Source organism: Trachypithecus francoisi, unplaced genomic scaffold (assembly GCF_009764315.1).
Source record: "Trachypithecus francoisi isolate TF-2019V2 unplaced genomic scaffold, Tfra_2.0 Lachesis_group9, whole genome shotgun sequence".
Lineage (NCBI taxonomy): Eukaryota > Metazoa > Chordata > Mammalia > Primates > Cercopithecidae > Trachypithecus > Trachypithecus francoisi.
Genome location: NW_022681474.1, coordinates 51,927,431 through 52,071,251, shown reverse-complemented (window position 1 = coordinate 52,071,251; position 143,821 = coordinate 51,927,431). Strand labels below are relative to the sequence as shown.

The 143,821-nt window shown below is 42.0% G+C and overlaps 4 protein-coding genes, 1 long non-coding RNA gene, 1 other non-coding gene and 1 pseudogene across 27 annotated transcripts in view; 4 read left to right on the top strand and 3 right to left on the bottom strand.

The window, feature by feature from the left end:
- Positions 1-18,534, top strand: part of LOC117082385 (glutamate dehydrogenase 1, mitochondrial) — a 38,699-nt gene extending 20,165 nt beyond the window's left edge. The window contains exons 5-13 of one of the 2 annotated variants that reach the window (XM_033209053.1): positions 3,642-3,736; positions 8,613-8,792; positions 10,408-10,545; positions 10,634-10,771; positions 11,212-11,292; positions 12,179-12,302; positions 13,389-13,480; positions 15,721-15,783; positions 17,225-18,534. In XM_033209053.1, coding sequence (XP_033064944.1) covers positions 3,642-3,736; positions 8,613-8,792; positions 10,408-10,545; positions 10,634-10,771; positions 11,212-11,292; positions 12,179-12,302; positions 13,389-13,480; positions 15,721-15,783; positions 17,225-17,344 — 1,031 coding nt within the window. In that variant the 3' untranslated portion in view covers positions 17,345-18,534. The remainder of the gene's footprint in view (positions 1-3,641; positions 3,737-8,612; positions 8,793-10,407; positions 10,546-10,633; positions 10,772-11,211; positions 11,293-12,178; positions 12,303-13,388; positions 13,481-15,720; positions 15,784-17,224) is intronic. The other variant, XM_033209054.1, reaches the window with a different exon arrangement.
- A 17,544-nt stretch (positions 18,535-36,078) lies between these two features.
- Positions 36,079-40,464, bottom strand: LOC117082383 (protein FAM25A-like). Its single transcript, XM_033209037.1, has 3 exons — positions 40,341-40,464; positions 38,248-38,310; positions 36,079-36,348 (listed from the first exon to the last, which is right to left on the bottom strand). The coding sequence occupies exons 1-3, from the start codon at positions 40,411-40,413 to the stop codon at positions 36,215-36,217; spliced, it is 270 nt and encodes an 89-aa protein (XP_033064928.1). The 5' UTR covers positions 40,414-40,464; the 3' UTR covers positions 36,079-36,214.
- A 7,140-nt stretch (positions 40,465-47,604) lies between these two features.
- Positions 47,605-74,124, bottom strand: LOC117082374 (annotated as a pseudogene). The gene is made up of 9 exons (XR_004436579.1): positions 73,493-74,124; positions 73,053-73,121; positions 70,703-70,771; positions 68,021-68,059; positions 56,515-56,626; positions 53,561-53,596; positions 50,186-50,258; positions 48,732-49,857; positions 47,605-48,028 (listed from the first exon to the last, which is right to left on the bottom strand). The product of XR_004436579.1 is annotated as an arf-GAP with GTPase, ANK repeat and PH domain-containing protein 5-like (transcript).
- Positions 74,125-89,133: 15,009 nt separating this feature from the next.
- Positions 89,134-104,207, bottom strand: LOC117082372 (ribosome biogenesis protein BMS1 homolog). Of its 13 annotated transcripts, XR_004436571.1 has the most exons (9): positions 104,057-104,194; positions 102,281-102,487; positions 101,215-101,404; positions 99,860-99,939; positions 94,987-95,129; positions 93,827-93,946; positions 93,293-93,443; positions 89,604-89,740; positions 89,134-89,488 (listed from the first exon to the last, which is right to left on the bottom strand). XR_004436571.1 is itself a non-coding variant. In XM_033209034.1 (7 exons), exons 4-7 carry the CDS (start codon positions 99,887-99,889, stop codon positions 89,480-89,482), a joined length of 333 nt encoding a protein of 110 aa, XP_033064925.1. In that variant the 5' UTR covers positions 99,890-99,939; positions 101,215-101,404; positions 102,281-102,487; positions 104,057-104,194; the 3' UTR covers positions 89,134-89,479. The 13 variants fall into 13 exon arrangements, 2 of the variants coding, with proteins under 2 accessions (XP_033064925.1, XP_033064924.1); XR_004436576.1 differs by lacking the exon at positions 89,604-89,740 and having other exon boundaries at positions 104,080-104,207; XR_004436570.1 differs by lacking the exon at positions 89,604-89,740 and having other exon boundaries at positions 101,787-102,487.
- Positions 103,814-117,716, top strand: LOC117082370 (glutamate dehydrogenase 1, mitochondrial-like). 8 transcript variants are annotated; one of them, XR_004436566.1, is made up of 9 exons: positions 103,814-104,265; positions 108,085-108,222; positions 108,311-108,448; positions 108,878-108,958; positions 109,851-109,974; positions 111,381-111,472; positions 113,918-113,981; positions 114,596-114,619; positions 116,062-116,155. XR_004436566.1 is itself a non-coding variant. In XM_033209029.1 (9 exons), the coding sequence occupies exons 2-9, from the start codon at positions 106,875-106,877 to the stop codon at positions 116,179-116,181; spliced, it is 810 nt and encodes a 269-aa protein (XP_033064920.1). In that variant the 5' UTR covers positions 106,465-106,583; positions 106,747-106,874; the 3' UTR covers positions 116,182-117,716. The 8 variants fall into 8 exon arrangements, 6 of the variants coding, with proteins under 6 accessions (XP_033064917.1, XP_033064918.1, XP_033064916.1 ...); XM_033209029.1 differs by lacking the exons at positions 103,814-104,265; positions 113,918-113,981 and adding exons at positions 106,465-106,583; positions 106,747-106,928 and having other exon boundaries at positions 114,557-114,619; positions 116,062-117,716; XM_033209025.1 differs by lacking the exon at positions 113,918-113,981 and having other exon boundaries at positions 103,822-104,265; positions 114,557-114,619; positions 116,062-117,716.
- Positions 117,717-126,602: 8,886 nt separating this feature from the next.
- On the top strand, positions 126,603-126,706 carry LOC117082969. The gene has a single exon (XR_004436882.1). It is a non-coding gene; the product is annotated as a U6 spliceosomal RNA (small nuclear RNA).
- Positions 126,707-135,290: 8,584 nt separating this feature from the next.
- Positions 135,291-141,409, top strand: LOC117082377. The gene is made up of 4 exons (XR_004436582.1): positions 135,291-135,371; positions 136,835-136,925; positions 141,117-141,145; positions 141,235-141,409. It is a non-coding gene; the product is annotated as an uncharacterized LOC117082377 (long non-coding RNA).
- Positions 141,410-143,821: the final 2,412 nt, after the last annotated feature.

The window sequence follows — 143,821 nt, the reverse complement described above, 5'->3', positions numbered from 1 at the left end:
TGCCCTGTCAGTATCAGGATAGTTAAACAAAATAAGGTCTACTTAAATAGGAAATAAAGTGTATTTTTCTCTACTTTCTTTTCTCAGCATTTCCCCCACCATGGACAAGTTCCTATGAAATTAAACTATAAAGACTGGGCATAGTGGCTCGTGCTTGTAATCCCAGCATTTTTGGAGGCTAAGGCCTGGAAGTTCGAGACCACCCTGGGCAATATGGCAAGACCCCATCTCTACAAAAAATGAAAACATTATCCAAGCATGATGTTGCATGTCTGTGGTCCCAACTACTAAGATGGGAGGATCACTTAAGCATGGGAGGTCGAGGCTGTAGTGAGCTCTGATCGTGCCACTGCACTCTGGCCTGAGCGACAAAATGAGACCACATCTCAAGAAGAAAGAGAAAAGAAATAAAGCTATTCAGATTCATTTTTAGGAAAAAACAGTCATGAAATAAATGTCATGAAATAACCTAATATAGAAATACAGTAAGTATAGGTAATTCTAAAACTTGACTAGATTTGGCCTATCTTTCATAATAAAAGGCATTTGGGCTTTTGACATGCTGCATCCCCAGCACTCCTGTGAACTTGTGCGTCATTGCACGGAGCCTGTTAACATAAATTAACATGAGTTAACTACCTCCCTCACACTTTTACAGGAGTACCTACTGATTCTGAGATGTGGCAAATTGAAGTTATGTTCAGCCTGTTAATAGCCTTCATAATTTTTATAAGGTCTTTCCTCTTCACCTAAATCTCAAACACATTTAGTAGTCTTGAATGGTTTCAGACTTTATTCAGTCATATTTGTCGCCCATATCTGCAATATCTCCAGCTTGATTGTATCAGTCTTGACAAGTACCTAATAATTCCAAAGGTCAAAAAGTGATTCATTGGAATACTGAAAGAAAACACAGCTTAAACCCTAGTAAATTGATTTATTTGCATAATTCGCAAAAACCTTATTGACCCAGGATGCAGCTAAACTGACATCTGGGCCCAGACAGCTTTGAAGCCTAGGAGGTAGGCAGAGGGAGTTTTTTCTCTCACTCTAGGCAAACCTTCAAATTTGATGTTATTTATCTGTTATTTTCTGACTGCCCTTTCCACAGAGAGTGTCAGACTGAGGCTCAGACCTGAGTCTGAACCCTGATCCTGTCACGTGTGTTTAACATCAGCTTGTAAATTTCTGCAAAACAAAACAAAAAAAGAAGAGGCTGGGATTTTAATTGAATCTGTACACCGATTTGTGGAGTATTGCCGTCTTTCCCATCCTCCCCAAAAGGGTTTTGCCCTTTCACCCAGGCTGGAGTACCAGGCAGCAGTCACTGCAACCTTGACCTCCTGGGGTCAAGCAATCGTCTCACCTCACCCTCCCAAGTAGCTAGAACCACAGGCATGCACAACTGCGCCTGGCTAATTTTTTAATTTTTTGTAGAGACAAGGTCTCATCACATATCCCAAACTGGTCTCAAACTCCTGGGCTCAAGCAGTCTTCCCACCTCAGCTTCCCAAAATACTGGGATTATAGGCATAAGCCACTGCACTCGACCAGTATTGCCGTCTTAACCATATTAAGCCTTCCAATGCTGAATATGAGATGTCTTTCCATTTATTTAGGACTCTTGATTTATTTCAATGATGTTTTATAGTTCTCGTTGTAGAAATCTTACAACTAAATATTTTATTCCTTTTAATGCTATTGTAAGTGACATTGGTCTATAGTTTTCTCATGATGTCTTTGTCTAGTCTTTGTATCAGGACAATTCTAGCTTCATGGAATGAGTTGAGGAGTGTTCCTTCCTCTTCTGCTTTTGGAAAAGCTTTTGAAAGGTCCATGTTCATTCTCTTGTATGAGTGTAAATATCACCTATGTAAAGTTCTGCAGGACCCTGATGTCTCCTCCCTTCTCATCCCCTTGTATCTCTGTGCACCAAATTTACCCTTTCATCTCCTTACTCTAGTCACATGCTGTTAGAAACGTTGCTTTTTTAAAAAAGATTAACTTCCGCCTCATACTTGTTCTCTATATAAGAATTTATCTGTTAGACCGGGCATGGTGGCTCATGCCTGTAATCCCAGCACTTTGGGAGGCTGAGGCACGTGGATCACCTGAGGTCAGGAGTTCGAGACCAGCCTGGCAAACATGGTAAAACACCATCTCTACTAAAAATAAAAAAAAAAATTAGCCAGGCATGGTGGCAGGTACCTGTAATCCCAGCTACTCAGGAGACTGAGGCAGGAAAATTGCTTGAACCTGGAAGGCAGAGGTTGCAGTGAGCTGAGATCATGCCACTGTACTCCAGCGTGGGCAACAAGAGCGTAACTCTGTCTCAAAAAAAAAAAAAAAAAAAAAAGAATGTATCTGTTTTTCAGCAACTACTTGGTTTTTTTGTTGTTGTTGTTTTCTTAAGATGGAGTCTTGCTCTGTCACCAGACTGGAGCTCACTGCAACGTCTGCCTCCCCAGTTCAAGTAATTCTCCCACCTCAGCCTCCCGAGTAGCTGGGACTATGGGCACACACCTCCACATCCAGCTAATTTTTGTATTTTTAGGAAAGACAGGGTTCACCATGTTGGTCAGGCTGGTCTCGAGCTCCTGACCTTGTGATCCGTCCTCCTCAGCCTCCCAAGGTGCTGGGAAACAATGTCTATATGGGGAGGAAGAGAGAAAGGGCAAGAGAAAGAAAATTGTAAATGGGAACATGTTATACATGCTGTGTGAGACCTGCCTTTTTCCATATGTATGTTTGTGATAATTCCAAGTAATTTACATGGATATAAGTTACCCTTTTTAATGGCTGTTTAGTACTTTGCATAGATATACCATAGTTCATTTAATTGATGTACAAGATAATTAGGTTGTTTTTATTTTTACTATGTTTGAGAGGAATATTTCTGCACCTTTACAGATTTGAGTGAGCATCACTTAACATGTTTTTATCAGAGATCTTACTGTAGCTGTCAGTAGTAGTGCAGTCAGTGATTCCTGTTATTGCCTGGAAGCTAATCTGTTAGCCTAAAACTTTAATTTGCTATGATCTGGGGAACTGAAAGCTAAGGCCTACAATTTTATGTGCTGAGTGTCGAATAATAGGTCAAAGCCACGTTCTTCCACAAGTAAAATAATATGGGGCTTAACACAATTGCTTTAGCAATGTGACTCTCTCCCCTTTTTCTCTACTTGGTAAGGAGGGCTTATACCCCCACTAAGCAGCATGTTACTGTACTGTCTCATACATGTCAGCTCCCTAACCATAATAATCCTGCTTATATAGAACACAATGGTACTCTTATCTCTAATTGCATGGTAGTGAAATGAGGTCAAGAGCGGCTAAATTGATTATCCTCTGGTCACACTCAGAAATCCTATGGAGTGGCTTGTATCTGTTGTACATAGCTAACTTCCAAACATAGAGCAAGTAAATGCCAGTGGGAGAAATTATTATGTAATGTTGTATGTGTCTTAGTTTTATAGTGAAACATTTAATGAATATTTCTGTGACTTTGATTAGTTACCTAAATGAGATCTAAAGTTTTCTAGTCATGGTAACTTGGTTATTACAGAGACTTGCAAGGATCTTTGTGTTCGAGAAGAATTTTTCTTAAAAACTGTTGCACTGTTCTTTCCCTGTGCCCCCAGGTCCTGGCATTGATGTGCCTGCCCCAGACATGAGCACAGGTGAGCGGGAGATGTCCTGGATCGCTGATACCTATGCCAGCACCATAGGGCACTATGTGAGTACCCACTGGAAGCCCCGAGGCTTCTGCATTTGCTCTCTACAAGAATTAACAGTTTGACTGATTATATCAGAATCCCTGGGCTTTTCTCTCATTCAATCATAATCTTGATGTGCATATTATTTTATGTCTACTTGTCTATTCTTAAATCGTAACGAACACAAATGGTGCTTTACTTATATGCTGCCCTATACTTGTCACTGGGAAAGGACACTTACTGACCAGGGCAGCCCACTCTGTATGCTAAGACACTAGAACATACATCAAGAAGCCTTCAATTCTGATTTTTCCCTCAGAGGGCTTCCATTTAAAGAGGGACTAAGGCGCATAAGCAGATAAGGTATGGAAATAATGTAATACAACGGTGGAAATTATGAATTCTGAAATAAGACTTTCTAGAGGAGATATTTGGGCTAGACCTTGAAAATGGGTAGAATATGAACATCTAGAGATTTGGTGGATAAGAGGAAGAGAAGCAATAGAGTTCAGATTGTCTGAAGGTAAGGCATATTTATAAAGGTAATAGAAAGTAAGAGTGAAGGCTGGATCCAGTGGCTCATTCCCATAATCCCAGCACTTTGGGAGGCCAAGGCAGGTGGATCACTTGAGCCCGGGAGTTGGAGAGCAGCCTGGACAACATGGGGAAACCCTGTCTTTCCAAAAAATACAAAAATTAGCCAAGCGTGGTGGTATACACCTGTAATCCCAGCTACCTGGAAGGCACGCTTGAGCCCGGGAGGTTGAGGCTTCTGTGAGCCGTGGTTGCTCCACTGCAATGCAGCCTGAGCGATAGAGAGAGACCCTTTCTCAAAAAAATAAGGAAGGTAAGAATGAAGAGGTAGATGAACCAGGACAAAAACACCAAGCACCAGTGTTTGTGTTTTACGTGGTAGTCAGTGGAGAAACTTTGCTGATCCTTCCTGGGGAAGAATAGGCTGGCAGCAGTGTCCAGCTGTGCTGGCACCAGGAGAGAACCTCCTGTGGTGTCAGCGCCTTTCCACCGAGCCCAGGAGCCAGAGGACCAGGAGAGGAGCATTGGCACATGTGAGGCGCGTGACAGAGAGACTCAGCAAAACTGGATTGGATATATGTGGAATTAAGGAAAGGGACCAGGTTGAGTCACAGAGAACCAGGAGAACCTGAGTCTGGGGACTGAGCAGAGGTAGTACCATAGAACTGAACATGAGAGGAAACATAGCTCCTGTCCCTGAAAGGGGTGCAACCTTAAAAAATGAAACATTTGAGGAATAGGAAGAGAAATGGAGTCAAAAAATACATTTATGCCTACTACATGCAGGGCCACGGGTAAGCAAGGTATTCACTACAATTGGGATAAATTGCTGGAAGTTGTTTTGAAGCTATAAAAAAGAATAACAGGCCCAACCAATCCTTTCGATCCTTTCAAGGTAAGGTCAGAAAAGGCCTCCTAGGAGGTAAAACGTTCTGGTCTGCACTCAGACGGGTGTGTGGGCATGGACTAGGGGAGGGGTAGTGGCAAGTGTTTGGAATAGAAGGAAGTACCTGAGGGAAGGTTCTGAAGTTCAGACGCTGGGTGAACTTGGGAGGCTAAGGACTGACTATTGTGGCCAGAGTTGAGAAAGATAAAGGTGATATAAGAAAGGCCAGTAGAAACAAGGGTCAGGCCAGGTTACTGCTTGGTAGGTGACTGTGAGAACTTTGGTCTTTGTCCTGAAAACACAGGGAAACCAGCAAAGAGCTAGTTTCAAGCAGGTGTGACTCAGCTAAGTGTGCATTTGAAGACTTGAGGGCAGGAGACTACTACAGGGGCCCAGACTGCAAGGGGATATGAAGAAGGAAGTAGGGCATGAAGTATAGCCTCCAACTAAGAAAAATGGCACTGGAGAGAAGCAGAAAGAAGACAGCTTGAAAAGTGGCTGTTACCCAAAGAAAAGGGTTTTTATTGTCTTTTGGCATGTTTACTGGCTGTGAGCCACAGATTCACTGGTGCAAGAGAGACAATGCTGAAGAGATGCAGGGTGGTAGAGGTAGTAAAGTCCCCCAGGGGAATAAAAGCCTGGGGAATTCTTTTCATAGTGAAAAAATGGGCCTTGGAGAAGAGGAAGAATGTGGAAATGGGGACATTTCCTGAGGTGATGTCATGCCGTGGCTGGGAACATGGGCAGACCACCTGAAGTCCAACCCTGGCACCTTCACCCGTCAGTTCTGTGACCTGGGAGTCTCTGTGCCTCCATTTCCTCCTATGCAAAATGACAGTAATAGTGGTACCTACTTTGTGAGACTCATATAAGGATTAGATGAATAATAATCTAATGCACTTAGAACTGTACATAGCCGTTAGTAAGTACCAGAAAATAAATATCTATAAGTATTACATCAGGTAAATTATACAACCCCCTGAAATAAAACAGGAACGATAGAGACCCTTCAAGAAATTGTGGTTTCAACTGCCCCTCCCAAAAAGGCCAGTTTTCCACCTGTCACCTTTTTATGCATCCTTCCCTTAGCCATTGATTTTAGGTTTCTTATCACTTAAGGAAAACTGTTCACCAGTGTAGTCCAAGGGGCAGTGCTTCAGAAGACATTATCTTGCTGTTAGCACTGAGAATAAGCTACAAATAACATACCGCCAGCTGGTTTGCACTATTCAATGTAGAGTCTTGCTTAAAAAGTACAAGAGACCAGCTGGGCTTGGTGGCTCACGCCTGTAATCCCAGCACTTTGGGAGGTGGAAGCAGGTGGATCACCTGAGGTCAGGAACTCATTTGACAATGAGGTCTGGGTGTGGTCTCCTGATTTTTTTTTTTTTTTTTTTTGAAACGGAGTCTCACTCTGTAACCTGATCTCGGCGCTCACTGCAAACTCCCTCTCCCAGGTTCAAGCAATTCTCCTACCTTAGCCTCCCAAGTAGCTGGGATTACAGGTGCCTGCCTCCATGCCTGGCTAATTTTTTTTGTATTTTTAGTAGAGAGAGTGTTTCACCATGTTGGCCAGGCTGGACTCAGGTGAAGCATGGCCCCTTGAACTACACTGATGAACAGTTTTCCTTCTTTCAGTGATAAGAAATCTAAAATCAAGGCCTACGGGAAGGACGCAGTTGTTTTCGTTATTCATTTCTAGATGTGAACTGGAACGTGCCGCCCTTTTTCTTCTAGCCCCACCTAGAAGTGCAGTGTTGGTGGGAGAATGTATTCTTCTCTGGGCTTTCAGGACCATTACGTATGCTGGGGAGCCTGGCAGTTGGCGCCAGGCCTGACCCCTGACAGTATTTCCTTCAGCTCCAGCATTTGCATTCTCACTGCTGAAAAGCATTTGGCACTCAGTTTGCATTTCTGTATTCATAAGTGTTAATTATTCACGAAAACAAACTGTGGGAAAACTAATTTTATAAATCACTTTACTAGATTGCATTTCCCTTCCTTTCTTTCATGCTTTTTGTTGGTAATTATACAAATAATATAATTCTAAGTTCTCTGTGTAAAAATACTTAAACAATGCAGATAAAGAACAGATCACTTTTTAATTCAGCCGGCTGGAACGTTAGGGATATGTTGGGAGTTAGGGGTTTGGTGTAAAGTAAGGCATTGTATTTTGTTTACATGGAAAGTGAATTACTTCAACAAGTTTATTATTTCATACTTTTGCCACTGACTTAAAATTTTATATGGATTTTCATTTTATATTGATTGCCTGTATAAAATAAGACTGTTTCTAGTTTCTCCTGCTGTACCGGTGAGCTTACTCTGCAGTGTTCTGGTGGCCGTGTTTATAGTCTAATTGATGCCTTCGAAGGGAAGCCCTCCTAAGCCCCATTCTTCTTTTTTTTTTTCAATTACACGTGTTTCTGAACAAGAATATATGCACGTCTTCAGTTGAAAGAGGAAGGAAAGATGGGTGGTGAAGACTGCTAACCCCATCTCCACTTTGCAGAGCTAACCACTGCTACCAAAGATACTCTGCTCACAAGAAGCACAGGACTCTCACCCACACATACCTTTTTAAAAATATTTCGTTAAATACTTTCATTAAGTCTACTCTTAGATGAACTTGAATATCTTGTTATATTAAGTATCAAATTATATTAAAAACTTCTTTTTAAAAAGTGGCAGAAGACAACATTGAGTTTTCCCATCCAAGAAAATTGTAAAGCCTCTTCCTGTCTCAGCCTCTGTTTTGGTGACATGCTCAAGTCTTATAGTAGATTTTAAGACTCGTGAATGAGATGTGTATGTACCTTGATTTAGTAGTGCTTACATACTTGTTGAAGGAATGATAGCTTTTAGGGTAAGCTAGCTCTACTTTTGTGATGTTATTTGTACTTACTTGATGTTCAATCCCTACACTCTGTTTCTTCTGTCAGAAAATATAGTCTACTTTGCCGGGCACGGTGCCTCACGCCTGTAATCCCAGCACTTTGGGAGGCTGAGGTGGGCGGATCACCTTTGGTCAGGAATTCAAGACTAGCCTGACCAATATGGAGAAACCCCATGTCTACTAAAATTACAAAATTAGCTGTGCGTGGTGGCACATGCCTGCAATCCCAGCTACTCAGGAGGCTGAGGCAGAAGAATTGCTTGAACCCTGGAGGCAGAGGTTGCGGTGAGCCAAGATAGCGCCATTGCACTCCAGCCTGGGCAACAAGAGTGAAACTCTGTCTCAGAAAAAAAAAAAAAACCACAGAAAATATAGTCTATTTCATTGTATTTTCTAGGAACAGAAAGCTGAAAAAGTGAGTGTTGTCTCTATTGGTAAAAGTGTACCTTAAATACATTCATACACACACACACTCCTAATTAGCATTAAATGAGAATGTGCTTTGACTTTAATTCGTTGTATTCGTTCAACAGAGAAATTGGACTTGACATTTCATTCTTTCAATTACTCCCTCTTACAGGATATTAATGCACACGCCTGTGTCACTGGTAAACCCATCAGCCAAGGGGGCATCCATGGACGCATCTCTGCTACTGGCCGTGGTGTGTTCCATGGGATTGAAAACTTCATCAATGAAGCTTCTTACATGAGCATTTTAGGAATGACACCAGGGTTTGGAGATAAAACATTTGTTGTTCAGGTAAGAAAAAAAAAAAAAAAGTTTCCTTAATAACTGATAGACATTAAGTAAAGTTTTTAATGTTTTTAGAATTGTAATTTTAAAATTCAGTTATCTCGCATCTCTTAAATTTTAGAGTGGTGGTTTTCAGAGTAATAGATCTTTTGTTTTTTGAACCTTGGTATGATTCGTGTAACTAGAACTGATTTAAGTATCTCTTAAGTAGATGTGAAACTGTTACCAACTATCACCAAATTCAGCCAAAATATTGGTCAGTATTCAAACTTGCAATTCTATCTAGAAGGGCAAGTCTCTCAACATAATTTTCTAAGTTTCACAAGTATGTAGAAAGTTTTACGTATTGACCCAAATTTATTTGATGTGGTAACATGTGTTTTACTTAGGAGAATCTTAATTAAGTTGAAATTGCTTTAAAATAGAAGTTGTGACTGGGCACAGTGGCTCATGTCTGTAATCCCAGCACTTTGGGAGGCCAAGGCAGATTGATCAGTTGAGGCCAGGAGTTCGAGACCAGCCTGGCCAACATGGTGAAACCCTATCTCTACTAAAAGTAGAAAAATTCAGTCGGGTGCAGTGGCTCATGCCTGTAATCCCAGCATTTTGGAAGGCCGATGTGGGCAGATCGTGAGGTCAAGAGATGGAAACCATCCTTACCAACATGGTGCAACCCCGTCTCCACTAAAAATAGGAAAATTAGCCAGGCATGGTGGTACGCGCCTGTAGTCACAGCTACTCAGGAGGCTGAGGCAGGAGAGTCGCTTGAACCCGGGAGGCGGAGCTTGCAGTGAACCCAGATCACGCCACTGCACTCCAGCCTGGGTGACAGAGCAAGACTCCATCTCAAATAAAAAAAGAAAAAGAAAAATTAACCGGGCATGATGGCGGCACCTTTAATCCCAACTACTCGGGAGACTAAGGCAGGAGAATCACTTGAACCTGGGAGGCAGAGGCTGCATTGAGGCAAGATTGTGCCATTGCACTCCAGCCTGTGTGACAGAATGAGACTCGGTCTCTAAAAAAAAAAAAAGTTGTATTTGTCCAGATTAGTGACATCCCTTTTCACAACATACGACATCTGATCATCAAGGACTGAGGACCTGGTGGTGTACTTAACACCACTGCCATTGATTGATTGATTGATTGATTGAGATGGAGTCTCACTCTATCGCCCAGGCTGGAGTGCAGTGATGCAATCTTGGCTCACTGCAACCTCCACCTCCCAGGTTCAAGTGATTCTCCTGCCTCATTCTCCCAGGTAGCTGGGATTACAGGGACAGACCACCACGCCTGACTACTTTTTGTATTTTTAGTAGAGACAGGTTTCACCATGTTGGCTGTGGCTGATCTCGAACTCCTGACCCCAAGTGATCCACCTGCCTCAGCCTCCCAAAGTGCTGGAATTAAAAGCATGAGCTACCATGCCCGATCGTCACATTCTTAAACAGAGAATTTTATTATTGAAGAGAAACCAGTTAGTACATTGTTTCTTTTGGCAAAAGAATTTTGAGAATTGCTTCTAAATGAACAGAGTGTGGATTTACATTGGTCAAAATATGACTCTTGCTGTCTATACCAGGACTTTAATTTTTGTGTCATGGATAATTGTTCTTCACAGGGATTTGGTAACGTGGGCCTACACTCTATGAGATATTTACATCGTTTTGGTGCTAAATGTATTGCTGTTGGTGAGTCTGATGGGAGTATATGGAATCCAGATGGTATTGACCCAAAGGAACTGGAAGACTTCAAATTGGTATTAATACATTTTTATGGCATAGACACTAAATATAAATATTTAAACTCTGGTACAGCTATTAATTGTGATTTTCAATCAATGGCAGCAACATGGGTCCATTCTGGGCTTCCCCAAGGCAAAGCCCTATGAAGGAAGCATCTTGGAGGCCGACTGTGACATACTGATCCCAGCTGCCAGTGAGAAGCAGTTGACCAAATCCAACGCGCCCAGAGTCAAAGCCAAGGTGACAACATTATAGAAACCAGAACCAACATTATCAATGTGAATGACGTCAGGGGGTCATAGAAGAGTCTGATTGAGTTTTCTCTTTCTTTTTAGCAGCTTTATTGGCATATATTGTACATACCATACAGTTCCCCCATTAAAAGTAAATAATTTAATGGCTTTTAGCTCCCTGCACAGAGTTATACAACCATTACCAAAAAAACACATCTGCCTGACACTCCTGTTAAAAAAAAAAAACAAAAACCTAGATAAACAGAAAAGTGAAAGGTAGTTTTATACACTTTGCAGAACAAAATAACTTCTATTAATTTAATTTTAACTGAAACTGTGCTTCCCCCCACATATGAACACATGTTCATATATGCACATCTCTTGCCCTCAGTGGAGGGGATTTGACGGTGTTGTTAGCATTTCTCTATGTTCCTGACTGTCTTGCAGATCATTGCTGAAGGTGCCAATGGGCCAACAACTCCAGAAGCGGACAAGATCTTCCTGGAGAGAAACATTATGGTTATTCCAGTAGGTCATCTATATTGATTAGGCTTTATATGTACTTAGAATCATAATTGTCTTTTGCAAGGAATTTGGAGGAAGAGAGGAATTATTAGTCTCCCAAGCTCTAGTGAATTCATCTTTATTTCACTTTTGAGAAAATATAGTAGAAGCATGGTTAATTCTAAGCCTGTCACTTTTCACTGTGATCTAAATATTTATTCCAATTTCACGGTCTTTACTGAATGTCTTTAACTTTCTAAGAGTCTGATTATAGAAATGTGTGCTGTGTTAGAAACACTATTCTAACTTAAGTTCTAAGATTTTCTGTATGATTCCTAACCTTATGCATTTCAAGTGCCCCTTCTGGCTTCACTCAGAAAACTAATATGAGGCACACATGCTCAGGTTTTTTGGCAGGTAAGCATGAGTCTACACCAAAAAGTTATTAGAAATTAGTGTGGGCTTGGAATGCATTTTAAAGAACCCCCTTTGCTGAAAGTACGTAAGACATTTAATGTAACTGAAATGGGCTACCCTTAGGTAATAGGAGAAAGAATCCTGTCTTCTGAGAGGCCCTGTGGACGGTCCATTCCAGTTGTTTGGTGGGCAAGCCATTTAGTCTGAGAACTTCTGGTAGAGAAGAGACTCTAACCAAAGACTATTAACATTCATTGATTAATAAGCCAAAAAATGATTTTTTTCCCCCAAATAGAAAAAGCATTAGATGGAATTGGGTGGGGTGGGGAGGTGTGTTAAATTAAGTGTGAAATTCCTGATACTAGCTAAAATATATTTGTGATAGTTGAAGTTCAGTCTACCTTGGTATTGAAATTAAGGTCTTAGGTTCATTTTAAGCTTTTACTAAAACCATTAACTTCTAATTTCTTTGGTGTCTTATTTTTGTGTATAGGATCTCTACTTGAATGCTGGAGGAGTGACAGTATCTTACTTTGAGTGGCTGAAGAATCTAAATCATGTCAGCTATGGCCGTTTGACCTTCAAATATGAAAGGGATTCTAACTACCACTTGCTCAGTGAGTGTCAATAATCTTGTTCTCCAAAACTCATCTTTTGAGCCAGCTAAAAGGCTGTAAAAAGGTCCACTTAAGAGAACTTATCCCTTTGGGAAAGAATTGAGTCTCAGAAAAGAAAATAATATTTTGTCTCATGAAACTCAGACTAAAAATGCGCAGTGTCTTTCTGGATATTAACTCTCCCATATACTTATATCCAGATTTTTATTCTGTGATGTAATATTCACAGAATATAATTTACATTTTTTTTTCTTTCGTTAAGAGGGAGTCTCGCTCTGTCACCCAGGCTGGAGTGTAGTGGCGCGAACTCGGCTTACTGCAGCCTCCACCTCCCAGGTTCAAGCAATTCTCCTGCCTCACCCTCCCAAGTAGCTGGGATTACAGGCACTCGCCGCCATGTCTGGCTAATTTTTGTATTTTTAGTAGAGACAGGGTGTCACCATTTTGGCCAGGATAGCCTTGATCTCCTGACCTCATGATCTGCCTGCCTCAGCCTCCCAAAGTGCTGGGATTACAGGCATGAGCCACCATGCCCAGCCAATAATATTTATTTAAGTGTGATTTTAAAACCCCACTGTCAATACTCATTTCTGTCTCTGGTTGCTCTTAGTAAAGGCCTATCTAGTGTCAAGAATTGTTTTTGAGACTCCTGATGAGAATACTTGTTTTTCTTTGACTAGAGTAAGCTCCACAGTTAAGAGTAGAATTTCTCATCAAGCTGAAATGAGACCAAGACCTCCTGCTGAGCTTCTCTACTCAGCCCACTGTGAGAATCTGGGTGAAGTGTTCTGTCTGTTTCCTTTTCTTTTTCCCCCAGCATTTTCTTTTTAATAGAGCCAAGGAAAAACCCTGGTAATGGGTGTTATGGAAACACAGCAGTGACCTAAATCCACATTTATGTAGGAAATTGGCGATGTGTTTTATTCCTTCTTGACTGAGTTTTAAATGATTGACCCTTTTATGTCTTTAAAACTCTGTATAAGTTTTTGGGTTACAGTTATAGTTTGGGACTACTTTTGATTCTACTTTTTTTTTTTTTTTCTTTTAGCAATATCTTGATCTCTTGTTTTTTTGTTTTTTCTATAGTGTCTGTTCAAGAGAGTTTAGAAAGAAAATTTGGAAAGCATGGTGGAACTATTCCCATTGTACCCACGGCAGAGTTCCAAGACAGGATATCGGTGAGTGTGCTCACCCCACAGTTGTACCACACCATGTATGTGGTGAAACAGTTGTACCTTTATTCTAGTGACAGTGCAGATCAGTGCAGCTCTTTGGAAAATGTGAAGTTATTAATGTGTTCCTGCCCTTTGGTGCTATGATAATCTCCCCTCTGGGAATTTATCCTAAGAAAATAATTCAAAAGAGGAGGAACCACTCCATGCACGGTGATGTTACTGAAACTATGTGTAGGCCGGGCGCGGTGGCTCACGCCTCTAATCCCAGCACTTTGGGAGGCTCAGGCAGGTGGATCACCTGAGGTCAGGAGTTCAAGACCAGCCTGGCCAACATGGCGAAACTCCGTCTCTACTAAAAATACAAAAAATTAGCCGGCCATGGTGGCGTGCTTGTAGTCCCAGCTACTTGGGAGGCTGAGGCAGGAGAATTGCTTGAACCTGGTAGGCAGAGGTTGCAGTGAGCCAAGATCGTGCCACTGCACTCCAGCCTGGGCAACAACAGCGAAACTCCATCTCAAAAGAAAAAAAAGAAACAGTGTAGACAGTTTTTAAATTTGGTTTTATTTAAAGTTTAAGGGCAGGGAAATGACTGAGTTATAATATATCTTATAATACATCCTAGGAAATATTCAGTCATAGTCTAAGAATATATTACAATGACTAAGTTATCATATATCTTCTTAAGAAATATTCAGTGATAGAAAATGGTTCTGAGACTATATTGCAACACGGGAAAAAGTTAAAGGTTTTGTTTAAAAGAAAGAAAGAATGCTTTAGCCATTCTAGGTACTAACTGTTCCCCTCAGTAAACCTTCCTTTTTCCTAATGTGATGTCTTTGTTCTGGTCCTTCTATCTGGAATACCCAGATCCCATACCTGCTTAAGTGTCACTGCAGTTCTGTGGCTCTCTCTGAAAGCCTCCTGTGTGCCACTGTTTCGTATATAACATCCATCCCAAGTGGCTAGTAGTGCATTGGAAGGGCTTGTGCTGCTACTGCTGCTGTCAGAGGGCTGTTCACCACTCTCTTTGGTCACCCCACTGCCCAGCATATGCCTTGTCAGTTAAAAAAAAGAGAGTGTTCTCCACCTCTCTCTCTTATTTCCCCCCTGTCCCTGTTTGGCTCTATCAGGACCCACATCATGACCCTGCCATGTTTCCACTGTCCCTCATCCCCCAGCACCCTCACTTCCCTCCTTATCTAACTTAAATTCCATGCTCCATCATTACAGTCACTCCCCGGTCTTGTTTCCTTCATCATACGCCCTTGTTAACACCTAAGCGCTGATTAAATCCCAGCAGTCTCTTCCATGCCTCTACCCTGTAGGAGGCCTGCTGGCAGTTCACATCCTAACCACTAACCTGAAGTACGTGCTCAGAGCTGCCCAGCAGTCATACTGCTTTTCTGTGTTGCATTCATTCTGCCCATCTCCTGAGCGATTACATCGTATTTTCTCCTCTTCTTGCTGCCCTGCACTCCAGCTCATGACCTGCTATCTGTTCACAGATAAAACTGAGGCAGCCTGGGAGCTTCCACATCTGCCCAGCTCCTGGTAGCTGGGTTACCTTAAGAGTGGTAGTGAGTTAATTATCCTTAATTTTTTAAAAAGCATTTCAAGAAACAAATTAGGAAAGAGAGAAGCTGACTTGATGGTGAAGTCCCTGGATCATATCCTAACTCTAAAAATAGCCATCTGTAACGTTGACCAGCTTCTCTGTTCCTTAGTTTCCTGTTCAGTAAAATGAAGAAGCTGCTAAGATCCATACAGCTTTAAAAGTTGCTGGCAGTACTGGATACACAGGCAGAATTCTACCCCAAAGCCGCTTTGGGGTTTCATCAGATTCCTTTCTGTGTTCTGGGTGGTGTCGTGTCCCTGTTCTCTGGGGAGCCGAGGTGAACACACCGTGGCACGAACAGCGTAACACATTGCTCAGAGCATCTGCATCTCCGTGAGTGGAGGGTGCTCATCTCACTCCATGCCCCCATGTCTCTTAAGTCCAAAAACTGTCTTCATTGTTGTACCGTAATCTTATTTCATGAGTATTTGTTTGCTGTCAAATATAATAAAAATAAATTGTTACTTGAGTATCAAGATACTGTATCTTTGATACTGTACAGAAATGACATATCTTTGCTGAAAGACAAAAAATTCTGTCTGGACTTAAGAATCCTTTGTCATCTTATACAGGGACACAAAGCAGGTCTTTGTGGTTTTGTTAAATGTGTGTTCTTTTTCCCTAATAGGGTGCGTCTGAGAAAGACATCGTGCATTCTGGCTTGGCGTACACAATGGAACGATCTGCCAGGGTATGTGTGCAGATGCTGTTTGCCTTCCTGCTAGTCACATGAAGTACAGCTCAACCGTGTTATCTCAGCCACCAGACTGTGTGTGCTGATAGAAAATAGCAATCTGTTCAATGGTCCTCATTTGTGTGTAGCAAAACACATGCTTTTTGAGTCTCAGATGATGAGCAGTTTTTTTAGAGTCTTCAAATACGTTTATGAGGCTTTGGAAAGAAATAATAAGGCTGATTTAGGAGGTAATGACGTTGGCAGCTAGCCCAATATCAAGTAGTTAGCCAAATTGGGTTGTAGCTCAGTGCGCCACTATGTTATAGCTACAGGAAGCTACCTTACTGTAGAATTTGGTATAAGCACAAGTTGTTTTGACTGCTTGATCCCTACTTTAAGGCCTCAACCACAGTGTGAGTCCCGTTTTCCTAATTTCTTCTTGGGTTCAGATTCTGTCTGCTTGGATTTATGATGAAATAGCATAGGCAGATATTGATGAAGAAGGTGATGCTTCTTAGTGCTGTTGTTTTTCTTGTTAATTTTTTATTGAGATAGGGTTTATGTCCTATAAATTCATCCTTTCAAAGTATAAAATTCGGCATCCTTTACTGTATATTCGAGCCATCACCACTTTATAATTCTAGAACATTTTCATCACTCCCTTCTTTTTTTGGGTTTTTGAGATGGAGTCTCGCCCTGTTGCTCAGGCTAGAGTGCAGTAGCGCAATTTCAGCTCACTGTACCCTCCGCCTCCTGAGTTCAAGCAATTCTTGTCTGTCAGCCTCCCGAGTAGCTGGGATTACGGGTGTGAGCCACAACGCCCAACTAGTTTTTGTTTTTGTTTTGTTTTTTGACATGGAGTCTCGCTCTGTCTCCCACCGGGAGTGCAGTGGTGCGATCTCTGCTCACTGCAACCACCGCCTCCTGGGTTCAAGCAATTCTCCTTCCTTGGTCTCCCAAGTAGCTGGGATTACAGGTGCCCACCCCTGCGCCCGTATTTTTAGTAGAGATGGGGTTTCACCATGTTGGTCAGGGTGGTCTCAAACTCCTGACCTCAAGTGATCCACCCGCCTTGGCCTCCTGACGCGCTGGGATTACAGGTGTGAGGCACCGCACCCCAGCCTAATTTTTGTATTTTTAGTAGAGATGTGGTTTCACCATGTTGGTGAGTCTGGTCTTGAACTCCTGACTTCAAGTGGTCTGCCCACCTCGGCCTCCCAAAGTGCTGGGATTACAGGCGTGAGCCACTGCACCCAGCCACCCCATTGTTAAGTCCAGAGAACCAGGCCTTGCTGTCTAGAGGTTCTGCTGCTACAGTGGTTTGTCTTTGGCTGCCCAAGTCCTGCCTTGAAACACTGAGAAGGTAACTTGGACCAGGCCTGTCTGGGCCTTGTGTGTTTATGGCCTGGTCCCTTGAGTCAGGATCATCTTCACTGCATTTTCTCTTTCTTTTCAGCAAATTATGCGCACAGCCATGAAGTATAACCTGGGATTGGACCTGAGAACAGCTGCCTATGTCAATGCCATTGAGAAAGTCTTCAAAGTGTACAATGAAGCTGGTGTGACCTTCACATAGATGGATCGTGGCTGACTTCCTCACTACCCTCTTCACCTGTAACTTCTGCAGACCTATCACAAGTTTACATGTAACCACAGAAATCCCTTTCTCTCCTGACTCAGTAATAATGGATACCATTCTCAACAAGTCAATCCAAATCAGCCCCTGAAGGAGAAAGAAATTAAGGTTAGGGGAACATGTACAAGCTGAGTGTGAAAGTAGAAATCACCTACACCAGAGAGCCATTTTGGTATTTTGCCTTTAAATAAAAAGTCTCCATCTGGCTGTGCAGCCTTGCTCTGTGGCTTTTCCCAACACAATCAGTGCTATTGCTGGGGAAGAGACAGTCAAGAGCAGTCAGTTGCTTGCTTATTTTGCTCTGGACGAGTCTGGGACACGCTGTAACTTTAACACATTTAAGAAGTAGGTGTGTGGCCTTTTCAGAAGGTGGCATGGTCCTCAAGTGAGTTCTTAGTATTTTATATCAGCAAAATAACTCAATTTTGCAGGTTCAAACAAATATAAAAGCTGTTTCTGTTTATGAATTCTATTCTTTTAGAATAAAATACATATATGCTGCTGTAATAAAATTGTCTTTAATCACTTAACAGGCCTAACCTTGACTCAAACAGTGAATGCCTATAAAAATAATAAATGAAAAAAACTACTATCATAAAACAGTATCATTTATAGCTTATCAGTCATGTATTATTGTCCAGCAAACATTAAAACCCTTGTAGATAATTAAGTTTTCTTCATACCTGCAAAATGGTGGAGGCTATTTTTGTTAAAACTGTCAGAATTTGCTAACTGTAATTGACACATAGTCCAAAGAATGCAGTAACCTTTTTATCATGTTACTAATTGTTCTCTTTGGAAGATCTATGGTGGACTAATAAAACAGTAATTCAAGTAGAGTGTCACAGAAAAAAACCACTTGGGCTCCCTGTTTGGAGTCTGGCTGGCGCTGAGCATTGCCAATGGCCCCTACTCACCTGACTTTGTGTCCTCTCCTTTTAGAGGCTTTCCATTCTGCACCCAGCGTCACTAACAGTGGGCTGAAAACAACCTTGGGCTGAGTGTTTCGTTTGGGAGTTATTTGGCCAGGGCCTTTTGAGCAGTAGTGTCCCCATGAAGTGCTAGATATAATAATATGTGTAAGAATCAGCCTTTTTTTTTTTTTTTTTTTTTTAACTATAACATCCTTTCAGAAGTTTCTAACTACTTTGTAACTGCATGGCTTAACCTGGTGATAAAAGCAGTTATTAAAAGTCTACGTTTTCCAAAACTTACGTTTCTTCTCTGTGTTTTTACATGTGGTAGTTTCTCTTTTCATAAGTTATAATACTGCAATTGGATTTCTGAAATGTTTATAGCGACCACCCGTATAATATTTCCTTCCACTTTATTGTGAGCTGCCCAGATTTTATTCTTGAATTCTTTGATTTTTTTTGTTAGTTTTTTTGTTGTTGTTTTCTTTGTTTGTTTGTTTTTGTTTTGTTCTGAGAAACTTCCCTAGTAACGAACTATAGAGATGATCCCTGAGAACATAGTCTTTATTCTCGAATTCTTTTGTATTTTATTGAATAATGTCAATAGCTGTTAGCCTGGCATGTTAACTCACAAGCAAGTAAATTCCGTATTCACTGAACATCGCTGACAGGCTTTCCCAGCCCTGCTGTTTGTTAAGATAGTCAAAGCATGGCACATGCAGAAAACTATGTCTGTAGATATTGTACAAAATACTATTTTTATGATTTTTTAAATATTTTTAACAAATAACTTTTATTGACTTCCGTTTGTATTTTTATCAAACATACTTCATTTATTTACTTATTCTGAGATGAAATCTCAGTCTGTCACCCAGGCTGCAGTGTGGGGGTGCAATGTTGGCTTACTGCAACCTCCTCCTTCCAGGTTCAAACGATTCTCCTGCCTCTGCCTCTGGAGTAGCTGGGATTACAGGCATGCGCCACCATGCCCAGCAAATTTTTGTATTAGTAGAGATGGGGTTTCACCATGTTGGCCAGTCTGCTCTCAAACTCCTGACCTCTGGTGATCCACTTGCCTCAGTCTCCCAAAGTGTTGGTATTAAAGGCATGAGCCACCGCACCCAGCCTCAAACATACTTTAGACAGTTTTTCACCTCAGCACTATTGACATTTTAGGCTATGTCTGCCTTTTAGGCTCTGTCTGCCTTGTAGGATGTTTAGTAATATCTCTGGCCTCTACACATTAGATGTCAGGAAGACCCCTCAGTTATAACAATGACAAATATATTCAGATTGCCAAATGTCCCCTGTGGAGCAAATTCGTCCCTTGTTGTGAACTGTGATCCAGAGAGCCAAATAGTGATACAAGGTTTATTCACAATAGCTCGTCCCCTCCAATCCAGACACCACCTGCCTCACCATTTTCCACTGCCCAGAGGCAACCACTTTCAGCAGTCTTCAGTGTCTCATTTTTATTCTATTTAAAGCCTTTGCTCATTTTTAAATTGGGTTTTGTCTGTATTATTGAGTGGTAAGTGTTCTTTACATATTCCACATCCAGTTGTGGTGGTATAAGCCTATGGTCCCAGTTTCTCAGAAGGCTGAGGCAGGAGGATCACTTGAGCCCAGAAGTTCAACACTAGCCTAGGCAACATAGGAAGACGCTATCTCTAAACGAATTTTTGAAATATATATCTTCTAGATAATTGACCTTTATCATGTATATAATTTGCAAATATTCCCTCTCAGTTAGTTGTCTTTGTGTTTTCTTGACAGTCTCCTTTTTAATCTTGAGAAAGCATGATTTATTTTTCTTGGTTGGTGTGCTTTAGGTTGTATGTAAGAAACTATTGCCTAATCCATAGTCACGCAGATATATCCCTGTCTTTTTTTTTTTTCTTTCTTTTGGGACGGTCTCGCTCAGATGTCCAGGCTGGAGTGCACTGGTGTGATCTCACGGCTCATGGCTAAGTGCAGCCTCTAACTCCTAGGCTCAAGTAATCCTCCCCCTTCAGCCTCCCAAGTAGCTGGGACTATAGGCACATACCACCACCAAGCACAGCTAATTTCTGTATTTTTGGAGAGACAAGGTCTTGCCATGTTGCCCAGGCCAGTCTTGAACTCCCAGTCTCAAGCAATCCGCCCACCTTGGCTTCCCAAAGTGCTAGGATTACAGGTGTGAGCCACTGTGCCTGGCCTATAAAGATTTTTTTTTAAGAAATAGCAGGCCGGGCACGGTGGCTCACACCTGTAATCTCAGCACTTTGGGAGGCCGAGGTGGGCTGATCACGAGTTCAGGAGTTCGAGACCAGCCTGGCCAACATGGTGACACCCCCCCCCCCCCCCCCCCCCCCCCGTCTCTACTAAACATAAAAAAATTAGCCAGGCCTGGTGGCAGGTGGCTGTAATCCCAGCTACTCAGGAGGCTGAGGCAGGGGAATCACTTAAACCTGGAAGGCGGAGGTTGCAGGGAGCCAAGACTACACCATTGCACTCCAGCCTAGGCAACAAGAGCTAAACCCGTCTCAAAAAAAAAAAAAGGAAAAAAGAAAAAGCAAAACTACACACACCCATACAATATCCTTTATGAATATAGACACAAAAATACTGATGAAATACTAGCAAACCAAAACCAGCAGCTCACTGAAAGTGATACACACCATGACCAGGTGGGACTAATCCCAGGAATGCAAGAGGAGTTCAGCCTAAGAGATCAATCCATGTAATGCACCACATAGTGAAACGAAGGGGGAAAACATATTATCATCTCAATAGATGCAGAGAAAGTAGTTGACAAAATTCAACACCCTTTCATAACAAAAACATACAGCTAGGAATAGAAGGAACTTCTCATAAATAATAAAGAGCATTTATGAAAAAATCCATAGCCAACATATTCATTGGTGAAAAATGGAAAGTGTTCCACTTAAGTACAGGAACGAAACAAAGATTCTTTCATCACTGCTAGTCAATATTGTACTGGAAGTCCTAGACAAGAAAATTAAACAAGAAAAATATATAAAAGCATCTAAATTGGAAAGGAACAAGTGGAACTTGTCAGATGACAGGATTCTATATTTAGAAAATTCCATAGAATACACACACACACACATACACATACATGAACCTACTAGCCAGACATGGTGGCTCACATCTATAATCCCAACACTCTGGGATGTTAACGCAGGCAGGTTGCTTGAGCCCAGGAGTTCAAGACCAGCCTGGGCAACATGGCAAAACCCCATCTCTACAAAAAGTACAAAAACTAGCAAGGTGTGGTGGCTCACGCCTGTAGTCCCAAATACTCAGAAGGCTGAGGTAGGAAGATCACTTGAGCCAGGAGGTGGAGGTTATAGTGAGCCAAAGATTGCACCACTGTACTCCAGCCTGGTTAACAGAGCCAGACTCTATCTCAAAAAAAACCAAACAAATAAATAAACCTATTAGAGCTAATTTTAATTCAGCAAAATTGCAGGGTACAAAATCAACACACGAAAATCAGTTATGGAAATATATATGTTAAGATGGCCAACTAGATGCAGCCAGGTGCAACAGCTGCCACTGAGAGACTGATTTGACTGGTGCAGTCCTAACGGATCTTCAGAGGGAAGGCACTGAGAGTGGATGGAGGGAAGACACAGAAGCTAGGCTAAAGGGGGAGGAAGCTGGGAGGCCTGCATGGGGCTACTGCACCCCAGAACTCATTCCTGGCCCCCAGTGACTGAGGGAAAGGGTGAGTCGAACTGGTAAGGAGCAATGCTTCTTACGTCCAGCCTCTGGAATCCTGGCAGGAGATCCTTTGACCATCACGTACAATGGAGTTGCAAGGGAGATAGGCTTGGAGAAGCAGCCAGGGCAGCAGCCAGCTGATGAACCCAGAGTGTTTGGTGTGGGAGCAGCTGTAGTGGAGCACAGCCAGGGACAGCCACACCCCTAAACTCAACTTGCTCCCATAGGAGAGTTTCGACCTAGGGGAACCGTTGGGCCTGAACTTTGCAGGGCAGTCTTACTCATCAGGCAGGGCTGCTCCTACCTGAGCACTCCTTGGTTGGCTGGCTTCTCTCAGGGCCCAGCCTGGCCATGCCTGATTGCAGGGAAGCCTTGAGCACCCTAGGGGCCCACATCATGGCTCCAGTGCTGGTGGACCATGCCTGAAATGCAAAGGGCTCCCCCGGAGCAGCCCCCAGGGCCACACACCAGCCCGCACACTCCTTCCACATTGCATCTTCCCCCGGGCCCATGGAAACACCTCATATGACTTTGCCAGCACATGCACACATGAGCAGGTTTTGCTTATCTTGTCCTCCCAGTCTGTGTGTATGTGTACACCCTGCCCTGAAACTGCTGCAGCAGGAGCACAGTCTGCTCCACTCTCCCCTCTGACCACCAATAGTAAGAGCCGTGGTGGGCACAGAGCCAGCCAGTCCCAACCCTGCCCCTGCCAGTGCCCTACCCATTTGCCAGCACTGCCCCAAGTGAAACTAGGCACAAAGAACAGCAGACTCTCCCCAATGCTGACCCTCCCCAGCACCCTGCTCCCATGTCAACACCACTACTGGTGCAACCACAGGCACAGTCACCAGCAGGGGCCCCCACCATGCAAGCTGTGTTCCCTTTGTGGCTGTGGTAAATGCTGGCACAGAGGCAGGCACGCCAGCACCCACTAGCACCCTACGGCAGCCATGCTGCTGCTGCCACTGCTGCTGGCACATGCAAACGAGGATGGATTCCACTGTCTCTGTACTACTAAATGCTTTGGCTGACACCACCCATTAGAGTGTAGTGACCAGCCATCTGAGAGCATCTTGGCTCACCCAGTCCAGTGGATTCTTAACCTCGAGGAGACAGAACAAAGTTGGGGCTTGATACAAGTCCTCCAGGACTACACACGTAGTCCAGGAGTTGGGAGCTGAGTGCTGGCCCTCTAAAATCTTCCAGAAATGAAGCCAGTTGACTGAATCCACCTTATACACAGTGAAACCCTCAAGGTCATCAAATAGGATAAAAGGAAAAAAACCCATCCAAAGGTCAGCAACTTCAAAGATTGAAGGAACATAACCCTGCAAAAATAAAAAAGAACCAGTGCAAGAACTCTCACAACCCAAAACACCAGAGCGACTTCTTTCCTCCAAATGGCCACATCACCTCTCCAGCAAGGGGTTTGAACCAGGCTGAGATGGCTGAAATGACAGAAATAGAATTCAGAATATGGATAGGAATGAAGATCATCAAGATGCAGAAGTATGTTGAAAACCAATCTAAGGAAGTTAAGAATCATGATAAAACAATGCAGGAGCCAACAGACAAAATAGCCAGTACAGAAAACAGTGTAACCAACTTGATAGAGCTAAAAACACAAGAATTTCATTAATAGCAGAATAGACCAAGTGGAAGAAAGTTTCTCAGGGGTTGAAGACTGGCTTTTTGAAAGAAGACAGGCAAACAACAATGAAGAGAAAAAATAAAAAAGAAGGAACAAAACCTCTGAGAAATAAAGAATTATGTAAAGAGACCAGATCTATGACTCATTGGTGTCCCTGAAAGAGATGGAGAGAGTATGAGCAACTTGGGAAATATATCCCAGGATATCATTTATGAGAACTTCCCTGACCTAGCTAGAGAGACTGACATTCAAGTTCAGGAAATGCAGAGAACCCTAGTGAGATACTTCACAAGAAGATCATCCCCAAGATGCATACTCATTAGATTCTCCAAGGTCAAAATGAAAACAAAGAAATGTTAAAGGCAGCTAGAGAGAAAGGTCAGGTCACTTACAAAAGGAACCCCATCGGGCTGACAGTGGACCTCTCAGTAGAACCTCTACAAGCCAGGAGAGATTGGCAGCCTATCTTCAACATTCTTAATAAAAAGAAATTCCAACCAAGAATTTCATATCCAGCCAAATTAAGCTCCATAAGTGAATGAGGAATAAGATCCTTTTCAGACAAGCAAATGGTGAGAGAATTTGTTGTAACAAGATCTGCCTTACAAAAGCTCCTGAAGGAAGCACTAAATATGAAAGGGAAAGACCATACCAGCCACTGCAAAAACATACTGAAGTATGCAGACCCGTGATACTATAAAGCAACCACACAAACAAGACTGCGTAATTACCAGCTAACATCATGATGACAAGATCAAATTCACATATATCTATACTAACCTTGAATGTAAATGGCTAAATGCCCCAATTAAAAGGCACACCATGGCAATCTGGATAAAGAATTAAGACTCATTAGTATGCTGTCTTCAAGAGACTCATCTCACACATAATGACACTCATAGGATCAAAACAAATGGATGGAGAAAAATCTACCAAGCAAATGGAAAATGGAAAAAAATCAGGGGTTGCAATGCGAATTTCAGACAAAACAAACTTTACAAACCAACAAAGATCAAAAAACACAAAGAAGGGCATTACATAATGGTAAAGTGTTCAATTGAACAAGAAAACTTAACTATTCTAAATATTAATATTTATGCACCCAAAACAGGAGCACCCAGATTTGGCCCAAAAGCTCTTTAGACTGATACATTTAGCAGGCTCAGGATACAAAATCAATGTACAAAAATCACTAACTTTCCTATACACCAACAACAGTGAAGTCAAGAGCCAAATCAAGAATGCAATCCCATTCACAACTGCCACAAAAAGAATAAAATACCTAGGAATACTGTTAACCAGGGAAGTTAAAGATCTCTACAGTGAGAGCTACAAAACACTGCTCAAAGAAATCATAGATGACAGGCCAGGCGTGGTGGCTCATGCCTGTAATCCCAGCACTTTGGGAGGCCAAGGTAGGCGGATCATGAGGTCAGGAGATCTAGACCATCCTGGCTAACACAGTGAAACCCCATCTCCACTAAAAATACAAAAAATTAGCTGGGCGTAGTGGCGGGTGCCTGTAGTCCCAGCTACTCGGAGGCTGAGGCAGGAGAATGGCGTGAACCCAGGAGGCAGAGCCTGCAGTGAGCCGAGATCACACTACTGCACTCCAGCCTGGGTGACAGAGCGAGATGCTGTCTCCAAAAAAAAAAAAAAAAAAGAAAGAAAAAGAAATCAGAGATGACACAAACAAATGGAAAAAAAATCCATGCTCACATGCTCAAGGATAGGAAGAATCAATATTGTTAAAATGGTCATACTGCCCAAAGTAACTATAACTTTGATGCTATTCCTATTAAACTACCAATGACATACTTCACAGAACTAGAAGAAAATTATCTTAAAATTCACATGGAACAAAAAGAAGAGCTTGAATAGAAAAGGCAATCCTAAGCAAAAACAACAAACCTGGAGATATTATGCTACCCTACTTCAAACTATACTATAGGACTCCAGTACCTAAAACAGTATGATACTGGTACAAAAACAGACACCAATGGAACAGAATAGAGAGTCCAGAAATAAGCCCACATACCTACAACTATCTGATCTTTGTAAAGCTGACAAAAACAAGCAATGGAGAAAGAACTCCCTATTCAATAAATGGTGCTGGGATAACTGGCTAGCCATATGCAGGAGATTGAAGCCAAACCCTTTTTTTCACCGTACACAAAAATTAACTCAAGATGTATTAAAGTCTTGGCCTGATGCGGTGGCTCATGCCTGTAATCCCAGCACTTTGGGAAGCCCAAGCAGGCAGATCACCTGAAATTAGGAGTTCAAGACCAGCCTGGGAAACATGTTTCGTGAAACCCCAGTCTCTACTAAAAATACAAAAATTAGCTAGGCATGGTTGTGCACACCTGTAGTCCCAGCTACTCGGGAGGCTTAGGCCAGAGAAACAATTGAACCTAGGAGGCAGAGTTGGCAGTGAGTCGAGACTGAGCCACCACTCTCCAGCCTGGGTGACAGAGTGAGACTCCATCACAACAACAACAACAACAGGAAAAAAAAAAGAAAAGAAAAGAAAAGAAAAAGAAAGTAAAGAAAAGAAAGAGAGAGAGAGAAAGAAAGAAAGAGAGAGAGAGAGGGAGGCAGGGAGGGAGGGAGGGAGGGAGGAAGGAAGGAAGGAAGGAAGGAAGGAAGGAAGGAAGGAAGGAGAGAGAGAAAGAAAGAAAGAAAAAGGGATGGATTGAAGACTTAAATGTGAAAACTCAGGAAGATGGCTGGGAACGGTGGCTCATGCTTGTATTCCCAGCACTTTGGGAGGCTCAGGCAGGTGGATCACCTGAGGTCAGGAGTTCAAGACCAGCCTGGTCAACATGGTGAAACCCCATCTCTACTAAAAATACAAAAAAATTAGCCAGGCATGGTGGTGGGCGCCTGTAATCCCAGCTACTCAGGAGGCTGGGGAAAGAGAATCACTTGAACCCAGGAGGCAGAGGTTGCAGTGAGCCCAGATCACGCCACTGCACTCCAGCCTGGGCAACAGAAAAAAACTCTGTCTCTAAAAACAAACAAACAAACCCTGGAAGACATCCTAAGCAATACCACTCTGGACATAGAAACAGGCCAAGATTTTATGACAAAGACACCAAAAGCAATTGCAACAAAAGCAAAAATTGACAAATGAGATCTAATTAAACTAAGAGTTTCTGCACATTGAAATAAACTATCAACAGAATAAACAGACAACAACAGAACATGAGAAAAATTTTGCAAAGTATCCATTTAACAAAAGTCTAATATCTAGCATCTATAAGGAATGTATGCAAATTTAGAAGAAAAAAAATAATCCCATTAAAAAGTAAACAAAGGACATGAACATTTTTCAAAAGAAGACATATGTGATGTTAATATGCAGGGTCAACTTAATTGGATTGAAGGATGCAAAGTATTTTTCCTGGGTGTGTCTGTGAGAATGCTGCCAAAGGAGATTAACATTTGAGTCAGTGGACTGGGAGAGGCAGACCCACCCTCAATCTGGGTGGGCACCATCTAAATAGCTGCCAGCGTGGCAAGAATAAAGCAGGCAGAAGAAGGTGGAAGGACTTGACTTGCTGAGTCTTCCAGCTTTCATGTTTCTCCCATACTAGATGCTTCCTGCCTTTGAACATCAGACTCCAAGTTATTCAGCTTTTGGACTCTTGGACTTACACCAGTGTTATGCCAGCGTCTCTTGGGCCTTTTAGCTAGTGCAGACAGAAGGCTGTGCTGTGAGCTTTCCTACTTTTGAGGTTTTGGGACTCGGACTGATTCTCCACTGCCTTCCTTGCTCCTCAGCTTGCAGACAGCCTATTGTGGGACTTCACCTTGTGATCGCGTGAGTCAATTCTCCTAAAACCTCCCTTTCATATATACATATATCCTATTAGTTCTGTCCCTCTAGTGAACCCTAATACAACATACATGTGGCCAACGAGCATATAAGTAAAGTGTCAACATCATTGATCATTAGAGAAATGCAAATCAAAACCACAATGAGATGCCATCTCACACCAGTCAGAATGGCTATTATGAAAAATAACAGGTGAACAAAAAAATAACAGATGCTGGTGAGGTTGTGGAGAAAAATGAACACTTATGCACTGGTTTGTTTGTTTTTTGTTTGTTTTTTCAGACATAGTCTTGCTGTGTCGCCCAGGCTGGGGTGTAGTGGTGCAATCTTGGCTCACTGCAACCTCTGCCTCCCATGTTCAAGCAATTCTCCTGTCTCAGTCTCCCGAGTAGCTGGGATTACAGGTGTATGCCGCCTCTGAGCCCTAACTAAGCCATCATATTCGGGGTGACCTGCACTTATACACCCAGATGGCCTGAAGCAAGTGAAGAATCACAAAAGAAATGAAAATGGCCTGTTCTTGTCTTAACTGATGATGTTCTACCACAAAAGAAGTGAAAATGGTCCCTACCTTAACTGGTGACACTACCTTGTGAAATTCCTTCTCATGGCTCATCCTGGTTCATCTTGGCTCAAAAGCTCCCCCACTGAGCACCTTGTGACCCCCACCCCTGCCTGCCAGAGAACAACCCCCTTCTACTGTAATTTTCCTTTGCCTATGCAAAACTTATAAAAAGGCCCCACCCCATCTCCCTTCACTGACTCTCTTTTTGGACTCAGCCCGCCTGCACCCAGGTGAAATAAACAGCCTTGTTGCCCACCCAAAGCCTGCTTGGTGGCCTCTTCACAGGGACGCAAGTGAAAATACACTGGTTTGTTTGTTTTTTGTTTGTTTGTTTTGTTTTTTCAGAAGCAGTCTAGATCAGTCGCCCAGGCTGGGGTGTAGTGGAACAATCTCGGCTCACTGCAACCTCTGCCTCCCTTGTTCAAGCAATTCTTCTGCCTCAGACTCCCGAATAGCTGGGATTACAGGTGTATGCCACCATGCCCAGCTAATTTTTGTGTTTTTAGTAGAGACTAGGTTTTGCCACATTGGCCAGGCTGGTCTCGACCTTGGCGACTCCTGACCTCAGTGATATATGCCCGCCCCGGCCTCCCAAAGTGCTGGGATTACAGGTGTGAACCACTGCACCCAGCCAGGAAGATTTAATATACTGTTGGTGGGAGTGTAAATTAGTTCATCCCAACCTTTTTGTCACTAGGGACCAGTTTCATGGAAGACAATTTTTTCATGGACCAGGGGTGTAGGGGAGATGGTTTTGGAATGATTCAAGCACATTACATTTATTTATTTATTTATTATTTTTTGAGACAAAATCTCACTCTTGTCACCTAGGCTAGAGTACAGTGGTGCAATCTAGGCTCACTGCAATCTCTGCCTCCTGGGTTCAAGCAATTCTCCTGCCTCAGCCTCCCAGGTAACTAGGATTACAGGCACCGGCCACCACACCTGGCTAAGTTTTGTCTTTTTAGTAGAGATGGGGTTTCACCATTTTGGCCAGGCTGGTCTCAAACTCCTGACCTCAGGTGATCCACCTGCCTCGGCCTCCCAAAGTGCTGGGATTACGAGCGTGAGCAATGGCGCCCAGCACAGGCACATTACATTTATTGTGTACTTTATTTTTATTATTATATTGTAATATATAATAATTATGCACCTCACCATAAAGTAGAATCAGTGGTAGCCCAGAGCCTGTTTTCCTGCAACTAGACGGTCCCATCTGGGGATGATGGGAGATAGTGACAGATGCACACTGCAGGGGAAGTGCATTAGATCATCAGGCATCAGATTCTCATAAGGAGCATGCAGCCTAGACCTCTCATATGTTCAGTTCACAATAAGGTTGGTGCTCCTATGAGAATCTAATGCCACCATTGATCTGACAGCAGGCAAAACTCAGGCAGTAATGCGAGTGATGGGGAACAGTAAATACAGATGAAGCTTTGCTTACTTGCTCACTGCTTCTACTGCTGTGTGGCCCAGTTCCTCACTAGGCCATGGACCTAGTCCATGGCCCACAGGGTTGGGGACCCCTGATCTAATGTGACAACTCTGGAAATCAGATTCTATACCCGCTATTTGTTGTTGCTGTTGTTGCTGCTCTTTGTTATTGTTGTTCAGTGTTTAATGAGCTTTCTGAAATAATTTTGTAGTCTGGGGCTACTCTTTAATACTCAGCCAGGCACTTTACATCTCTGCCTTAGCCTTCACTTCCTGCTTGCCCAGAGCCTCAAGGTCAGTCAGAGGTGAGAGCTTTGAGCATTCCCAGGTCTTTACTGAACATGTACACAGCGCTACACTTGGGAGTAGCCTCACAGATTCCCAGGAATCATTCAGTTGGAATTTGCAAAGCCCTTATGGACATCTCATTCTCCTGTTTTTCTTTTAAAGCTTTTTGGTTAGCCTATTGTGTGCCCAAAATGTTATGTACAACCTCATACAGGCACCAACTTGAATAATGGCCTTTAAATGTTTTTGACAAATACCCTCAGGAAAAAACTTTTGCATTAAGTGAGCTCTTAGGACAAATCAAGACATCCTGGCAGTGGGATGTTTCTGAAAACCGCCAGCCACTTCAAATGACAGTTCTCTGGGAATGAGGCTTTGAAGGAAATCCAGCCCCATTCTGTCCTTCCAGTGGCTGCCGGGCTATTGGTCCTCACTGTAATTATGGGCTGTTAATTTTCAAGGCTGCAGTGGAGCCAGTGAGGAGGGGATGAGAATAGAATAGGGCAAGTTAAAAATACCATACCGCTTGCTGTTCTTAATGAGATTTTTCAATTTCTTTATTTGTGTGTGTATGTACACACACATATATACATATACATACACACACACCCCCACATACACACATACTGAATGGAAAATAAATCTTGGGGCCCCAAAATCACTAAGCTAAAGGGAAAAGTCAAGCTGGAACCTGCTTAGAGCAAACCTGCCTCCCATTCTATTCAAAGTCATCCCTCTGTTCACTGAGATGAATGCATATCTGATTGCCTCCTTTGCAAAGGCTAATCAGAAACTCAGAAGAATGCAACCATTTGTCTCTCACCTACCTGTGATCTGGAAGCCTGCTCACTGCTTGAGCTGTCTGACCTTTCTTGACAGAATCAATGTATATCTTACATATATTGATTGATGTCTCATGTCTCCCTAAAATGTATAAAACCAAGCTGTGCCCTGACTACCTTGGGCACGTGTCATCAGGACCTCCTGAGGCTGTGTCATAGACGTGCATCCTCAACCTTGGCAAAATAAACTTTCCAAATTAACTGAGACTTTTCTCAGATATTCAGGGCTCACATTTTGGCAACCATGAAGGGATTCTGGGTAGAGGCATCCCTGACCTTTGACAAATCTCCTCTCCGTGCTTGGTACCAGCTTGAACCATCTTTATGGCTCAAACCAATAGGACAATTTGCTGAGGCCTGGAAGCACCCCCTCCAATCACTGATCTTCCAAAATTTGATCAAGATCTAAAGTTTATTTTGCTGTACAACTCCTTTTGTTGGAGTTTTACTAGCTTCCAACACAAGAAAGGCAAGTTTTTCCTGCTTTGATAATGATGAAATGCAGGTAACTCCTTTATGGAGTTTGATCTTGCTTCCAATGGCGAAGACAAATTTGAGTTTTTTCCTGCTTCTAGGATGGTAGAGAACAGCCTTCAGCCTGAGACCCATCCCTTACCTAAGGATGGGTAACTGAATTGGGGTTTGTCTTAGCTAAAGTTAACAACCAGTTGGTTGTAATTTCTCTTTACCATTAGAGCACTCAGTAGTAGGATAAGTTGTGCCATCTTTGTTTTGCTTAATTGTTTTTGTTGTTGTTGTTTGTTTGCTTCTGTTTTTGTTGTTGTTTCAGTCTTTTTCCCATTGGGATTGATCAACTCTGTCTGACTTGATCAAATCCAAAGGAAACTTCCAAATTATGGGGAACAAGACCTCTGAAGTGACTAAATTCCCACAGTGTGGTGGGGGAGAAAAACGGCCAACAAAAGGACAAAAAAAAAGAAAAAAAAGCAGGAAAGATTTTTTATTTTGATTACTTAAGGGGACTTATTTATATAACAAGGCCACCTTTGTGCTAGCCAGGCCAAACTGAAAGCGCAATGGCTGTCACCCCACACTGCAGTTCCATAGCTAAGGGCTCTGGCTTCTTTTTTTCCACCACGACTGCTTTGGTGTTGTTCCTAAATCAAGCTAATTCTGGTTTGATACTTGGCACTTCTGAAATAGCAGCAATTTGTTCTAGCTGAATTATGGTAATGAGATTTAAAAAGGTTTTTTAAAAGGAGCTCAATGATTAAAAGTCAGCTTAACTAAAAGCTAACATCCAAGATGTGTGCGTGTGTGTTTGTGCATGTGTGTATGTGTGTGTTCATGTGTATTTGTGCATGTGTGTATATGTGTGTTTGTGCATGTGTGTGTGCATGTGTGTGTATGCATGTGTGTTTGTGTGTGTGTGTGCATGTGTTTGTGCGTGTGTGTTTGTGCGTGTGTGTATGTGTGTGTATGTGTGTGTGTTTGTATTGAAAAGGCCTTCACATTTTTTTTTTCCTCCTAGGATCTTGTCTCTCTCTCTTTATTTTTTTTAGCTAAAGATTTTTTTTCTCAGTTGATTGAATTCTGTTTTTTTTTTTCATTTACTTCTGCTATCTCTCTCTCTCTTTTGCACCCCCTGCTGCATAAGGGACCTAAAATATTATAGTTTATAATAGCCTGACTTTCCTTCAAGAAAGCAGAGAAGGCGCCAGATGCCCTTTTGGGGAGAAACCTGTTTTTCCTTATGAAACCCCAAGAGTATAAGCAGACAAGTTCATCTCAGCTCTTCCACTGCTTGCTTTTGTATTGTGTTACCTGACTTATTGACTAAAAGAGTTATTGCACCCAAGGCTTTTTTAAGGAAGAGTGTAGTTTAGACATTAGAAGTGTCTTCGTTTAAAAAACTTTTTAAGTGAACTGTGAAAGCATCACATGGTCTAGCCTCATAATAATTCTCCCTTTTTGGAGACCCAGGATCCAGTGTGGGCTCTGCCTGGAGCTCAGAGATCTAGTCAAAAGATAGGTAGTTCCTATATAAATAAAATTGGTCTCCTCATATAGTCCTATGATAGACTTATCTCTTTTTTTTTCTGAGACAGAGTTTTCACTCTTGTTGCCCAGGCTGGAGTGCAGAGGCGCAATCTCGGCTCACTGCAACCTCCGCCTCCTGCGTTCAAGTGATTCTCCTGCCTTAGTCTCCTGAGCAGCTGGGACTACAGGCGCCCACCACCACCACCACGCCCGGCTACTTTTTGTATTTTTAGTAGAGACTGGGTTTCACCATATTGGGCAAGATAGTCTCGATCTCCTGACCTCATGATCCACCTGCCTTGGCCTCCCAAAGTGCTGGGATTACAGACATGAGCCACCGTGCCCAGCTATCCTATGATACATTTCTGTAATTTTTGTTTGATTTGACATACCTCTTTTTTTTTTTTTTTTTAGATGGAGACTCTCTCTGTCACCCAGCCTGGAGTGCAGCAACACAATCTCGGCTCACTGAAACCTCTGCCTCCCAGGTTCAAGTGATTCTCCCATCTCAGCCTCCCAAGTAGCCGGAATTACTGGCATGTGTGACCACACCTGGCTAATTTTTGTATTTTTAGTAGAAACTGGTTTTCACCATGTTGGCCAGGCTAGTCCCAAACTTCTGACCTCAGGTGATCCACTCATCTTGACCTCCCAAAGTGCTGGGATTACAGACCTGAGTCACTGCACCTGGCTGGTCATGGGGAGGTCTCATTTCTTTGGTGGAAGCCATTCCTGACTCCTCTCATGAACAGGTTTCATATTGCTTTGTGGTGTTCCTGGAGCCTGGAAGAAGTCAGCTTGCTCCCTGGGGCATCAGGAGGGGCTTCTCTGTAGCTTCTCTGTACCCCTCTCTGCCTCTGGCGGGGGCATCCACATCTGAACTTCCAGTGCTGCTTCTGAGCAGCTGTAGTAAGTGTCCTCCTGGCTGGCTCGGGAGCCAACCTGTTTCACAGTGCTTCTAGGATCCACCTGGTCGTCCTGGAGCCGGGGCAACTGAGGCTGCCGCCATCCCCTGCCCTGGAGCCGCCCCACACCCCTGTATATGCAGTATTTGTTAACCAGTCCCTTTTGGTGTCCATCTAGGTACAGGTCTCAGTTTTTGAGCTAAAGTATCCATAATACACTGGAAGTGATAGATGTCATCTCCACATTGTATGCCAAACCTAATAAGCAGAGCAAAACTTTTTGATTTGGTTAACATTTTAGGATGTTTCTAATCTCTCAATAATACAAATATGCTCCAATAAATCTCTGTGTTTATCCTTTGGGCACCTGTGTGTACCTGTGCACATCTGGAGAATAAAGTCCTGTGAGAGGAACTGCCATCCAAAGAGAGTGTTTCAGTCTATACTGCCACCAACAATGTGCTCGTGCTTCTGCGCTTGCATTTGGATCCGAAGAATTTGAAAGTCATCAGGAAGCAAACCAGGATATAAGGTCCAGCTCCAAAGCTAAGACATTGGCTATTCCTGGGCTGTTCACAAACTGTGAGGCCAAGTCTAGATGAGATCCAGAAATATGATGAACAACTCACTTATTTTTTAAGCAAAACACATTTTCTTCTCATTTCTGCTAAGAACAAATAGCTTCCAGCAAGATAAATAGGGGATGCAATATTTTTACAAATTATTTCTTTTTTATTAAAAAAGTTAAATGCTACTTAAAGATATGTTTAACCTCTGTGATACTGACTTGCTCATGAGAAGAAAGAGAGAGGGCTAGGCATCTTGCCCACTACTACCCACTATCAACACTTAGGCCTGCCGGGCGCGGTGGCTCAAGCCTGTAATCCCAGCACTTTGGGAGGCTGAGACGGGCGGATCACGAGGTCAGGAGATCGAGACCATCCTGGCTAATACGGTGAAACCCTGTCTCTACTTAAAAATACAAAAAACTAGCCGGGCGACGAGGCGGGCGCCTGTAGTCCCAGCTACTCGGGAGGCTGAGGCAGGAGAATGGCGTAAACCCGGGAGGCGGAGCTTGCAGTGAGCTGAGATCCGGCCACTGCACTCCAGCCTGGGTGGCAGAGCAAGACTCCGTCTCAAAAAAAAAAAAAAAAAAAAAAAAAAAAAAACACTTAGGCCTGACATCAGTCACTAAATATTCTGGGCCAGGTGCGGTGGCTCACACCTGTAATCCCAGCACTTTGGGAGGCCAAGGCAGGCGGATCATGAGGTCAGGAGACCGAGACCATCCTGGCTAACATGGTGAAACCTCATCTCTACTAAAAATACAAAAAATTAGCTGGGCATGGTGGCGGGCACCTGTAGTGCCAGCTACTCAGGAAGCTGAGGCAGGAGAATTGTTTGAATCCAGGAGGCAGAGGTTGCAGTGAGCCAAGACCATGCCACTGAACTCCTGCCTGGGCAACAGAGTGAGACTCCGTCTTAAAAAAAAAAAAAAAATAGTGGCTTCTAGGATGACTGGGCAGTGACTCAGTCTCTCCTTGACTGGATTCTGTAACTGTCCAGCAGAAATGCTTATCTGATCTCTGTGAGAACAGGAAGCAGCTCAGTTGGGGGCCTGCCTTGTTAAATTCTTCATCAAACTGCTTATCTGCCCTGAGTCCTGCAACAACGTCTCAAGAAAAATCCCAAAAACATGCAAAACAAATGAGGGTCCTCCTTTACTGTGTTCTTGAAGTACTGAGGTGGCTGAAAGGTATATATAATTTCTGGGAAACAGTTTTTTAGGAAACGTAGCACAGACACTAACTATTCTTCCAGAAGAGCCCCTTCCTGACATGAAAGGTCTTAGTGTGAGACAGAAGCATCTGATTCATCATGGGGACCTATCCAGCCAGCAGCAGGGGCCCCAGTGCCAGTGTCCGCCTCAGCAGAGGAGACACGGGGGACATGCAAAGTGTTTCTGTTGAAAAATACTTCACCTAGGGTGATTATAGTTAGCAGCAATGTATTGCATATTTCAAAGCAGCTAGAAGGCTAGGTGCAGTATCCCATGCCTATAATCCCAGCATTTTTGGAGGCCCAGGCAGGCCGATCACTTGAGGTCAGGAGTTTGAGACCAGCCTAGATAGCTTGGTGAAACCCTGTCTCTACTAAAAACACAAAAAATAAGAAATAAAAAACTAGCCAGGTGTCATGGCCTGCGCTTGTATTCCTAGCTACTCGGGAGACTGAGGCAGGAGAATTGCTTGAACCTGGGAGGCAGAGGTTGCAGTGAACTGAGATCACACCACTGCCCTCCAGCCTGGGTGACAGAGCAAGACTCTGTCTCAAAACAAAAACAAAAACAAGAAAACAAACTAGCTGGAAGAGGGGACTTGAAATGTACCTAACACACAGTAATACCAAATATTCAAGGTGATGGGCACCCTAAACACCGACTGATCACCACACATTCTGTGCATGTAATAAATACTCAAATGTACTCCATAAATATGTAAAATATTTTATATCAACAAGAAAACACTTTGCCTAGTGTTTCCCTCCAAATGGGAATAAATCCAGGGCTCGATGTACAGATTTCATGGCTTTTTATTGGGACTCAGGAAGGGTGGGCTGTGGTAGCAGGTGCACTCACTGTTCAAGTTTGTTCAGACTCTCTGCTGCATGGGTCATGGCATTTGTGACTGTGTTGGTCACTGTCTCAGTAACTTCCTTCATCTTTTTGTCCGCTGACTCTTGGGCTTTCTTTACAGCTTCGGCAATGGCTGTTGGAAAGAAAGAGGAAGAATGTCCTAGTGATCCACCCGCTGAACTTGTGTCCCCTTGAGTGGCTTGTGGGATGTGGTCATCTTAATGGATTAGTCCCTGGAGTGGCCTGACAGGACCAAGGGCAGCAGGACTCCTGGCAGAATGAATTTGAATTTGGTTTTAATTTCCCCAACAACTTGTATTTCTTCAACTGTGAGTGAGACTGAGCATCTACTGGTGGGTACATTGCCTGCTTGTCCTTTTTTCTGGAAAATGCCTGCTTATGTCTTTTGGCCATTTTTATATTGGGTTGTTATATTGGATTATCATTTGTATTACAAATATTTTTTCATCAGTTTGTGATTTTTCTTTTGGCTTGGTTTATAGTTTGTTGTTGTTGTTTTGTTTTGTTTTGTTGGCTACAGAAAATTTCGAAGTTTTGGATTGTCGAATTTATTTAATATTTCCCTTATGGCTACTCGTTTTTTGTCATAGTTCTAAAGATTCTCCCCTCTCCAAGATTAGGCCTAAGTCTCTTATGTTATTACTATGTCTAAATGTTTATGATGTCTTCCCCCTCAAAAATTATGTTGAAATCCTCAGTCCTAATGTGATGGTATTCAGAGGTGGGGTCTTTGGGAGGTTGAAATTAGCACCCCATGTAAAAAAGATCACAGAGAGCTAGCTCCTTCCACCATGTGAGGACACAGCTAGGCCCATGCACGAACCAGGAAGATGCCCTCACCAGATGCCAAATCTGCCAGTGCCTTGATCTTGCACTTCCCATCCTCCAGGAGTGTGAGAAATAAATTTCTGTTGTTTCTAAGTCACCCAGTTTATGGTTTTTGTTTTTGAGACAGAGTCTTGCCCTGTCACCCAGGCTAGAATGTACTGGTGCAATCTCAGCTCACTGCAACCTCCGCCTCCCAGGTTCAAGGGATTCTCCTGCCTCTGACTCCTGAGTAGCTGGGATTACAGGCATGTGTCACCATGCCCAGCTGATTTTTGTATTTTTAGTAGAGACAGGGTTTCACCATATTGCTCAGATGGGTTTCGAACTCCTGAACTCTGGTGGCCCATCCGCCTTGGCCTCCAGAAGGGCTGGGATTACAGGTGTGAGCCACTGTGCCTGGCCTGTGGTATTTTATAACAGCAGCCTGAGATAAGATGGTTATCTCGTAGTAAGTTAATAAATTCATTTATGTAAATTTAAGACCTTCATCTACCCAGAATCTATTTTGTTGAAACAGAATGAGATATACACATGCTTTGTGCATAGTTCTACTCATAGCTCACACACATCAATTTAATATTTAACACAGAATTTTACATGTTAATTTTTTTTTTTTTTTTTTAATTTTTTTTAGTTGGAGTCTCACTCTGTCACCCAGGCCGGAGTGCAGTGGCACGATCTCAGCTCACCGCAAGCTCCGCCTTCCGGGTTCACGCCATTCTCCTGCCTCAGCCTCCCGAGTAGCTGGGACTATAGGCGCCCGCCACCGCACCTGGCTAATTTTTTGTATTTTTAGTAGAGATGGGGTTTCACCATGTTAGCCAGAATGGTCTCAATCTCCTGACCTCGTGATCCGCCCGCCTTGGCCTCCCAAAGTGCTGGGATTACAGGCGTGAGCCGCTGCGCCCGGCCGTGTTAAATGTTTTGTCCCAGTGTGCTGTCACATAGTCTTTTGTGACTTTGTCTTCTTATCATTCCACAGAGAGAACCATCTAGACAGTGCCCTAACGCAGTATGCTCTGTGGCCTCCGATGAGCATAGATAACTGCCCCAGCTGAGAGGCTCTGAAAGGCTGCAACATCAGGGGCAGTGTTTGACCTGGTCAGTCAAAGAACAGACTGGCCCAGCACCTGGCTTCCCTTCCTCCCTCCCTGCTTCCCTGCCCGACCTCAGCCGGCTGTACCTTTCTCTCCAGTCTCCTTGGCATGTCCCACCACCTCCTTCACCACTTCCTCCACGGCATGAACTGAACAGAGGAGACAAGTCCAGGGTGAGGGCTCAGAGCAGGCCCACTGTCCCCGAGTCCAGGGTGAGGGCTCAGATCAGGTCCACTGCTTTCCCAGTCCAGGGAGAGGTCTCAGAGCAGGCCTGCTGCCCTTGAGTCCAGGGTGAGAGTTCAGAGCAGGCCCACTGCCCTCCCAATCCAGGGTGAGGGCTCAGAGCAGGCCCACTGCCCCCCAAGTCCAGGGTGAGGACTCAGTGCTGGCTTATCCTCACAACGGACCTATACGTCCCTGGACATCCAAGGTGGGGCTCTGGGATGCCACCCCCAGCCAGGACAGACTGGCTCACGAGAAGGACCTTCGTCCACAGCAGGCTTCATTAGGAGATGCTGGGCCCTGGCTGCCGGAAGACGAGCTCAGTGAGCCCCATGAGGGCATGGGTCCCTGAAACCCCTCGGCCCTGCCCGGCCTGGAATGGCAATGAGCAGGCCATCTTGCCAGCTGAGACATGAAGCCCAGGCTGGGCCTGTGTGCCAGGTCACACCCCTTTCAGGATGTGCTGGTGCCTGCCTCGGGTCAATTTCCAAAGCCTCATCCAGTAAAACCACATCTCTCAAAGCAATTCCTCCGACAAGAGGGAATTCTCGGCCTACTTCAGAGTTTTTTAAAGTGTAGGTGGTAGCGTGCTAGAACTGAAAAATTTCGGAGTCAGAAGAAATGGTTCTTACTCTAACTCTGGGTTCCCTCATCTTTAGAATGGTAATTTGTTGGGATGATGAGACCCAACACCAGGTCGTGGGGGCGACGAAGTCCCACAGAGACAAAGGAATGAGAAAAAGACAGTTTGAGAGAGAAATTGGACGAGGGGGCCATCGCACGTGTGGAGGCTGCAAAGGCCCCGAGCTCTGGGAGCCCACGCTATTTATTGGTGATCTAGCAAGGAAACAGGTGGTGAGGATATGGGGGTTGAAAGGAAAAGGTGTATCAAGTGAATGAGAAACGTTATGGCTACTTGAGATAATGGGCATACTAGAAGCAAGGAGCCAACAAGTCTAGCAGACATGCAAGCCCTGCCTCAGTTTCTCTCCCAACACTCAGCTTTTCTCCCAACAGGAATCATAGAAAACTCAGAGGCTAGTGAAAGGTTAAAGCAGGTGGTCCACACCAGTTGCAGAGTCAAAAACAAAATACGCGTCTGCTGCCATTTAGAAAGAGGACACAAACTCAGGCAAGACTGTTTTTCACACAACCCACGGGTGGGGCCTGGCTGGGCCTCCCCACGCACAGCTGCTGACCTCTGCATACAAAATACACTTCGGGACCGGGCGCGGTGGCTCATGCCTGTAATCCCAGCACTTTGGGAGGCCAAGAGGAACGGATCACTTGAGGTCAGGTGTTTGAGACTAGCCTGGCCAACATGGTGAAACCCCATCTCTGCTAAAAATACAAAAATTAGCCGGGCATGGTGGTGGGTGCCTGTAATCCCAGCCACTCAGGAAGCTGAGGCACAAGAATCATTTGAACCCAGAAGGCAGAGTTTACAGTGAGCCAGCATCACACCACTACACTCCAGCCTGGGTGACAGAGCAAGACTCCATCTCAAATACAAATAAAAATAAAAATAAACATGCTGTAGGGGACTTGGATGAAATTGAAAATGTCCTTTTTGACTTTGAACAGATCAGACTTGGTGACTTGTTAAGAAATCTCTGAAGCTTTAAAGTTATGGTAAAAATAAAAATCCACCTTCCTTTTCCTGCATAGGTTATTCAGAATAGGCTGTTTTAACAAGAAAGGTTCCCCAGATTTCCAGAGGGAAGGGTCCAAGCTACCAGTGTTCACCCAGCACCCGGACTCATGCCCTGCCCCCAGGAGACCTCCCCAGCTCTGCACCTCTCAACTCCGTGCTGTCCTGGTTGGGCTGCAGACCAGGGTTCCTGAGGGGCCAAGGCCTCCCCCCAGGTCCTCACCTGCCTACTAAGATCCGCCTCCAACAGACCCAGTCTGCCCCAGATCCCCCCAGCCCAGGTAGAAAGGAGTCCCGGGTCCTCACTGACTCCCTCGGCGGCCTTCTCGGTGCGGTGGGCCAGGCCTTCAGCAGCCAGTTTCCCCAGGCCTCCCAGCATCGTGTGGCAGCAGACGGTGGCCAACTAGGATGCTGAGGACTGGCCCAATGTGCTTTTATAGCTTGTTATACAACACGCCCTAGCCCCAGCCCAGTAGGAGGCTGGACAGGTGCGTCAGAGAGGGCGGCAGCAGGAAGGGGCTGGGCGGAGCCGCCCCGGCACTGGGGTGGGAGCATCCCCTGACAGCATGAGGCTTCTGTGACCCTGTCCTAGGGACCCCGTGAAGGATAGGGGCAGGGAGCAGGGCTGAGGCTGGACAGGAGAGATCGGGACATGCCTCTTCCTTGAGGCAGAGGGCCTGAGTCCCAGGCCCACTGAGACCAAAGCTTCCCAAGCCTGGGCACTGATATGTACCTGGAGACAAGGCCTAGGATTCCAAGCCTGCTGCTCAAGGTCCCCAATGTGGCCCAGTAAAGGTTTGGGGGTTCTATGGGTCTGGAGACCTGGGCAGTGCTTTGGGTCATGAACACAAGTGGAGTGAGGGTGACTGCCCTCCCCATTCCTGGAGACCCTGGCTCTGTAGAGCAGTTTGCAGCCTCCATGGGATAGGTGGGGTGTTCAGGGGGGCATAGCACTGAGCAGAAACGTAGTCACCTGGTGCTGCTCAGCTGATGCTCACTCACCCTAGAGGCTCTGTGACATCAGCGGTGCCCTCCTATCCCCTGGCTGTCCTGGAGGAGTAGACAGAGGCCTCCACCACCACTCAGGGAGATGCTTCTGGCCCTAGTTAGAATCCCTGAGAAAGCAGCTTTCCTGGCTCCTGGCACATCGCATGAGGAGTGGCAGGGCTGCTCCCTTGTTACCCATGATGGACAGACATGCCTCAAGCCATCTGCCACATGCTGCTTCCCTTAGTCACCAGCCCAACCTGAGCCTCCGTTTCCTCATCTGTAAAATGGGGATAGCGTGCCTTCCTGGCTGTGTCACTAATCATCCCTGAGACAAAGCATGCAAGCTCCTGGTAAACACCTGTTCCCTCCACTCCTCACTGAGGAGCTGGGAGGTGCCCTTGGGCAGTGAGATCTGACAAACCGGTGGGGTGGGCCAAGGAGTGACTAGGACATGAGGCTGCCTGGAGGCAGAGGGCTGGGGGATGTGACTTCCGCTGGCCAGGAGCCAAGGAGAGGTGTTCCCATGCTCCTACTTCTGGGGTACAGGCCTGGGGCAGGGGTCTGAGGCTCTCTCCCCAGTGCAGGCTCCTGGAGCTGCTCTCCTGGATGTGTCAGAGCTTGATCAGTTTACTGGACTGTGGGCCCTCCCAGCCTGGGACTCGGGAGCTGAGACCCTCTTGCATTCCCGCATGGTGTTTGGGGGCTCCAGGGCTACAATCAGTCCCCCTAGGGTGGGCAGTGGGTATCGTGGGCAGCAGGACCTCTGGGTCTCAAGGCCACGGCCCCACACATGCCATTGCTGTCTCCTTTGGGCAGGGGTGAATCGGGGCTTAAACAATTTAGAGGGGCCCTCCTTATGAAAGGGAATTCAATCATATGATTCTTGCACATTTTTCATTTATATACGTATGAACTTCTGGACCCAGACAGGGCTGTGACAGTGGGGGTCCTGGAGCTCAGGCAGGTCCAGATGACCCTGTCCTCCTTTGTAACAGCCAGAATCCAGGATGTTTTGCCCAGGGCATTGGGCTGGCACTGCAGAGGGTTGGGGGCAGGGGGACTCCTGAGACAAGGCTGGTGGGAATTGTTCTAGGAAATCTCAGGGATGCTCCCTGGACCTGTCAAAGCCCCTTCCCTGCTCCTTCTGAGGCTGTGTGTCCCCCACCCCCACAGGGGTCCTTTCTATGCCTCTTCCCCTGACAAGTGTCATCTGCCTGCTCTAGAATGGTTTTCAGACCCCACAGACCCCCTCCTCATGAGCTCCCACCCTAGGGTACTCTGCACCAGTCCCCTCTCTCAGGAGCTCACCAGCCCCAGACAGCCTGTTGTCAGAGCTCAGCCACACAGCAGGACCCTGGCCCACTGCCCAGCCCAGAGCCAGGCCCACCACAGCCTCTGGGGACAACTGCCCTTCCCACCACCCCCTCCACATGGCCCCTGCCCATGAGACCCTGTCCTGATAATTTAATGCACTGCCTTGGTGTGAGCACTGCCATTCTAATGACAACACACCATGGCCCTAGACCTCCTGGGCAAGGCTGGGTCCAGACACAGATCCCGAATGCCCAAGGGGGAGAAGACAAGAGGCCTGGGGAGGCCCAGGTCCTGGTGCCCTCCCACTTGACCTTCCAGCTGCTGTTGCTGTGACCAGATCCCTGTCCACCCAGCCCAGCCCATGGACCCCAGCAAGCCATCTGTGCCTCATAGAGGGCAGACCCCTAAGAGGGGGACCCCTTTGTAGCCAAAGAACCTGAGATAGCCCCAAATCCTCCTAACTATGATGGATCCTGGTCTGAGGGGCTGGGCTCAGGTGACTCCTGCAGGGAACTTCACGTGCCTGGATGAGGTCAAGGGTGAATTAGGTGTGGCCTGCCCTCCACCACCCCATCATGGAAGAGGTTCAGCCCACAATGGCCCAAGGGGGCCACCCTTGGACCCAGGGACCCAAGTCAGCATATCCTGAGTCAAAAGGCCAAGTCCAGCCTCAGGCAGGGAGAATCTGGCTTTGACAGGAGCAGATACATTCTCAAGGTGGAATTTGCCCAACAAACTAGCTTGGGAAGGGACTAGCTGGCTGAATCACTGAGTCAAGGAGAGCCAGTGTTTCAAATAGCAATTTGCCAACTTAGCAATGACCAATTCTGAAAAACAATTTGTTTATTTGAAGTACTTAAATACTTAGGCTGTCTCATGTCTGAAGCCTGATGATACCTTGTGTGATTTAAAGGACAGATATCACAAATGCCAAGAGTTTTCTGGCAGTCCATCCTGCTGGTGTCTTCTCCCACTTTTGTTCTGTGGATTTGAGCTCACAGCTTGTGCTGTGCCCACCGCCTGCCCATCCTAACGAGAATCCCAGAGACTTGGCTGGCCAGTCACCAGAGGAAGAGGGGCCCGGCAGCACGCCAGCATCCACCCACCTGTGGGTATCAGTCAGGCTCCTGGTGGAAGCCAGAGGACGTATTCGAATGGGTACTTGAGGAAAGGGCCTGTAATCCCAGCACTTTGGGAGGCCAAAGTGGGTGGATCACCTGAGGTCAAGAGTTAGAGACCAGCCTGACTAACATGGAGAAACCTCATGTCTACTAAAATAAAATACAAAATTAGCTGGGCATGGGGGCACATGCCTGTAATCCCAGCTACTCGGGAGGCTGAGGCAGTAGAATTGCTTGAACTGAGAAGGCGGAGGTTGCAGTGATCTGAGATGGTGCCATTGCACTCCAGCCTGGGCAACAGAGTGAGGGATCTCAAAAAATAATAATAAAAATAATAATTATTATTCTATTTTGAATTGTGGTAAAATATACACAAAATTTACTACCTTAATCACTTTTAAGTATACAGTTGGAACAGAGGTCAAGGAGAACCCTTGGGTTGGATAATATATATTCACATTGCCATGCAACCAATCTCCAGAACTTTTTCATCTGACAAAACCAAAACTCTGTATCTGCTAAGCAACTTCCCATTTTCTCCCTTCCCCATGTCCCTGGCAACCCCTGTTCCACTTTGTTTCTATTAGTTTGCTTACTCAGTCTAGATGCTTCACATAAGTGAAAGAACACAGTATTTGTCTTTTTGTAACTGGCTTATTTCACTTACCATAATGTCCTTGAATTTCATCCATGTTATAGCATGTGTTAGAATTTCCTTCCTTTTTAAGGCTGAAGAATATTTTATTGTATGTATATACCACATTTTATCAATTCATCTGCCTATGGACAATTAGGCTGCATCCATCTTTTGATGAGTGTGAATACCACTGCTATAAATATCAGTGTACAAATATTTGTATGAGACCTTGCTTTCAATTATTTTGGCTATATATCCAGAAGTGATATTGCTGGATCATTTGGTAATTCTATTTTTAATTTTTTGAGAAACTGCCTGTTCTCTGGTGAGCAGGTCTATATAAACCTACCTGCAAAGGCCAAGGAAACTGAGATACCAAAGAAAGAGGCTGACAAATGAAGTTTCTCAGAAACATACATTTAATAGGCATTTATGAACAGAAACCAAATCAGGGATGGCACCAAGACAAGATGGTGGATCCCTGCACCATTACCCCCACCTTCCTGACCAGGGCTTATATAGCATAGAGAAAGGGTAATGCGTGCTTCAGTAGGGATGTGTATGGCCACGCACGGTGCCTCATGCCTGTAATCCCAGCACTTTGGGAGGCCGAGGTGGGCGGATCACCTGAGATCAGTTCAAGACCAGCCTGGCCAACATAGTAAAACCTTGTTTCTACTAAAAATACAAAAATTAGCCAGGCATGGTGGCAGGCGCCTGTAATCCCAGTTACTTGGGAAGCTGAGGCAGGAGAATTGCTTGAACCTGGGAGGTGGAGTTTGCAGTGAGTTGTGATTGTGCCACTGCAGTCCAACCTGGAGTGAGACTCTGTCTCAAAAAATAAACTTTTAAAAAGATAAAATAGAAATCGTAGATGAATTCTTGGAAGTGGGATTAATCAGAACATGGCAGATTAGCATCCAAGATGGAATTGCTTTATTCTCATTCAAGGTTTCCCTCATTCTTCATTCTGACCATGCTGGTCACCTTGCTGTTTGTTCCTCAAACACACATCAAATGCTTTTCTGTCTGTCTTGGCAGTCATCCTGCCACCTATAATGTCAGCACTGCTTTCTGTCGTCCCTTCAGTCAGGTCACTGTTCCAATGTCAGCTCCCTAGAGAGGCTGTTCCTTATCATTCTACCTAAAATAGCCCCCAATCACTGTGTCCCTTCAGCCTGCTTCCTCTTCCTGCTATTTCGTACTACCTGAAAAAATACTTAAGTTTGAACTTCCTAGAACATAAGCTCATAAAAGCAAGAACTGTGTTCCACCTGTCCTCTCCTCTACCCCAGCACTTAGAAGAGGAACAGAGACAGCATCCAGTGAATGTTCATGAATCGAGTCACTGCTTGGCAGCATTCAGCACTGTGACCACAGCCTCGCCTATCTTCAACTCTTTCGCCTTTTCTTATCCTCTTCTGCTTTTCCTCTTCCCACTCTAGTAGCCACTCCTCTGGGGGCTTGTCCTTTAAATGATAATAGTCCTTACCGACCTATTTTCCGTCCACTTCATCTGTTTTTGAGACAGGGTCTCACTCTGTTGCCCAGGCTGGAGTGCAGTGGCATGAACATGGGTCAGTACAGCCTCCACCTCCTGGGCTCAAGTGATCTTCCTGCCTTAACCTGCCATGCCATGTAACTGGGGCCACAGGTATGTACCACCATGTCCAGCTAATTTCTTGATTTTTTTTTTTTTTTTGGTAGAAATGGGTCTCACTTTATTGCCCAGTCTGGTCTTGAACTCCTACACTCCAGCAATCCTTGCAACTTGACCTCCCAAAGTGCTGGGATTATAGGCATGAGATACTGTACCTGGCCTTATTTTTTCTTTTCTTAAGATACAGGGTTTCACTATCTGGCCCAGGCTGGACTCAACTGCTGAGCTCAAGTAATTCCCCCACCTCAGCCTCCCAAGTAGCTAGGGCTAAAGGCATGAAACCACCATGCTTGGCTTGTCCAATTTCATTCTACACACTCTCTCAGTATTTAAAGAGCTGTGTTGCTCTTCATTCCACAGCTCTACGTCAGATTCATGCTCTAGTCCTGTACATCCAAATGATGACTAGACGCTGCTGGCTCTGCTCTCTCAAAGGCACACTGAGCTTAGCCCATCTACAAAACTCTCCCTTTTCCAATCTGGCTTTCCCTCCTGCATCACCTATCTCTCTACATCTGGAACCATCAGCAGCTACCTTCGTAAGGCACTTGGTCTGGCATTCGGAAAACAACCCTCTCTTGCCAGAGCCACTTGGTCTTGGGTAGCAAAAGCCACATGCAATCTAAATCAAGCTTTCAATCACGAGAAATCACAGTCCTTCTTTTCCCTTTCTACTATACTCCAGTGTGCCTTTTTTTTCTTTCCTTTCTCAATTTTAATAAGCAAATTGTACCGCCATCTTATTCTGAGATGCTCCTTTTTAAAAGCTGTAGATCACATTAATGGATGTGTTTACTGCTGGGAATATTTTCCATGTGCAATGATCTGTAACCCTCTTTTTTTTTTTGAGACGGAGTCTCGCTCTGCTGCCCAGGTTGGAGTGCAGTGGCACGATCTCTGCTCACTGCAAGCTCCGCCTCCCAGGTTCACGCCATTCTCCTGCCTCAGCCTCCTGAGTAGCTGGGACTACAGGCGCCCACCACCACACCCTGCTAATTTTTTGCATTTTTAGTAGAGACGGGGTTTCATTGTATTAGCCAGGATGATTTCGATCTCCTAACCTCGTGATCAGCCTGCCTTGGCCTCCCAAAGTGCTGGGATTACAGGTGCGAGCCACTGCGCCCAGCCAATCTGTAACCCTCTTATCTCAACTAGCTGCACTTTATTAGTTCACATCCAGTTCAATTTATAAATTAAGAGACGTGCCATGGGCCAGGCATGGTGGCTCAAGCCTGTAATCCCAGCACTTTGGGAGGCTGAGGCAGGTGGATCATGAGGTCAGGAATTCGAGACCATCCTGGCTAACATTGTGAAACCCCATCTCTACTAAAAATACAAAAAATTAGCCAGGCGTGGTGGCAGGCACCTGTAGTCCCAGCTACTTGAGAGGCTGAGGCAGGAGAATGGCATGAATCTGGGAGGTGGAGCTTCCAATGAGCCGAGATCGTGCCACTGCACTCCAGCCTGGGCAACAGAGCGAAAAACGATCAAACAAACAAACAAAAAAGAAGTGCCATGTGTACAAAAATCAACGCATATTTATGAACTTTTTTTCAAATATATTTTCACACATCTTATCTCAATACATAATACAGAAGCCTGTGATTGACTCGGGCAATGTGGCCCAGGAGGGCCTGAGACTAACAATCCACCTCAGCAAAAGGACATAAAATGTATCTTATAGTCAGAAAAATCAACTTTTTGTGTATTTACTTAGTTTACAAAATGTACTGAAAATGCTATTATGAGCTGAATTTGTGATTTCCTTTTGAATTTCTGAGTTATTATTATTTTTCCCATTTTGTTTTTGCACCAAGGAGACTGCAGTCAAATAAAATTAAACAGATACTACATGTGCTCGTCAGGGCAGCCGTACTGCAGCAGTACGTTGATGCACTCCTGGCTGGAGGCCTGCCGGGCGTAGGCCAGCGCTGTGTTCCCGTGGGCATCTCAGGCCATGACGTCCACCCCATACCAGATCAGGAGCTGCGCCAGGACCACATTCCCCTTGCGGCAGGCCAGATGGAGCACCGTGCAGCTGTCTCCCTCCCCACAGGTCTCATTCACCTCCTCCTGGGAGCCATGTGCCAGCAGCAGGATGGCTGTCCACAGGTCCTCATTGGGGTGGACTGCAGCAGGTGCTGGCCCAGGGACAGCTCCATGTAGGGTAGTGGGGCCAGGAAGAGCTTCTGTTCGTATTTGGCATGGATCCACCATTCCTTCTCTTCCCTTGTGGAGTCTACTGAGGGTTTCGTCCGCCCCTGGCTGCTCTTGAAAGAGACCAAATGAAATCTACAGGCAGGCAGCCCGGGCGGCGCCTTGAGCCTAGTTAGAAGTTGACCCTACAGGCAGACAGCCCGGGCGGCGCCTTGAGCCTAGTTAAAAGTTGACGCCCGACCTAACCGATAATGTTATCTATAGATTTCAGATGTTGTATAGACAAGCAATGTGAAAGTCCCTGTCTTGTTCTTTTTCTGTTCTAATTACTAGTGCTTGCCATATATCTCTCAACTTCCTGAGCCCAGTATAAACATATCCCACCATATGTCTCCCCTCCATATATCCCTCAACTTCCTGGGCTCATCCCACCATATGTCTCCCTACCATATATCTTTCAATTCAAAGACTACCATATATCTCAACTTTAGAAGGACACCACCTGGAAAATCCCCGATAAGAACACAGCCGTTTGTGAGAGCGCGGGAACCAATAAAAAACTGCTAAATGTATAAACTTAAAATGTTAACCAATTGTAATGCTGTAACCTAGAGAATTCCCTCGTTCCTCTGCAACTTTACAAGTCCTGTTTACATTAGGCTATAAAAGGCAAGCGCACGCATTGTTCAGGGCCCTCCTGTATGTTGTGGAACAGAGGGACCAAGTTCGAACTTGCATTAAAGATCCTTGCCGGTTGGCTTTGACTCTGGACTCTGGTGGTCTTTTTCGGGGAACAAACGGTCTGGGCATAACACTCTCTTGCCAGATGCTGTTGGCTAGCTCATTGCCAATAGATGACAAAACCTTCATAAGCTCAACTGGCCAGTCATCCAGGTCCAGAGATCGGACTTGGGAAAGGTGGGTGCCAAGATTACAGTGGATCCCTGAGCATTCAATACACATGAGGACTCCCAAGTTCAAACTGGCCCAGTTAGGATTCTGGATCTCACAGTCCACACAGTGGGAGTTCCCACACATGTTTCAGATGGACTGTAAGGCCATGGCCTCGCTCTGGCTTATCAGCCGGAACTTGCTTTTGCTGCTCTCGCATGACTGCAGGCTGGCCAGGATCTGGCTCTCGATGGCTTGGACCCAGGCATCCCGCTCCTCATACGACATGGCTTCAAAGTGCCACGTTTGGCCAGTGAGGGACACAATGATAAAGTTTTCTTCTTGTTCTTCAGCAGTGCCAGACAGGCCATCGTCTTTCAAGCTGTTGGTGTTTTTCTTCCTTCGGTGTTTGTTTTTGTTGGCATGAAGAGAGGGGTGTGGGTTGAGCTTCGGGTTGGTGGTGCTGGAGATACTGGGGCTGGAGCATACAGCGTCACCCAGCCCGGTGTCTGAATTGGCTGAGGTACATAGACTGTTCATGTCCTTGGATAGGCCATTGCTTTTAAAGCTGGAAATGGGCGCGCAGACCAGTGTGGCTAGGGGTGGCCTCTTTCCTGGGACTTCGATGGTAGATGTCTGAAGGTCAATCTCTTTTTTGTGAATATTCTTCATGTAATCACCTAAGCTTGAATAATAGGTGAGCATGCCATTGTCACAGAAGGTGACATATTTCTTTTTCTATTTCTTCAGCCATTTCCCACTTAACTTTAAGAGCATGCCCTGTTTAATGGGGATGGCTCTGCTGCTCCCGATGGTGTCAGCATGACTCTCTGGGGCTTTCTTCTCTTTGTCTGGGTCACTCCCTTTCTAAGATGTAAACAGCTTGGACCAGCACTTGGACTTCTTGCGAACGGGCGTGGGTGTGTTGGCAGTGGGAGGAACATTGATCTGAAGGTCCTCCTGGCTGGTGCTGGGAGTCGATGGAATGGAGGAAGAATAGTTACTTAAACTCCCGCCTCCATTTCTTGTCTGGGTAATGTGCATGGTGGAAACCTGTGTGGAACAGAAGGAGGAATGGCTTCAAAAACTGGGTAGTGACTTGCAGGGTCCTATAGAAAGCTCACAATTACCTTTTAGAAAGATACATTTTCTGGGCCAGGCATTGTGGCTAACACCTGTAATCCCGGCTTCAAGAACTGGGTAGTGACTTGCAGGGTCCTATAGACAGCTCACAATTACCTTTTAGAAAGATACATTTTCTGGGCCACTGCAGATCAGTTCTTATTCCAGCACATTCTTTTTACAACACTTAAGATGGCTAAATGCAACATGAAATGGGGAAGATTTTAAAACAGATACAAGTGTATGATGAAAATACAACTGCAATAAAAGTGCCACTTAATATAAATGAGTATAACTGTTCATCAAATATGCTCAAAGATCCATCTGCATCTCTATAAAATAAGAATGTGCATTACTTCAAAAACTGTTAATATCTTATTATAACATTTGTTTATAAAATAATGCCTCCTGTGTGCTTTGGTGTTTACCAAAGCAGTTTTTACGAATTCTTCTGGATGCTGACTTGCAGAGGGTTTCCTGACTTCTTCTTCCTCAGCACATCATGTCCTGTACTGTGAAGTCTTTTATACGATAACCAGTCAGAAAATGCCTGTAAGTATTGACTCTCCCTAACAGGCAATGGCAATAAACCAAATATATTTTCACTCTTCTAACCACACATTGAAACACAAGAATGTTTTACAAAGTAGTAGTGATGAATTTTAACAAATGTAAAAGTGATTCAGATTTCCTAGCTTCCTTCCTCTTTAGTTCTCTGTAGTACACTTTCGTGACGTATTTATGTATTTTCTGTTGTTTGAATTAAAATCTCATCTGCCTTCTTAAGAGGCCAGTCTTTGATGAACTTTAAACTTTGTAAAACTAATGCATTGTGCCTGTGTGATAAACCAGTGGTTCTCCAAATGGGCTCGGTGGACCTCTCGGGATCCCCAAGACCCTTTCCAGAAGGCCTAAGAGGTCAAAACTGTTTTTTTTTTTTTTTTTTTTGAGACCAAGTTTCACTCTTGTTGCCCAGGCTGGAGTGCAACGGCGCGATCTCGGCTCATGGCAACCTTCGCCTCCCGGCTTCAAATGATTCTCCTACCTCAGCCTCCCGAGTAGCAGGGATTACAGGTGCCCGCTACCATGCCTGGCTAAATTTTGTATTTTTAGTAGAGATGTGGTTTCACCATGTTGTCCAGGCTGGTATTGAACTCCTGACCTCAGGTTATCCGCTCACCTTGGCCTCCCAATGTGCTGTGATTACAGGCCTGAGCCACTGTGCCTGGCCAACACTGTTCTGAATCATATTAATTAAACCTGAGAAAGCTGATTAAAAATTTAAAAATTTGTAAAAGTAATACAAAGTCATTGCCTGCTTTTTCATTGACACTTACCATGACTGTATAAAAGCAAAAGTGGGTAAAACTGCTAGTTTTTCAGCATAAATCAAGGCAGTGGTACCAATTACATTAGTAGTCACTCTATTCTTTACTGACCCCTACAGTTAAAAAACATAGCCTGAATTACTTAAGAATGTCTTTGAGGAAGCAGTAAAAATTAATGCTATTAAACCTTGACATGTCTCTTTAATATTCTGAATAAGTGGAAAGTTAACAAGAAGCACTTTGCTGACTGCAGTATGTTGTTTTTTGTTTTTTAGAATTCGTGATTTAATTGTGAACTGAAAAATCACTTTTTTCACAGAACATCGTTTTTATTTGAAATTACAACCGGGTCAGCGCAGTGGCTCACGCCTGTAAAATCCCAGCACTTTGGGAGGCCAAAGCAGGCAGATGACTTGAGCTCCTTCAGACCTCAAGGAGACCAGCCTAGGCAACATAACGAAACCCTGTCTCTACCAAAAATACAAGAAAATTAGCCTGGCGTGGTGCCACACATTTGTGGTCCCAGCTACATAGGAGTCTGAGGTGAGAGGATTGCTTGAGCTGAGATCATGCCAACGCACTCCAGCCAAGTGACAAAGTGAGATTCGGTCTAAAAAAAAATACAACTATCATTCTCAAAAATAAATGAAGTGAGACGTTGTCACTTCAAGAAAAATAAATATTTGTTCCCAATGATAAAATTTAAGCTTTCCTGAGGACTTTGAAAAACTTGTTCCTTCTACTGTAGGCTTGACAGCTTTTCAATACTTAAAGGCATTTTAAAGTAAGATTGGTAGTTAAACTAAAAGTGATTTTTGACATAATAAAACATAAACTAATATGTTCCAAGTAACTAATGCATATTATAAATGCAAGTATGGGGCGAAAGATCCATTTACTGTGCAAGAAAGATCAATGAGTACTGATGGAATAAATTTATTAATATGGAAAATGCCACTGTAACTAATTTAAGAAACTAGCACTTGTGAAGTTTTGATTTAGTATTAAAGAATACCCACAACTGTCTGAAAAGTTTAAAATACACCTTTTACCAGCTACCTATTTGCATGAGGTTGGGTCATCTTACTGCTTCTTTTTTTCTTTTCTTGAGATGGAGTCTCCCTCTGTCACTCAGGCTGGGGTGCAATGGCAAGATCTCGGCTCACTGCAACCTCTGCTTCCCAGGTTCAAGTGATTCTCCGGTCTCAGCCTCCCAAGTAGCTGAACTACAGGCATGCGCCACCATGTCCAGCCATTTTTTTTTCTTTCAGTAGAGGCAGGTTTCATCATGTTGGTCGGGCTGGTCTCAAACTCCTGACCTCAAGTGACCCGCCCACCTCGGCCTCCCGAAATGCTGGGATTACAGGTGTGAACCACCGCGCCTGGCCAGCCTATTGCCTTTTTTTTTTTTTTTTAACACGGAGTCTTGCTCTGTCACCCAGGCTGGAGTGCAGCGGCATGATCTCAGCTCACTGCAACCTCCGCCTCCTGAGTTTAAGTGGTTCTCCTGCCTCAGCCTCCAGAATAGCTGGGACTACAGGTGTGTGCCACCATGCCCCGCTAAGTTTTTGTATTTTTAGTAGAGACGGGGTTTCACCATGTTAGCTGGGATGGTCTCGATCTCCTGATCCTGTGATCCGCCCACTTTGTCCTCCCAAAGTGCTGGGATTACAGGCGTGAGCCACTGTGCCTGGCCTCTTATTGCTTCTTTAAAGCAAATTGCAAAGAAAGATCTAGAGAATCCAGTTTTCTCTTATTAAGCTCAACAGGAGAGAGTTTAAATAATATAAATACATGACACACATTTTACTCAACTTTTTGTTGTAGAAAAGTTACCTTTCAATGAGAAATTTCTGTTAAAAATATTGTTCTCAAGGAATATTTTCTGTTGTTACAATCTGGGTCATGGGTTAATACTGACATCTAGTTGGTAGAGGCCACGAATGCTGCTAAACTCTCTGCAATGCACAGGACAGTCCTCACAACAAAGTGTTATCTAGCTCATAATATCAACAGTAGTAAGGCTGTGAAATCTAAACTGAAAATAGATTTTGAAAAAAAATCTCAATTTTACATTTCTACCACAGTCAATATCAATATAATCAATATAAACACATACTCTTTGAGATTCTCAATCATTTAAGAATTAAAGAGTCTTAAGAAACAAAGAAAACACTAATAATTTGCTTCGATATTTTAGTACACACAATACAGCTTACGATGTCTAGAGCTGTGACCTAACACTGAACTTGATATCTTGCAAAGTAATTAGCTAGAATAACAAGACAGGTTTCTAAAAAGCTCACCTTTGCGTGATATCATGATGTATCTCCAAGGTCACTCTGTGGAAGGAAAAACAATTCATAACAATAGATGTTATCATTTGTTAGGCCTGAAGACATTTTTTAAAGGGGGGGCAGAGGAAACTCTCCTAGCGGCCCTGAAATTCAAATCTTCTAGTTCAGAACAGTACCATAAGTGCACTTTGTTTTCATTTCTTGGTTTTTTGTAAAAATATGAGAGCCAAAATGCGAGGCAATATGCTGTTAGAAGACGTGTTTCTGTTGACAATTATAATATATAAATAATAACAGATTTCCTTGTTATATGCTCTTCTGCCCACAAAGCCTTTCATCCCATGCGATTTATTTTATGTATTTATTTATTTTTTGACTTAGAGTCTCGCTCTGTTGCTCAGACTGGAGTGCAGTGGTGCGATCTTGGCTCACCACAACCTCCACCTTCCAGGTTCAAGCAATTCTGATGCCTCAGCCTCCCAAGGAGCTGGGACTACAGGTTGCGCCACTATACCCAGGTAATTTTTTTGAGGGGGGGATGGAGTTTTGCTCATGTTGCCCAGGCTGGAGTGCAATGGTGCGATCTCAGCTCACCACAACCTCTGCCTCCCAGGTTCAAGTGATTCTCCTGCCTCAGCCACCTGAGTAGCTGGGATTATAGGCATGCACCACCATGCCCAGCTAATTTTGTAGAATGAGGCTCAAAATAACTGAGGGAAGGCAAATCTCAATTTAAGTAATAGGTCTATACAATATTAGCACTTTTTTAAAAGGCTGTAACATTGGCATGTAAGATGGACATGTCAATAATGCTTCAAGTAGTTTTCATCACTAAAACAATTTTAAAATTACAGAATTTAAAGTTACACGCTGGAAAGGACCAATGACCCTACACGACATTTAATTCAACACTCATTTTACAGATCAGGGAAACAAACCTTAAAACTGACTTGCCCAAGGTCTCACCAAATAGGAGCAGTTTCTTGTCCTAAACTCTAAACCGTGGCTCTCAAACTTTGCTGCACATTAAAATCACCTGAGAAGCTTTAATAACGGCCTCATCTTCAACATGAGACATTTTAATGTAATGAGTGCTGGGTATGACTTTGGGCATTAAGGTTATTGGTAAAAGTTTCCCAGGTGATTTCATTGTGCAGCAAAGTGTGGAATGATTGAGCTGGGGTGAAAATCAGAACCTTCTGGGATGCCTTTCCTCACATAAAGATGCCTCACATCCATCCCTATTTTCCTAAAAGGCTTCTCAGTGCCTAGAGATAGAGGGAAAGTAAAGATGGGAAGATGCATGTGTTTGCAGACATGTATTTTGAAAAAAAAAACCTTGCATAAGTGATCTCAGTGAGTTCCACCTATCCCACTGACAACACTGCACTACTGACTCATCATAAACATTTTCCAAAATATTTTCTTGAAGCCAATTTGCTCTATTAATTTGCTCAATAAACCTTTATTTCATCAATAGTGAATATACCAAATGATTATTTCTCAAACTTGCTAATGGCAAATTAAAACTTACTTTACTTTCAAAAGTAGACTTCTAAAAAGTAGAATAATGAGGAAAAAAGCATGAAATTTGAGAAAGATTAATCTTCAAAGCTACTTTTGAATTTTATGCTAACACATGAAAATCTTTTGAACTCAAAGAAGTCAGGGACTCTACGTAAAGTATTTTGGTATATGTGTGCTCAAAGATTTAAGAGACTCGGCTGACTACAGACATTTAGTGATTACTCAATAGGTCCCAAAGCTCAAGACTTGAGACAGAGTTTGAGTCCAGTTTTTGCGCAAACACAATTTCATCACAACTATTGTTAAAAGGGAGGGAGAGGCCGGGTGTGGTGGCTCACACTTGTAATCCCAGCACTTTGGGAGGCCGAGGCGGGTGGATCACGAGGTCAGGAGATCGAGACCATCCTGGCTAACACGGTGAAACCCTGTCTCTACTAAAAATACAAAAAATTAGCTGGGCGTGGTGGCGGGCGCCTGTAGTCCCAGCTACTCGGGAGGCTGAGACAGGAGAATGGCATGAACCTGGGAGGTGGAGCTTGCAGTGAGCCGAGATCATGCCACTGCACTCCAGTCTGGGAGACACAGCGAGACCCCATCTCAAAAAAAAAGAAAAAAAAAAAAAAGGGAATGAGAAAAGTGACATTATTATGAGTGTAAACTTGCCATTTTTCATTGAAATAAAAGTTACTGACAATTGAATTCGCTAAAAAGGCTAGTGCATTTGAAACAAAATTGTTTATAAGCTAATTATGTTTACAGAATGAAAAGTAAAATTAAAGATAAAGACATTAATATTCTAAATTAGCACTTTCCAAACTGTGTTCTAATAAATTAGCACTTTCCAAACTGTGTTCTAAAAATCAACACTCATGACCCGAGGAGATGATGGTAATGTGCACTGGACAGCCCCTATGCAGCTGGTGCTGGTGGTGGTTGTTCCTTTTAGAATAAACTTCATCTCAGGGTGCTCTCAAAGCGCATCTTTGTGGCCCATGAGGTGCTCGTGCACAATGGGAGAAATTCAAATGCAGATACACTGTGGTGCCAGAAGAGGAAAAGCTGTTCCTTCTTCCAAGGCTAATGTCCAAAGAAAGTAGTGCACACTGATTTAGGCCTACAATGCATTGAAAAACTAGGTTTTCACAAAAAACATTCAATAAAGGGAACCTATCCTTCTCACTGTGTTCAACATTGTCTAAAGGCATAAAGGCATCAAAAAGATACACTTTTTCTGGGATTGCTTCTCTGCTAACTGATTTTTCCTTCCACCATGGTGTCTAAGATTAAAAGATAAATTGATACTTAATATTTAGAATCTGGATATCAATATATAGTTGACTCCAATTTCTTAAACTGATTGTTGAAGAGGACAACCAAATAGCTGAAATAATTTTAGAATAAAGGAATCTATCCCTTGGCAATATAGTTGTACTCACGATATTATTGTCATTGTAAGATGAGGATGGCTGGCTATGCTGTCATCAAGGAATACTGTCGAACATGAGCTGTATTGTTGACGGAAACTCACCGCGCCCGGCCACTAAGATACTTCTTACACTCCATGAACTGCCTGAGTGCGGTATCATGTGCACTCTACAGAAAACCCATTGGAGGCTCTTAACTTCCAGAGACGTTGTCTAAGATACGGGTTATAAAATGCTGCCCTTAATGTGGTACCTGTCATCAAACCTAACAAGGATTTTACGAATTACCTTTAACAATCATGAGAAAAGTTGACTTTGCTGGGCGCAGTGGCTCACACCTATAAACCCAGCACTTTGGGAGGCCGAGGAGGGCAGATCACGAGGTCAGGAGATCAAGACCATCCTGGCTAACACGGTGAAACCCTGTCTCTACTAAAAACACAAAAAATTAGCCAGGTGTGGTGGCGGGCGCCTGTAGTCCCAGCTACTCGGGAGGCTGAGGCAGGAGAACGGCGTACCGGGGCTGCTAGGCCACCAACAAGTGAGGAAGCCATAGGTTTCTCTAGTCCTACTTTCTTATGTGGAGGATAAAAAGAGTATCACTTAAATATTCTCTCACACCCTGAAAACAGATGACAACTTAAAAAGCTACCTTTCACTTCATGTTTAAATAAGACTGCCATGACATGACTCAAATGACACTCTCAGAGAATACTTTCCAATTTCAAAACTTGATTGATTTCATTCTATAAATCTGGCCTGCACCTAACCATTTTCCTGCTCTACCCCTGCTCTCTCTGCCTAGAATATTGCTTTTCTCTTTCCTTGCTTCAGCAAGCTCGACTCCATCTACCCTCTTGGATCTCTGTCGGCAGCCACACCAAAAAATGTTTTTTTGTACACTAATTAGTCGAATTCACCACTGCTTACAAGATGCTAATTCTTGCAGAGTATTCCCCTCATGAGAGAGTATGCCTCTCCATAAGAGTAGGGCCCTCGTCCAAACAAGAACTCACATAGCCAAAACAAAACTAAGCAAAAACAACAAATCTGGAAGCATCACATTACCTAATTTCAAACTATACTATAAGGCCATAGTCACCAAAATAGCATGGCACTGGTATAAAAATAGGCACATACACCAATAGAACAGAATAGAGAACCCAGAAATAAACTCAAATACCTATAGCCAACTGATTTTCAACAAAGACAACTAAAACATAAAGTGAAGAAAGTAAACCCTATTCAACAAATGGTGCTGGGATTACAGCTGTGAGCCACCGCTCCTGGCTGGATTATCTTTTTGATATGCCGTTGGGAACTACAAAACATTGCTGAATGAAATCATGGACACGTACAAATGGAAAGACATCCCATGCTCATGAGAAGAATGAATATCATGAAAATGACCATACTGCCAAAAGCAATCTAAAAATTCAACACAGTTCCCATCAAAATACCACCATCCTTCTTCACAGAATTAGAAAAATCAATCCTAAAATTCATATGGGACCAAACAAGAACTCACATAGCCAAAACAAAACTAAGCAAAAACAACAAATCTGGAAGCATCACATTACCTAATTTCAAACTATACTATAAGGCCATAGTCACCAAAATAGCATGGCACTGGTATAAAAATAGGCACATACACCAATAGAACAGAATAGAGAACCCAGAAATAAACTCAAATACCTATAGCCAACTGATTTTCAACAAAGACAACTAAAACATAAAGTGAAGAAAGTAAACCCTATTCAACAAATGGTGCTAGGATAATTGGCAAGCCATATGCAGGAGAATGAAACTGGATCCTCAACTCTCACCTTACACAAAAATCAACTCAAGATGGATCAAGGACATAAATCTATGACCTGAAACCATAAAAATCCTAGAAGATAACACTGGAAAAACCCATCTAAACACTGGCTTAGGCGAAGACTTCATGACCAAGAACACAGAAGCAAATGCAACAAAAGCAAATGCAACAGAAGCAAACAAGTGAGACTTAACTAAAGAGCTTCTGCACAGGAAAAGGAACAATCAGCAGAGTAAGCAGACAACCCATAGAGTGGGAGGGAATCTTCACAGTCTATACATTGGACAAGGGGCTATGATCCAGAATCTACGAGGAACTCAAACAAATTACAACTACAAAAATATGGAACCAGCTCAAATGCCCATCAGTCAATGAGTGCATAAGGAAACTGTGATATACATACAGATATATATATGAGGAATACCACTCAGCCATCATAAGGAATAAATTAATGGCATTCCCAGCAACCTGGATGGAAGTAAAGACTATTATTCTAAGTGAAGTATCTCAGGCATGGAAAACCAAACATTGTATGTTCTCATTCACACATGGGAGCTAAGCTATGAGGATGCAAAGCCATAAGAATGATACAATGGAGAAATTCGATATAGGAGCAGCTCCAGTCTCCAACTCCCAGCGCGAGCCACACAGAAGACCGGTGATTTCTGCGTTTTCAACCGAGGTACTGGGGTCATCTCGCTAGGGAGTGCCGGACAATCGGTGCTGGTCAGCTGCTGCAGCCTGACCAGCGTGAGCTGAAGCAGGGCGAGGCATCGCCTCACCTGGAAGCGCAAGGGGGAAAGGAATCCCTTTTTCCTAGCCAGGGGAACTGAGACACACAACACCTGGAAAATCGGGTAACTCCCACCCCAATACTGCGCTTTAAGGAAACAGGCACACCAGGAGAATATATCCCACACCTGGCCGGGAGGGTCCCACGCCCACGGAGCCTCCCTCACTGCTAACACAGCCGTCTGCGGCGATCTATCCGCAAGGCAGCAGCGAGGCTGGGGGAGGGGCGCCCGCCATTGCTGAGGCTTAAGTAGGTAAACAAAGCCGCTGGGAAGCTCGATCTGGGTGGAGCTCACAGCAGCTCAAGGAAGCCTGCCTGTCTCTGTAGACTCTACCTCTGCGGACAGCGCACAGCTGCAGCCCATTAGGGGAAAGAGCGGGGGCGGTGCAGACGCGAACGACTCTGTCTGACAGCTTTGGGGAGAGCCGTGGATCTCCTAACGCGGAGGTTGAGATCCGAGAACGGACAGACTGCCTGCTCAGGTGGGTCCCTGACCCCTGAGTAGCCTAGCTGGGAGACATCCCCCACTAGGGGCAGTCTGACACCCCACACCTCACAGGGTGGCGTCACCCCTGAGAGGAAACTTCCAAAGAAAGAATCAGACAGGTACACTCCCTGTTCAGCAATATTCTATCTTCGGCAACCTCTGCTGCTGATACCCAGGCAAACAGGGTCTGGAGTGGACCTCAAGCAATCTCCAACAGACCAACAGACAGTCCTTCTGACTGTCAGACGGAAAACTATCAAACAGGAAGGACACCTATACCAAAACCCCATCCGTACGTCACCATCATCAAAGTCCAGAGACAGATAAAACCACAAAGATGGGGAAGAAGCAGGGCAGAAAAGCTGGAATTCAAAAAATAAGAGCGCATCTCCCCCTGCAAAGGAGCACAGCCCATCGCCAGCAACGGATCAAAGCTGGTCAGAGAATGACTTTGACGAGATGAGAGAAGAAGGCTTCAGTCCATCAAACCTCTCAGAGCTAAAGGAGGAATTACGTACCCAGCGCAAAGAAACTAAAAATCTTGAAAAAAAAGTGGAAGAATTGACAGCTAGATTAATTAATGCAGAGAAGATCATAAACGAAATGACAGAGATGAAAACCATGACACGAGAAATACGTGACAAATGCACAAGCTTCAGTAACCGACTCGATCAACTGGAAGAAAGAGTATCAGCGATTGAGGATCAAATGAATGAAATGAAGCGAGAAGAGAAACCAAAAGAAAAAAGAAGAAAAAGAAATGAACAAAGCCTGCAAGAAGTATGGGATTATGTAAAAAGACCAAATCTACGTCTGATTGGGGTGCCTGAAAGTGAGGGGGAAAATGGAACCAAGTTGGAAAGCACTCTTCAGGATATCATCCAGGAGAACTTCCCCAACCTAGTAGGGCAGGCCAACATTCAAATTCAGGAAATACAGAGAACGCCACAAAGATACTCCTCCAGAAGAGCAACTCCAAGACACATAATTGCCAGATTCACCAAAGTTGAAATGAAGGAAAAAATCTTAAGGGCAGCCAGAGAGAAAGGTCGGGTTACCCACAAAGGAAGCCCATCAGAATAACAGCAGACCTCTCGGCAGAAACTCTACAAGCCAGAAGAGAGTGGGGGCCAATATTCAACGTTCTTAAAGAAAAGAATTTTCAACCCAGAATTTCATATCCAGCCAAACTAAGCTTCATCAGTGAAGGAGAAATAAAATCCTTTACAGATAAGCAAATGCTTAGAGATTTTGTCACCACCAGGCCTGCCTTACAAGAGACCCTGAAGGAAGCCCTAAACATGGAAAGGAACAAGCGGTACCAGCCATTGCAAAAACATGCCAAAATGTAAAGACCATCGAGGCTAGGAAGAAACTGCATCAACTAACGAGCAAAATAACCAGTTAATATCATAATGACAGGATCAAGTTCACACATAACAATATTAACCTTAAATGTCAATGGACTAAATTCTCCAATTAAAAGACACAGACTGGCAAACTGGATCAAGAGTCAAGACCCATCAGTCTGCTGTATTCAGGAAACCCATCTCACATGCAGAGACATACATAGGCTCAAAATAAAGGGATGGAGGAAGATCTACCAAGCAAATGGAGAACAAAAAAAAGCAGGGGTTGCAATCCTAGTCTCTGATAAAACAGACTTTAAACCATCAAAGATCAAAAGAGACAAAGAAGGCCATTACATAATGGTAAAGGGATCAATTCAACAGGAAGAGCTAACTCTCCTAAATATATATGCACCCAATACAGGAGCACCCAGATTCATAAAGCAAGTCCTTAGAGACCTACAAAGAGACTTAGACTCCCATACAATAATAATGGGAGACTTCAACACTCCACTGTCAACATTAGACAGATCAACGAGACAGAAAGTTAACAAGGATATCCAGGAATTGAACTCATCTCTGCACCAAGCGGACCTAATAGACATCTATAGAACTCTCCACCCCAAATCAACAGAATATACATTCTTCTCAGCACCACATCGCACTTATTCCAAAATTGACCACATAATTGGAAATAAGCACTCCTCAGCAAATGTACAAGAACAGAAATTATAACAAACTGTCTCTCAGACCACAGTGCAATCAAACTAGAACTCAGGACTAAGAAACTCAATCCAAACCGTTCAACTACATGGAAACTGAACAACCTGCTCCTGAATGACTACTGGGTACATAACGAAATGAAAGCAGAAATAAAGATGTTCTTTGAAACCAATGAGAACAAAGATACAACATACCAGAATCTCTGGGACACATTTAAAGCAGTGTGTAGAGGGAAATTTATAGCACTAAATGCCCACAAGAGAAAGCAGGAGAGATCTAAAATTGACACTCTAACATCACAATTAAAAGAACTAGAGAGGCAAGAGCAAACACACTCAAAAGCTAGCAGAAGGCAAGAAATAACTAAGATCAGAGCAGAACTGAAGGAGATAGAGACACAAAAAACCCTCCAAAAAATCAATGAATCCAGGAGTTGGTTTTTTGAAAAGATCAACAAAATTGACAGACCGCTAGCTAGACTAATAAAGAAGAAAAGAGAGAGGAATCAAATAGACGCAATAAAAAATGATAAAGGGGATATCACCACCGACCCCACAGAAATACAAACACCATCAGAGAATACTATAAATGCCTCTACGCAAATCAACTAGAAAATCTAGAAGAAATGGATAATTTCCTGGACACTTACACTCTCCCAAGACTAAACCAGGAAGAAGTTGAATCCCTGAATAGACCAATAGCAGGCTCTGAAATTGAGGCAACAATTAATAGCCTACCCACCAAAAAAAGTCCAGGACCAGATGGATTCACAGCTGAATTCTACCAGAGGTACAAGGAGGAGCTGGTACCATTCCTTCTGAAACTATTTCAATCAATAGAAAAAGAGGGAATCCTCCCTAACTCTTTTTATGAGGCCAACATCATCCTGATACCAAAGCCTGGCAGAGACACAACAAAAAGAGAGAATTTTAGACCAATATCCCTGATGAACATCGATGCAAAAATCCTCAATAAAATACTGGCAAACCGGATTCAGCAGCACATCAAAAAGCTTATCCACCATGATCAAGTGGGCTTCATCCCTGGGATGCAAGGCTGGTTCAACATTCGCAAATCAATAAACGTAATCCAGCATATAAACAGAACCAAAGACAAGAACCACATGATTATCTCAATAGATGCAGAAAAGGCTTTTGACAAAATTCAACAGCCCTTTATGCTAAAAACGCTCAATAAATTTGGTATTGATGGAACGTACCTCAAAATAATAAGAGCTATTTATGACAAACCCACAGCTAATATCATACTGAATGGGCAAAAACTGGAAAAATTCCCTTTGAAAACTGGCACAAGACAGGGATGCCCTCTCTCACCACTCCTATTCAACATAGTGTTGGAAGTTCTGGCTAGGGCAATCAGGCAAGAGAAAGAAATCAAGGGTATCCAGTTAGGAAAAGAAGAAGTCAAATTGTCCCTGTTTGCAGATGACATGATTGTATATTTAGAAAACCCCATTGTCTCAGCCAAAATCTCCTTAAGCTGATAAGCAACTTCAGCAAAGTCTCAGGATACAAAATTAATGTGCAAAAATCACAAGCATTCTTATACACCAGTAACAGACAAGCAGAGAGCCAAATCAGGAATCAACTTCCATTCACAATTGCTTCAAAGAGAATCAAATACCTAGGAATCCAGCTTACAAGGATGTCAAGGACCTCTTCAAGGAGAACTACAAACCACTGCTCAGTGAAATCAAGGAGGACACAAACAAATGGAAGAACATACCATGCTCATGGATAGGAAGAATCAATATCGTGAAAATGGCCATACTGCCCAAGGTGATTTATAGATTCAATGCCATCCCCATCAAGCTACCAATGACTTTCTTCACAGAATTGGAAAAAACGGCTTTAAAGTTCATATGGAACCAAAAAAGAGCCCGCATTGCCAAGACAATCCTAAGTCAAAAGGACAAAGCTGGAGGCGTCACGCTACCTGACTTCAAACTATACTACAAGGCTACAGTAACCAAAACAGCATGGTACTGGTACCACAACAGAGATATAGACCAATGGAACAGAACAGAGTCCTCAGAAATAATACCACACATCTACAGCCATCTGATCTTTGACAAACCTGAGAGAAACAAGAAATGGGGAAAGGATTCCCTATTTAATAAATGGTGCTGGGAAAATTGGCTAGCCATAAGTAGAAAGCTGAAACTGGATCCTTTCCTTACTCCTTATACGAAAATTAATTCAAGATGGATTAGAGACTTAAATGTTAGACCTAATACCATAAAAACCCTAGAAGAAAATCTAGGTAGTACCATTCAGGACATAGGCATGGGCAAGGACTTCATGTCTAAAACACCAAAAGCAACGGCAGCAAAAGCAAAAATTGACACATGGGATCTAATTAAACTAAAGAGCTTTTGCACAGCTAAAGAAACTACCATCAGAGTGAACAGGCAACCTACAGAATGGGAAAAAATTTTTGCAACCTACTCATCTGACAAAGGGCTAATATCCAGAATCTACCAAGAACTCAAACAAATATACAAGAAAAAAACAAACAACCCCATCAAAAAGTGGGCAAAGGATATGAACAGACATTTCTCAAAAGAAGACATTCATACAGCCAACAGACACATGAAAAAATGCTCATCATCACTGGCCATCAGAGAAATGCAAATCAAAACCACAATGAGATACCATCTCACACCAGTTAGAATGGCAATCATTAAGAAGTCAGGAAACAACAGGTGTTGGAGAGGATGTGGAGAAATAGGAACACTTTTACACTGTTGGTGGGATTGTAAACTAGTTCAACCATTATGGAAAACAGTATGGCGATTCCTCAAGGATCTAGAACTAGATGTACCATATGACCCAGCCATCCCACTACTGGGTATATACCCAAAGGATTATAAATTACTCTACTACAAAGACACATGCACACGTATGTTTATTGCGGCACTATTCACAATAGAAAAGACTTGGAATCAACCCAAATGTCCATCTGTGACAGACTGGATTAAGAAAATGTGGCACATATACACCATGGAATACTATGCAGCCATCAAAAAGGATGAGTTTGCGTCCTTTGTAGGGACATGGATGCAGCTGGAAACCATCATTCTTAGCAAACTATCACAAGAAGAGAAAACCAAACACCGCATGTTCTCACTCATAGGTGGGAACTGAACAATGAGATCACCTGGACTCGGGAAGGGGAACATCACACACTGGGGCCTATCATGGGGAGGGGGGAGGAGGGAGGGATTGCATTGGGGAGTTATACATGATATAAACGTCATGCACATGTACCCTAGAACTTAAAGTATAATAAAAAAAAAAAAAAAAAAAAAAAAAAAAAAAAAAAGAATGATACAATGGAATTTGGGAAGTCGGGGGAAAGACTGGGAGGAGGGTGAGGGATAAAAGACTACAAATTGGGTTCAGTGGATACTGCTCAGGTGATGGGTGCACCAAAATCTCACAAATCATTACTAAAGAACTTAGTCATGTAACCAAATACCACCGGTTCCCCCCAAAACCCATGGAAATAATACATAAATAAAGTACAGCATTTTTCTCAGCAAATATAAATAAAATAAAAGAAAGACTAAAGTTTACATTTTTCACTCTCCTTTTGGGCAGGACAAATTTTAGATATGTTTTTAAAGAATTAACAACTTTTTTCCCTTTTTCTGAGACAGGGTCTCCCTTTGTTGCCCAGGCTGGAGTGCAGTGGTGCAATTACAGTTACCTGCAGCCTCAAACTCCTGAGCTCAAGTGATCCTCTGCCTCAGCCTCCTGAGTAGGTAAAACGAAAGGCACATGCCACCAGGCCTGGCTAATTGGTTATTTAACGTTTCTGTAGACATGAGGTCTTGTTATGTTGACCAGGCTAAAAATGAACAAATCTTAATTAACTTAAATATTTCTAACACTTTGGGCGTTCATGAAAACAGCTCCATCTCTGTTGTGAAGTAATGGGAAGTATATGGCAGTGGACAAACTGAAAATATTAGACAAGGCCTTAGGAGAAAAGTGTAATATGCTTATTATAGATATATTAATTTAAAAAATTCTCTGGGTTAATCGTAATTATACTAAAATTAGACTTTGATTTAAACATAGGTCCTAAATTTGGATTAAATATAACAGATTGACCACGAATTTATTTCCTCTCCCTCCGGAAGTCTCATTAGTCATAAAATAAAGGTTACACACATGACCAGGAAAGAAGGTTGACAGAGATAATTTTTAATAAATGCTGAAACATAAGAAGTAGAAAAAGGACTGGTAAATAACACGGAAGCACAACTTTGGTGCCTATAGAAAATGACTGGAACCAAAGCGAGCCAGTTAGTCTTGCAGAACTAAAGGCAGGTTGTGAACTTACAGGCAAATGGCACTTTGGAAAGTCAGGTAAAATGTAAAACAAAAGCCAGCAAGGTCAGTTGAAAATCTCTAACCAAAGCCCCAAGTCCACCTGTACTTCCATCTGACAAGAAACTTAGATGTGTGTTCTCTGGCTATATCAAACCTAAGTATTTCTGGCTCAGAGATACCATGGCTTAAACCTGAGATATAAAGAAAACTGTATACCAAAAATGGAACGCCAACTTTCTTCGCTAACTCTGCTTTTGGAAAGCAAGTGGTCATGCTTTTACTTTCCAGGCAGAAAATTGGGAGATCCTTCTCAGAAGAAACTGAAATGTCTCGAGTAAAGATCCCCAAATACACTGAGGTCCCCCAAATGAAAAGCTAGTTTGGCTTCCAAAACCTCACGCTGAGTGCTACCAGTAAACAGAAGTTCTGCTTCCAAATAAAGCAGGCCAGGGACCACCATACATCAGAGGGAAGCCTCCAACAAAAGAGATCAAAACAGCAGAAAAAAGGAATTCATGGGAGCAGTCAAAACCAGGAGCAAAAGTTAACAAAAAATCTTAAAACACTCTCAAAAACATAAAATTCAATAGAAATAGTAGAAGATAAAGTCACAGAATATCCCACAACTAGAATAAAAAGATAAACTGAAAAAGATAAACTGAAAAAATTAAAAACCAATGCAGGTGTACTGGTCTCAGCAGCCTAGCATCTGAATAACAAGACTATCAGTAAAAAAGTAACAGAGAAAATTAAAAAAAAAAAAACTCAAGAAGAGATAGTCTCAGGTTTAGTAGCCTCAACAAAATGAAAAGATCCCCAACATGCTGTTATTATAAAATTTCAGAACCTCAGAGTGAGACAAGATCCTAAAAAGCTTCCACAGATACCTAAAACCTGGGTGTAAATAGTGTATCACACACTGGCAATAGATTCAAGAACAACATTGTAACGACAGCACAACTGCAAAATGTCTTCAGAACCATAAAATTTAGATTCAACCTAGAGGTGTCCTCTCTATCAAAGAGGAGGGATTTTAAGACTGGCCAGCTCTCTAAACATCTCCACCCAGGAAAGTGTGTTCAAGTACAACTAGAGAGGATCACAGGACAGAAGGAAACACAGAATCTAGGACTCAGCTGATCCCACACAAGACAGCAGTTATGTGAGACAGGATATTTCGGAGACAGGATGAAGGACATGTAATGCAGAGACACAGTGAAAATACCATATGACTTAGCAGTGAATAATATTTGCAGAGTCATAATTATGTAAATATTACTGATTTAATGAAAAAGTGTGCTACTATTGGAAGAAAAGGAGGGAGAAAAATAAGATCTTGGTGTAGTGAGGAAGGTATGCTTTTACCTGCTGTGATAGAAAGTCAGTAGACAGTGCTGGCAATTAACTTAGCTTTTCTATTTTTGTTATTTCATTAAAAATAAGATTAAATAATTAAGGCAGATATTTTTTTCACTCTGTCGCCCAGGCTGGAGAGCAATGGCACGATCTTGGCTCACTGCAACCTCCGCCTCCCAGGTTCAAGTAATTCTCCTGCCTCAGCCTCCTGAGTAGCTGAGATTACAGATATGCGCCACCACGCCTGGCTAATTTTCTATTTTTAGTAGAGACAGAATTTCACCATGTTGGTCAGGGTTGTCTCAAACTCCTGACCTTAGATCATCTGCCCGCCTCAGCCTCCTAAAGTGCTGAGATTACAGCCATGAGCCACCTCGCCCAACCTTAAAGCAGATCTTTTGAACCAGACTATTGAAATTTAACTTAAATGTCAGAAATCTTTAAAAGGTGGACACCCTAAGCTAAATACTTTTCTGGATAAATTTAATACTTAGGAAAATAGAAGAGATTTAGAAAATCCACAAAAAGAGGTCCATGCTATCGCCAGTGGGTCCACATTGTAATTTAAAGAAATCAAGAGAGACTACTTTGATGTCAAACTATCAATTTCTTAACTATTTGACTGTTTACTTACATGGTTTGTACAGTTGCTTCTTCTTATTTCTACAACTAAGAATAAAAAAACTGGTCACTTCTGATACAAATACTATAAAATAAAAGTAGTTGTTAACATCTTACTAATTACTCCTATGTAAAATGACACAAAATTACATTTAAAAAATTATTTTCAATAATTTATAATTTAAATTATCTGGCATGATTAATTTCATAAAGTAAAATCTAAAAACTTAGTTTTTCATCTAGTTTACTTTTTGTTTCTATTACATTCAAATGAAAGAATCCTCATGTACAAAAGAAAAGGGCAAAAATTTAGGCCATACGAAAAATTTAGCTAATAAAAAGTTTAACTGTTGCATATATGAGCCATGATCCATTAGTATTCTCTCATTCTGCATTTACACATAGGTTACTTTAATTATCAGAAGCTAAGAGCTAACAGCTCTAAGAACTACTTCCTGACCAGGCACTTATCTCTAGATGCAATAGAATCCCTGTAAGCATCTAGAACCACACTTAGTGGTTATCTACTAATATGTCACTAAAAACAAAACAAAACAAAAGTCTTTATACAACTGGAAAGTAACTTATCTTAATTTTCTTCTTTTCTTTTTTTTTTTTTTTTTGAGACAGAGTCTCACTATGTCACCTAGGCTGGAGTGCAGTGACGGGATCTCAGCTCACTGCAACCTCTGTCTCCCGGGTTCAAGTGATTTTCCAGCCTTAGCCTCCTGACTAGCTGGGACTACAGGCACGTGCCACCACACCTAGCTAATTTTTTTTGTATTTTTAGCAGAGAGGAGGTTACACTGCATTAGCCAGGATGGTCTTGATCTCCTAACCTTGTGATCCACCCACCTCAGCCTCCCAAAGAGCTGGGACTACAGGTATAAGCCACAGAGCCTGGCCTAAATTTTAATTGTAAAATGAGTATACAAACTTAATTGGACATGGTGTCTGCAGCACAATAAATATTTTTATTTTTCCTGAAAAAAGCCTGAATGATAAAAGCCCCAAGCGGGATTTGGGCCATGCTTTGTTTCCTACACTGCCTCTACCTTTGATGCTGGAAGGGCCTTGTAGGCAAAAGTTCCTACCACTGAAGAGTGAGGGACATGGAATAGCTTTTCTTTTACCACTTCCATGCTCTCTAGGTGAGAGAAGCCAATGGCTCTGGGAGGAGCTGGGAAATACAATTCTGATATGTTTTGGATATGTTCCCCTCCAAATCTCATGTTAACATGTGACCCTTAATGTTGGAGATAGGGCCTAGTGGGACGTGTTTGGGGGATTCCTTATGAATGGCTTGGTCCCATTCCCATGGTAATAAGCAAATTCTCATTATGGTAGTTTAAAAGAGCGTGGTACTGGACAGATGAAGTGGCTCAAGCCTGTAATCCCAGCACTTTGGGAGGCTGAAGCAGACAGATTACCTGAGGTCAGGAGTTTGAGATCAGCCTGGCCACCATGGTGAAACCCCATCTCTACCAAAAATACAAAAATCAGCCAGGTGTTATGGTGCCCGCCTATAGTCCCAACTACTCGGGAGGCTAAGGCAAGAGAATTGCTTGAACCTGGGAGGCGGAGGTTGTAGTGAGCTGAGATCGCTCCATTGCACTCCAGTCTGGGCAACAGAGCGAGACACCATTTCAAAAAAAAAAAAAAAAAGAGTGTGGTACCTTCCCCCTTCCCCTTTCTCCTCCCGCTTTCACTGTGTGGAACCACCTGCTTCCCCTTTGCCTTCTATCATGATTGTAAGCTCGCTGAGGCCCTCACCAGAAGCAGATGTTGAAGCCATGTTTGTACAGCCTGAAGATCTATGAGCCAATTAAACCTCTTTTTGTTATAAATTATCCAGGCTTAGGTATCTCTTTATAGTAATGTAAAAAATGAACACAAATTCTAATCAGAAATAACTGACTCAAGATGGGCAAAGTCTACTCAAACTATAAAAAGAAAGGTTTACAAACCCCCATGTTTTACTGTGCTGCAATACTTCGCATATTATTATAGGACCCTCACTTGTATTCCTGCTGTTTAAGTCAACTGGAAAACTTGGCTGTGTATGGCTTTTTGGCAAATAAATGAGGATTTAACATAACATTGAGGAAAATAAGCAGGTGTAGGGCATGTTTAAATTGACATTACATCAAATGAAAAGGTTAGTAACCTAAAAGTTTTGAGTAGTATAAACTTGGATGTGGTAAATGAATGTGGTCAGAGGACTGTGTGAGAGAAGGCCCAAATCACAGATTCAATCCCCGATGATAAACAGCTACGTTTTTTAATTTGTTTAAATGAAAACCAAGCTGAAGCCTAAGTTCTATCATTCATCTTTAAAATGTACTCTTTGGAGCAAGGGAAAAGGGACTGTAAATAAAGATAAATCCATGAATTATAAATAAAGATAAATCCAAGAATTATAAATAAAGAGAAATCCATGACTCCTCCATCACATGACACATTAATTGTGTTGATAAAAAGATGGCAAAATGTATAAACAAAAAGGTTACATGTTTTCACTAACATGATAACAAGTAAAGGAAAGCATATCACACGTTAAAATAAGACAAGTGAACATGTGAAAAGGTGAAAAATTTAAACCAATATGAGTTTTTTCTAAATACTTTCTATAACCTGATCAAACAAAAGCTTTTATTCTTTCTCTTGGCAGAAAAAACAATGTTGTCTCACCATCTGTTTGAGAGTTCCTCTGGAATATTGTGGCTGCCTCTGGATTGGCAGAAGGGTTAAACTCCAAAGCTGTATGTATAGAGGGAGAAAAGAAAAAATGATGTAATCATTTATAAAAATTTATCAACTCATTTATTCGACCGCTGCATTTAGGCTATTTCACTACCTCTACTTTTATTCTTATCCACTGAAATGAATGTATAGACATAAGAGAGAGTCAAGCAAGATGGCACATGCTTGTAGTCCCAGCTACTCAGGAGGCTAAGGTGGAAAAATCACTTGAACCCAGGTCAGGAATTTGAGGCCAGTATGAGTAACATAGTGACACTCCCCTTTATTTAAAAAAAAAAAAAAAAAAAAAAAAAAGAAGAGGTAAATGTTGGCTTTGAGTTGTGTAAAATCAACTTTGCATAAAATAAATCAAGATGGCAGTAAGTTTTAAAAGACAGGTCTATTTAATAGGCAAAGTATAAGATGTATTCTAGAGTTTTAAAAAGTTTTAAAAGTAAATTCAGCATATCTGTCACTTCCATGTCATTCGGAGACATAGAACCTTAGTTCTGTTGAGTAGCTGTCTTCTATAGTCATGTGATATCTCTAAGTCTTCATTTCTTCATTAGCAATACATAGGGAGAATATACACAGGCCTTATTTGTATTGGAAAGGGCCAAGTGAAACAAACATAAACTGTGTTGTAATCCTAAAGAATGACAATAAAGAGCCATTTTTGGGCTCTCATCCAGTACTACCCATCTACTAACTGGTGTGTAACATCAATCAGCCTTTCCTTACATCACCAAGCAGACTATACGTTTACACAAGTACTTACATGTTTTGTGTATAAAGGTATAATCAATTAATTCATATATTTGTTTGTTCTAAAGCAATCCTTAAATATCTTGAAAAGTGAGGATAGTACTTCCAAGTTACAAAGTCACACTCATCAAGAGTCTTAATTATTCTACTTCTTAAAAAATTAAGAGCCCAACCAAAGTTTAGATAGAAGAACTATAAGACATTTCCTCTACAGTAACGAATCTCTGGCATTTAAATGAAACCAATAAGCTGACTGGATTTAATATCTTTATGATGCAACGTTTTTTATTTTGAAAATTTTAGTTTTTATTCAAGAACCATATTATTACCCAGAATAAATTTTACTTAGATTCATCTCTTTGCAAAATTTTGGAGGCAAACCAACTGTTTTCTCTTTTCTACCGCCTCCCATCCCCCGCCTCTCCCAGCAGTGTAGAGACTGAAAAACTCTAACTTTTTTTTTTTTTTGGTGAGATGGGGTCTCACTCTGTCACCCAGGTTGAGTGCATTGGTGCAATCTCTGCTCACTGCAACCTCCGCCTCCTGGGTTCAAGCAATTCTCCTGCCTCAGCCTCGTGAATAGCTGGAACTACAAGCATGCGCCACCACGTCCAGCTAATTTTTGTATTTTTTTTTAGTAGAGATGGGTTTCACCTGTTGGCCAGGCTGGTCTCGAACTCCTGACCTCAGATGATCTGCTCACTTCAGCCTCCCAAAGTGCTGGGATTACAGACGTGAGCCACCATGCCCGGCCAAAACTCCAACTTTCTTCTGTTTGAACAAAATGCTATTATCAGGAAAGGAAAGGATAAAGCGGGAGCCACAGCAACAAACACTCTTACAGGGAAGGTCTGAGACTTTAACCTGCAATCTTTAGATTACACATGAAAAGTCTACATTGACGTTTCATGTCTTTTGAAAGTTTTGACCATGACCCAATCCCCACATCTTTTAGAACAAGGAGGTAAATAAAGTCTGTTAAGTCACTAGAATAAATCTGGAAGACACATTTTGTGTTAAAGTAAGAATTTTAAAGTAATCAGAGCCTCATAGGTAAACTCCTTTGAGAAACCCCAAACACACACACACAACCATTTTTCTGCAGCCCTGACCAGGACGTTTCACACTGTTTCACAATTATTTTAAGCACTCTTCTTTTTTCTTTTTCCTTCTGCGTTCAAATTACAGTCAGAAGAAACTAAGCAGCTTCTATCAAGGTGACTTACAGCAGCCCATTAAGAATCCCATACAGCCTCTCCCATGGCAACCTCCATTCTGATTTTAAACAAGAAACCCCCAAATATCTGAATATGAACTGTGCTGAGATTTAGCTACTTTAACAAAGGAAACAATTAGGCACTTACCTGGTTCCTTCACTTAGGTACCATCTGGACAGGTACAAAGAAAAAATAAGATGGGTACTGGAAAGTTGGGATATTTGAGTTTTTATTGAGAAAAGGAAGAGAATAGTCCAAAGAAGCCTCAACAAAGTCCCACAGGATAATACACAGAGCTACAGACAATGTTGTCTCACCATCTGTTTGACAGTTCCCGTGGAATATTGTGCTTGCCTCTGGATTGGCAGAAGGGTTAAACTCCAAAGCTATATGTATAGAGGGAGAAAAGAAAAAAAGATGTAACCATTTATAAAAATTTATCAACTCATTTATTCAACTGCTGCTTATTCGACAAGAAGAGCCATAAATAAATAGTCCCATGCCAGCCTGGGAGAATGAGATGAGAGAGCAAGAACTGAGCAATTGGGAGGGGAGGCAAAAAGAAACTGCTGGATTTGGTGGGGAAAGACTAAGGGGTGGGAATGCAAGGCAGAGCCAGCTTGTGCTCCTGGGCAGCCCCGGGAAAGCTGACTACAGGCAGAAAGGAGCTTGAAGTGGGGGATGCCTCAAAGGGAACCTTGGGGACAGCAGCAGCCAGAGGCAAGCCGAGGGCAGATGGCACCCGTCACCTCCTTACCTTCAGGCATCTCCCGGTCATGGATGTGGTGCATGTGGAGGTCTTCACCAACTTCAACAGTCACCTCAGCAGGCTGTACAGTAGCAGCCATGGGCGCTCCTGCCATCCTGTCCCCAGATCCTACCTCACAGATCTCGGACTCAGAGGGACACACTGACCCCTGTTGCTGGTCAAACTCGTGGCTGTCCCTGGGGCACACACAACAGGTCAGTATGTTCCCCATGGGGCGTCTCTACTGTCTGCCACCACCTGTGCCTCTGCTCACAGCTTTGGCCACGCACTCCCGCTGTCCTAGGCCGAGGCTATGCTGCACTTGCAGAGATGGTCTTGCCTGCTGCTCTCCTACCCACCTCACAGCCGGGCCCCAGCCCCAGCTAGGGCTGTGGACCAAGGCCCACACCCTGCCGCCTCCCCGGAGTTGACTTGTCTGGGAGGGTGAAGACCAGTTAACTTATTTAATAGGTTGTGAACCCAACAAGCGCTGATAGACACAACAACTGCCTGAAGAGAGAACAGACAGAGCTCCTCCTCCTTCTGTAGTCACCTACAGACTGAAGCCCACTGGCCCAGGTGGGAGCCCAGGCATGTGGCACACAATGCCCCACCCTACACTTCACAATGCCCTCCCCGACAGCTCACATGCCCCACCCTGGCTGCCACCCCTCCCCAACAGCTCAGAGGAGCTGTTGCTGCCTAGGCTGCCCCGCCCTGTGGCTTATGAGGCTGCTGCTCTCCTGGCCCCTCCTGCAGTGCCAGTGGGACTAAGGTTTTCATTCATCACCAGCTTCCTGAGCTTTTTAGACCTAAGAAAAGCATAGGGTAGTTCGTTACTTGAAGCCATCTTCCTCTATGAGTTCTATACAAAGCCTCAGTAAAGTGGGTCCCATTAGCAACGAAGTTGAACAACTTTTATTTGCTGACTGAATATAGATACACCTGAGTGGCTGACTGCTTTTGTAACTAAACACTCCTCTCCTGTCTTCCAATGAGTGGTTGTTTTTGTCTGCAACTTGACCACAGCAATCCCTGGGGCCCTAGCTCTATTCTCAGTAAAGAGTTACGACTGTGTGTCTTGAATGACACCTTAGGACCCATCCTGCCTCCACCTCCTTCTCCATAAAATAGAAAACTAACGTGTCCCTCCAGGCTCTGAAACGCTGAAACTTACCAACTCCCTTTTCTTCCCGCTATTTCTTCCTTCCATGGCAGGGACTTTCAGATTTTCTTTCTTTTACTAACAAAGCACTAAGTATAATTCCGTCACACAAAATTGAGAGCCATAAAGTGGGTTACCGCAGTCTAAAGTGGGTTACCACAGTCCTAATTCAATAAAGATGAATACTTGACATCTGGCAAGTAGTATGTGCCTGACAGTGTCCCCACTGTGTTATGCTCATTTAACCCTCAGAAACAATCTCATTTACAGATTTTATAGGAGTTGAGATGGAGAAGGTAAGTAACCTCCCCACAGTCACATGACTGCTAAGGGTGGGGCACAATTTGATCCCAGGTAGTCGGAATTCCCCAATTCCTCAAGCATGGTTATCAGAAAGTGTATCAGTCTGTTTTCACACTGATAAATAAATACCTGAGGTTGGGTAATTCATAAAGGAACGAGGTTTAATTAACTCATAGTTTCACATGGCTGGGGAGGCCTCAGGAAACTTACAATAATGGCAGAAGGAGAACCAGGTCTGACTTACATGGTGGCAGCACAGAGTGTGAATATGTGAAGGAGCAACTGTCAAACATGTATAAAACCATCAGATCTCAGCTGAGCACGGTGGCCCACACTTGGAACCCTAGCACTTTGGGAGGCCAAGGCAGGTGGATCAACCGAGGTCAGGAGTTTGAGACCAGCCTAGCTAACATAGTGAAATCCTGTCTCTACTAAAAACAGAAAAATTAGCTGGGTGTGGTGGTGCACGCCTGTAATCCCAGCTACTCAGGAGGCTGAGGCAGGAAAATCGCTGGAACCCAGGAGGCAGAGGCTGCAATGAGCCAAGATCATGCCATGGCACTCCAGCCTGTGCAACAGAGCAAGACTCCATCCCAAAAAACAAAACAAAACAAAACAAGACCAAACCCTGTAAGATCTCATGAGGACTTACTGAATATCACAAGAGCAATATGAGGAAAACTGTCCCCATGATCCAATCACCTCCTCTCAGGCCCCTCCCTCAACACTTGAGGATTATGGGGATTATAATTCATGATGAGATTTGGGTGGGGACATGGCCAAACCGTATCAGAAAGTAAAGGTAGAAGTCAAGCTTGAACGGGAAGTGACACTGTAAATTGTTATTATCATTTTTTGAGATGAAGTTTTGCTCTTGTTGCCCAATGAAATTGTTTAGATTAGCTTTGGACTCCCACAAAAGCAAGAAGGGAGAAAGGACCATGTGACTCTAGAGATATTTTTGGCAAAGGAAAGGTTTAAGAAAACATCTTTTGATGACCTTTATTTTAACACACTTAAAAACAACAACAACAAAAAAAACTACTGTGGGAAAAAGGATATTATGTATAGAAAAGTCTACACTTCTTGACACAACTAACTAAAAAAAGCCTGAAACACTAAACAAAACCCAAATAATGTCTTCCCTAAAAGTGGGTAACTTGAAAAGCAATTTGAGCAAAAATCAAGGAGTTCAATTATAAATAAATATATCAACAAAGTGAAAGATGGTTTTGTTTCCCACAAAAGGTTAAAAGAAATAACAGCAACTTCAGAGGAGAGGAGAAAATAATAAGAAAATTATATGCAATTGCAAAATCTGTGAATATTTACAAACTCTAACATATAACTACAAAACGGACCAGAGGAATCATTATCATAGGAAGCAAAGGGGCACTTCAAAAATCAGAGAAGGAGGAATGATTCATATTTAATTTAATTCTGTGGAAAATATTTAAGTAATGTTTGAGGACAAAAATAGGTGATATGTTGAAATGTGGGAAACCAGAGTGGAAGGAAAAAGAACTCAAGAAAACTCAGTTTCAGTAACCAGTATCTAGTAAAATCTTCAGGACCTAGAGGCTACAATCTGCGTTAATAGTGTCTGAAGACCTAGGAAGGTCATTAGATATCATTTTGGATAATTCTTTTTATTTTATTTATTTATTTATTTATTTTTTTGAGACAGAGTCTGGCTCTGTCGCCCAGGCTGGAGTGCAGTGGCCGGATCTCAGCTCACTGCAAGCTCCGCCTCCCGGGTTCACGCTATTCTCCTGCCTCAGCCTCCCGAGTAGCTGGGACTACAGTGGCCCATCACCACCCCCGGCTAATTTTTTGTATTTTTTAGTAGAGACGGGGTTTCACCGTGTTAGCCGGGATGGTCTCGAGCTCCTGATCTTGTGATCTGCCCACCTCAGCCTCCTAAAGTGCTGGGAATACAGGTTTGAGCCACCTGCCCGACCCATTTTGGATAATTCTTGTAGACTTGAGATGATGTCTATTTAAAGTAACAAAATAGTGCCTGTATTTCTGTATTCATTACAGAAAACAATTGGATATGGAAAGGAAACTAGCATGCTGTGCCACAATCTCTAAAGAAAGATTAGGGAAATTTCAGCTTAAAGCAACAATAATCACAATAAAGTTTTACAACCCTTTGCAAGCATATATGAAAAACATACAAAAGTTTGTAATGATCTTTTTTTAAGCTAAGAGAACAGAAAACATGAGAAAAATTAAATTATAAAATGAACCTTTGGTTTAGAGGTAAGAAACATTTTATGACAGTCAGGAGATCAGGGTTGCACAATGTATTATGTGAATGTTGTGACTCATTGGTTTCATCTTGGATATCATAACTTGACATTTTGTAAAAGTGATTTTTCATGGGAATTTTTTCAGGTGCCCTATAAAGTCTTGTCCCATCAGAAGTGAATAATAATCTTCCATATTCTTGAGATAGCTTAATGGCATCTTCTACAGTCTTCCATTGTTTAGTTTAGGTAAACCTGGGAATCATGTTTGGGTATCATCTCATCCAACTTCTTTACCCATCCCCATCATAAGTCAGGAAGGTCTTGGATATTTTCTGCTCTAGCAGTTAATTCATCATTAATCCTGGAGTTGTTTGCTATTCCAGTCATTTGTCCTACTTCACTTCCCGTAAGCATGATGCATTTGCCACCATTAACTCCTAAACCATATTGAATTTGTACATCTGACTTTGTGAGCAAAAGTTCTATGTATATCCTGTAATTCTTGCCTAGTATGAAACTTACTTTCAGTAGAGATTGTATTTCTGCACTCATGCACCTATGTAACTTGCACTGTTATTGCTGGTCAGGCTTCCCAGAGGTCACCATAACCTCCTGGGTTCTCTGGAAGAGGGACATATTCTTCAGGATGACACTGTAATATTTAGTTAGCTAAAATCTTTTATCTATCTAAATGGATAATTCCTAATGTCTTGAGTAAGAAGGCTGGTACTTTTTATTTTTCTTCGCTCTTCGAGTTGATGTGACCAATTCCTGAGGCTGGGTTATCAGGCCAGTATCAGACCGGTCTTTGCCAGAACTTTTTGCCTAATACATTTCTCTATTGCTTTCTACAGGTCATTGGATGTTAATATGGGTTCTGGAATGCAATTTTAAAAAATATCTTGTGAATGACTTGCAACATGGTCATTTAATTTTCAAATATAATTTGCAAGTGAAATGTGTAGGACTCTGATAAGGCACAATGACCTAGACCCTGGGTATGATCCCCTCGAAAGAGGCAAATAGTGAATTGAGCAAGCTCACTCATGTCTGCTTACACCAGTCACTTCTGAACTGCTCAATGGCAGGCAGGGGGAATGACCCCTGGTTGGCAGATGTCCACTCACTATGACCCTGGATTGGACATGTAGTTACCTTGAGTCAGGCCAGTCATGTGTTGTTGGACTAGTCCTTGGAGATACACTCATTAGTGACTGTTAAGGTACCTGAGTTATTAGGTGCCTGTAGACTATGCCCAGTGATATGTGCATTAGGTACAAACTCCCTAGCTGTACTGACATTGACTGAAGCTGTGAGGTTTCAAAATGACACGTCAGCCAAATACAGATGTTCAGATTTACCATTTATCAAGAGGTCTTCACACTATCAATTATGCAATTATCATTCTACACACAGGCAGTAATAAAGCAAGTAAAAAACCACAGCCATGGCTTGGGAGACCAGTGTGCCTCCAGAAGAGTCCAGTGGGTCCAGAAGGCCTTTGGATGCTGGTCGGAGGCTCCTTTTGGGCAGAGATCACAGCAGCAGCCACCAGGTCTGGAGAAATCCTTAGAGTTCTCATGGACAGAGCTTCTGAAGGCATCTTAGACAAGACCTTGTCTTTGCTGGTTTTATGATCCTCTGCAGATGGGTCTATTCTCATTATCTCAGCCATCTTTCACTTCCTATCAGTTCATTTCAGGTCTCTCATGATCCCAGGCAGCAGTAGTTGTTATCTTATCACTTCAGTTCATTCATATATGTTTATCTCTTTGGGGATGAGGGGACAACTTCACTGTCAACTTAATTCTATCGGAGATGAGTGACCCCACTTTAAGATATCGGGATCACAAATTAATATTACCTATCGCCAGGGCAGACAACAGCTACCACCTGGGGCTGAAAGCAGGTAACTCTTTTTATTCTGAAAACATTCTGTCTTGATTATGGTGACAGTTGCTGCAAGGGACTTCCTTTCCACAACCTGTTTTTCACAAGGTTTGAGTCTGAACTGCTAACATTCTACTGATTTCTGGGTGAAGGGACTGACTGCACCATCCTAGCCTGTCAGAGCACTTGCCCCAGTACTTCCACTTTAAGAGTTTTCCACCTTGTCCAGAACTACAGTCCATCAATCCCCTCATTTTCTCTCTTAAGAGAATAAACAGGCTGGGCGCGGTGGCTCACGACTGCAATCCCAGCACTTTGGGAACCCGAGACAGGCGGATCATTTGAAGTCAGGAGTTTGAGACCAGCTTCACCTACATACCGAAACCTCATCTCTACTAAGAAAAAAAAACTTAAAACACACACACACACACACACAAAATTATCCAGGTGTGGTAGCGGGTACCTATAATCCCAGCTACTTGGGAGGCTGAGGCAGGAGAATCGCTTGAACCTGGGATGCGGAAGTTGCAGTGAGCCAAGATTGTGCCACAGCACTCCAGCCTGGGTGACAGAACGACACTCCTTCTCAAAAAAAAAAAAAAAAAAGAGAGAGTGAATAAACAACATATCTCACGTACACACGCATACCCCTCTTACCCCAAATACCAAACACACAAAAATCCAATCTGTCTCCTTCTACCTAAGTAATTTTACATAGTCACTTTCTCATGATTACCTTAAGCTCCCTGACTTGCTGCTTGTCCTTTCTCTGGCAAAATCGAATCCCTGGATGAGCCCCACTTTGTGTTTCCTCAATGGCACCACTCAGCTGAACCAGAAAAAATATCAAAAAGTGGTAAGAGATATCATCATACACTCAAATTACTTACACAAAAAATTGGCCGTAAATGTTTCCAGAAATCAGTAAAAGTTTTGTTTCCCCGATGACACCATTTCTTCAGAAACCCAACATGTATAACCTATCTTTTCTATGTTCTTCTAACGTTTATTCAACTTCTCTCATCTGATATCTTGCCAAATCATTCAAGGAGAAAATATATCCCATTAGGCAAGAACCGACCATATTCCCATCACCTGAGAAAAGAATATGCACAGGATGCATCCACCTCCCCTTTCTCTGCTCATCATGTCAGAAAAAGTATCCCTCCTTTTGTCACAAGGCAAATCTGAGATAAAAGATTTAGATGGCCTGTGATTCCAGCATTTGGGGAGACCAATGCAGACAGATTGAGTCTAAGAGTCTGAAAGAAGCCTAAGTAACTTAGGGAAACTGCATCTCTCAAACAAATACAATTAGCCTAGCATGGTGGTGTGGTGGCACGTGCCTGTAGTCCCAGCTACTCAGGGTGGGGAGCACTGAGGTGGGACGATCACCTGAGCCTGGAAGGTTGTGGCTGCAGTGAGCCATGATAACACCACTGCACTCCAGCCAGGGCAACAGCTATTTTTAAAAGGATCTTCTCTGTTAAAAATAATCAAATAAACAAGTGGCCCTGAAGCCGAGGTGGCTACAGTGCACCCAATTCCTCCTTAAACAAACCAAAACTTGACTCAGTGTAAATAATAAAAGGAAACCTAAGCTTAACCAATCAGAAATCAACAACTAACATCTAACTACAGGGTTTCCACTGTAGTGTTTCAAATGAGGCCACTGCTCCACTTCACCCAATCAAGTATTTTCCTTTTCTTCCACATTCACCATACACAAGTTTTCTCCCACCCTCCCTAAGCCTCTCTGTTGGACCTTTGAGCTGCTTGAAGTCTGGGGCTGGGTAGTATATACATTTCTGAGTGCTCAAATATATTTTCTAATGTTTCAAAGTGTCTAATTGTATCTTTTAACAGCTCTCATGATTACGTCATTGTTTCTGGATCCTCAAGTTCTACCTCCTTCATTGGATTGATTCTTCAGTGTGAGAACACATTCTCCTCTACCATCGTAAAGACTCTCCAAATATGGGCAGTTTCTTATAAAACTATACATACTCCTATTACATGATCCAGCAATTGCACTCCCTAGGTCTTTATCCACATGACCCAAATGCTTATGTCCACATGAAAACCTACACACAGATGTTTATAGCAGCTTTTAAAATAGCTGCCAAAACTTAGGAGGAATCAAGATGTCCTTCCATAGCTTAACTGATAAATACAACTGTAGTATATTTAGAAAATGAAATATTAATCACCTCTGAAAAGAAATGAGCTATTGAGCCATGAGAAGACACTGAGGAATCTTAAATGCATATTACTAACTGAAAGAAGCCAATCTGGAGAGTTATTTACTCTGTGATTCCAAGAACACAACATTCAGAAAAATGTAAAACTATGGAGACTGAAAAGATGGGTGGCTTCCAGTGGTTAGGAAAAGAAAGGCTAAATAAATAGAGCATGAGATTATTACAGTAGTGAAAATATACTGCAGGATATCATAACAGCTATAATGATACATTCATTAAACATTTCATTCTCATTATACATTTCTCCAAACCCTTAGAATGTGAGCCACCAAGAGTATCACTCTGGGTGATGATGATGTGTCAATGTAAGTTCACTGACTATAATAATTATTCTACTCTGCTGGAGGAGGTTGTTCGTGGAGTGACCCGAGCGTGTACAGGAATTGAGGGCATATGAGATCTCTGGACTCTGCACTCCATTTTGCTGTACACTCAAAACTACTCTAAAATAATATATCTTTAAAAATCTATATCACATAGCCCTTTTCAAGTATCCAACTGCTCGGAGCCAATTCTATTAAAGCTCAGAAAACACTGATTCATAAGCTTGTTCTGACCCAACTGGCAAGAGGCAGGAAAGACCCAGGCCAGGGGAGTATATTGCACATGCATGCACCAGGACACTGGAGGAAGCTTAGAGGCCCTTTAGCCTGGTCTTGAGCCTGCTGAAACTGCAGTTACAGGCACAGATGCCTGGGGCACCAATCTGAATCTGCCAACATCCAAGGCCACATGAACTCAAATGCGCAGAGTCTCCTCTGGGATCAGGAGCTAAGGATGTTAGGCCATGACTGGACTAGGATGGGAGATGAACTGAGAACTATAGATTCTGTAGGCTTTTGTTGTCTCTTCTCACCCCCAGAAACAAGTGATGAACACACACACACACACAGACACACACCCCATAGTGACTAACAGGATCTCCCTCCAGGCGACTTGTAGAGAGTGGAGCAGAAAACATCCCAGGGACCTTTCACAGCTACTTCCTTGAGTCCCCTTTCAGACAGTGCTGTCTAGGCCTGTCTCAGACCAAGCACCACCACCCTGATATACAGAAGCTGGCATCCTTACCTGAAATTCAACATCAGGAAATGATCTCTTCTACTTAACACTGATGGAAATATCTCCAAGCAACGACCTCATTGGCAGGGGTGGAGTGGGGGAAGTGTCTTAAAAAGTGAGGCTTCTGCCCACCACCTAGAGAACCTGGAAATTTCCGTCTATGCCACAAAGTCCAAATCACTGGCCACTGCCCCAGTGGTGGCAGATTAGAACATCTCTCCATTATATCTGGGCTTCTAGTCCATTGAATGAAATGGCTTTTCTATTACAGAGACAGAATAAGGGATCAAAAGGGTCTTACAACTGAACTCCAGTGTACAGTCTGCACAGACACTAGGCTTGTGCAAATATGACACAGCGAGGTCCCAGGACCCTTAAGCCAGCTGAATGTACTGAATTTCAGGAAACAGTGAGATACATTCGGCAAAACAGTAGGCTTCATGCTGAAAGAAGTCAATCCAAGAAAATATCTCTCACACACACACACACACACACAGACAGCCTAGTGGCCAATAGGTCCTCTCACCAAAAACCTGCCATCAGGAGAGCAGAAAGCCTCCCAGGGATCCATCACTGCACTTTCTGGAGCTCCTTATCAGATGGCCAGCTCCGGGACAGGACTGTTTCATCCTGGTCCAGCCCAAACTGCTATCACCCTGTGATGTGGGAGCTGGCCACTTCACCAGAACCTCTGTGTCAGAAAAATTTCTCCTCCTTTTAAAATAATGAGGGAGAACCTTCAGACAGTGTCCTGATTAGGGTGGGTGGAGAGGGGGTTTTCCTAGAAAGTCAGGCAGGGCAGGGCTGAAGCCCTCTGGGTTAACTGTGGGCTTTTGATATGAAGGGAGGTAAGACTGGACAGGTCGGGGGTTAGAGAGGGGATGGACTAGGGTGTGCTAAAGAACTCCACTTGGGCTCTGTACACCAGGGAAAATGACCATAAAACATCCCATCTTCAATGCTCAGAGAAGGCTAGATCTGCTGTGAGCTAGAAAGCCATGTGGGGGCAGCTGATGAGTCATCGAATAGAAGAAACTTGAGAGCCGTGTGTTCCACAGGCCTCTGGTCCTTGTTCAGGCAGCAGGGCATTGTGAGATGTGGCTCCTTGGCCCCTTCCAGCCACCACCTTGACTACATGCTGCAGGGAAAGAGACTGAAGCCAAAGAATGTGGTCTTGCTCACCACAGGATGATGGCTCAGTGCAGAGCCGAGCTATGTGTGGCCCAGGAGGCAGAAGTTGGGGATGACCCTGGCTGGGCTGGGGGATCCAACTGAACATGCACTTGCTAAGAAGCTGTGGACTACCAAGATGCCTTGGGACCCCAGTCTGGATCTAGAATTGCAGCAAAACAGGCTACTATTAAAAGTTCTTGGGAAGCTAACCCACTTTTGCTACCATCCACAGACAAACAAACCAACCCCCACCACTTCCCACTCCCTGTGAAAGCCACCTGCCCCTCTGATCGACCACAGCACAATGGTGTCACTCCCTAAGGCACAGGTAGACAAGGCATCCAGCCATGCACACTCCAGGGCCCACACATGTCCAGAATACACTGGTTCTTGTTGAGACTCCACTCTTCCAACTACAGACAAAAGCTCCCCACTCTCCTCAGCCACTCCCAACAACTGGAGGCCTGAAAACTTTCATGCACGCCGTTATGGTCTAAGCCACTTGTGGCAGTTTTGATTTTCATTTTCCTGGTAATCAGTGATGTTGAGCGCCTTTCCATACACCTTTTCACCAGCTGGATGGCTTCTTTGGCTAAATGTCTATTCAAATCCATTGCCCATTTACAAATCTGCTTTTTGGGGGCTTCTTGATGGTTCTTTTTTTTTCCTATTTATTTATACAAATTCCTTAGGTATTTTGAGTATTTGTTAAAACAATTTTCAATTCCACTGCCCAGTTATAAATCTGCTTTGTTGTTGTTGTTGTTGTTGAGATGGAGTTTCGCTCTTGTTACCAAGGCTGCAGTGTAATGGTACGATCTCAGCTCACTGCAACCTCCACCTCCCAGGTTCAAGTGATTATTCTGCCTTGGCCTCCTAAGCAGCTGGGATTACAGGCACGTGCCACTACGCCCAGCTAATTTTTGTATTTGTAGTAGAGGTAGGGCTTCTCCATGTTGGTCAGACTGGTCTCGAACTCCCGGCCTCATGTGATCCATCCGCCTTGGCCTCCCAAAGTGCTGGGATTACAGGTGTGAGCCACTGTGCCCAGCCAATCATCCCTTTGTGTGTGTGTGTGGTTTCTGTTGGCGGGGAGCGGGGCAAGAACAGTCTCGCTTGTCACCCAGGCTGGAGTGTAGTGGCGTGATCTCGGTTCACTGCAGCCTCTGCCTCCCAGGTTCCAGCGATTCTCCTGACTCAGCCTCCTAGGTAGCTAAGATTACACGCACACACCACATGCCCAGCTAATTTTTGTATTTTTAGTAGAGACAGGGTTTCACCATGTTAGCCAGGCTAGTGTCAAACTCCTGACCTCAGGTGATCCACCCACCTCAGCCTCCCAACGTGTTGGAATTACAGGCGGGAGCCACCACTCCCTTTTTGTGTTTTAACATCAGTTGACACTCATATTTTAAAATAATAATAATGAATGGCGGTACCTTAAAACAAGGGAATTATACATCTTCCTCTTGTCCTCATCCTAGTGCAGACATTTTGTCTATAAAATGTTATTCACAGATGAATTCATGAGAAAATTACTGTGAATTTTAAATCCACATACAAGCATATGCTCATTCATGAATATTTCAATAAAATAAAACTAATAGCGATAAAGAATTCCAGGGTTGAAGCAGTTTCAGGAAAAATAAGATGGCAGTATGAAGTAAAATAGCAAAAAATGGTTTTTTTAAATGGGTATATTTGTGCCTATAACTTTTTTTAAAATTATAGCATTAGACAATGTATACATATATCCACATACATAAAGCAATGGAAGTGGCATTGTTTTCATACTAGTCTAGAATATATATATGTGTATAATGTGGTCAGCAAAATAATGGCCCCCCAAAGATGTCCATAGATTCCTAGAACCTTACATGGAAACGGTACATCATGCATGTGATTAAGGTAAAGACCTTGACAGGAAGAGACTACCCTGGTGCTATGGAAGGAACGTTGTGTTCCGTCAATGTTCCTGTGCTAAAATCCTAACCCTCGAGGTGATGGTATTAGGAGGTTAAGCCTTACAGGAGACTCTGCCCTCATGACTGGGATTAGCACCCTTATTAAAGGCACAAGGGAGCTTGTTTGTTCCTCTCATCATGTGAAGACACAGCAAGAAGGAAGCCTCCATGAGAAAGCAGACCTTCTCCAGACACCAACACTGCGGGCACCTTGATCTTGCACTTCTCAGCCTGCAGGACTGTGAGAAACAAAGTTCTGTTGTTTATATGCTGCCCGGTCTAGTGCATTTCCTTGTAGCAGCCTGTATGGATTAGGACAGTGGGCTCATGTGGATGATGATGGCGTCTCCATTCAGGACTAAGTAAGCACATGAGTCCTTAACAGTGGAAGGAAGGGGGAAGGAAAGAGCCACAGAGACACGTGGCCATAGAAGAAGGGTCCACGAGATGCAAGGTTGCTAATGGTGAGAGTGGAGAAGAGCCCAAAGCCAAAAAATGCAGGCAGACTCCAGAATGTGGAAAAGGCCAGAAAAAAGATCCCCTAGAGCCTCTAGAGATGAAGGTAGCCTTTCCACCACCTAGATTTTAGCCCAGGGAGATCCACATCAGACTCTGACATACAGGAGTGTAATCTGTTTTATGTCCTCACATGGTGGTAGTTTGTTGTAGCAGCAATGGACTAGATGGACTAGTAATATATAAATACACACACACACTACCCCCCTCCCCACCCACACACACAGAACTACATATATCCTGCCCTTCAAAACTGAAGCAGATAAACTATACGTCAGCATTAACTTAGCTGGGTGTGGTGGTGCACGCCTGTAGTCCCAGTTACTCAGGAGGCTGAGAGGGAGGATCACTTGAGCTCGCGAGTTGAAGACCAGCCTGGGCAACACACTGAGGCCACATTTCAAAAACAAACAAACAATAACACAACAAACCTTTGATTAAGCTCATTTCCCAAATTTGAAGAGGAGATAATTATTAGATAAAGAAGAGAAAAGAGAAAGGTAGAGCTGCTGACTTTTGTGGTGGAAGCACAGGCACAGGCCCAAACACACTCCTGTCCTCCTGGCTTTCCTGTCCTTTCTTATAAGGGACACATGAACCTCTCAAACTGAAGCACGGATCACAGACCCATTATCAGAACTCAATGCAGTTTTGTGCTATGATTTTTTATACATCCGTGTCCTTGTTTCTACCTCCCATTCCCACCTCCCTTACTCTAGTTAGAAAAAAAATGGCTATTACCAAATATGAGTGTATCTTCATGTACTAATGCCAACTGATCACGAGCTGGTTTTCTTCTTTTACAAAGTCATAACTCTTTAGGCTTTAGCGTGTCTTCCAAGCAATAGAATGCTATTTTCCAGTTCATTAACACAAATTATATATTTAAAATGAAGACTTCACAAGTTGATTTCAATAATATATCAACCAAAATAGACTGGCCATGGTTCAAACTGACATTTTAATTAAATGTGATGATAGGTTGAGTAACCTAGCAGTACTCTAACATAACTTTTCACTGTGGCTTTTTCCATATTATGCTTAGTCTGAGGCATCCCTAAATGATTCAATTGTAATTCCCCTTCTTAAAAATGAGATTTATCTTTACAAAATAATTTATTTTCTTAAAATTACAAGCTAATTCTATAGTTCATGCCTACATAATCTCACTAGATATCAGCTGTATGTGTACACACATATATATAGGTATTTGTATATACACATATTACATAATTTCTAAAAAAACTTATTAGTAGGGTACGACCACAAAGACAAAGAGGCTTCATGTAATGTGATGGAAACACAATAGCAGGACAAACACCAGGCTGCTGTGAGGGCGGTATTTACCGTTGCTGCTGTAAAACTTGAAAAAACATAGATAGTGGATATTTAATCCCCATAACAGAAAATGTAGGGTGCAGAAAACTTCCCACAGCTATATTCTCGGTACAAATTTTCAGGTGTAAGTAACTATTTCTGCTTTTGATAAACAGATAGTATAACTGGTGAAATAAGGTACACTCCCACGCAAAGGTCAGAGTACAAAGTAAGACTCCGGAGTCAAGTAAAACGTAACAGTCAAGAAAAAAAGGCCGGGCGCGGTGGCTCAAGCCTGTAATCCCAGCACTTTGGGAGGCCGAGTCGGGTGGATCACGAGGTCAGGAGATCGAGACCATCCTGGCTAACACGGTGAAACCCCGTCTCTACTAAAAAATACAAAAAACTAGCCGGGCGAGGTGGTGGGCGCCTGTAGTCCCAGCTGCTCGGGAGGCTGAGGCAGGAGAATGGCGTGAACCCGGGAGGCGGAGCTTGCAGTGAGCCGAGATCCGGCCACAGCACTCCAGCCTGGGCGACAGAGCGAGACTCCGTCTCAAAAAAAAAAAAAAAAAAACAAAAACAAAAAGAAAAAAAGAGGTAAGTAATTGGGCAGTGGAAAATCTTGTGTGTGGAAAGAATGAATCTGGAAAACTGTTCTTTCCTAAGAGTTCAGCAGGATTTGGATGGTAGAGAGCTTTGTGTACAAGGGTTCCAGTTCCACACAGTTTAGGTCTAATTTCAAACTTCTAGTGCAACCTGTGACTCACCCTGTCCTAAAGTGCCATCTGTAAAGGGTCTGGACATAACCCACAGGCAGCACTGTGAACCCCTGACAGCCCTTCCAGATAAATACCAGGTCAGTGTCTACAGCTGATGACACAGAGCAGAAGATCTGAAAGATAATACTTCTTCGGCCAATGGACTGCTAGTCACTATGATTTAGTGTAAAATACTGTATTACATATGTGTAAAATTTTAAATTGCAGTGTTTCACATTGAAGCAATTAAATGTAAAATCCAAATGTTTATTCAGCTTAAAGGCAACTTAGAAATACTGATGCCAGATAGAAAGATGCTTTAGCGCCAAGTCAGGTGTTTGGAAATGTCACAACTAAACCAACAAAGGGATCTTGAGGCATAATAAGCGTTCACACATTTCCAGCTATACCTCTGCTTGTCTTGAATATGAAAACCTAAGCTGCAGTTATGCCACAGCACAGAATGTGTTATATTTTACATCACTGAGCCTTAGTTTACAAATGGTAAAACATAGGGAAGGTAAACTCTGAGGTTTTCTTAAGGAGCTGTTACATCCAACAGATTCATGAAAATCTTTGCCAAATGTCCCCAGTACATAGCTCCTCCCCACTGACGGGCTCAAATGGGAGAAGCTATGCACATGTCTCAATTTTCATACGCTCGGAGGCAATAAAGGATTCCTAGGATAAAGTAAGGGATATAAATGACACAGCACACTGAAAAGACTGTAATGTTACTTCAGAGTGTTGCAAAATAAAGATCACAGATGGAAGTTTTAGTTCATTGAAGGATGTAACCGTGCACATTTCAATAGTGTGTTTTAAAGTCTTATACTGCTTACATTCTTATGTGGGAAAATATATCTTGTTTGTGCTTTATGGATGAAATGTGAACAGGCAAAACTAAAAATAATTTTACAATTCAAATCACCAGATGTTAATGGCTGGTAATTCAACTGGAAATCTGAAAGATAACATCTATTTCATTGTGATACCAAATATCAGTGACAAGGAAAATTTTATTTGTGGTATTTAAGTGTAGGCCTCTGGAACAAATGACTTGGTTCACAGGCAGCACGCCCACTGCTGAACTGCCACGGCCTGACAGCCTGTCTTAGCTGGCAAACTGCTCATTAGGTTTGGTAATCTTCACCTGTGCCTCCAGTTTGTATGTCAGCAAGTAATACACATCAGTCTGCTTTTACCATCTTCTGCAGTGAGCTTCCAACATTCCTTTAGCAGTACAGTGCTCCTGCATCTGCAATCTTCCAAACACACCTCGTATACATGTCATTATTTTTCAACGGTCAATTCAGCTTCCAACGTTGAAGGCTAGCTTAGCTTAAATAAAGCAAAAATACAAGACAGAGAATATGCAAAGTCAGTCCTGCATTGTAAATATTAAGTGGGCTGACCAACCATTTAATTTTTTGACATTAAAAAAGAATACATTTACCATAAAAATTTAATATTTAAATATGGATTTCAGAGCGCATTTCGGAGTGGGGCACAGGGGACAATAGAGCAGAGGATTCCTCTCCCAAATGTCTCTGACCTATCCAATCTTTGTTACAGGTCAGAGAGTTCTCCAATCTATAAATATACAACAGAGATAATGTGGCAACCAGGACACAGAGAAAAACTAGAGTACTGCTCAGCTCTCTGTCTAGGCCTGATTCTGTTATCCCTGACAATGAGTGCTGTGAAATTTAGAGGCAGATCAATACACATATACACACACACACACACAAACACACAAAAGAGATACTTCATGGGCAAAAAGCATCAAAGATATAAAAGAAAATGTCTGAAAGACCATAAAACAACTTCTGATGAAATGCTGTTTTCATTTTGCAGAAGACACCAACACTACAATTAGCTTAAAAATTGCAATGAGTACAGTGATTTTAGATCTCACCTCCAATTCATACTTTATCAACATGTAATAATCACACTGCATCTAAAACAAAGCTGGATAGACTTTATATGCTGAATACAACTTGTACAGTAAGAAGGTAATTTTTTGAAATACTGAGAATACAACATTTGTATGCCATGCTCTACTTCACATGTTAAAAGAAAATATTATCATTTCTATTTTTAAAATGTATTGAAATAAAGTACAGAAAAGAGTATTCCAATATCAGTTAACATTAAGAGAATATATCTCTAAACCAAAGATCTTGGATCTTCTAGAAAGACAAAATCAACCTGTATATACTTGGGTAAGAAAAAAAAATTAAGAGACCAAGAAAGGAGAGAGGATTTTCGCAAAGAATCATCTTCAAAGATGACCTTCCAACATATTCGACCAGTTTTCAAGTCCATTTGTTTTTCCTCCTTTGGCATCAACAGCCTGTATTACCAAGGAAATGCAAAAGAATTCAATTTGTACATTAATCAGCTAATCTAGAAATGGCAATATAGTCAATGAAAATACAAGTAAATCAAAAATGTCAAGGAATTGTTTAAGATGTTTCAGATGACACAGCATAGGGAAAAAATGATCTGATAAACACTGGAAGAGTTAATAAGCAAACTTAGGCGTGGTTCCCTAATACCACACTTCAAAAGAACTCACAGACAGAATAAAGGAATAACCCTTAAAAAAAAATCTAATTTTAGAAAAAAGTTGCTCAAAAGGGAAGTTAGTGTTTTGTAGATCTTTTGGAAAGCCAACTAATTTCTAAGCTAAAAACACATGATCCTTAAGAGAAAGGGCTGAGTCTAGGCCCAAGGCAGAAAGAGGGCAAAATGAGCCTGGATCCTCTTGTTCTGTCAGAAAGTAAGAAATGCTCAAAGACTAACAGAGACAGTTGACAGGACACAGGATACAGGCTGAAGGCTCCCACGGCCGAATCTGGGACAGCACAGGCAAAGAACAATGATAGTGATGGAAAATAACCCATGGAATAAAACTCAAGTGCATTAGTCAGCAGTGAGACCAAAACAAAGGGGAGAAGAGAAAGCTCTTTGTTTAAAATGCCAGGTAACAAGCGTAGGAGGAATGACAGAGGAAGAACATCCATTTTAAGTCACCAGTGCCATAACTGATAGAGAAGATCCTAAGGAGGCTAAAATCACTGCATGAAAGAAAACTGTAAGAAGCTTTTTAACATAGTACGATATATAAAAGTATGAAAACATAAATTAGAAAAATTGTACCATAAGAGATGGATAAGTTAGAATACAGCAATTATAGGCCATGCGTAGTGGCTTACATCTGTAATCCCAGGACTTTGGGAGGCCAAGGCGGGAGGATTGCTTGAGCCCAGGAGTTCGAGTCCAGCCTGGGAAACATAGTGAGAACTCGTCCCTAGAACTAAATAAAAAAAATTAGCCGGGAATGGTGGTATATTCCTGTAGTCCTAGCTACCTGCGGGGCTGAAGCGGGAGGATCACTTAAGCCTGGGAGTTCAAGGTTGCAGTGAGCCAAGATCACGCCACTGCACACCAGCCTGGGAGACAAAGTGAGACCTTATCTCAAAACAAAAACAAAAAAACCACAAAACAAAAAAACACCGGTAACAACAAAAGGATGACTACATAAAAACAGTAAAGAAAAAAAAAGCTCAGAATATAGAAATAAAATTATGTATTTTACCTGTAACTATATTAGAAGAGAGTATTCTTGTATACAAGGATGACAAGAAGGACATGCAAAAATGAAAATAGCTAATAACACTTATCTCAGGCACTGTGGTAGGTAGTTTATGCACACTGTAAGAAATTACATACTAAATTATCTCAAAATTTTCAGATAAATTTTACTGGGAGTCATAAACCAATACAACAAAAGCAATGTTTTGCAAACATCCACTAAGCATAAAGGTATACAAATGCTTAACCCAGGCTGAAAAATAATCCACGTAAGCCATACATGAGTGGAAACTTACCCATGGGAGATAATACAACATAACCTAAAAACAACTTTCAGAGACAAGGCATGTGGCTTCTGGACAGCCACAAACTCCCTGACTCCTCTAGTGTTTCGGCCACCAAAAGAAAGCCAAGTGGCCTCAGGTCTCTTAAAACACAAGAAAGCAACCTACGGAAGATGGCGTGGTATTTGAGGAACATTTGGGGTCTGCTGAAAAATGCATCTTGCATTTTATTTCAAGAAAAGACTCTCTCCTAATGTCAGGTAAGTGAAGAGCCCTCAGAGACACATGCACACACAAAGAAAAATGAAACAAAATAGAATGAATCCCACCAAAATGTGTTATGATGGTAGAATTACGGGTGATATGATCTTCTGTAATATATATTTTCATTAAAAATAGAAAAAGAAAAAGCAGACTTCCCCTTGATTATCTATAGCCTCTGACCCAAGTGACTTGGAATCAGAAAACAGCATCACCCGACTTGAAGCCATCTTGGCATCAATGGTGGAGTGGGTGGAGATAAGACTCTGGACCAGCTCATGGGTGGGCCCCACCTCGTCCTGTCAAGACCACCAAGAAAGGGCATGTGAGGAAAGCACAAAGATCCTGGAGAGACACTGGTTTCACTCAGTTCTCAAAATTATCTTAGACATATTTCCCAAGAACCTTTCTTAATGCCACAAAAACCAGAGAAGAAAATCCTTACAACAAAGCTTGAAATGGATCTCCATATCCACTAAACTTTTCCAAAGCTCAGTTAGTATACAACCTGATAACCAAAACACCTAGCTAGAAAAATCTCAGTTCCAGTGCTACAACAATGCTAGCTTTTCTAACATTTTAAAATAACCCTGATTTTAACCCAACAAAATTCCACTTCAGAACTAAGAAATAAATACTGAAAATCCGCTTTAAAATGAAGAATGAGGAAACCACTGTGAATGAGAAAAAGAAAAAGACCAACAAGAGCTGGAAAGCACACTGGTTTTGTAGAAACGGAGATAAGCCGTGCAGGTGCCACACTGGCAGCAGGGCCCGTGCTGGGGCCACCGATCGAGGCATGGAGGACAGGACACTTCTGTTTGGTATAATAAAAAAAGGTATTCTTTTTATTCTACATATTTACAGTATGCATTTGGACCTTTATTATAAGTACAAGAGAAAAGTCTTCAATAAATAAAAGCTGAGTACATTACTTTTTAAATTAAAAAATACATTCGGAAAGAATAATGAAAGTTCAGAGCAATGACTCCCGTCTCACTGATGCCTGAAAACCATGGCTGCCACCAAGGTCAACATAGACAGCGTCTTTGTCATACAGCACACGCCCAACTCCAGAAAGAGGCACATAAACCAGCTGCTCCTTCTTATTTAAACAGCGCTTCTTTTGTTGTTCAGGGATAGCACAAGGTCTGGAAGGAAAGTGATATCACTCATGGCAAAATCTCCTATCCCTGCAAGACACGAACCAAAAAGCCAGCTTCAGCTGACAAGAAGTCAGTAAGTATCTACTGTTGACTGGGGGGTTAACAACGATCCACAGTCCAAGGGCTTAACCCATGACCCTAAAGAAGGGCATCGTGCCACACTGGAACAGTGGCCCTCTAGCTACAAGACAAGAGGTCAGAGAAGAGGGGATTTGGTAACACCTTTGCAGGCCTACACATAGCTGGGTTACTTTTAAAACCTCCAGCAAGGCCATCTTCCCTTGGGTCATTTTTCAGTTTTCCTGAGAAATGAAGCCATCCCAAGAATCCTATGTCTAATTCTAGTATGTTCTACAACAAGAGAATACCTGGCATGTGAATTTGGCTTTTATTTTTCAAGTGTGCTCCTCTTAATTACATAAAATGACACCTGCTGGTCACATGTGATGTTTGTTTGGATATCCTCTGGGTTTGTCAAATCTTCCATCCTAGAAAAATAAACTCAATCATACAGCAGAAATGAATGCCAAAAGTTCCTATACCTCCTTTCATGTGTCAGTGACTCATCACACTCTTGTCCACCAAGCATGTCATTTAGAAAACTAGAAAATGCAGAAATAGGCCGGGCGCAGTGACTCAAGCCTGTAATCCCAGCACTTTGGGAGGCCGAGACAGGCGGATCACGAGGTGAGGAGATCGAGACCATCCTGGCTAACATGGTGAAACCCCGTCTCTACTAAAAAATACAAAAAACTAGCCGGGCGAGGTGGCAGGCACCTGTAGTCCCAGCTACTCGGGAGGCTGAGGCAGGAGAATGGCGTGAACTCGGGAGGCGGAGCTTGCAGTGAGCTGAGATCCGGCCACTGCACTCCAGCCTGGGTGACAGAGCGAGACTCCGTCTCAAAAAAAAAAAAAAAAGAAAACGCAGAAATAAGGAAGCACCATTCACCATCCAGCAGAGGAAAGGGACAGGCACACAACTGTGTCTCTAGGATGAAAGTGACATTCATTCCGGAAGACACCAGACAGGGAGATAATGTCCACCTGGAGTCAGGGAAGAGTGAGGGACACATTGAGAAAATCCCTTTCTGGAAGAGGGTGAGCCTGTGCTCTGGGATTTTTACTGCGGCTTGGATTCTGGCAGGTGGAGAAAGGGTATTCCAGGCTGAGAAAACCACAGCACAAAGAAGAGCACAAAGGAAGGAAACTGAAGGCACACATGAAGGACTCAAGCACCCGGGCACAAAGGCAGCATCACTGAAAACTGAGGATAAACGTTAGGATGGGGCCACACCTGTGGCCTTAAATGCTTCTAAGTCCTCCCATTTTCCTAAATGTCTCATAATTAATTTACTCCCAAAGGCACAGCATCTTTGAGCAAGACATAAGTAGACATTTTCCATCAACTACACTTCTACCCCCACTATTCAAACAGGCACAAAATAAATCCTATCACTGTTCTTTTTCTAGCCTTTTTAGCTTTGAAATATATGGCCCAGGAAGAAAAAAGTTTACAATCACTTTTTACCTGTCTGCCAGGATATAAGGGTGAGAAGTTTGCCATGTGAGAGGCCTAAACTTCATAACTGTAATAAAATGGCCCAGATTGTGGATTTCTTGGTTTTGATATTCTCCATGCAGCATTCCAGAAAAGTAGAACAGCCTGGCACCCTAAACATTAAAGGAAAATTAAAAATTAAATTTCAATTAAATTCTCATCAATACTGCAACAAAATAAAAGCTCTAAACAAGAAGCAATCCTAAGAGGGGAGACTTCCAGCAAAGCCACTGTCCTCAGGCTTCCGGAGCCTTGCTGGCTTCTTTCAGGACTTATTAGAACCCCACAGAGGCAGACTGCTCTGCAGTTGAGCCGGGGCATCCATCCAAGTAATGGTGAGGAGAGGGAGGTGAGGTATCTGAGCACAGAAACAGTTCTGTGGCCGATGGACCAGAGCAGTATGGAAAGGAAGGGGCAGTGCCTTGTCTTGCAGCTGGGAGAAACTTCTGATGTACTCTATTATAAAGTCCCGACCCCAAAACACCTAGACACTGCCTGGTGCAGCAGGTACAGAGACAAATGAGATATACCAAGAGGCCCAGAATAAGCGCTCTCTTGAGGGAAACCTTCCAGAGACTGGAAACACAAACACAAAGGGAATTCAGGAGGCAAATCCTAGAGAGATGTTTAGTAACGTCTCTTCAGTCTTTTTGTTTGTTTGTTTGTTTGAGCCGGAGTCTCACTCTGTCACCCAGGCTGGAGTGCAGTGGTGCAGTCTCAGCTCACTCCACCGTCTGCCTCCCAGCTTTAAGCAATTCTCACGTCTCAGCCTCCCGAGTAGCTGGGATTACAGGCGCATAGCACCACACCCAACTAATTTTTGCATTTTCAGTAAAGATGGGGTTTGGCCATATTGCCCTGAGCTCGAAACTCCTGGCCTCAAGCGATCTGCCCAACTCTGCCTCCCAAAGTGCTGGGATTACAGGCTTGAGCCACTGTGCCCGGCCTCTTCAGTCTATTTTAAAAGGATTATATTGTTAGTTTCTAACAATTATTTCTCTTCCTACCCAGTAAACTTCTGTCCAGAAGCTGTGTTTTAATCACTTCTTTGTCTTCTTCAGTTGCTTATTATGCTTGAAGGAGTTGAGGTGTGTGAGAACCCCCATAATTTTAGGAAAGCCATGTACTTGACAGATGTTTAGAAACTCAAAGGTTTCCATTTCAAACCCAAAGCTGGCATCTATAAGCATCAGTACCTACAAGCAGATCACATCATTTCTCAAAGAAACTACCAAAGCAGACCACCTACACTAGGGGTTGGCAACTGGCCCACATGCCAAATCCACCCATCACCTGTGTTTGTAACTAAAGTTTTATTGGAACACAGCCACATTAATTCATTTACATATTGTCTATGGCTGCCTGTGCACTACAACTGCAGAGCTAAGTAGCTGCAAAAGATACGATTCACAAAGCCGAAAATATTTACTATCTGGCTCTCGACAGAAAAGTCCCACTGCAGACTAAATCAAATGACTACACAGGCATCACCCAGAGAAACCACCACCCTCTCTGACTTGCTCTAAAAGGTAACCATAAGACAATGCCCACTAGGATATAAACTTGCATTTTAAGAATTCTAATGCATGAGAAGTAACTCAGAAAAGGCTGGGTCTAACCTGGCCCTTACCTAAGAAATTCTAATTTAAAGAAATGAAGTTTTCTGTAATGTACTTTTAAGCCAAATAACAGGTCTCTGACATCCAAGAAATGGGAAGAAAGTGATAATCAATGAAATATATTAAATATATATAGAAAACCAACCTCTTCTTTCAATCTCTTCACAGAAAAAAAAAAAATCTGTTTTTTTGCTGGGAAGTATGCAGTGGAAATCTCTATCTTGCATGTTAATTTGTATAACTCAAGTACTCAGAATTTTTAAAAAATAGCTACCAGTTTAGGATTAAGTCAAAAAACAGTAAAATTATGATGAATGGTAGTCTATAAGAAAATACAAGCAGATAAGGCCAATTTTTTTTGTTTTTTTTTTGAGACGGAGTCTCGCTCTGTTACCCAGGCTGGAGTGCAGTGGTGCGATCTTGGCTCACTGCAAGCTCTGCCCCCCGCGTTCATGCCATTCTCCTGCCTCAGTCTCCCGAGTAGCTGGAACTACAGGTGCCCACCACCACGCCCAGCTTTTTTGCATTTTTTTAGTAGAGTTGGGGTTTCACAGTGTTCACCAGGATGGTCTTGATCTCCTGACCTCACGATCCGCCCACCTTGGCCTCCTAAAGTGCTGGGATTACAGGCGTGAGCCACCGCACCCGGCCAAGGCCAGTTTTTAAAATTTAAGACACTTCAAAGATGCAAAATAATTTCAGAATTGATGCCTGGAACTTCTGCTTTTAATATTAAAGATAGTTGTTTTTATGTTTCCATGGATAACTAAAAATAACACAAAATGGAAATAGAAATGCCCATCTTTGATTAAACTAGGAAACATTCAAAACCCGAAACCACAGAATATATGAAGTTGGGCTTGTAGGCAAGCACAACTGCCACTGCAGACCAAGGCAGCAAGCAGAGCTCTCCGGCAACACCGGCCAGCTCGAAGAACAGGTGGAAAATCCTCACACCACATCTGATGCCACAGAGTGCCAAGGGGCAAGCAGCTGGTTGTAGGGTCAGGAAGAACAGGGAGCAAACAGTCCCTCAGCCACCAATCTTTGTCATCTAAACCAGTGTTACTCCCCTAATCCACACACACACGTACACACCCAAATCCACGTACTGTGTGCCTTTGCCGTAGTCAGGAGGCTCTGACAACCCAGAGCAGAGCAATCAACATAAGCTAGGCTAAATAAATTATGGTGCATCCATAGAATGGAATATTATATTAAAAAGAAGGAGGCAGAGCTACAGTACTTACTGATTATATACCTCCAAGATATATTACAGGAAAAAAGCAAACCATAGAAGAGTGTGTAAAATAAGCTACCATTTGTGTTTTTAAAGGGTGCCATGTGTGTTTATATGTATCTGGAAGGATACTGCTCTGCAGGGCCCTGACAGACCAGCGGTTAGAGCAAGGAAAGAGAAAACGTGCATTGTGTGTACGCTGCGTTAGTTAGAGTGCTTTACCAAATATGTGTGCTCCTTTTGAAAATCTGAAAAAGATTTACATAGGCATCTCTCTCAATGATGGTTAAGAGGCTGGGAAGGGGAGCAGGGAGGGAGGGACAAAGAGGGAAAGGTTAACAGGTACAAAAATACAGTTAGATAGAATAAATTCTAGTGTCCAACAGCACAATAGGGTGACTATAACTTATTATATAATTCAGAATAACTAAAAGAATGAAATTAAAATGCTCCTAACACAAAGAAATTATAAATGTTTGAAGTGATGGATATCCAAATTACCCTGATTTGATCATCACACATTGCATGCTTCTATCAAAATACTATTTGTACCCCATAAATACGTACAACTATTATGCATCCATAATAACTAAAAATAAAGACATCTCTTAACATGTATGTCTTTAAAATTAGAAACTTGCTACATTTTAAATGAAAGAGAAACAAATAACTTCTATGAACTATTTCAATCATTTCAAGTATACAAGATTTAGTAATCTTTACACAACTTTATATTAATAACACTTAATTTTACTAATAGTAGCATAACATTTGAATGTTATTTAATTTTCCAACATTACAATGGAACAACTTTAAAATCTGTATTACTTTTTCCTTTATATTTTAGGAGTCTTCCTGGGTCAAAGCATAAAATCTGCAGCTCTAGAAAAAACTACATAAAAATGAAAAAAAACAAGGTATCTGTCACCCCACACTTCCTAACCAATATGGCTTATTTTTTCGCTTTTTTTTTCTCTGAGACAGAATTTCGTTCTTGTTGCCCAAGTTGGGTGCAATGGCACAAACTCAGCTCACCACAACCTCCGCCTACCAGGTTGAAGCGATTCTCCTGCCTCAGCCTCCTAAGTAACTAGGATTCTAGGGATGCACCACCTTACCTGGCCAATTTTGTACTTTTAGTAGACATGGGGTTTCTGCATGTTGGTCAGGCTGGTCTTGAATTCCTAACCTCAGGTGATCCGCCCACTTCCGCCTCCCAAAGTGCTGGGATTACAGGCATGAGCCACTTCGTCTGGCGTTTTTTGTTGTTGTTGTTGTTGCTAATTTGTACTTTATTTTTCTAATTTAAAAGATAGTTAATATCAGGAATAGTGAACATTATCATTTCCACACATGCAAGAGCATGTACATTTTCCACACACTGAGTACTATCTAAATTTTCTATTGATAAACTCTGACCACTTCTTCAGGCAATTCATGTACTTACTTTAGCGTTATCATTAAGGATGAAGGTTCTAGAACCATCAAGAACAAGGGTCCCATCTTCACACAATTACTTAACTGCTGGGAGGCTCTATTTCATCTTATGTAAACTACAGATAATACCCACTCACCTCAAGGGTGTATCAAGGGTTTATGTAAGCTAAATTTGTAGAAAGCAGTTAGCACAGTGCCAGGAAGGGTCCAAGAAGAAATGGTAGTTACTATGATATATTTGTATGCATATATGTATGCATGTTAACGAGCTCTTATTAGCTGTGATCCCTAAAGGTTTTCTCCATTCTGTGATTTGCTTTTAGATTTTGGAATACATTTCATTGTGCACGTTCCATTTGTATTATTAATACAACAACATTTATTACTATTACTATTATCATCACCAATTCAGTCACATCTACTGTATCCCTGATGATGACCATTATTCCTTTAATAATCATAAAACTCTCTTCCCTTCACAGGGTAAATAACCTATCACAACGCTGTAAGTCTCCATCAGCACCCCAGGCTGCCCCTGCTGACTTACCAGATCTGCAGCTTTAGCCAGATCAACCATCACGTTAATGTCACACCCACATTCAATAATGGCGAGTCTGTGCTTTTTACCTGTAAGTGAAAAGATGAAAATTCTACTTTAAAAAGATTATGAAAAAACTGAAACCATCAACTCTTAATTTTCATTTTTTAACTGCATCCAGTAAAACACCATATACGTTTACAGGAGTGTACCCGAAGTTCATTTTTATAGGCAAAAGCTGGTAAAATAAAATAAATTCCATCCTGTTTTTCTTCCTGTGTTCTAAATTTAGATAATATCAAAAGTCTACCCAGATGAATAAAAGTGCTCAAACAGGGAAAATTCTGACTGGACAGGCTCCATGATAACCATGATCCTGCTGTTCAGCTGCAGGTGTCTTCACCTCTATCAAAACTTCCCGTATTCCCACTATCGCTAAAAACATCCTCAAACATAATGCAACAGAATATTCATAACGATAATCATTTCTAAATTAAGGTAATAAGAAAATGGTCAAGAAAATAGGGGCTGGGTACAGTGGCTCACGCCTTTGTCCCAGCACCTTGGGAGGCCAAGGCAGGTGGATCCCTTAAGTCCAGGAGTTTTGAGACAAGCCTGGGCCAAAGGGGGAAACCCCATCTCTACAAAACCAAAAAAGAAAGGAAAAAAAGAAAAATTAGCCAGGTGTGGTAGCATACATTACTCAGGAGGTTATGGTAGGAGGATTGCTTGAGCCTGGGAGGTTGAGGCTGCAGTGAGCTACAATCACACCACTGCAATTCTAGCCTGTGCCACAGAGTAAGACTCTGTCTAAAAAAAAGGAAAAGAAAGTATGGATGCTCCAAAGATAAAGAAAAGTCTCAATCCAACTATATTACTGCAATAACAAGAGATTTCAGAGTGTGCATTGCCATTCCACCACTGGAAGTTTGTTTCATCTTCCCTCAAACTTGGAAAGGTCACCATCTCCCAAAGCAAATTCTCATAAGAAAAAGAGAAAATGTGCACTTCCACCAGCATGTGGCTTCATAAGGGCAAGCATGTGCACCTGGCACATGGGAGGTACGTGCTATGTGTTAAATACATACGTGTTAAATGATGTGTTCACAGTCACCAGGCCTGCTAGGTCCCTCCAAGAAACATGCTTGGCAAAGCCATAGAGCAGTCAGGATAAGATATGTATCACATCCTTATCTCTAGGAACTTACCCTTTTCTGAAGTTATAGCTAACTTAGTAAAAGTGTAAGAGAGATAACACAATATGACAATATTTAACATGCTCCATTCAAGAAAACAAGAAACACGTGCAGGTCCCTCAGATGAAACAGCCACACCAACTCTGTGTCTGTGGCGGCATCTCCTACCTGACACGATCGTCACGGGGCCTCTGATCTCGGTAAACTTCTGCCGGATGAAGTTCCCAATGAGGCATTGTATCAAAGTGCTCTTTCCAACTTCGGAGGCCCGGTCACCATGGCCACTATTGGTGGGGGCTCTAGTGGAGTTTGATCAACCACTGGAATATGATGCTTTTTTGTCTTCAAATCCTGAGTCCTAGTCATTAAAGAAAAAAAAAAAAAGTAAACTCACTTTCAAAATAGAGTAAAAGGTATCAACCTTATAAGTAGACTTTTTTTGGTATACTTATAGACATGAGTACTTTAGCATATTTTATAGAGGGTACAACAGACAATATATAAATATAATTAACTTGTCAATTATTAACTTCTGACCCCCATCCAAATAATTACTGTTCAATAAAGATGTAACAAGATGACTTCAATAATATAGAGATGAAAATTAAATACTCCTTAAATCTGACTGTTTTAGGAGTGATTTTAATCGTTTTTTAAAAATCAAAAGGTAAATACCGAGGCAGTGCATCATAACAGATAAGAGCAGAGGCTCTGGAGTTAAATTTGGCTCTCCTACTTACTGGTTATATGATTGGAGGTAACTTTTCTTGACCTCAGTTTTCTTGTCCATAAAATGAGGGCAAGAAGTAAGGCAGCTGGAAGGACTTAGTTGAATAATGTTTAAAGTACACTGCTAACAATATCATAAGGACTCACTAAATAAAGCTATGTTAGTATCACATATTGTAATTTTTGCATTTTATATTACAACTTTGTAAAACATATCCGGAGGGAAAAAGCACACTTATCACTGTAGAAACTCTTTAAAGTTTAGGAAGAAACAAATTCTAGAAATTCTTGTATCTTGGGCAAAAAACACCAACCAGTGTACTGATGCTGGAGGCAAGGCAGCTTCTATGGGAAGGCTTCTCACATTTTAGTAAAAGCCACACAGCATGCATCTCCGTGTCCTTTGGAGCTGGACTAGACTTGTGACTCCAAATGTCACCTGTGAGAGGCTCCTACTATTTAAAAAGAATCAAAGGAAGAACCATCAGACTATAGCTAAACACACCTGTGAAAGTATCACGCCATCCCCAAGCAGACTGAACTGCAAAAGCTTTGGGATTTCTCTTCCAGGCATCATCTTTGTCTCCCAGCTGGAGATCCTGCAGATGCCGCTTCTTTTTCTTTGCAGCTTTGGGTCCATTGTTTTTCTTTCTGTGTTTCTCTGGTCCTTAGTTTCCATAGTGGCTACTTACCAATAACAAGTAACTCTAACCTACAAGGAAGAAGGTTGGGGTAAGGAGGTGGGAGAAGCATTTTACAATCCAGGCAATACACAGGGGAAAACATTAAATTTCATTTATTTCTTTATGAAGAGATGATGTATTTGTTCACTAGACAAGGGTAGGAACTGCTTAACCATCCCCAATTTCATTTCTCTCTGTTATGCTATAAATTAGATGAGTTACCTCTGCTAAGGTTACATTTTATGGTTAAGTTACTTTTTATTCATCTTAAATGTCAACATCAGCACTATCTATTTCTGCAAGGATGGAAATATTCTATATCTGTACTTTTCAGCTATTTAGACTTTAGCCACATGTGGTTACTTAAAATGTACTTAGAGAAACTGAAAAAATGAATTCTTAATTTCATTCTAACTCTAAACAGTCACATGTGGCTACCATACTGGACAGCTCGTACCTAGATATCAACCAGATTAATGAAGTGGTTTCCTAACTTAAACTAAAACTTAAATTTTAATGAAAAATTTAAAACCTTTTTTTGAACTTCCAATATGATCACAGTATTACTTTTAGTACCTGTCGACTCTGTAAAACTCCTAAATTACAGCTCATCTACATACATTTGAAAAATCGCAGTATCTGTATGTATGAGATATGAGTGATTCTAGATGATGCCTGGAGACCTCATAGACTTACAGAGAGCCTTGCAGTGATTTCTGAGGTACCTGGGAATCTGTGGCCAATAAATTGGTAATCACTGAGTTAGTGAGTTTTTTTTAGGGTATCAGGTTGCATAAAATCTGACAGCTTGATTGAAAAAAAGCGGAGCAGGGTGCCATTTCATTCAATTAAGGTCCTGTATTAATTCATTTAATAAACGTTTGTGTCTCTGATGTGCTAGCCACTGTGCCAGTAAATGGATATAGCTATGATCTGACTGGCAGAGAAAATCCAAACTAGTGTCTTCCGTGCCATGCAATAAGGGCTACATTGGAAGGCTGCACAGGGTGCTACTGGAGCACAGAAGTGAGTCAGAGACTTCCCACAGACACACACACGAGCGGAAACAGAAAGTCTTTATATATCACCATACTGTCAAGGAACACCGGCCGGGAGTTAGGAGGGCTGGGAACTAGGAACGCTGTGAAACCGAATAGCTGTGTGATTTCAGAGGTTATGTTGCTTCTCTGTTTTAGTTCCGAACTTGTACTAATATTTCTCTCCCTTTTGCTCTTGGTGGGAAAAGCACAATTTGGGGTCAACAGATTCGGCTCAGGTCTAAGTCGCCTGCCGGCACCACGTCGCCAGGAAACGACGTCTCCCGGACACCTTCCCTCCCAGTCCGGGCTCTCTGCAGGGATTCATGCCGTCACTCTCCCAACGACCCCCGGGGCACACCTCCGGCAGATGCTAAATATGCTGCTCCTCGGGAGCAAAGATGACCCGGGGGACCAGGGGAGGACCTTCCCACGCGCAAGACTCGCTATCTTCCCAGTGCCCCAGAGCCAGGGACCCCACCGCCGCCTGCCCTAGAGCCAGGGACCCCACCGCCGCCTACCCCAGCCCACCGCCGCCTACCCCAGCCCACTGTCGCCTACCCCAGCCCGCCGGACCACCTAACCTGCTCACGACTACGACTCCTCAGGTCAACTTGGACACCGCCGGAAACGGAAATTCACAGTGGCGCCGACTCGGCGGAGGGAAACAAGAAGACAGAAAAAAGAGACCGGCGCCTGGAGGACCTTCAGGGGAAAGCTGGAAGGAAGACTCCCCAATAGCCGAGTGCCGGCGCCGGCGCCGGGTCCGCGTCCCTGCTGATTCCGCCACACCCTGATCTCGGAATCCGCTGTCTCGACTCCCGCGGTAGCACTCCCTAGTTGGGTACACCGAGCTCGCCCGAGTCCTCGCTGAAGGGCAGGGCAGCTGTGCGACCTGACGCGGGTCACTTGGTGCCGTGCAAAAAGCCAGAAGGAGACTCATTTAGCAATGAGCTCTGAGTGTGGTCTCTTGTTCTTTTTTTTTTTTTTTTTTTTTTGAGACAGAGTCTCACTGGATCACCCAGGCTGGACTGCAGTGGCGCGATTTCGGCTCACCACAACCTCTGCCTCCCGTGTTCAAGAGATTCTCCTGCCTCAGACTCCCAAGTAGGTGGGATTACAGGCGCCTGCCATTAGCCCGGCTAATTTTTTAATATTTTTAGTAGAGTTGGGGTTTCACCATGTTGGCCAGGCTGGTCTCAGGTGATCCACCCTCCTCGACCTCCCAAAGCGCTGGGATTACAAGCGCGTGTCACCGCGCCCAGCCGGTCTGTTGTTCTGTTTAAGCAAGACACTACATTGAGTAGTGCAAACCAGTGGGCATTATGTTGTTATTTGTAGCTCATTCTCAATGCTAAAGAGAAAGTCTTGTGAAGCACGGCCCCCTTGAACTATACTGGTACGCAATTTTCCTTCTTTAAGTGATAAGCAATCTCAAATCGAGGCCTACGGGAAGGACGCAGTTGTTTTTGTTATTCATTTCTAGATGTGAACTGGAACGTGCCGCCCTTTTTCTTCTAGCCCCATCTAGAAGTGCAGTGTTGGTGGGAGAATGTATTCTTCTCTGGGCTTTTAGGACCATTACGTATGCTGGGGAGCCTGGCAGTTGGCGCCAGGCCTGACCCCTGACAGTATTTCCTTCAGCTCCAGCATTTGCATTCTCACTGCTGAAAAGCATTTGGCACTCAGTTTGCATTTCTGTATTCATAAGTGTTAATTATTCACGAAAACAAACTGTGGGAAAACTAATTTTATAAATCACTTTACTAGATTGCGTTTTCCTTCCTTGCTTTCATCCTTTTAGTTGGTAATTATACAAATAATATAATTCTAAGTTCTCTGTGTAAAAATATTTAAACAATACGGATAAAGAACATCACTTTTTAATTCAGCCGGCTGGAACGTTAGGGATATGTTGGGAATTAGGGGTTTGGTGTGAAGTAAGGCATTTTATTTTGTTTACATGGGTAGCAAATTGCTTCAACAAGTTTATTGAATATTTCATACTTTTGCCACTGACTTAAAATTTTATATGGATTTTCATTTTATATTGATTGCCTGTATAAAATAAGACTGTAGTTTCTCCTGCTCCACTGGTGAGCTTACTCTGCAGTGTTCTGGTGGCCATGTTTATAGTATATTTGATGCCTTCGAAGGGAAGCCCTCCTGAGCCCCATTCTTCTTTTTTTTTTAATTACACCTGTTTCTGAACAAGAATATATGCACATCTTCGATTGAAAAAGGACAGAAAGATGGGTGGTGAAGACTGCTAACCCCATCTCCACTTTGCAGAGCTAAGCGCTGCTACCAAAGATACTCTACTCACACAGAAGCACAGGACTCTCACCCACACATACCTTTCTAAAAATACTTCATTAAGTAGTTTCATTAGTCTACTCTTAGATGAACTTGGATATCATGTTATATTAAGTATCAAGTTATATTAAAAACTTCCTTTTTAAATAGTGGCAGAAGACAACGTTGAGTCTTCGCATCCAAGAAAATTATAAAGCCTCTTCCTGTCTCAGGCTCTGTTTTGGTGACATGCTCAAGTCTTATAGTAGATTTTAAGACACTCGTGAATGGGATGTGTATGTGCCTTGATTTAGTAGAGCTTAAATACTTGTTGAAGGAATGATAGCTTTAGGCTGAACTAGCTCTACTTTTGTGATGTTATTTGTACTTACTTGATGTTCAATCCCTACACTGTTTTTTCCATCAGAAAATATAGTCTACTTTGCCGAGCATGGTGCCTCATGCCTGTAATCCCAGCACTTTGGGAGGCCGAGGTGGGTGGATCACCTGAGGTTGGGAGTTCGAGACCAGCCTGAGCAACATGGAGAAACCCTGTCTCTACTAAAACTGCAAAATTAGCCGAGCGTGGTGGCACATGCCTGCAATCCCAGCTACTCAGGAGGCTGAAGCAGGAGAATTGCTTGAACCCTGGAGGCAGAGGTTGCGGTGAGCCGAGATCACGCCATTGCACTCCAGCCTGGGCAACAAGAGTGAAACTCTGTCTCGAAAAAAAAGAAAAAAAAGAAAATATAGTAGACTTTATTATGTTTTCTAGGAACAGAAAGCTGAAAAAGTGAGTGTTGTCTCTATTGGTAAAAGTGTACCTTAAATACATTCATACACACACACACTCCTAATTAGCATTAAATGAGAATGTGCTTTGACTGTAATTCATTATATTTGTTCAACAGAGAAATTGGACTTGACATTTCATTCTTTCAATTACTCCCTCTTAGAGGATATTAATGGACACGCCTGTGTCACTGGTAAACCCATCAGCCAAGGGGGAATCGATGGACGCATCTCTGCTACTGGCCGTGGTGTGTTCCATGGGATTGAAAACTTCATCAATGAAGCTTCTTACATGAGCATTTTAGGAATGACACCAGGGTTTGGAGATAAAATATTTGTTGTTAAGGTAAAAAAAAAAAAAAAAAAAAGTTTCTTTAATAACTGATAGACATTAAGTAAAGTTTTTAATGTTTTTAGAATTGTAATTTTAAAATTCAGTTATCTCGCATCTCTTAAATTTTAGAGTGGTGGTTTTCAGAGTAATAGATCTTTTGTTTTTTGAACCTTGCTATGATTCATGTAACTAGAACTGATTTAAGTATCTCTCAAGTAGATGTGAAACTATTACCAACTATCACCAAATTCAACCAAAATATTGGTCAGTATTCAAACTTGAAATTGTATCTAGAAGGGCAAGTCTCTTAACATAACTCTCTAAGTTTTGTAAGTATATAAAAAAGTTTACACATTGATCCAAATTTGTTTCATGTGTTAACATGTATTTTACTTAGGAGAATCTTAATTAGGTTGAAATAACTTTACAACAGAAGTTGTAGCTGGGCATGGTGGCTCATGCCTGTAATCCCAGCATTTTGGGAGGCCAAGGCGAGTGGATCACTTGAGGCCAGGCGTTCAAGACCAGCCTGGCCAACATGGTAAAATGCCATCTCTACTAAAAATAGAAAAATTAGCCAGGCATGATGGCGGCGCCTGTAATCCCAGCTACTTGGGAGGCTAAGGCAGGAGAATCACTTGAACCCGGGAGACAGAGGCTGCAGTGAGTCGAAATTGTACCATTGCACTCCAGCCTGGGCAACAGAGTGAGACTCTGTTGCCCAGGCTGGAGTGCAGTGATGTGATCTCGGCTCACTACAGCCTCCACCTCCCAGGTTCCAGCGATTCACCTGCCTCATCCTCCCAAGTAGCCGGGATTACAAGCACGGGACACCACACCTGACTAATTTTTGTATTTTTAATAGAGACGGGGTTTCACCGTGTTGGCTGTGGCTGGTCTCGAACGCCTGATCTCAAGTGGTTCACCTGCCTCAGCCTCCCAAAGTGCTGGAATTACAAGCATGAGCTACCATGCCCGATCGTCACATTCTTAAACAGAGAATTTTATTATTGAAGAGAAACCAGTTAGTACATTGTTTCTTTTGGCAAAAGAATTTTGAGAATTGCTTCTAAATGAACAGAGTGTGGATTTACATTGGTCAAAATATGACTCTTGCTGTCTATACCAGGACTTTAATTTTTGTGTCATGGATAATTGTTCTTCACAGGGATTTGGTAATGTGGGCCTACACTCTATGAGATATTTACATCGTTTTGGTGCTAAATGTATTGCTGTTGGTGAGTCTGATGGGAGTATATGGAATCCAGATGGTATTGACCCAAAGGAACTGGAAGACTTCAAATTGGTATTAATACATTTTTATGGCATAGACACTAAATATAAACATTTAAACTCTGGTACAGCTATTAATTGTGATTTTCAATCAATGGCAGCAACATGGGTCCATTCTGGGCTTCCCCAAGGCAAAGCCCTATGAAGGAAGCATCTTGGAGGCTAACTGTGACATACTGATCCCAGCTGCCAGTGAGAAGCAGTTGACCAAATCCAACGCGCCCAGAGTCAAAGCCAAGGTGACAACATTATAGAAACCAGAACCAACATTATCAATGTGAATGACGTCAGGGGGTCATAGAAGAGTCTGATTGAGTTTTCTCTTTCTTTTTAGCAGCTTTATTGGCATATATTGCATATACCATACAGTTCTCCCATTTAAAGTAAATAATTTAATGGCTTTTAGCTCCCTGCACAGAGTTGTGCAACCATTACCAAAAGAAACGCATCTGCCTGACACTCCTATAAAAAAATTTAAAAACCTAGATAAATAGAAAAGTAAAAGGTAGTTTTATACACTTTGCAGAGCAAAATAACCTCTATTTAATTTTAACTGAAGCTGTACTTCTCCCCACAGGCCCTTGTTCATATACGCACATCTCTTGCCCTCAGTGGAGGGGATTTGACGGTGTTGTTGGCATTTCTCTATGTTCCTGACTCTCTTGCAGATCATTGCTGAAGGTGCCAATGGGCCAACAACTCCAGAAGCGGACAAGATCTTCCTGGAGAGAAACATTATGGTTATTCCAGTAGGTCATCTATATTGATTAGGCTTTGTATGTACTTAGAATCATAATTGTCTTTTGCAAGGAATTTGGAGGAAGAGAGGAATTATTAGTCTCCCAAGCTATATGGAGTGAATTCATCTTTATTTCACTTTTGAGAAAATACAGTAGAAGCATGGTTAATTCTAAGCCTGTCACTTTTCACTGTGATCTAAATATTTATTCCAATTTCACGGTCTTTACTGAATGTCTTTAACTTTCTAAGAGTCTGATTATAGAAATGTGTGCTGTGTTAGAAACACTATTCTAACTTAAGTTCTAAGATTTTCTGTATGATTCCTAACCTTATGCATTTCAAGTGCCCCTTCTGGCTTCACTCAGAAAACTAATATGAGGCACACATGCTCAGGTTTTTTGGCAGGTAAGCATGAGTCTACACCAAAAAGTTATTAGAAATTAGTGTGGGCTTGGAATGCATTTTAAAGAACCCCCTTTGCTGAAAGTACGTAAGACATTTAATGTAACTGAAATGGGCTACCCTTAGGTAATAGGAGAAAGAATCCTGTCTTCTGAGAGGCCCTGTGGATGGACCAATCCAATTGGTTGGTGGGCAAGCCATTTAGTCTGAGAACTTCTGGTAGAGAAGAGGCTCTAATCAAAGATTATTAACATTCATTGATTAATAAGCCAAAAAATGATTTTTTTTTTCCCTAAATAGAAAAAGCGTTAGATGGAATTGGGCGAGGTGGGGAGGAGTGTTAAATTAAGTGTGAAATTCCTGATACTAGCCAAAATATATTTGTGATATTTGAAGTTCAGTCTGCCTTGGTATTGAACCTAAGGTCTTAGGTTCATTTTAAGCTTTTACTAAAACCATCGTCTTCTAATTTCTTTGGTGTCTTATTTTTGTGTATAGGATCTCTCCCTGAATGCTGGAGGAGTGATAGTATCTTACTTTGAGTGGCTGAAGAATCTAAATCATGTCAGCTATGGCCATTTGACCTTCAAATATGAAAGGGATTCTAACTACCACTTGCTCAGTGAGTATCGATAATCTTGTTCACCAAAACTCATCTTTTGAGCCAGCTAAAAGGCTGTAAAAAGGTCCACTTAAGAGAACTTATCCCTTTGGGAAAGAATTGAGTCTCAGAAAAGAAAATAATATTTTGTCTCATGAAACTTAGACCAAAAATGCACAATGTCTTTCTGGATATTAACTCTCCCATATACTTATATCCAGATTTTTATTCTGTGATGTAATGTTCACAGAATATAGTCTACAAATTGATTTTTTTTTTTCTTTTTTTGAGACAGAGTCTCACTCTGTCTTCCAGGCTGGAGTGCAGTTGTGTGAACTCAGCTTACTGCAGCCTCCACCTCCCAGGTTCAAGCAATTCTCCTGCCTCAGCCTCCCACGTAGCTGGGACTATAGGCCTATGCTGCCATAGCTGGCTAATTTTTGTATTTTTAGTAGAGATGGGGTTTCACCATGTTGGTCAGGATTGTCTTGATCTCCTGACCTCGTGATCCACCTGCCTCAACCTCCCAAAGTGCTGGGATTACAGGCATGAGCCACCACGCCCTGCCAATAGTATTTATTTAAGTGTGATTTTAAAACCCCACTGCCAATACTCATTTCTGTCTCTGGTTGCTCTTAGTCAAGGCCTATCTAGTGTCAAGAATTGTTTTTGAGACTCCTGATGAGAATACTTGTTTTTCTTTGACTAGAGTAAGCTCCACAGTTAAGAGTAGAATTTCTCATCAAGCTGAAATGAGACCAAGACCTCCTGCTGAGCTTCTCTCCTCAGCCCACTGTGAGAATCTGGGTGAAGTGTTCCATCTGTTTCCTTTTCTTTTTCCCCCAGCATTTTCTTTTTAATAGAGCCAAGGAAAAACCCTGGTAATGGGTGTTATGGAAACACAGCAGTGACCTAAATCCACATTTATATAGGAAATTGACAATAATGTGTTTTATTCCTTCTTGACAGAGTTTTTTTTTTTTTGAGACAGAGTTTCATTTTTGTTGTCCAGGCTGGAGTGCAATGGCACAATCTCAGCTCGCTACAACCTCTGCCTCCCTGGTTCAAGTGATTCTCCTGCCTCAGCCTCCTAAGTAGCTGGGATTACAGGCAGGCATCACCATGCCCAGCTAATTTTGTGTTTTTAGTAGAGGCAGCATTTCACCATGTTGGTCAGGCTGGTCTCGAACTCCTGACCTCAAGTGATCCACGCGCCTCAGCCTCCCAAAGTGCTGGGATTACAGGCGTTAGCCACCGTGCCTGACCCTTCTTGACTGAGTTTTAAATGATTAACCCTTTTATGTCATTAGAACTCTCTGTACGTTTTTGGGTTACGGTTACTGTTTGGGACTACTTTTGATTCTACTTCATTTTTCTTTTCTGTTAGCAATATCTTGATATCTCTCTCTTTTTTTTTTTTTCTATAGTGTCTGTTCAAGAGAGTTTAGAAAGAAAATTTGGAAAGCATCGTGGAACTGTTCCCATTGTACCCACAGCAGAGTTCCAAGACAGGATATCGGTGAGTGTGCTCACCCCACAGTTGTACTTTACACATGCTCCCTGCTCTTTTGTTCAGACAGCTGGTTAGATGGATTTCATTTATGGCATAGTCTTTGTAATTAGCTTGACAGTAAGTGTGTGACGTGTGTTTTTTACCTTCCCTTTTCATTACATTCTAAAACTGGAGTAAGAATCCTAATGACTACTAACAAATTTAAAATAAATAAATTTGGTATTTTTCACGCACATGTTTTAACAGTGAAGGATTATTATGTACTTTAATTATCTTAAGCTTCAGAGAAATAGGAAGAATTGAAAAGTAAGCATTAGACTGAACTATATGGGAGTCCAAGAGTTTGAGACCAACCTGGGGAACATAGCGAGTCCCCATCTCTGTAGAAAGAAAGCAAGAGGCCAGGCTCGGTGGCACACGCCTGTAATCCCAGCACTTTGGGAGGCCAGCGCTGGCAGATCACGAAGTCAAGAGATAGAGAGCATCCTGGCCAACATGGTGAAACCCGTCTCTACTAAAAATATAAAAATTAGCGGGGTGTGTTGGCACTCACCTGTAGTCTCAGCTACTCGGGAGGCTGAGGCAGGACAATCACTTGAACTTGGGAGGTAGAGGCTGCAGTTAGCCAAGACTGTGTCACTGCACTCTAAGCCTGGGCCACAGAGAGACTGTGCACCCCTCCTCCACAAAAAGAAAAGAAAGGAGGGAGGGAGGAAAAAGGGAGGGAGGGATGGAGGAAGGAAAACTTCTTTACCAGTAAATGATGAAAGACATGAAAAACAAAAGTCCATAGCACATAAACCTGGGGAAAAAATTTATCCTCATTGTTAGAGAAATACAAATTTAAAAAGTGTTTTTTTAATGTATTAACCAAAACAATGAATGTATCTTATGTTCACCATGTATATGGTGAAACAGTTGTACCTTTATTCTAGTGACAGTGCAGATCGGTGCAGCTCTTTGGAAAATGTGAAGTTATTAATGTGTTCCTGCCCTTTGGTGCTATGATAATCTCCCCTCTGGGAATTTATCCTAAGAAAATAATTCAAAAGAGGAGGAACCACTCCATGCACGGTGATGTTACTGAAACTATGTGTAGGCCGGGCGCGGTGGCTCACGCCTCTAATCCCAGCACTTTGGGAGACCAAGGCAAGTGGCTCACCTGAGGTCAGGAGTTCGAGACCAGCCTGGCCAACATGGCGAAACTCCTTCTCTACTAAAAATACAAAACTAGCTGGGAATGGTGGCGCATGTAGTCCCAGCTGCTTGGGAGACTGAGGCAGGAGAATTGCTTGAACCTAGGAGGCGGAGGTTGCAGTGAGCCAAGATCGTCCCATTGCACTCCAGCCTGGGCAACAACAGCGAAACTCCATCTCAAAAGAAAAAAAAGAAACAGTGTAGACAGTTTTTAAATTTGGTTTTATTTAAAGTTTAAGGGCAGGGAAATGACTGAGTTATAATATATCTTATAATACATCCTAGGAAATATTCAGTCATAGTCTAAGAATATATTACAATGGCTAAGTTATCATATATCTTCTTAAGAAATATTCAGTGATAGAAAACCGTTCTGAGACTGTATTGCAACATGGGAAAAAGTTAAAGGTTTTGTTTTAAAGAAAGAAAAAATGCTTTAGCCATTCTAGGTACTAACCATTCCCCTAAGTAAGGCTTCCTTTTTCCTACAGTGATGTCTTTGTTCTGGTCCTTCTATCTGGAATACACCAATCCCTATCACTGCAGTTCTGTGGCTGTCTCTGAAAGTCTCCTGTGTGCCACTGTTTCATACATAACATCCATCCCAAGTGGCTAGTAGTGCATTGGAAGGGCTTGTGCTGCTACTGCTGCTGTCAGAGGGCTGTTCACCACTCTCTTTGGTCACCCCACTGCCCAGCATATGCCTTGTCAGTTAAAAAAAAGAGAGTGTTCTCCACCTCTCTCTCTTATTTCCCCCCTGTCCCTGTTTGGCTCTATCAGGACCCACATCATGACCCTGCCATGTTTCCACTGTCCCTCATCCCCCAGCACCCTCACTTCCCTCCTTATCTAACTTAAATTCCATGCTCCATCATTACAGTCACTCCCCGGTCTTGTTTCCTTCATCATACGCCCTTGTTAACACCTAAGCGCTGATTAAATCCCAGCAGTCTCTTCCATGCCTCTACCCTGTAGGAGGCCTGCTGGCAGTTCACATCCTAACCACTAACCTGAAGTACGTGCTCAGAGCTGCCCAGCAGTCATACTGCTTTTCTGTGTTGCATTCATTCTGCCCATCTCCTGAGCGATTACATCGTATTTTCTCCTCTTCTTGCTGCCCTGCACTCCAGCTCATGACCTGCTATCTGTTCACAGATAAAACTGAGGCAGCCTGGGAGCTTCCACATCTGCCCAGCTCCTGGTAGCTGGGTTACCTTAAGAGTGGTAGTGAGTTAATTATCCTTAATTTTTTAAAAAGCATTTCAAGAAACAAATTAGGAAAGAGAGAAGCTGACTTGATGGTGAAGTCCCTGGATCATATCCTAACTCTAAAAATAGCCATCTGTAACGTTGACCAGCTTCTCTGTTCCTTAGTTTCCTGTTCAGTAAAATGAAGAAGCTGCTAAGATCCATACAGCTTTAAAAGTTGCTGGCAGTACTGGATACACAGGCAGAATTCTACCCCAAAGCCGCTTTGGGGTTTCATCAGATTCCTTTCTGTGTTCTGGGTGGTGTCGTGTCCCTGTTCTCTGGGGAGCCGAGGTGAACACACCGTGGCACGAACAGCGTAACACATTGCTCAGAGCATCTGCATCTCCGTGAGTGGAGGGTGCTCATCTCACTCCATGCCCCCATGTCTCTTAAGTCCAAAAACTGTCTTCATTGTTGTACCGTAATCTTATTTCATGAGTATTTGTTTGCTGTCAAATATAATAAAAATAAATTGTTACTTGAGTATCAAGATACTGTATCTTTGATACTGTACAGAAATGACATATCTTTGCTGAAAGACAAAAAATTCTGTCTGGACTTAAGAATCCTTTGTCATCTTATACAGGGACACAAAGCAGGTCTTTGTGGTTTTGTTAAATGTGTGTTCTTTTTCCCTAATAGGGTGCGTCTGAGAAAGACATCGTGCATTCTGGCTTGGCGTACACAATGGAACGATCTGCCAGGGTATGTGTGCAGATGCTGTTTGCCTTCCTGCTAGTCACATGAAGTACAGCTCAACCGTGTTATCTCAGCCACCAGACTGTGTGTGCTGATAGAAAATAGCAATCTGTTCAATGGTCCTCATTTGTGTGTAGCAAAACACATGCTTTTTGAGTCTCAGATGATGAGCAGTTTTTTTAGAGTCTTCAAATACGTTTATGAGGCTTTGGAAAGAAATAATAAGGCTGATTTAGGAGGTAATGACGTTGGCAGCTAGCCCAATATCAAGTAGTTAGCCAAATTGGGTTGTAGCTCAGTGCGCCACTATGTTATAGCTACAGGAAGCTACCTTACTGTAGAATTTGGTATAAGCACAAGTTGTTTTGACTGCTTGATCCCTACTTTAAGGCCTCAACCACAGTGTGAGTCCCGTTTTCCTAATTTCTTCTTGGGTTCAGATTCTGTCTGCTTGGATTTATGATGAAATAGCATAGGCAGATATTGATGAAGAAGGTGATGCTTCTTAGTGCTGTTGTTTTTCTTGTTAATTTTTTATTGAGATAGGGTTTATGTCCTATAAATTCATCCTTTCAAAGTATAAAATTCGGCATCCTTTACTGTATATTCGAGCCATCACCACTTTATAATTCTAGAACATTTTCATCACTCCCTTCTTTTTTTGGGTTTTTGAGATGGAGTCTCGCCCTGTTGCTCAGGCTAGAGTGCAGTAGCGCAATTTCAGCTCACTGTACCCTCCGCCTCCTGAGTTCAAGCAATTCTTGTCTGTCAGCCTCCCGAGTAGCTGGGATTACGGGTGTGAGCCACAACGCCCAACTAGTTTTTGTTTTTGTTTTTGTTTTTTGACATGGAGTCTCGCTCTGTCTCCCACCGGGAGTGCAGTGGTGCGATCTCTGCTCACTGCAACCACCGCCTCCTGGGTTCAAGCAATTCTCCTTCCTTGGTCTCCCAAGTAGCTGGGATTACAGGTGCCCACCCCTGCGCCCGTATTTTTAGTAGAGATGGGGTTTCACCATGTTGGTCAGGGTGGTCTCAAACTCCTGACCTCAAGTGATCCACCCGCCTTGGCCTCCTGACGCGCTGGGATTACAGGTGTGAGGCACCGCACCCCAGCCTAATTTTTGTATTTTTAGTAGAGACAGGGTTTCACCATGTTGGCAAGTCTGGTCTTGAACTCCTGACCTCAAGTGATCTGCCCATCTCAGCCTCCCAAAGTGCTGGGATTACAGGCGTGAGCCACTGCACCCAGCCACCCCATTGTTAAGTCCAGAGAATCAGGCCCTCCTGTCTAGAGGTTCTGCTGCTACAGTGGTTTGTCTTTGGCTGCCCAAGTCCTGCCTTGAAACACTGAGAAGGTAACTTGGACCAGGCCTGTCTGGGCCTTGTGTGTTTATGGCCTGGCCCCTTGAGTCAGGATCATCTTCACTGCATTTTCTCTTTCTTTTCAGCAAATTATGCGCACAGCCATGAAGTATAACCTGGGATTGGACCTGAGAACAGCTGCCTATGTCAATGCCATTGAGAAAGTCTTCAAAGTGTACAATGAAGCTGGTGTGACCTTCACATAGATGGATCGTGGCTGACTTCCTCACTATCCTCTTCACCTGTAACTTCTGCAGACCTATCACAAGTTTACATGTAACCACAGAAATCCCTTTCTCTCCTGACTCAGTAATAATGGATACCATTCTCAACAAGTCAATCCAAATCAGCCCCTGAAGGAGAAAGAAATTAAGGTTAGGGGAACATGTACAAGCTGAGTGTGAAAGTAGAAATCACCTACACCAGAGAGCCATTTTGGTATTTTGCCTTTAAATAAAAAGTCTCCATCTGGCTGTGCAGCCTTGCTCTGTGGCTTTTCCCAACACAATCAGTGCTATTGCTGGGGAAGAGACAGTCAAGAGCAGTCAGTTGCTTGCTTATTTTGCTCTGGACGAGTCTGGGACACGCTGTAACTTTAACACATTTAAGAAGTAGGTGTGTGGCCTTTTCAGAAGGTGGCATGGTCCTCAAGTGAGTTCTTAGTATTTTATATCAGCAAAATAACTCAATTTTGCAGGTTCAAACAAATATAAAAGCTGTTTCTGTTTATGAATTCTATTCTTTTAGAATAAAATACATATATGCTGCTGTAATAAAATTGTCTTTAATCACTTAACAGGCCTAACCTTGACTCAAACAGTGAATGCCTATAAAAATAATAAATGAAAAAAACTACTATCATAAAACAGTATCATTTATAGCTTATCAGTCATGTATTATTGTCCAGCAAACATTAAAACCCTTGTAGATAATTAAGTTTTCTTCATACCTGCAAAATGGTGGAGGCTATTTTTGTTAAAACTGTCAGAATTTGCTAACTGTAATTGACACATAGTCCAAAGAATGCAGTAACCTTTTTATCATGTTACTAATTGTTCTCTTTGGAAGATCTATGGTGGACTAATTAAACAGTAATTCAAGTAGAGTGTCACAGAAAAAAACCACTTGAACTCCCTGTTTGGAGTCTGGCTGGCTCTGAGCATTGCCAATGGCCCCTACTCACCTGACTTTGTGTCCTCTCCTTTTAGAGGCTTTCCATTCTGCACCCAGCGTCGCTAACAGTGGGCTGAAAACAACCTTGGGCTGAGTGTTTCGTTTGGGAGTTATTTGGCCAGAACCTTTTGAGCAGTAGTGTCCCCATGAAGTGCTAAATAATGTTATGTGTAACAATGAGCTTTTTTTTTTTCTTTTAACTGTAACACCCTTGAGAAATTTCTAACTACTTTGTAACTGCATGGCTTAACCTGGTGATAAAAGCAGTTATTAAAAGTCTACGTTTTCCAAAACTTATGTTTCTTCTCTGTGTTTTTACATGTGGTAGTTTCTCTTTTCATAAGTTATAATACTGCAATTGGATTTCTGAAATGTTTATAGCGACCACCCATATAATATTTCCTTCCACTTTATTGTGAGATGCCCAGATTTTATTCTTGAATTTTTTTTTCCCAGCGCTCTACACGTTCCGAGAAACTTCCCTAGTAACGAACTATAGAAATGATCCCTGAAAGCATAGTCTTTATTCTCGAAATATTTTGTATTTTATTAAATAATATCAACAACTGTTCTTTTTTTTTTTTCGGAGTCTGGCTCTGTCGCCCAGGCTGGAGTGCGGTGGCCGGATCTCAGCTCACTGCAAGCTCCGCCTCCCAGGTTCACGCCATTCTCCTGCCTCCGCCTCCCAAGTAGCTGGGACTACAGGCGCCCGCCTCGTCGCCCGGCTAGTTTTTTGTATTCTTTAGTAGAGACGGGGTTTCACCATATTAGCCCGGATGGTCTCGATCTCCTGACCTTGTGATCCGCCCGTCTCGGCCTCCCAAAGTGCTGGGATTACAGGCTTGAGCCACCGCGCCCGGCCAACAACTGTTCTTGAGGAAGAGGCTCCAATATTTAAAGCCGATATACTGAAGTAACTTTTAGTGCCGTTTTTCACTAAAGGGGATTTTATGTGGAATAATTTAGCCACAGAATGTAACAACTATTGAAGAGAGAATACTAACTGTAATCAGAACTGAATTCTAGAGTTCATTGCACCAGTTACTTAACTACCAATGTGAAGCCTGACTTTCATTTGGTCTTTGTCTGTGTTTCACAGTTCAGCCTCTTCATGCTCCTGGCATCAGGTCAGTCAGATAAACAGGCCCCTAGTATATGGGCATAGTGAGCCATTCCCCAGCATCATGGAGTGTATCTGTACTCTAGGTGGGCTACTAAAATGTGTAAGGGGAAAAGTGATACAAAAACCAGTTCCAGAATGTTCGAATAATAGTGAGTGGGATAAGTCTTAGTGGTGGCCTTTGACTATATATTGGAAATACTGATTTTTTTTGTTAGTAGGGGTGGTTTTTGTTTTTTGAGACAGTGTCTTGCTCTGTCACCCAGGCTGGAGTGCAGTGGTATAGTCACGGCTCACTGCATTCTCTACCTCCTGGGCTCAAGCAGTTATCCTGCCTCAGCCTCCTGAGGAGCTAGGACCACAGGTATGGGTACTACACCTAGCTAATTGTTTTTATTTTTTGTAGACACGAGGTCTCCGTATGTTGCCCAGGCGGGTCTCACACTCTTGAGCTCAAGTTATCTTCCCACCTTGGCCTCCCAAAGTACTAGGGTTACCGGCATGCCTGGCCAATAGTAATTTTTTAAAGATTAATGTCGAGGAGTATTCTTGATAGTAATATTAAAAAACTAAATTGCCTGTGCTAGCTATATGAAGATGAGAGCATTAGTGTCAGTAATTTTGACTCCTGACTCCTGAATGTTTTAGTTTTTAAAAATCTAGTCAATTACTCTTTTTACCTTGACAGAAATTTTCTTTTTTTTTTTTTTTTGAGACGGAGTGTCGCTCTGTCACTGAGGCTGGAGTGCAGTGGTGTGATCTCGGCTCACTGAAACCTCCGCCCCCTGGGTTCAAGCAATTCTGCCGCCTCAGCCTCCCAAGCACCTGGGACTGCAGGTACGTGCCACCACGCCCAACTAATTTTCTTGTATTTTTAGTAGACATGGGGTTTCACCATATTGACCAGGCCGGTCTCGAACTCCTGACCTCAGGTGATCCACCAACCTCAGCCTCCCAAAGTGCTGGGATTACAGGCATGAGCCACTCTGCCCGGCCTATTTACAGTTATTTTCAAAACTCACACATGATAATCAAGTTACTTCTGAAATAGCCACAGATGACTTATATAGCACCTGAAGAAGACTTAACTGTTGCTTTATGAGCCTCTACACCAGAGTGTATTCTAATTACCCTGATTAAGGAGATGAAAAGTAAAGGCATGATTTTTCAGTGCTTCTTTCACCTTAACTAGTAGGATTGGTAATTCCTTTTTTATTTCTTTTTCTTTTTTTTTTAATCTATGATTCTAGCCAAAGAGCTGATTTACTTTTTTTTTAAAAAGCCTGGCATCTTAACTCACAAGCAAGTGAATTCCATATTCTCTAAACATCCCTGGCAGGCTTTCCCAGCCCTGCTGTTCAAAGCATGACACATGAAGAAAACTACATCTATGGGTCGGACGCAGTGGCGCACGCCTGTAATCCCAGCACTTTGGGAGGCCAAGGCGGGCGGATCACCTGAGGTTGAGAGTTCGAGACCAGCCTAAACAACATGGAGAAACCCCGTCTCTACTAAAAAATACACAAAATTTGCTGGGCATGGTGGTGCATGCCTGTAATCCCAGCTACTCAGAAGGCTGAAGCAGGAGAATCGCTTGAACCCGAGAGGTGGAGGTTGCAGTGAGCTGAGATGGCGCCATTGCACTCCAGCCTGGGCAACAAAAGCAAAACTCCATCTCAAAAAAAAAAGGAGAAAACTACATCTGTGGATATTGTACAAAAGATTGTTTTTATGATTTTTAAATTTTTTTAACATAATTGTTATTGACTTGTGTTTGTATTTTTATCAAAACATACTTCATTTATGTATTTATTTTGAGATGAAATCTCAGTCTGTCACCCAGGCTGGAGTGCAGTGGCGCAATCTTGGCTCACTGCAACCTCCACCTCCCAGGTTCAAGCAATTCTGCCTCAACCTCCCGTGTAGCTGGGATTACAGGCATGCACCACCATGCCCGGCTTTTTTTTTTTTTTTTGAGATGGAGTCTCAATCTGTCACTCAGGCTGGAGTGCAGTGGCATGATCTGGGCTCACCGCAAGCTCCGCCTCCCGGGTTCATGCCATTCTCCTGCCTCAGCCTCCTGAGTAGCTGGGACTACAGGTGCCTGCCACCACGCCTGGTTAATTTTTTGTATTTTTAGTAGAGACGGGGTTTCACCGTGTTAGCCAGGATGGTCTCGATCTCCTGACCTTGTTATCCGCCTGGGATTACAGGCATGAGACACCACAACCTGCCGGCTTATTTTTGTATTACTAGTAGAGACAGGGTTTCACCATGTTGGCCAGGCTGATCTCAAACTCCTGACTTCAGGTGATCCACCTGCCTCAACCTCCCAAAGTGTTGGTATTAAAGGCATGAGCCACCGCACCCAGCCTCAAACATACTTTAGACAGTTTTTCACCTCAGCACTATTGACATTTTAGGCTATGTCTGCCTTTTAGGCTCTTTCTGCCTTGTAGGATGTTTAGTAATATCCCTGGCCTCTACACATTAGATGTCAGGAAGACCCCTCAGTTATAACAATGACAAATATATTCAGATTGCCAAATGTCCCCTGTGGAGCAAATTCGTCCCTTGTTGTGAACTGTGATCCAGAGAGCCAAATAGTGATACAAGGTTTATTCACAATAGCTCGTCCCCTCCAATCCAGACACCACCTGCCTCACCATTTTCCACTGCCCAGAGGCAGCCACTTTCAGCAATCTTCAATGTCTCGTTTTTATTCTATTTAAAGCCTTTGTTCATTTTTAAATTGGGTTTTGTCCGTATTATTGAGTGGTAAGTGTTCTTCGCATATTCCACATCCAGTTGTGGTGGTATAGGTCTATGGTCCCAGTTTCTCAGAAGGCTGAGGCAGGAGGATCACTTGAGCCCGGAAGTTCAACACTAGCCTAGGCAACATAGGAAGACCCTATCTGTAAATGAATTTTTGAAATATATATCTTCTAGGTAATTGGCCTTTACCATGTATATAATTTGCAAATATTTTCTCTCAAACTGTTAGTTGTCTTTGCGCTTTCTTGATAGTCTCCTTTTTAATCTTGATAAAGCATAATTAATTTTTCTTTTGGTTGGTGTGCTTTAAGTTGTATGTAAGAAACCATTGCCTAATCCATAGTCATGCAGATATATCCCTATCTTTTTTTTTTTTTTTTTTGAGAAGGTCTTGCTCTGTCGTTCAGGTTAGAGTGCAGTGGTGTGGTCTCACAGCTCATGGCTAAGTGCAGCCTCTAACTCCTAGGCTCAAGCAATCCTCCCCCTTCAGCCTCCCAAGTAGCTGGGACTATAGGCACATACCACCACCAAGCACAGCTAATTTCTGTATTTTTGGAGAGATAAGATCGTGCCATGTTCCCCAGGCCAGTCTTGAACTCCCAGTCTCAAGCAATCCGCCCACCTTGGCCTCCTAAAGTGCTAGGATTACAGGTGTGAGTCACTGTGCCTGGCCTATAAAGATTTTTTTAAGAAATAGTGACCAGGCCGGGCATGGTGGCTCATGCCTGTAATCCCAGCACTTTGGGAGGCCGAGGCAGGTGGATCAAGAGGTCATGAGATCGATACCATCCTGGATAACACGGTGAAACCCTGTCTCTACTAAAAATACAAAACATTATCAGCTGGGGAAGGTGGTGGGCGCCTGTAGTCCCAGCTACTGGGGAGGCTGAGGCAGGAGAATGGGTTTACCCCCATCCTTGCAGTGAGCCAAGATCGCACCACTGCACTCCTGCCTGGACAACAGAGCGAGACTCGGTCTCAAAAAAAAAAAAAAATAGTGACCAAAAATATCCCACATTTGATGGGAGTTGTGAATCTACACATTCAAGATGCTCAACAAATTCAAATCAGGGTAAACTCAAAGAGATCCACACTGAGACACATTATAATCAAATTGTAGAAAGTTAAAGACAGAAATGCCCCAAGAGATAAGTAATTCATCCTGCACAAGGGATCTTCAGTAAGATTAACAGTTGCTTATCAGAAATCACAGAGCACAGAAGGCAGTAGGATACTTCTTCCCCTCCCTCCCACCAATAGATGATATATTAAAAATACTGACGGGAAAAAATCAACGAAGACTCCTATATCTGGCAAAAAATAACCTCTAAAAATGAAGGAAACATTAAGATATTCCCAGAAAAGTCAAGGGAGTTTATCATTAGTAAACTTGTGTTACAAAGAATGCTAAAGTCTCCCCATATTACTCTCAGGGAAGAAAAAAAAAAATAGAATGCAAAAGTGGAGCTGGGGCCGGGCACGGTGGCTCACGCCTGTAATCTCAGCACTTTGGGATGCCAAGGCAGGTGGATCACCTGAGGTCAGGAGTTTGAGACCAGCCTGGCCAATATGGTGAAACTCCATTTCTACTAAAAATACAAAAAAATTACCTAGACGTGGTGGCGTGCCCCTGTGGTCCCAGCTGACTGAGGCTGAGGCACGAAAATTGCTGAGTCCGGGAGGCAGAAGTTGCAGTGAGCCGAGATGGCGCCACTGCACTCCAGCCTGGAAGACAGAGCAAGACTCCATCTCTAAATAAATAAATAAATAAATAAATAAATAAAGCCCAGCATGGTGGTTCACGCCTGTAATTTCAGCACTTTGGGAGGCTGAAGTAGGATCACCTGAGGCCAGGAGTCCACAACCAGCCTGGGTGACATAAGGAGACCCCATCTTTACAAAATAAAAATAATTAGCCAGACAGGGTGGCTCAGACCTGTGGTCATAGCTACTCAGGAGGCTGAGGCAGTAGGATTGCTTAGAGCAGCACTTTAAGACTAGCCTGGACAACATAGTGAGAGCCCGTCTCTACAAAATATAAATTTAAAAAATTAACTGGGCATGGTGGTGTGCATCTGTAGTTCCAACTACTCATGAGGCTGAGACAGGAGGATCACTTGAGACCAGAAGTTGGAGGCTACAGTGAGCTATGATTATACCACTGCACTCCAGCCTGGTTGACAGAGCAAGAACCTGTCACTAAACAAAAATAATAAATGAAGAGTTCTTGGACAGGTGCAGTGGCTCATACCTGTAATCCCAGCACTTTGGGAGGCCAATGTGGGTGGATCACCTGAGGTCAGGAGTTCGAGACCAGCCTGGCTAATGTGGTGAAACCCCATCTCTACTAAAAATACAAAAATTAGTCGTGTGTGATGGCACGCACCTGTAATCCCAGCTACGTGGGAGGCTGAGGCAGGAGAATCGCTTGAACCCGGGAGGCAGAAGTTGCAGTGAGCAGAGATTGTGCCGCTGCACTCCAGCCTGGGCCACAGAGCAAGACTCAGGCTCAAAAAAAAAAAAAAAAGCTACAGTGAGTTCTTCAGGCTAAAATAAAAGGATACAAGATAGTAACTCAGAGCTACATGAAGAAGTAAAGATCACTGGTAAAGGCAACTATGTAGCTAAATATAAAAGCTAGTATGATTGTATTTTGGGTATGTTATTCCTCTTTCTCCTTTATGATTTAAAAAACATGCTTAAAATAATATGGATCTATGTTCATAGGCACTAATTGTTTAAAGACATAATTTGTAACAATATAGGTAGGGGACAGAGAAAGGAGCAGAGTTAATGTATGCTATTAAAGCTGAGTTGGTATCAGTCTGAACTGGACTTAGAACTCAGCATGTTAAATGAAATCTTCATAGTACCCACTAAAAAAATACCTTTTAAAATATACAGAAAAGGATTTAAGAAAGGTTCAAACTATTACAAGATAAATCATTAACCAAGCACAAAAGAAGGTATTGAGGAGCAAAACACTTTATATAGAAACTAAACAGCATGTTGACATAAGTTCGCTGGTGTGTGGGTTTTTCTGTTTTTCTTTTTTGGGGTTTGTTTGAGATGGAGTCTTGCTCTGTCACTCAGGCTGGAGCGCAGTGTTTCATTCTCAGCTCACTGCAGCCTTTGCCTCCCAGGTTCAAGTGATTCTCAGCCTCCTGAGTAGCTGGGATTGCAGGCGCCCGCCACCACAGCCAGGTAATTTTTTGCATTTTTAGTAGAGACAGGATTTCACAACATTGGCCAGGCTAGTCTCGGGTTCCTGACCTCAAGTAGTCCTCCTGCCTTGGCCTCCCAAAGTGCCAGGTACAGGCATGAGCCACCGCGCTCAGCCTGTTTTGGGTTTTTTTTGAGACAGGGTCTGGCTGTGTTGCCCAGGCTGGAGAGCAGTGGCACAATCAGCTCACTACAACCTTGACCTCCACAGGCTCAGCTGATCAACCCACCTCAGCCTCCTGAGTAGCTGGAACCACAGGTGTGCACCACCATGCACAGCTTATTTTTGTATTTTTTTTGTAGAGACAGGAGTCTTGCTATGTTGCCCAGGCTGGTCTCAAACTCCTGGCCTCAAGCAATCTGCCCACCTCAGCATCCCAAAGTGATAGAATTACAGGCGTGAGTCCAACCATAAATAAGTTTTTGTTTTTTGTTTTTGAGTCGATCTCACTCTGTCCCCAGGCTGAAGAGCAGTGATGTGATCATGGCTCACTGCAGCCTCATCTCCAGGCAGGAGCCACTGTGCCTGGTCAAGTAACTTTTTGTTTCAGTAATCACTTTAAATGTAAATAATCTCACCAACAGAAAGATCGGCAGAACTGATTATTTTTTTTTAAATGATGTAATACATGATCCAAATATGCAACTTACGAAATACTCACTGTAGACCTAAAGACACAAATTGGTTGAAAGTGAAAAGATGGAGATAGTCTATGCAAATAGTAACCAAAAGAGAGCTAGGGTGGCTGTACTAATATCAGGCAAAATAGATTTTAAGCCAAAAAATGTTACAGAAAAACATTTTATGTTGGTAAGAGAGTCAAATCATGAGAAGATATAACAATTATACATACATATGAACCAAAAAAGAAAAAAAGGGCTCCAAATGCAAAAACAAACTAACAAAATTGAAGGAAGAAATAGTTTTACAATAATGGAGACTTCAATACAGGCTGGAGTGCAGTGGTTCTATCACAGCTCACTACAACCTCTGCCTCCCAGACTCAAGCGATTCTCCAACCTCAGCCTCCGCAGTAGCTGGGAATATAGGCACATGCCACCACACCCAGCCAATTTGTGTACTTTTTATGGAGATGGGGTTTTGTCATGTTGCCCAGGCTGGTCTCAAATGCCCAAGCTCAAGCAGTTCGCCCACCTCACCCTCCCAAAGTGCTGGGATTACAGGCCTGACCTACTGTGCCCAGCCAGTACCCCACCTTCAATAGTAAATAGAACATCTAGACAACATCAATAAGGAATTAGAGGAAATGAACAACACACTAAACCAACTAGACCTAACAGATATATAGAAAAATATCCATCTAACAAGAGCAGAATATATATTCTTCTCAAGTGCATATGGAACATTCCCCATGATAAATCATATGTTAGGCCACAAAACATTTCTTAATACATTTTAAAAGGTCAAAATTATACAAAGGGCCAGGTGTGGTGGTTCACAGCTGTAATCCCAGCGCTTAATGAGGCTGAGACAGGCAGACCACTTGAGCCCAGGAGTTCAAGATCAGCTTGGGCAACATGGTGAAACCCTGTCTCTACCAAAAAAAAAAAAAAATTAGCTGGTGTAGTGGTGGTGAATGCCTGTAGCCCCAGCTACTCAGGAGGCTGAGGCAGGAGAATGGCTTGAGTCTGGAAGCAGAGGCTGCAGTGATCTGAGATCATACCACTACACCCTAGCCTGCAGGACAGAGCGGGACCTGTCTCAAAAAAAACAAGACTAAACAGGACAGGTTTGGTGGCTCATGCCTGTAATCCCAGCACTTTGGGAGGCTGAGGTGGGTGGATGACCTGTGGTCAGGAGTTCAAAACCAGCCTGGCCAACATGGTGAAACCCCATCTCTACTAAAAATTACAAAAAATTAGCTGGGCATGGTGGCAGGTGTCTGTAATCCCAAGTACTTGGGAGGTTGAGCCAGGAGAATCGCTTGAATCTGGGAGGCAGAGGTTGCAATGTGCCGAGATCATGCCACTGTACTCCACCTTGAGCAACAGAGCAAGACTGTCTAAAAAAAAAAAAATTTTATATATATATATATATATATGTATGTATACACACACACACACAGTGTCTTTTTCAACAAAAGTGTAATGAAGCTAGAAGTAAAAAATAGGAAAACCTGGATAATTTGTACATAAGTGAAATTTAAACAACATTCATAAAAACTAGTGGCTCAAAGAAGAAATGACTAGAGAAACTTAAATACTTTCAGATGAATTAAAATAAAATGCAAGGTACCAAAATTTATGAGATGGCATGACAGGAGTACTCAGTGAAATTTATAGCTTTAAATGCTTACATTAAAAAAGAATGATCTCATGCTCACTTTGTCAGCACATATACTAAAATTGGAACAATACAGAGATTAGCTGGGGCCCTGTGCAAGGATGACATGCAAATTCGTGAAGTGTTTCATATTTATTTTATATATATATATATGTCTGTAATCCCAGCAGTTTGGGAGGCCAAGGTGTGCAGATCACTAGATCAGAAGATCGAGACCATCCTGGCCAACATGGTGAAATCCCATCTCTACTAAAATACAAAAATTAGCCAGGCGTAGTGGCAGGCACCTGTAATCCCAGCTACTCAGGAGGCTGAGGCAGGAGAATCGCTTCAACCTGGGAGGCAGAGTTAGTAGTGAACCAAGATCATGCCATTGTGTTGCGGGAAGTCAGGGACCTCGAATGGAGGGACCGGCTGAAGCCATGGCAGAAGAACATAAATTGTACAGGTTTCATGGACATTTATTAGCTCTCCAAATTAATACTTTCATAATTTCTTACGCCTATCTTTACTGCAATCTCTGGACATAAATTGTGAAGATTTCATGGATATTTATCACTTCTCCAATCAATACTCTTATAATTTCCTAGCCTGTCTTTACTTTAATATCTTAATCCCATCATCTTCGTAAACTGAGGATGTATGTCGCCTCAGGATCCTGTGATGATTGCATTATCTGCACAAATTGTTTGTAGAGCATGTGTGTTTGAACAATAGGAAATCTGGGCTTCCAAAAGAAACAGGATGGCTGCAATTTTCAGGGAATAAGGGAAATAACCATTGGACCTGACTGCCTGTGGGACCAGACAGAACAGAGCCATATTTCTTTTCTTACAAAAGTGAACAGGAGAAATATCACTTAATTACTTTTCTCATCAAGGAACAGCTTTGAGAAATAGAATGCATTCCCGGGATAGGTCTCTAAAATGGCCACTCTGGGAGTGTCTGTCTTCTATGGTTACAGATAAGGGATGAAACAAGCCCCAGTCTCCTGCAGTGCCCCCAGGCTTATTAGGATTAGGAAATTCCTGCCTAGTAAATTTTAGTCAGACAGGTTGTCTGCTCTCAAACCCTGTCTCCTGATAAGATGTTATCAGTGAGAATGCATGCCCAGTGGCACATGAAACTTCATCAGCAATTCTAATTTTGCCCTGGTCCTGTGATCTCGCTCTGTCCCCATTTGCCTTGTGATATTTTAGTGCCTTTGAAGTATATGATCTCTGTGACCCACACCCTGTTCGTACACCCCTCCCCTTTTGAAATCCATAATAAAAACTTGCTGGTTTTGCAGCTTAGGGGGCATGACGGAACCTGCCGACACGTGATGTCTCCCCCAGACACCCAGCTTTAAAATTTCTCTTTTTTATACTCTGTCCCTTTATTTCTCAGACCAGCCAACACTTAGGGAAAATAGAAAAGAAGCTATGTTGAAATATTGGGGGCTGGTTACACCATTGCACTCCAGCCTAGGCAACAAGAGCTAAACTCCATCTCAAAAAATAAAAGTAAAAATAAAAAAAGAAAAGAGAAGAAAGGAAAACTACACACCAATATCCTTTATGAATATAGACACAAAAATACTGAACGAAATATTAGCAAACCAAAGCTAGCAGCTCACTAACAGTGGTATACACCATGACCAGGTGGGACTTATCCCAGGAATGCAAGAGGAGTTCAACGTAAGAGATCAATCGATGTAATGCACCACATTAGTGAAACAAAGGGGGAAAACATATTATCATCTCAATAGAGGCAGAGAAAGTAGTTGACAAAATTCAACATCCTTTCATAATAAAAACATTCAGCTAGGAATAGAAGGAACTTCTCAAAAAGAACGAAGAGCATTTATGAAAAAATCCGTAGCTAACATATTCATTGGTGATAAATGGAAAGCATTCCCCTTAAGCACAGGAACAAAACAAGGATTCTCACTTTCAGCACTACTACTCACCATTGTACTGGAAGTCCCAGCCAAGAAAATTAGATAAGAAAAAGATATAAAAGCATCCAAATTGGAAAGGAAGAAGTGAAACTCTGTTGTCAGATGACAGGATTCTATATTCAGAAAATTCCACATAATACATACACACACATATACACATACATGAACCTACTAGCCAGACATGGTGGCTCACACCTGTAATCCCAGTACTCTGGGATGTTAATACAGGCAGGTTGCTTGAGCCCAAGAGTTCGAGACCAGCCTGGGCAACACGGCAAAACCCCATCTCTACAAAAAGTACAAAAACTAGCAAGGTGTGGTGGCTCACGCCTGTCATCCCGGCTACTCAGAAGGCTGAGGTGGGAAGATCACTTGAGCCAGGAGGTGGAGGTTATGGTGAGCCAAAGATTGCACCACTGTACTCCAGCCTGGGTGACAGAGCCAGACCCTGTCTCAAAAAAACAAACAAATAAATAAACCTACTAGAGCTAATTTTAATTCAGCAAAATTGCAAAGTACAAAATCAACACACAAAAATTAGTTATGGAAATATACATGTTAAGATGGCCAACTAGATGCAGCCAGGTGCAACAGCTGCCAACGAGGGACTGATTTGACTGGTGCAGTCCTAACGGATCTTCAGAGGGAAGGCACTGAGAGTGGTTGGAGGGAAGACACAGAAGCTCGGCTAAAGGGGGAGGAAGATGGGAGGCACCCTTTCATAGAGACGAAATAAAATCACTTAAAATAATAAATTAGATTTCAAGTAGGAATTTGAAAAGTGCTATCATCATTTTCTTTATAATAAATAATGTGACATGATATTTAAAGAAAATTATTTTTAGAAGTGTTCAATTCCACTTGCAACACTATCAGGCAAACACCTAAACTTTCCTTTGTTCAGGTTGCAAAATGTGAGTATTTCCTAAATTTGCTGTGTACCTTCAGGAATAAAGCAGAACACAATTTTCAAAATAAATATAAGCAATTTAATACATTTAAATATGAATAAGTTTCCTAAAAATGATATATTAATAAACTTCAGTACTAAAATATATAAATCCTAAATAAATTTCCATTTCAATACTTCCTTTTGATAGTTCTGTTTTCTCTCTCTTGATACAGAAACAACCTGCATGTATGCAGTTCAATTCCTTAGGCATATATGATTCGTTCACCTTAATTTAGAAAATATCAAGGCCATGCCTGGGAACAGAATTAGGGCATTATTTGTCTCTCAGCAGTGTGTTTTTAAAATTGTTATGAATAAATAAATTGACAGCATCCTTTCTAAAGTGAACAGACAATTTCAGTCAATAATGCACACTATCAGGACATAAAATCTTCCCCACCTTTTTGAGAAATCCTAAAGTTTTCATCAGGTAATAGATTTACACTTAGGTTTTATCATCTATCCTACACTGACATTTGGGGGCTGAATTTGTTGAGGCGATGGGTGCCTCTGTACAGCTGCAACCCAGATTGATCCTTTCACTACTATGCCTTGAGCAAAAACAGTCTTAGGTTACAGGAGTGAATTAGTGCTTTCTCGTTTCCTGCACCCTTTATTTCATGACCTAATCCCATGTATAGGACAAGTAAGAGTAGTCAGTTCATAACGATCTCAGCAGTTAGTAATATAAACAGATACTTGGGTCACAGGGCATAATTTACATTTACTAAGAAAATGCTCAAAACAATTCATTGAAGTTTTTCTATACACACTTTCAGGGATTTTAATGAGTACTTGCTTATAAAACATTGACAACCTTAATCATAATTTTAAAGGGGTAAAAACTAATATGCAATATATCAAGGGAACAATACCTCAAACTGTTTTCCCAGAATATACTTTACAAATTCCCAAAGCAGGTAACTGACCACATTTCCTTTTTAGTTTACCTCGCTAGTTCTTTGATGTTCTATTCACCAGTAGCTCTGTAAATAACTGTTTTAAAACAGATGGGATGAACATCTGGATAACATAACATATATATTTTTTTCTGTCAATAGCCTCATTGATGTGAGGAACATCTCCTCCCACACACACAGTCCTGTGCCTCATCTAATGTGTTAACACTTTGGATAATGACAACAAACAGAAGTGAATACTAAATATCTCATTCAAATTAACTCAAATCTGAGTGCAAATGTGGAAGTATCCATGCAATTCACAAACTGCTGCCAGAGCCTGTGTTTTTAACAGCAGTGTTTGATGATGTTGGCACTCTCAATCATTTTTCATTTTGAAGTTACTGAGTTCAGTGATCCATCCTTTGTGTTTGTTTGTCAGGACTGTGACTATCACAAACAATTTAAGATGTTTAGAATTAAATGTTGATTTATATCTCTCAGCCCATAGTGCAATCAAATTAGAAATCAAGACTAAGAAATTCACTCAAAATCATACAATTACATGGAAATCGAATATTCGACATTCTATTTCCACAGGAAATAGTGTTAAGATAGATACTTATAGCCCCAGGTAGTGGCATAGGATCCCTGAAGAATATGAAATTGAAACTATTTTCTTCTAATTAATAAACATTTATAAAAGTAACAGAGTAGAAAACACTTGGCAAGCCTATACGAACAATACTTATTCTGTTTTTATGGTATCAACATAAAATAAGGGTAAAAATCAAGATTAATATTTTATTTTATTTTTTTTATTTTTTTTTTGAGATGGAGTTTCGCTCTTTTTGCCCAGGCTGGAGTGCAATGGCGCGATCCCGGCTCACCACAACCTCTGCCTCCCGGGTTCAAGCGATTCTCCTGCCTCAGCCTCCCGGGCATGCGCCACCATGCCTGGCTAATTTTGTATCTTTAGTAGAGATGGGATTTCTCCATATTGGTCAGGCTGGTCCTGAACTCCCGACCTCAGGTGATCCACCCGCCTCAGCCTCCCAAAGTGCTGGGATTACAGGCGTAAGCCACCGCGCCCAGCCAAGATTAATATTTTTAAAAATAATTATGTAATATAGTAATTTCAAAAATGTTCCTGGAATTGAGCTTTTATTTAGGATTCATGCAGGTGCAGCCAAATTGCAACTATCTCATTTAACAGTCCCCATTTGCAGCAATGATTCAAAAGCTCAATTCTGATCATAGTGATATCAAAAGATTGTTGGTGTTTCAAGGAGCAAAAAATGACTGGCATCCACTTTCCATCTAACAAAAGGCCAACATCAATTATTAAATGCTAAAAATTACTATCGGGAATACAAAATGAAAACCTCTTCCAAAGAAATATGAAATGTAAATCTGGCAAATTTATTTAAAAGAGCTTCGAAGTGTAAAAACAGGGCTTTCTCTCTAGGTAAATGCCTTCTATAAGTAATTTATCTTCTTTATAGAACAGACAACAGACCAAGACAACTTTTCGCACAGTGATGGCTGTGCTCTGAATGCCAAGCCAGGCACCACAGACATTAGTACCAAAAGGGGAAGTAAGAAATTTACTGTATATATGAAGACTCTGAGGAATGTCCCATGTAGGTGAACAATAGCGCTACTTTTAGTTTCTCATCATTAATGCCGTTAAACTCTATATTAAATTCTGTGCCGATGAAACATTTTTAAAAATGTATGTTAGTATTGTTTTGCTTACACTCATTTATTACAGAGTGCTGTAGTTTCTATTTGCAATTCTGTCTTTTCTGTAAAATTATCAGTTTCTTGAGAGCAAAAACTGGTTACCACAATGACCAGTATATAGTTGGTGCTAAAAACACATATGTTGGATAACATTGAATACATATTCCTAATTTCAAAGTATATTGTATGTGTTACAATTTACTTAAAAAACAGACAAATTGCCAGTTTCACATTCACCATCTTTATTGATGGGTTCAAGTCTATGAAATTTTGTCTATCATATATCCCAAAACACATTAAAGCAGTTTCAAGGACATTTTAACACACTTAAGAAAAGGAGCTTCTGAATTAAAGCCCACCACTTTCATGTTAACATTAGTATATTTTGATTCCTTATAGTCACAATAGAGTTTATAAGACTTGTCCAAATTGAAGCTGAAAAATGTTATGATGGCCATTCACCTTTAATTAAATACAAGCATTAAAAGAAACACCATTTGGCCGGGCGCGGTGACTCATGCCTGTAATCCCAGTATTTTGGGAGATCAAGGCAGGCGGATCACAAGGTCAGGAGCTCGAGACCATTCTGGCTCACAAGGTGAAACCCTGTCCCTACTAAAAATACAAAACATCAGCCGGAAGCAGTGGCGGGCACCTGTAGTCCCAGCTACTCGGGAGGCTGAGGCAGGAGAATGACAGGAACCCGGGAGGCGGAGCTTGCAGTGAGCCAAGATAGTGCCACTGCACCCAGCCTGGGCGACAGAGCGAGACTTCGTCTCAAAAAAAAAAAAAAAAGAAAGAAAAAGAAAAAAGAAGAAGAAATACTATTTATATTAGTAATAGAAAACAGAACTTCTTTTTATTTATTTACTTATTATTATTATTTTTTGAGACGTTGTCTCCCACTGTGGCCAGGATGTAGTGCAGTGGCACAATCTCGGCTCACTGCAACCTCCGCCTCCCGGGTTCAAGCGATTCTCCTGCCTCAGACCCCCGAGTCGCTGGGACTACAGGAGCCCGCCACCACGAGATTCAGGATTTTATTTTCTTACTCTTCTAAAATAGTTCATTTAACTTTTATTTGTATTTTTCTAAAATTTATCAGCCACCAACTTACAGTGTGAGCCCACTCAAAGGAAAATTTAAATCATCATTCAGTTCTTAGGAAAATAATTAATACTTATAAAATAAGGTATTTATAGAAAGCATTTTGTATATGTATACTATTAATTCTATATGGTATTTTATCACTCCCACTATAATAATATTTTTATTAAAAACCTTGCCTTGGAAGATAATTTGGGATATCTCAAAAGAAGTAAAGTTCTGTATCATAAAATAATCTGTTAATTATTTTCTATAAGCAATCTTAAGCTTTTTAATTTACCAAAATAAACACATTCAATGTAAGTTTTATGTGATATGTTGATTTGGAGTTTGCTAACAAAATAGTATATATGCATGCAATGGAAAATACATAAAGTTAAAATATATCCAGATTAAGGGAAGCTTACAAATGGAGACAATTCTTTTCACATATATTTATCATTGTTAGACAAATTAGTAAATAGTACACTGTGCATTCTAAAAAAACAAAAAGCATATTCTTTATTATCTAGGTTCAATAATAGTCATTTGAAATATGATCTGTACCTGTGGATGAAATAAGCAAAAGAACATAAAATGTACGAATAAATAGAGTGAAATTCACAGAGACTACTTTTGCTGTCTTGCGACTGGGTCATTTATGAATATTAAGGATTTTTCTCAGTACGGTTCAGAGTATTAATCAATGCCTTTTACTTACAGGAGGGTCTGCATCTTCAGCATAAACTGTTGTGATAGGTGTACCCTTGACTGCATCTAGAGCCACCATCCCTTTGTATATTCTTATGCATGTTTAAATATTTTACAACGTGTGTGCGTGGTCATATTTAATATGTAATTTTTTTTCAACTTCTACTGCGTACATGGGTGTACAGTGTAAATTTTGGCAACATTCTTTGGTGATCAGCATGATAATTTTTAGAGACATCCATAATGGACACAATTAACTGTGTTTTTAAATATTCGTTTGTGTATAAAATTCCCTTGTATGACTGTACCATAGTTAACTATACAATTTTTATGCTGATAAGTAATAAATAAAAATGAAAACATGCAGATCTCAGAGTCTTTAAGTTAGTTTTATCTACTGACTTTTTATTTGTTAGAAATTAAAACTAAAATATTTAAAGTATTTCCTTGTCCAATCGTACATTTCACTAACAATTCAAACTGTGACCCACGGATTTTAGAGCTATGCTGTTGCAACACGTTAGATCTCTGAAGCGATCCAGGGATCCAGGGTACTTTTCTAAAAATAAGTGAAGATGGTGAAGAGAACTGGACGTCATTTTTGGTATAAATTCATTTTCTGTCTCATGGGCCTGAGAGCTCCTCAAGTCTTGTATGGGCCTTGATTTTATTCTATAACATGTGGGAACATTACATTACTTAGGGCAATTAGTTTGACCTACACAATCCCGATGTTTCTCCAAGGTCTCACAAGCTGACTCTGAAGATAGTGTTGCATTAGGGAAGAACTACGTCACTGTAATTAAAGCAGTTCTTAATTTATATACAATAAAACTTTTTAAAGCTTCTCTTCCTAAAACATATACACACCCAATATACTGTCGTGGCATACTGAAATGTAAAAGGGTTGGACATATAGTTTACTAACATCAAAAGTTAACATCCCTAAAAAATCTTGTTCATTGATAAATCATCTTTTTTGAAGAACTGTGTAATAGAGATTGCGGAGTCAATCAAACTAAATAATACTACCAAGTGAAAATTTACAACGAAGTGAGAGATGATAGGTTATTAAAGTTTTCTGAAAGGACAGCAAGTATGGAACTTGCTGTGTTTCACGGGAGAAGAGGACATGACTGCTTTGTGAAGAAAAATTCATACAAGTTAGTCAAATTTCTTTTTTTCTGCATTGTAATGAATGATATAATGTTAATTCTCAGTCTTTTTAGATTTCCGTTCTAATGGATTGACTACAGAAGTAGTGACAGTAATCGACACAAAGAATATACTGTCTACAGAGGAAAACACCTCAGATTCGTGAATGAAAGTCTATTTGTATGTGTTTTTAAAGTTTACAGTAGAGAAATGTTCTCATGAATGTATCTGTGATTAACCTTTTATAGCTCAGAAGTTGCCATCAGAATGCAAAGAAAAGGACGATAAGGAAGATCATTTGGATTTTGAGGTACTGTGCATAACTGATTTTTAAAAATATTAGTATTGCGTGATATGAAAACGTAAAATCAGAGGCTTAGACTTTATTTTCTCACCTCTGCATATGTCACCCCCAAATTATGTTTGATATGTTTCAGAAAGCGCTTAATGGAGAATCTATGTGCTAAGTAGATTACTGCTTCGTAGGGAAATTCTCCTGGTTTCTAGGATTAATTTAAGAAGCCAGTGTGGTATAGCATAAAAAATAAGGCTTAGAAGTCACTAGAAATTCACATGGGATCTGAAATAAGTTTGTCTAAAAGTGAAAGAATTACACTGAGTCCAGCTGTGGGTAGATTTATGATTCTGTGGTATATCTATCTAGATGTACAAAGGTTCTAATTGGATTCATAGAGAGACAGTTTAAACTGCAGTATTATTAAGAGCTGGGACCTGAAAAGTTAATGCCGGGGACTTGACATATTGACATTTCTTTCTTTTTCAGTATAGACCTGAGGGAACATTTCCGGAGAAAGAAAAGTGTGAGGAATAGGAAACCTTGTGGGACTATAATAACAAGAGTATTGGTTGAGTAGTCTTTGGGAAAATATAAATTATTTTCACAAAAGAACTCCTCGAGTCCCTTTATGGCAGGCAGTCAAGCTGCAGCAGCATGAGCGTCAAATAATAGTGATGTATTTTAAGGTCACAGCTGTGGAAAGACATGGACAATGTCTGACCTCTTAGAAATAAGCAGCTGCTGCCTGGTGGTAACAGCAAAGGGTGGAAGTCAATAGACAAGTAGATTTTATCTGATTTGTCATCAGACAAAATGACTTTAATATTTGTTTGCTTTTGTTTAGACATGACATAATTTTTCTTTCTTACTACATTTACATTCTATTGAAGCACTTTTTCTATCAGCATAATTTCTGTTAAAATATGTTGCTTGTTTTAAGCCCTGTTTACCAAAACAAAGCAGCTTTTCAACATTCTGTACATACATTATTTCACAGACTCTGAAAGTTCTCTTCATGGCATGACATGCATCATTTTTAACACTGAGCAATTCCATCCTCATGAATAGTTTAAATGTTTAATGTGGCATGAGTTATGGCAAATAGTGAGTGCATTGTGTTTTGTTTGAAATGTCGTATTTATTTTTGATGTGGAGTACAACACAAGCTAGATATTTTTGAGAGAATTACTTTTTGAAATATGCATGAGTGATTATTTTTGTGCATGTGATTTGTTTTTCCTGCTCACTAACGAAATTCATAATGTCATGAACGTAAAGATAAGCTTGATGTAGAGAGTGTTACGTGAGATTTTCTACCAAAATGTTTTGGGTTTCAACGCATGTCTGCTCTTAATTCGAACTGCTTGTAAATTAGGAAACTGTGCTTTACAAAAAGATTTCAATTGGGAAATTTTGATAGTCTTCATTACTGCTATTTCTCCATTGAAATTATTTATTGATATTACTTTTAACAGAGTTTCCTTGAGGATCTTTTACAGAATGATGTGTATTTACCCATGGCTACACATCCAAAAGAATTCGATACAATAAGTGGAAAATTAGAAGGTAAGAATCATTTTTTATTTAAAAAGTCATTTGACCAAATATTTCTCTAAAGTGATGAGGAAGGATATCCTCTAATATTCGAAGAAAGTCACCTCCTAAATGCAAACATGGAAAAAACCAGAATTGAAATGGTAGTAAATTGTACATCTTATCAGGTGTTAGCAACAGACTACATTGAGAGTGCTGAAAGGGAACTGAATTACTAGTTTGAATTCAAGATATTCCAAGACCTGAGGAAAATGAGAAAATAAGAAAGGAGGCAGTAGTAAAAGAGGAAATGAAGACTGAGAAAGACAGACAGTACACGGAGTACAGGAAGGAACAAGAAGCAGGTTTAATATAATGGAGGATGGTAAAATGAAATGATTCTTTAGGAAAACATTGGGTATGGTTGGAAATTTGGAAAGAATATAAAGTGACCTTCTAGTACTAGAACTTACCAGAGAGTTAGTGCAAAAATATGGTGACTCTTCCTGTCTTTCTCACTGGTGGGAAGCCATTAGGGATGGAAGCACCTGACCATGGAGAGCCGTGTTGTATTTGCAGTAGGTGAGAATAAGCATAAATGCACGGCCACACATGTATGTAATTTGTCACATACACTCCGTATAGAGCAGAAGTTTTCAGACTTTAGAAAGTCAGCTGGAAACCTTGTTAACAATTCACACTGTGATTCAGCCGACTTGGGATTCTGCATTTTTAATAAGTTGTCAGGCGATGCTGACGCTGGTTGTCCTTGGACCTTGCTCTGAGTAGCAAGAGGAGAGGCCTTTCGTGGGAGAACTGTGGAGGAAGAGCAACCGGATATAGAAGGTGAAGACAGAAAAGGGTCAGGAGAAAGCATGATGTTGCTCTTATTTTTGAGTACATTTTTAGCCAGAGAAGAAGCAGAAAGAAAATTCAGAATGTTTTACTTGAATACTTAAATTGTTGTTATTCATAGGTACTGTACGGATGTTAATATAGAAAATGTTATGAATATTTAAGAAGTCTGTTGCAACTAAATTTGAAACAAATATATCAATATTGAAAGCGTATTTGCTAGTCCTGATGAGTTTGTACATCTTCCTCCATGAGTGGATCAAGAAATATTGAGATGGCTAAGCTACAAATTACAAAAATGTTGGCATACCATCATACCATCTGAGTATGAAAATCAGTGAATATTATATTTAATATCATTCTCTAAGTATATATCCAAGCTGGTCAATTCATAACACTTTCACTGATGAGATGTGAATTGTACATTCAGCTGAACTCTCATCTGAACTGTGTACCTTCTCAATGACAGGACATGGTAAAGCACATGATGATTGTAATGTAATGATACACATCATTTTAATGTGTTGCATTGAGGACACAGCGTAGCATTCTCTGTCTAGCTTTTGTATTTATTTTCTCAGTGTCATGATTTGCTCCTCTGATTCAAGATCACTTCTCTCCTCATCACTCAGCATATACGTATTGGTATTAACACTTTTTGCAACCATCATATATAAATGGTTGTACCGTGTTCTTGTCATTCCACAGCAACTTTGTTTTGTTCGGCGATTAGCTCATCTTTCATTCATTTTAAGATTTCAGGCCGGGCGCAGTGTCTCGGGCCTGTAATCCCAGGACCGTGGGAGGCCGAGGCTGGTGGATCACGAGGTCGGCAGGCAGCTCAAGACTATACTGGCTAACATGGTGAAACCCCATCTCTACGAAAACATACAAAAAATAAGGCGGGAGTGGTGGCAGGCGCCTGTAGTCCCAGCTTCTCGGGAGGCTGAGGCAGGAGTATGCAAGAACCCGGGAAGCGGAGCTTACAGTGAGCCGAGATTGCGCCACTGCACTCCAGCCTCGGGGACAGGGTGGAACTCCGTCGAAAAAACAACAACAAAAAAGATTTCATAGTGTGCATATTGCATATTTACTTTGCACCACGTTTAATTAGACTCTCTTCATGATGACTCAAAAGCAACATAAATATAATTACAGATGTTAACAAGCCTTTGATGAAGTTTATGTCCTGCTTTATGCTATATTCGAAATTAAAAATGAAGTACTTAAAATACAAGTATGTACTCCCACACATTTCGATAGCCATTACAAATGTGGCTCACTAATCTTCAGAGCTATGCCATGTGACCTGTCTTGACTTTAAAATCTCCAGTGCACTCCTTTATAAATAGTAATTAAAATCATAGATAAGGTTGTATTTCCCTACTTGGTTTCTCCGCGTGGATTTTGAACTGCGGGGATAATCGGATCACAATTTTAAACCAAAGTTTTCAACCATACCTAGGATTCCTAAATGCCAAGTGATAGACGGTTCCTTGATGATGAGAAAGCTCTGAATGTTTCATCTGTGCCTGTTTTGCTTTTTTGTCTTGTCTTAGCAACCAGGTTAAAGCCTGGTATTTTCTTTATAAAGGGAAATATTTTGGTTACATATTCATTTCGATCTCGTGGCATTCTGCTTTCTTTGCACTTATTCAGGATGTACACTTACCATATTTTTACCTAAAACAAGCAGATGAATTAATTGTATCAATTCTCATATATGAATTTCTAAGATTTCTTCAGTGTTTCAGAAATAAATTTTAAAGATATTACTGAATCGAGAATGACCTCATTGTAATTAAAGCAGGTTTTTATTTAAAGAGTATTGACTATAATTTCAAGCACTTTTTTTCTAAAATGCATACATGCAATATGGTCATGCATATTTAGCCTTAAAATGTTTAGACATAAATTTTGTGTGTTTTAGAGAGTTTGTATCCCTGAATTGTCTTAATTATTGATCAATCATCTCTCAAGGGAAACAGCATATATACTTGATATCTCTAAACATATTAAAGGATGTCATACTGAAAAATTAAAAAGTAGAGAAAAATTAGAGATTAAGCATGTTTTATTATTTGATGAAAGGAGATATATTTCTGTGTCAAAGAAATGTCTGTTTTTTCTTGAAGCTAAGTTTTTTATAAGAGCTTTTTCATAATGCTAGTTTAACAACTTACAGTAAAACAAACATAATAAGTTTTAGCAACAAAGCAATTGTCGAATTCATTCCTTGAACACTAAAACTGTTACTTTCAGTAACCATTATTCCAAACTTGAATTACGCAGGTTAATGATATATACAAAGGCTCTGGAAATTGACTTCTAGTTTTTGATACTTTCATATTAGGTTTTTTTTTCTTTTTTTGAGACAGAGTCTCCCTCTGTCATCCGGGCTGGAGTGTAGTGGCATGATCTTGGCTCAGTGCAACCTCCACCTCCTAGGTTCAAGTGCTGCTCGTAGCTCAGGCTCCCAAGTAGCTTGGGTTCCTGGCATGTGCCACCATACCTGGTGATTTTTGTATTTTTTGTGGAGACAGGATTTCGCTATTTTGCCCAGACTGGTTTGCAACTCCTGGCCTTGAGACATCCACCCTCCTCAGTCTTCCAAAGTGCTGGAATTACAGGCATGAGCCACTGCACCAGGCCTGTATTAGTTTGTTGACGGGTACGCGTTGACCTTTTTGTATAAGTGGATCAGAAATTTTAAGAGGACTAAACTAGAGAACCCCATAAATATAAAAATAATCGTATTTCACAGAGGTACAAAATGAATTTATTTATTAACTTTTATTCTATAAGTGAATATTTATGCTGATAAATTTAGAACATGCAATGATAAGTGAATTGTACCTTTGAACCCTCATTGCAAATTTGCAATTCCTAAATTGCAGGACAAATTGAAGAACATAATAGCTACTTGTAGTATTTTGACATAAGTGATTCTCATGTGTTTCCTTAATCATATGCCACTGCATTTTGCCGTTAGCTTGGACATTGTTTTGTGTGTGGGGGCGGGGTGTCATGACTTTGTCATCTTACTAAATACAACTTCTTTCCTTATATAGCAGCTTACTCCTACTGGTATTAGGATTTTTCTGCTTTAGTTATTGTCGCTTTAAATATCTTTTCACTGTGGAAATCTTCACAGCATGTTTGATGAAATTTATTTGTTAAATTTTCTCAGGGATATTTCTGTCACATTGGCATGTTAACAAAGACAATACCCCAAAAGACCCCACAACCTAGTGTAATCCCTTTTCCATCCAAGCATGAGGATTCATCTTCATATTCACACTGTGTGAATGTTTGGTAGGCTTTGTCAGGCTTGCATATTATCAATTATATATGTCCCTTTTCTTTTAGAGTCTTCTGATAAAGATGGTCTTCTGCAGGTAACAACTTTTCTATTTTTATCTTGAATATTAACTACATATTTTATGAAGTATACATTATATATTATTTTATTTTCTAACCCATTTAGCCAACCTGTGGAATGAAAGTTTCTATTCCAAATAAAGCCTTAGAATTGAAGGACAGAGAAACATTCAAAACAGGTAAATTTTGTAATTTTAATTTTACTCTGGAAAGAAGAATATTAAAATATTTGAAATGTTGAGAGCGTTTTTATTCCCAATGTTGTTTTCTTTTCAAATTTGTTGGGAAAAATTGGTACAAATAATGCCCATGTTAGTATTCATGTATTCATTCATTTACAAGTATAAGATTTAAAGATTTTAAAAATAATTGTGCTTTACCTTATGTGGTTCTACTTTATTTTATTTTATTTTTTTTTTGAGGCGGAGTCTGGCTCTGTTGCCCGGACTGGAGTGCCGTGGCCGGATCTCAGCTCACTGCAAGCTCCACCTCCTGGGTTTACGCCATTCTCCTGCCTCAGCCTCCCGAGTAGCTGGGACTACAGGCGCCCGCCACCTCACCCAGCTAGTTTTTGTATTTTTAGTAGAGACGGGGTTTCACCGTGTTAGCCAGGATGGTCTCGATCTCCTGACCTCGTGATCCGCCCGTTTCGGCCTCCCAAAGTGCTGGGATTACAGGCTTGAGCCACCGCGCCCGGCGTGGTTCTACTTTAATGTCCTGATAGTATAAGGTTTCCAATTTGCAATTTCTGTACATGCTTGGTTTTCAGGCAGGTGAATTTTGAGACTAAAATGTTTGCAATGGTTCAAACGCTGATTGGAATTCTGATCTTTACTTAGGGAAAGTTTCACTTGCTGACACGACAGTTGTGAGTGTTGTCACTCTGAAAATCTAAAGAAAATCAGTTTCTTTTTTCTGATTAGGTGACTGTGTGTGTGTGACTTACAATTTTAAAAAATCATGACTTGACTCTTTGCTAGAGACAGTATTTTAGAAGAATGACTCTAAAGCATTTGGCCTTGGTGTCTTTATGCTCTTGTAAATTGCCTAGAGGTAGAAAACAGTCTAAATTAGTTTTTGTTGTCATTCCCACGCATGTTTAAACCATTTTACACCAGGCTGTGCACAGTGGCACACGCCTGTAATCCTAGGATTTTGGGAGACCACGGCGGGCAGATAACTGAAGGTCAGGAGTCCCAGACCAACCTGGTCAACATAGTGAAACCCCAGCTCTACCAAAAATAACAAAAAATCACCAGTTGTAGTGGTGGGTGCCTGTAACCTCAGCTACTCAGGAGGCTTAGGCAGGAGAATCACTTGAACCTAGGCAGCAGAATTTGTAGTGAGCGGAGATGGTGCCACTCCAGCCTTGCTAACAGAGTGAGAGTCCGTGTCAAAAAGCAACAACCAACCAAAAAAAAAAAACAAAAAACACAAAACAAACAACAAAAAACACGGAAATTCAAACATAGTGTTGTTTTAGACTATGTATAGAATTTGTTTTCATGTCTTAAATTTTCAATAAATAATTGTACCCTGTACATATTTTATTGGAACTTCCTTTCTTTTTACTTTTCTTATATTTTAGATCTACTCAATACAGTTAGCTCTGCTTTGATTTAAGGCTCCATATTTTGTGATTTTAACTCTAAAGCACATTTAATTAGGCTGTCTTTCATAGCCACTAAAAGTCAACATCAATGACAGCTTGTATCAGAGAGCTTTTATTGAAGTCGGAGTATTTACTGCTTCAACTAATGTTAGAAATTAAAATGAAAATATTTAAAATACAGGAATGCATTTTAAATATTTATGTTTTGGGGATGGAGTTTCACTTTTTCACCCAGGCTGGAGTGCAATGTTGTGATCTTACCTCACTACCACCTCTGCCTCCTGGACTCAAGTGATTCTCCTACATCTTCCTCCGAGTGCAAATACTCATTTGTAAATCAGTCACTAGAAAAGCAAATGTTATTACTGTGATTAGCTTAGAATAATGACTTCTCATTTTGTAGATGAGATGGGAGTAATGGAATAATAAATATATAAGTAAACTTGTGCTTCTGCCTTAAGAATGAAAAAATAATTTCTATGCATTGGAAGTCAGCAATGTTTTCTGCAGGGATTCATTAGAATTGTTTGAGCAGGGGAGTCCCAAGATTAGATTTAAGTGTCAGAGCATTCTGGTCATGGTATAAACCAGCAGTTGGCAAACTTTTCTTGTAAAGAGCCAAACAGGAAATATGTTAGGTGATGTGGTCTCTATCACAGCTTTTCAACTCTGCCATTGTAGCATTAAAGTAGTCATAGATAAAGTGTGAAGAAATAGGCATGATTTTACTCCAATAAAACTTCATCTGAAATCTGTTTGGTAAGCTGAATTTGGAATTTCATAACCATGGGTTGTGGAATACAGCTGTTTGCATTATGTCCCTTAATTGAGCCTGTGATACTGAGGCTCCACTAGCTTTAAGCAACTTTTTCAACACTTTTATATACTGTTTCTGTTGTGCTGATAACTGTTGTTCCATGATGAAACCCTAGCCTGAACTATTTCCCCCGAACTTGGAAATCCTGAGCGGGTACCATTGACTGACTTACTGACTGTGCAGTCCTTTTCACCTTCATTTTTGAGGGGGTCCGTCACAATTCTTTTGCAGCGTTCATCATGTGGGGTGCCACCTGCTGGGTCC

Bases quoted from the DNA above. Each gene is read 5' to 3' on its own strand.
- LOC117082383 (XM_033209037.1), bottom strand. From the start codon at position 40,413: ATGCTGGGAGGCCTGGGGAAACTGGCTGCTGAAGGCCTGGCCCACCGC. The intron at 38,311-40,340 runs GTGAGGACCCGG...TCCTCTGTTCAG, and splicing joins GAAGGCCGCCGAGGGAGTCA to TTCATGCCGTGGAGGAAGTG. The intron at 36,349-38,247 runs GTACAGCCGGCT...TCTTTCCAACAG, and splicing joins CAAGGAGACTGGAGAGAAAG to CCATTGCCGAAGCTGTAAAG.
- LOC117082372 (XM_033209033.1), bottom strand. From the start codon at position 99,889: ATGGTTGATCTGGCTAAAGCTGCAGATCTG. The intron at 95,130-99,859 runs GTAAGTCAGCAG...TTTAATGTTTAG, and splicing joins TGGCTAAAGCTGCAGATCTG to GGTGCCAGGCTGTTCTACTT. The intron at 93,444-94,986 runs GTAAAAAGTGAT...CTTTCCTTCCAG, and splicing joins CCTTATATCCTGGCAGACAG to ACCTTGTGCTATCCCTGAAC.
- LOC117082370 (XM_033209025.1), top strand. From the start codon at position 103,897: ATGACCCGGGGGACCAGGGGAGGACCTTCCCACGCGCAAGACTCGCTA. The intron at 104,266-108,084 runs GTCCCTGCTGAT...TGTTCTTCACAG, and splicing joins GGCGCCGGCGCCGGGTCCGC to GGATTTGGTAATGTGGGCCT. The intron at 109,975-111,380 runs GTGAGTATCGAT...TTTTTTCTATAG, and splicing joins TTCTAACTACCACTTGCTCA to TGTCTGTTCAAGAGAGTTTA.